General features: G+C 40.1%; 3 protein-coding genes, 2 long non-coding RNA genes and 1 pseudogene across 9 annotated transcripts in view; 4 read left to right on the top strand and 2 right to left on the bottom strand.

The window, feature by feature from the left end:
* Positions 1–3,583, top strand: part of LOC139627854 (oocyte zinc finger protein XlCOF6.1-like) — a 4,797-nt gene extending 1,214 nt beyond the window's left edge. Inside the window, exon 2 of one of the 2 annotated variants that reach the window (XM_071489022.1) lies at positions 1,640–3,583. In XM_071489022.1, the coding sequence (XP_071345123.1) occupies positions 1,640–2,667 (1,028 nt within the window). In that variant the 3' untranslated portion in view covers positions 2,668–3,583. Of the gene's footprint in view, positions 1–1,627 lie in introns of both variants that reach the window. The other variant, XM_071489013.1, reaches the window with a different exon arrangement.
* A 22,237-nt stretch (positions 3,584–25,820) lies between these two features.
* On the bottom strand, positions 25,821–44,937 carry LOC139627671 (uncharacterized). Of its 3 annotated transcripts, none has more exons than XR_011692608.1 (4): positions 44,039–44,937; positions 42,697–42,762; positions 26,566–27,124; positions 25,821–26,411 (listed from the first exon to the last, which is right to left on the bottom strand). It is a non-coding gene; the product is annotated as an uncharacterized lncRNA (long non-coding RNA). The 3 variants fall into 3 exon arrangements; XR_011692607.1 differs by having other exon boundaries at positions 44,048–44,937; XR_011692606.1 differs by having other exon boundaries at positions 42,697–44,937.
* A 128-nt stretch (positions 44,938–45,065) lies between these two features.
* Positions 45,066–87,748, top strand: LOC139627652 (carbohydrate sulfotransferase 1-like). Its single transcript, XM_071488640.1, has 6 exons — positions 45,066–45,371; positions 47,445–47,830; positions 76,549–76,762; positions 76,921–77,147; positions 79,339–79,556; positions 83,966–87,748. The coding sequence occupies exons 2-6, from the start codon at positions 47,483–47,485 to the stop codon at positions 84,300–84,302; spliced, it is 1,344 nt and encodes a 447-aa protein (XP_071344741.1). The 5' UTR covers positions 45,066–45,371; positions 47,445–47,482; the 3' UTR covers positions 84,303–87,748.
* On the top strand, positions 47,845–56,292 carry LOC139627681 (uncharacterized). Its single transcript, XR_011692609.1, has 3 exons — positions 47,845–49,391; positions 49,933–55,257; positions 56,260–56,292. It is a non-coding gene; the product is annotated as an uncharacterized lncRNA (long non-coding RNA).
* Positions 87,749–88,547: 799 nt separating the features above from the next.
* LOC139627657 (transmembrane protein 263) lies at positions 88,548–103,479 on the bottom strand. Of its 2 annotated transcripts, none has more exons than XM_071488660.1 (3): positions 103,140–103,479; positions 101,157–101,303; positions 88,548–95,644 (listed from the first exon to the last, which is right to left on the bottom strand). In XM_071488660.1, exons 2-3 carry the CDS (start codon positions 101,157–101,159, stop codon positions 95,327–95,329), a joined length of 321 nt encoding a protein of 106 aa, XP_071344761.1. In that variant the 5' UTR covers positions 101,160–101,303; positions 103,140–103,479; the 3' UTR covers positions 88,548–95,326. The 2 variants fall into 2 exon arrangements, with proteins under 2 accessions (XP_071344761.1, XP_071344754.1); XM_071488653.1 differs by having other exon boundaries at positions 88,548–95,607; positions 101,157–101,286; positions 103,140–103,454.
* Positions 103,480–106,132: 2,653 nt separating this feature from the next.
* On the top strand, positions 106,133–109,157 carry LOC139627389 (uncharacterized; annotated as a pseudogene).
* The last annotated feature ends 35,022 nt before the right edge of the window (positions 109,158–144,179 follow it).

Below are 144,179 nucleotides of genomic sequence, written 5' to 3'. Positions count from 1 at the left end.
AATTCAGTAAAAATACGCAACCTGAGCAAGGTTGGCAAGGCTGAGCAAGGTGCCAGTATGAATTACATTTAGACATAAGTAGGCTATACAGAGTTTTGACCTTTTTATACATTTGTGAAGTAGAAAATACATTTTTAGTGCAGTGGGTTTTGAAATAACATTCCTGTGTATTGCATATTGTTGTGCTACTAACATTATTAATTTCCGGCAACATACTGTAAAGACTCTGCAGTGAACTGTAGGTTATCACAAATTGGTTTGTTTGTGAATATGATGGTGCCATCTGATGGTAACACCCTGCAATTGTATGAATGACACTGAAATGGCACTGTTTACCATGGAATCTAGACATGCCTTGAAAGGCAACTGGAGAAATAAGGGAAGCTCCAGTAGCTGGAAACAAAGCCTCCGGCTGGAGGCAGTAGTTAGGAGAAGCTGGGATTAAATGTCAGACACAAAAACATGATTTCAAAATATCTGTGTGGAAACAAATGTAGAAACAGGCCAAAACGTCTCAGCTAGTGGTGAGTGTAATTTCTTTATTTGATGTTTTTGTAAACTTTGGTATTATGCAGCAAAAACATAAGGTCTCCTCATGCTGTCTATGGTTCTGACAGGTTTTTATGATGGATATCGTCTTCAAACACCGATCTGATCTCATAATGATTTTACTTTTAAACATTAATTAAATGCTTTCTTGTATGTTTTGTTAACTTAAGGACTAAAGTCTAAATGCTACGCGTTCTACCAGGTGAGCGGGACGCCTAGGCTATGTCTTTTTGTCCGATCCCCACTCACCCCCCCCTCTGTCCAAAAAGACCTACAAAAACCACACTGTAATTTGTATATTGAATCCATCTAAAGCTGAAGCTAACAAGAAGTAGCCTTCAGAATTAAAAAGAAATTGTTTCCCATCACTTAACATTTAACTATTTGCAAACTTCAGACACATCTGCGCTGTGAGGGGAAACTGTGCTCTCACTACACAATCTGTCCTCTTACTCACAAATAAGTACATAATAAAAAATAAAAAACTGAAGCTCAGGTATAAAAAAAATACATGATTCTCTGTGTCCTGATATGGTGTTTGGTCATGCAGTGCAATGTAACCAAGAAGACTGAATTTAAAAAGAAAATAGAGCAGTGTAGTTGCAGCTGTAAATTTTACAAAACCAAGTCTTGTTTTAAAATGATCCAACTGATGGAAGCAGAAGCCGGGAAGGGAAAAGGAGAGCAGCACAACACCATGCAACATGACTCGTTTTTAGCTGCTGTGAGACTCTAAGCCCCAGTGACCCACTGACAGTGTTGTCAAGAGCCTAGAAGGAGCAGTGCAGTAAGATTTCCTAACTGACAATATCAAAGACACTGAGAGTGTTGTACAGGGTTGTGGTGTGGGGTGGCAGACTTGTCTACTTTGTGAGTGTGCACTTTGTAAATCCTGACTCAGGGAAAGACCTACTTATTTCCAGTCTGACATGATGTTACCATATTGGAAATACACATGCAGCATTCATTCAACAGCAGAGTGGCAGGAAAAAAAAAAAGTGAGATCACTGCACTTGCTGTGACTGTATAACATTTTTCCAAATGCCCATGTGTGTCTGCATTAATTTGTTTATTTCAGTGTTATCTGCAGATGTTCAGCAGGGCCCAGAGCCCCCACACATTAAAGAGGAACAGGAGCAACCCTGGAGCAGTCAGGAGGGAGAGCAGCTTCAAGGACCTGGCTCTTCTAAGAGTGAAGATGATGAAGGGACAGCCTTGTCCTCACAGCTTCATCAAAGACAAACTGAGGAGAATAGAGAGGCAGAGTCTCCAGCCAGCTGCTCCGCTCAACAGATGGAAACAGAAACCGATGGAGAGAACTGTGGAGAATCAGACTCTTCTAAGCCTGAGAGCAGTCATGATGACTGGAAAGAGACAAGGGAACCCCAGTCAGATTTAAAAGCACAGAAAAACAATGGTGTTTCTGAAGGTGATAAAAAATTTAACACTGGCAAGAAGTCTCTAAGCTGTGTCAGGTGTGGTAAAACATTTCACCTCAGGGACATGAAAAGTGCTTCAAGAGAGAAACCATTCATTTGCTCAGTTTGTGTTTCCAGATCGACACAGAACTCACATTTTGTCACAGTAAAGAGACGTCATTCAGGAGAAAAAACCTTCATGTGTTTAATCTGTAAGAAACAATTTAACCATAAAGGAGATGCTGTGAGACACATCAGAACTCACACAGGAGAGAAACCCTTTTGCTGCTCAGTTTGCGGTAAGGGATTTGCACAAAGTACAGGTCTGGGCACACACATGAGAACCCACACAGGAGAGAAGCCATTCAGCTGCGCATTCTGTCCCAAACACTTCATCCAGAGTGGAAGTCTGGCCAGACACATGAGAATTCACACAGGAGAGAAGCCGTACACTTGCTCAGTGTGTAACACAAGTTTTTCACTGAGTCAGTCTTTGTTAAAACACATGAGGCTCCATACAGGAGAGAAACCATTCAGCTGCTCTCTGTGTGATAAAAGATTTACACAAAAAGGGCATCTGACACAACACATGACACACCACACAGGGGAAAGGTCTTTCAGTTGCCATGTTTGTGGAAGAAAATTCACCAGACAGTCAAGTGTGAGAAAGCACAAGTGTGTTCCTGAGAGCACTGAATGAAACTACAGAGCTGCAACTGAGAAACTCCCCAATTTGAGTTTCTCTCTATCTACACAGGATTAAGCTACAAAACACAGAACAACATGAATATATTTAAGATACATACATAATAGGGCCTCTTTTTCTTTCTTTTTTTCTACTTTTAATACATTAAAATGTATTTTATTTATATATATATATATATATATATATATATATATATATATATATTTTATTTTATTTTATTTTATTTTTTTTTTTTAAATCAATAGCAATCAGACACCCTGTACTTCATGTAAGACACTGCTTGATCACCTGTTTGTGAAACTGTTTGTACTTGGTGTTATTTAAAATCATGCTGCTTAACTGAGCTACAGGACCATTCAAGCTAAATTTAGCTTTGTCTGGTTCAGCAGCAGCATAAAGCAAAGGTATGCCTGTATTCATTCTCTGTGGGATGGTGGGGATTCACTAGTCAAGGCACTGTAGCTGCTAGTGTGTGATGTATACATATAAACCTGCATGTTAACTCTCCACAATGACACCAAGTTTATCACAGTTTCTCCCATTGTTCTCATGAGCTACTTTGCCTCTGCATTCGGTGTGTTATACAAGTGTCAGTAAATGATGTGATGCTACACGACACCGTCAATATTGTCTTGCTGCAGCCATCCACAAGTGCAGCAGAGAGAAGCAGAGAAATGGTTGTGGAAGAAAAAGTGGCAGGAGAGAAGCACAAAACTAAGCAGCAGCAACAACATGCACTGATAATCTTGATACAGGCTAAAAAAAACAGGCCATGATTTGGGCTCCAACGCTCCATTTTTATTTCAATAATGTTTTCCCTACAGTTGAGGTCACTAATAGGTGGACTGTAGTGTGGGTCCAAAATTAGACACCATCCTGCCTGTAACCTATAAATTGTTGAGAATTGTTACATTTTGATGAAGCATTTTTATTTTAACTGGCACATCTTTTCTAACCTGTGCGGTCATATGATGCCATTCAGCCAATCATTGCAGCTTGAGTCAGTGAGTGAGATATACACACACATGGAGGAGATGCAACAACAGTTAAAGGAATAATTATTGGAGTGGGATATTAAGAGGGAGAGCTGCTCAGTTAAGCACTTTATTTTAAGATGCACATTTTTCAAAAGCTCTCTGTTGTGTAGTTTTCAATGCTCAGTTTCTAGAGTCCTTATAATAATCCCTCCAGTTCAAAAAAAAAACAGTACATCATGAGCATAAACAGAAAAGCAAGTGGTTTTGATCCTTAAATGTCATCAGAACTTGAACCCAGAATTTTAACAACTACACAACTACTAGTCTGACAGATCTATTGACTGTGTCTGCTGTACATTTCCAGGAGAGTATGTCGGCCTCACAATGTGTACAGGAAGCGACCAGGGTTTTCCCTTTGAGGCCCAGAGCTTTTACCACACTCTGCTGTCATATTGGATGGAGCTGTAACAAACTGGAAATAGTTTAAAACATGGCCATTCAAAGAAATACAATGGATTCATAGTTCATATTGGTCATAATTCCCAATTACTGATGTTAATATCCGTGCATCACTTATTTAGAGTGAGGTTGTTACTGGTGCAGACTTACATTGACGTACACTGTCAGATTGCCTTTTTGTTCATACATATGAACTTCAGACTTCAGAACAGCTTCTCCCTCAAGGCTGAGTCTGCTACATATAGACTTACATATATTAACATTAAAGTTAACATTTTAGTTTATTGACTTACATTTTGAAACTAAACACAGAGAATGTAGTGCCATGCTTTGACAAGTTTTCTAAATTATTTTTTTGCAAAAGTCCACATACAGCTCTAAAAATTGCACACACAAAATGCAAAGGGCCACAAATGTCCTGCAAAAGGAAAGACTGCTTTCAAGCTATTATGAACATCTCAGAATCAAGTATTTGCACCAAATGCCAAACACTGTTTTCATTATAATAAATATTTGGAAACACACTGGATGTACACACTGTTATGGCTCTTCTGTATCTACATTTCTATACAGTGCTCTAAAGTGACACAGTACTGTACAGTACTCTGTTGTTGCAAGATGAGATAATGCCCCTGGAGGATGAAAAACAATAATTAGGGCATCGCACAAATGCAAACATCACCCACAGATCAGGATGCTGAGTCTTTTTTTAGTATTTTCAGCAGCTTGAGCCAGCAAGGCACCTGGAGTCACATAAGTTCAGTAAACTGTGATGGGCATTGGAGTAACCATCGACAGTGTAACCAGTGCACTGCATCACACTTACGGTTTTGATTCATTGTCTTTTATATTGTTATTGGCCAAACTGCATGTTTTATGAAAAATAAATATTATTTCTACCCACCACTTAATTCGGTTGCTTTCTTCCCATAAGTTACAAAATTAGGCCAGCTGGGAAATCCTAATATGACCTATGAGGTTGCTACCTATCAGAATCAGAATCAGAATCAGAATCAGAATCAGTTTTATTGCCAAGTATGTTTTCACATACAAGGAATTTTTTCTGGTGATTGGTGCAATTGATCAGCAACAGTGGGGCTCTCTTGCCTTGTTGATAAGGCTAATAGCAGATGGGAAGAAGCTATTTTTGTGGCGAGAGGTTTTGGTCCTGAAGGACCGCAGCCTCCTGCCAGAGGGGAGTGTCTCAAAGAGTTTGTGTCCAGGGTGGGAGGAGTCAGCTACAATCTTCCCTGCACGCCTCAGAGTCCTTGAGGTGTACAGGTCCTGGAGGGATGGAAGATTGCAGCCAATCACCTTCTCTGCAGAGTGGATGATATGCTGCAGTCTGTTATTGTCCCTCTCCGTGGCAGCAGCGTACCAGATGGTGATGGAGGAGGTGAGAATGGACTCAATGATGGAGGTGTAGAAGTTCACCATCATAGTCCTTGGCAGGTTGAACTTCTTCAATTGCCTCAGGAAATACATCCTCTGCTGAGCTTTTTTGATGAGGGAGCTGATGTTTAGCTCCCATTTGAGATCCTGTGTGATGGTGGTTCCCAAGAAGCGGAAATGCTCCACGGTAGCCACGGGGGAGTCGCACAGGGAGATGGGGGTGGGTGGGGCTGGGCTCTTCCTGAAGTCCACTATCATTTCCACTGTCTTCAGAGCGTTTAGCTCTAGGTTGTTCTGCCTGCACCAGGTCACCAGACGCTCAGTCTCCCACCTGTAGGCAGACTCATCGCCATCAGAGATGAGTCCAATGAGAGTGGTGTCGTCTGCAAACTTCAGGAGCTTGACAGACTGATGGCTGGAGGTGCAGGTGTTGGTGTACAGGGAGAAGAGCAGAGGAGAAAGAACGCAGCCTTGCGGGGATCCAGTGCTGATGGTCTGGGAGTCAGACACGTGCTTTCCTAGCTTCACGTGCTGCCTCCTGTCAGACAGAAAGTCGGTGATCCACCTGCAGGTGGAGTCAGGCACGCTCAGCTGGGAGAGCTTGTCCTGCAGCAGAGCCGGGATGATGGTGTTGAAGGCAGAGCTGAAGTCCACAAACAGGATCCTGGCATAGGTCCCTGAGGAGTCCAGGTGCTGGAGGATGAAGTGGAGAGCCATGTTGACGGCGTCATCTACAGACCTGTTGGCTCTGTAGGCGAACTGCAGGGGGTCCAGGAGTGGGTCAGTGATGGATTTGAGATGGGACAAGATAAGGCGCTCAAATGATTTCATGACCACAGAGGTCAGGGCAATGGGTCTATAGTCATTTAGACCTGTGGGCCTTGGTTTTTTGGGGGTAAAAAAATCTAAATTTAGATAAAAAAGAAATGATCATTTCTTAGTGGTAAGTTAGTGGGTGTGAATTCTCTTCTCAACCTTTTAACAAGAAGGGTGTTCTTCAGGTAATGCACAACTAAGTTAGCAGCATAATATTTAGCAAAAAAAAAAAAACAGTGCCCAGAAGAGGAAGGATGATAGACAACAGGATGAGTTTATTGCTGAACTAATGAAACTAGTCAAGTCTATGTTGACATGCAGCCAGAGGCTAATGTTAGCTGGATTGGCTATACTCTCAGGAGAGCGGAGGAGCAGAAAAAAGGATTTGGACTTAAGCAGTGTTGTTAATAACTTACATTTACATTACAACTACATTTACTAATTCGGCAGACGCTTTTATCCAATGCGACTTACAAGTGAAGGACAATAGTAAAGCTACAGTGCAGTGGGAAACCTCCATCTAAGTCTTAGATATAACATCTATTTAATAAATACTGGGAGATTGTATAAGGAAGTGCATCAAAAAGTGCTAGTTAGACATGTTCAGGTTTTTAGGAAAGAAGGTGCTCTCAGAAGAGATGAGTTTTCAAGAGATTCTTGAAGATATAGAGGGATGCCCCTCCTCTGATAGAATTTGGTAGATCGTTCCACCGTTGGAGAACCACAAATGTGAAAACTCTGGACTGAGATTGCCTTGTGTGCAAGGATGGCAATGCCAGATGACATACCCTGGAGGAACACAATGCCCAAGAAGGAGCGTAAGGCTGAATGATTGAGTTCAAGTAGGTGGGTGCAGACCAAGAAGTCACTCTGAGGCCAGCTTAGTGACTTGAATTTGATTTGGGTGGTCATGGGTAGCTTGTGTAGATCAATGAGTAGCGGAGTGACATGTGCCCTTTTGAGTTGATTGAAGACCAGGCGGGCTACCGCATTCTGGACCATCTTTAAGGGTTTCACTGATGTTGAGGAAAAATCACTCAAGTCCTAAATTTGCTGTAGTGGTGTGAGTTCATTAGTATTCCAGAATACAGTGAGTTTACTGACACAGAGTAAGTCTGAGGCAATAGACTGACCAAGAGTAAAGGGCAGGGGGCAGTTATACATTTAAGTAAATGGGGGTGGTCACCTGTATGTAAATACAGTTGCTACAGTTGTTACAGGCATTGCGGTCCTGATTACAATGGATCAAAAGAAAGTAGGAACAAAGGCATTTGAATTCAGATACCTCCCAGTGTAACCTATGATTAAGTTATCAGGGGGCAGGAAGGGCCACCAGATTAAACTGGTTAGCAAGGTAGTGGTATTGTAAGACAGATAACGAAATTAACAAGATGAGACAAGGGGGTCCCCACTTCACAAAATGTCTATTTTCTTCCTCACTGAGCACAGAGGAAGACCCGCCAGAAGAGCATTGTAGTAATAAATAATTACTAATATAGTCTAATATAGTAATATAGTCTAGGCGAGAGATAACCATGGCCTGGACCAAGAGCTGGGTGGCATACTGAGTCAGGTAAGGCCTGATTTCCTTGATGTTGTAAAGAGCAAAGCAGCATGACCAAGAGACGGATGTAACATGATTGGAGAAGGATAATTGGTCATCAAACATGACACAGAGGTTTCTTGCAACCTTAGATGGGGTAAGGGATGAAGAGGCGATTTTGTTAGTTGTACTAACAACAACAGTGATTAATTACACTTGTACAGAGGAAATATACATTATACTTATTTTACCAAGACAGCATGGAAGAAGGTCTCTTATATTTACATAACAAGGAAATTTGAAATAATTCAATTAAAATAAAGATATATCTGATATAAGCCCAACTCAAATAATGACCTGGTTCTCTCTGCAGTTGAACTATTAAAAACCCGGGCCACAGAATTTATCATAATACTGCAGCAGCCAATGTCTCATCTCTTCCTTTATCCTTTATCCTTTATTCCCATTAGAATTTCCCCAAAGGATTAATAAAGTATTCTATCTATCTATCTATCTATCTATTTACTAAAATTAAATCTTTTTCCACAGATGCTGCACTTGAAAGGTTTCACTCTTGTGTGGACTCTCATGTGCCTCTTCAAAATTCCTGTTCCAGTGTATCTTTTTCCACAGACTCAGCAGCCAAATGGTTTCTCTCCTGTGTGAATTCTCATGTGTACAACCAGCACTTCTTTGTGGGTAAATTTCTTTGTACAGACTAGACAGCTGAAGGCTTTCTCCCCTGTATGTATTCTTTCATGTCTGCACAGTTTTTCACTTTGGCTGAATATTTTACCACAAATTGAGCAACTATATGGTTTCTCACCAGTGGGGACTTGGATGCGCCTCGTCAGATCTGTTTTTTCACTGAAACGTTTTCCACAGATGGAACAGCTGAATGGTTTCTCCCCTGTGTGAAATCATATACGCCTCTTCAAATCAGATTTTTCACCAAAACCTTTGCCACAAATTGAGAAACAAAATAGTTTCCCTCCTGTGTCGACTGCCATGTTTTGTATGCCATTAATTGTTCTACCACCAGAGAGTTTTTCCACTAGATTGCAACCTTTACCACTTACAGAGTTCTCATTGTAGTTTAGAGTTACTAAACCTGATTGCGATTCAGAATCAGAATCAGAATCAGAATCAGAATCAGGTTTATTGCCAAGTATGTTTTCACGTACAAGGAATTTGTTCTAGTGAATGGTGCAGAGCGCACCAAAACACCGAGGCAGCCATCTGCGGCGCCATTTAAACGATTGACTCATGTCTTGTGAATAATCAGCACTGTTTTCAGTGTTGTGCTCAGAATAATATCTCTTATCGTCACTTTCTTGCTGTAAATCACTGGCTGGACCAAAGATCCTGGCTGATTCACAGCCCTCCCCATCAGTGCCTGTTTACATCTGTTCATCACTTTGTCTTTGATGAAGCTGCAAGAATGGGGCTTTCCTTTCATCATCTTTACATTTCACCGACACAGTGGTGGACGGAAACTTGGTGGTATATCCTCCAGTCCTTGACACTGCTCTCCCCCCTGACTGTTCCATAGTTCCTCTTTAATGTGTAGGGGTTCTGGGTGCTCCTGGTCTAGACTGGTCCACCATTCCTTTTTCTGAGAGGAAACCTCTTCTTGAATCACCAGCAGCTATGTAACACCTAATAGTAAGAACAAAAACAGACTTGTCTACTCATAACAACGGTGAGAATGTGATCAAACCAAGGTATCTTGGTTATTTATATTTAGAAAGTATTAATCTTTTGTCATATGTAACATGACTCATCAGTGAAATATATATCACACAGACAAGATTATCAGAAATAATCTCTGTCCTTACCAACACATCTTGAAACACATATCACATGACCATCATGTACACTGGGATACATAAAATGCAGATTTGCAGCAAAGACAACAAGATCAGTAATACTTCATTATCCATGTTGCTTTCACCACTGGTGGGTGGCATGGGACTGATAAGAGAATCAAGGAGTGAGGGTGGGTGAGTTTTCACACCGAAACAGCAATGTTCACTCTGCTTTACAAGTGTTCTATTAATCGTGTTACATTAACGGTTGTTATCTATCTTAGATTGTAACAAGCTTTTCTAGACATAACATGTGAATTTAATTATGTATGGTTGTCAGGAGAGGATGAAGGGAAGGCCAGAAGCCCGGATACTTCAGCACACACCTTCAAGTGCACTCATATGACAACAGCTAACCTCGACAAATTAGAGAAGAGCAAAAATGAAGCTAACAAAGTAAGGCAAATGGGCTCATAAAACTGTTGTATAAAAACAATATCACACTGGAGGTTGTGATGTTGTACTGAATATGAGCATGGCTGTGATTGCCTTTGGCGTCTTTCTCAGTCTCTTTATTAGAATACAACCAGGAAATATCAGGTTTGTGCAAGACATGCTTGAGCATTACATACACATGTTGTATGAGTTTAACTCAGTGGAAGCTTGCTAATATGTATAAGACCAACTTTCAATCACATCATTCCATTCAAAATGCCAAAGATCACAGAATCTGAAAGACATAAAATCATAATTTTGCATCAGCAAGGCAACTCTCAAAGGGAAATCAGCAAACAAACTGGACACCTAAAGACGTGGTATTCAAGCTGTTATAAACAAATCTGAAGAATCAGGAGAGGTCAAGGACAAAAAAAGGACTTGAAGGCCAAGAAAACTTTGAAAAATCTGATGAGAAGTTTCTCAGAGTTTCTTCTTTGAGAGACCGGAGGAAGTCCAGCAATAATGTGGCTCAGCATCTGGCAGCTTCATCAGGATGCCAAGTTGACTGAAGAAGCTTGATCATGGAAAATGGAAGAATGAGTGCTTGCGTGGTTTGGGGCTGCATTTCAGCCAGTGGTGTTGGCAATATTGTCTGAACTGATGGGTTCATGAATGCTGAAAAGTACATACAGGTTTTAATTCATCATGCCATTCCATCTGGAAAGCACCTGCTTGGCAATGGTTTTATTTTTCAGCATGATAACGATCCCAAGCACACTGCTAATGCAGTGGAATAAACAGCAGATAAATCACTGTCCAGACTTGGACAGTGAAAGAAATAAAAGAGCCTAAATCTAAAGAAGAACTACAAGAATAATATACCAGAAAAATTCAGGACAGTCTCCCCAAAAGAGTTCTAGATGTGTTCAGTGCCAAGGGAGGTCACACTAAATACTGACTTTTGCCAGTAGACGCCATTTTGTTCTGAAAATTGTGTATTTTTAAAATTCTGTGTACATATTTCCTGTATTTTCTGTTTGTATCTTAATAAAGAGACTGAAAAATAAATTTGGATAGTTATTAAAATGCTTTGCTAAATCAACAACTGGTGGCCTAAGACTTCTGCTCAGTACTGTATATAAACTCTATAGAACTCCATCAACACCACTCTCCACAGCAGAATCATTACAGTGTCAGGGTGTGGAAAACAACATAGAAACTGGTTTAAATTTTTGGAAATCAGTGATACAAGAAATAAGCTAAATGGCTGATGTCCTTCTCTTTGGTAGGGGGAAGGGTGGGGGCTCTGAGGTGGCTAGCTGTGGAGGCATCCAGGCCATTGCTGAGGTGGGGGAGGTGAAGCTGGTGGGGTGGAGAAGGTGGATGGGCTCATGAGGTAGAGTGTCAGGACTGTCCCATTGTCCTTCAAAGCAACAGTGAAACTCATTCAGATTGTAGGCCAAGTCATTAATGGAGTGTGGGGCTTTAGGTTTGTAATGTGTGATCTGTCTGAGCCCCTTCCAAAAAGAAGCAGAGTCGTTGGCTGAGAACTGGTGTTGTTTCTCAGGCCCTGTTCAGACCTGGCATTAACATCCAATCAGAAGTGAACAGCTCTAACTCAGACCAAATTCAGAGGCGGTCTGGACCACATGAAGCCACATTCTCTTTGCAGTGTGAACGCAAATGGCCACACTGAAGGACCGCCTCCTCTACTGACGTTCTCTGCCATGGTATAATTAGTGCTGTCACAGTTTCATAATGAACTAAAAATATTTTGCTATTTCAAATGGATGAACCCTTATTGACTCAGCTACTCTGTACTGCACTCTCTCTTTTGCTCATTCTTTATCTCTCTCACTCACTCACACATACACACACACACACACATACACAGAAAAAGATCAACAATGGAACAATGGAATGAAGTCAAATTGGCTAAAAACAACACTGCACACATGTATATTTGCACATGAGGAGGGGAAGTGAGATCAGATCTCAAGTGGTCACTCAAGACTCATGTGGAGATGCATTTTAAAGCCAGGTCTGAACAGGGCCTCATAGGTGGTCTGGCCCACGTGTGGCAACTTTCTTTTAGCAGTTTGAATGCAAATGCTAAACCTGTCCCTGTCGCCCATCCTGAACGCTTCTTCTTTTTGCCACTGTAGTTGACTGAGACATCAAAGCCTCTGTGAATCCAGGTTTCTTAGTAAGTACCAAGGTGAAAAGATCCTTAACATAAGAAAGAGCCTTTACAAGGGGCTCATCGGGAGCAAACACCAACCAGCTCCATTTATAACATGCGTCACTTTTCTTTTCCACTTTCTCACCTTTAGGATGTTTCTAAAAATCTTTGTTTTCAACCTTTTAAGTTGGTATCAAACACTTTTTTCATAACACAGAGCTGAATGGCTGAAGGCAGTTTGCAATGGATATGTAACCTACTGTATTACTAGTGCTACTTCAGTTCACTTTTAACCTCAGACTTTATCTTGCACTGCACAACAAATTTGGGGAACACAGCTATCTACAACTATTAATTCATGGAGTGTGATCTGAGGTCAGATCACAACAAAGATGTTTCTGTTTGAATTAACTTTTATTTCACACAAACATCAAACCAGCGTTGTTTAAACGATTGTTGGTCCATTCAGGTCTGTAAAATGTTAAACTAGTGGAAGAAGGTGCTAAACAGTAGCTCATCAAAGTGTTCTGTATCATTTCTGTTTTTTTCACTTAACAGAATTATGAAGAGGGTCTGTTGTATTCTTGTAATCTATGTAATCTAATAAATATTAGTGACTAACAACAAAATAAACAAAGTTAGTGACAGTGATTAATCCCAATCAGTTTCCTGATTACAGAAAAAGAGATGCATATTACCAAGAAGCAATATTTCAGGCTTTCCCTTTAATGTTTATTGCTGTAGTAAACCACTTGTATTATATGCACTACATATTCTACATATTAAATGTCACTGCTCAACACATTGCCATTTCCTTTCCGCAGGTGGAGACAGAAATTGCATTTCACTGAAGATTAAAATGGCGAGCTACTGCATTTAATGCCAAAGTAGTTAGCTATAGTCAGTGTATAAACTGTGAACTAATCTCCTTGCCTTCCTGTTAGATAAGCCATAGCTGCTGACAATAAAAGAATAGGTTCCTTCTGGGCAGCAGGAGTGGAGAACCAGTTTGGACCAGGAGGAGCCAGAGCCCCCACACAATAAAGAGGAACAGGGGGAACTATGGAGAAAGTCAGAAGGAAGAGCAGCTTCAAGGACTTGAGGAGGATGACATTACCAAGTCCCCATTCACTGCTCTGCCTGTGAAGAATGAAGATGATGAAGATACAACTCAGTCCTCACAGCTTCATCAAAGACAAACCGAGGAGAACAGAGAGGCAGAGTCTCCAGCCAGCAGCTCAGCTGAACAGATGGGAACAGAAACTGATGGAGAGAACCATGGAGGATCAGAACCAGCAAGGAACTTGGTATCAATTAGAGAGACTGACAAGATTCTCAAGTCCACTATTACTGAAACTGAAGACGGTGAAGATGAGTGTACTGGTATTGCTGAGAAACATTCAGAGTTAAACACAAATGAAAATACTAAAGTTGCTGATACTGAAAAGAGACTTAATCTGAAAAAAGAAACAGTTCAATTTCCAGACCAGCATGAGAGCCCAGGCAGAAAAGAAACCTTATGGTTGCATAGTTTGTATATATATATATATATATATATAAATATATATATATATATATATATATATACTGTGTTAAAATGATTTGTTGCAAATATTTTTAGGCCTCTGAATTGAAATAGTAAAATGAATCATGTTTGCTAAGGTATAATTGTGAATCATGTTCATCTTTTCTGCCCTGCTTGCTACGTCCCCAATGGCAATGGCAATCTTTCCTGCTCCATCCTTGGGGCCAGGCCCTCAGCTGTTGATGCTGGCTCTAGTGGCCTCACAGGTACCGTGGCTGGTCGCTGCCCTGCAGTCCATGGGTGTCAGCCTCTCCTCTGTGATTTTCTTCACTTTTGTATTTACTTATAATATACCTACTAATATATCTCAGGTGATGTGTAGATTTGTAGATTTGCAAAATGAATAACCAAGCTTAAAATCCCACGCCGGGTGGCCCTATCCTGCGTGTCACTCCCCCTCTCTCTGCCTCCCCATTTCCTGTCTCTCTCAACTGCCCTATGAAAAAGCCAAAAAAATAATATTAAAAAAACCAAGTCGACACATTGTCATGTTGGTCGACAAACTACAGAAGAAGGCAGTGGTGATAGATGTAACTATCCCAAGTGACAGCAACATCAAGAAGAAGGAACATGAGAAGCTTGAAAAATACCAAGGGCTGAAAGAGGAGCTAGAAAAGATGTGGAGAGTAAAGGCCACAGTGCTGCCAGTGGTAATTGGAGCACTGAAGGCTGTGAATGACTCCAGCAGATTCCAGGTACAACATCTGAGGTTTCTGTCCAGAAGAGCACAGTTCTAGGAACAGCTAAGATACTGTGCAGAACCCTCAAACTCCCAGGCCTCTGGTAGAATTATATTTAACCTGTCAAGTTAAATGAAAGTGAAAGTGAAAGTATTTTCCACAAACTCACTCCAGGACCTGCTGTAGTCCACTTTCCCAGATTTCCCTCACAACTCAGGGGATCTGACTCTGTGCAGGGTTTGAGGAATGATGATAGTAGTGAGGCTGGGCCCACTCATCTACCATCACTCTCTCTCCAGCTGTTAATGTTGAACTGGCAGAACAAAGCAGTGCACCACCCCCTCCTCTAGCACAAAGTTGATCAGTTACAAATGGATCACTTTTGAATGTTTAGATCATGACATAAGATAATCCACACCCTGTGATTGTGGCTCTGCTTTTGTTTTAAAGATAATGTCAAATGATGGATTTTAATACATATTCATATCATATACAGCATTATGTACAGGTGTGGACAGTAGGTAACATTCACATGCTGCTTCAGACAAAACATAAGAAAAACGACAGGAGCAAATGAACAGGCTGTATGCACATCGGCACATGCGCTCTTACAACAGACCCATGTTTACTTTGCTGAGAATTTTGGAAAGTTCAGTACAGGAGCTTGATTAGCATTTTAGGAAGCAACTCCCAGTGTGCCCCAACTCTAATGCTTCAGGCAGGGGCGCAACTACCTACTTTCTGAGGGGTATGCAGACATATTACAGGCGCCTCTCTGTTCCTCTCCCTCATCTTCTGTGGTGATTGACTTGCCATGTCTGTCTGCGCTAATTTTCCCAAAAGGACACAGTGAATTGGTTAGTCAGCAGAAGTTCAAACCATACTAGGCATCTAGGTTTTTGTAGCCTCACAGTTTAATTATTCCTACCTGATGTCATCATTGGTCTCCTCTATAGCAGATGCCGTCACCAACCTCATGTCTGTCTCCTTCACCCCTTGCCTGTGCTTTTCTCCGCTATATTCATATGGTCAAACAAGCATTGTTCAATAGCTTTGAATAAATTACACATCTTGCTAATGCAATTTTTCAATATAAATAATATTTAGAAATTAATCACTTGATATCAAGTGGCTGTTCCTACACTTCCACCTAATATTAGACCAACCTGTCGTCTTCCCCTGTCTCTCCTGATTCTATCTCTCTCTTCTTATCTTCTTTCTCTCCATCCTCACACCTGAATCACATGAACTTTGTGTTAAGGAGGTTTAAAAATACAGCAGTCAAACAACATATAAAAAACATAAAATTTTAATTTTAAATTATATCCGTATTGGATCAGTTTGGAAATCCTTTGGAGAAATCAGTAACTGATTGGACGCTGCATCTGATACAGTACATCACAACAGCACTGTTTACAAGCCTCCTCTTGATACACTGATATAACTTACCCACTGTCTTTCAACCACTTTGAAAAGCTTTTTTTCATCCCCTCAAAATCTTTCTCCTTGTCTCTCTACCTCTTTCTGTTTTGTGCCCCCGAGAGCTTTCTCTTCTGCCTCTCCATCTTTGCTCCCCCTCTGTCATTAGATGGAGCCTAACAACACGATTCAAAATGAAAAAGAAAAAAAACCCGCGCTCCAGCGCGTGCTCGAGGGGGCGCGCACTGGAACGTCTTGTGTGTGTGTGTGTGTGTGTGTGTGTGTGGAAGGGGGCGAGAGGAGGGGAGGAGAGGGAGCGGAGGGGCGCCTAACTAGTGACATGCCTCTCTGTTATTGATCATATCATTTACACATGCACAAACAGCTGTTAAATACAGAAAATGCCGACTCAAAATATTTTTTTCCCCCATCGCTTTGGCGCCCCCTCTAGCGCTGCTGTGAATTGGAATTGACTGTCACTTGTTGTAAGAATTTAAAACTCTGGCTATTATTTTTATTGAGTTGTATTGATGGAAAACACCTGTTTTTTATGGTACCAAAAAATGTGGCAGTGTATTTTGTATGAAAAGGAATATTGGATTTAAGCGCATCTGCATAATCGAAGAAATCTAAGATAAGTCTTATATTACAACGAATATGTCGGTTTTTCATAAATCCCTCTTGATCTTCAGCTATGACAAAATCTAGCCCTTTTCTCAAATACTAAGGACAAGATTTTATAATCTTTTAATGCCTTTATTATAGCTTAGTGGAGACTGACAGGAAGGGGGGTAGAGAGAGGGGAATGACATGCAGGAAAGAGTCGCCCTGCCCTGCTAAGAGTGTCTTGCGCTCAACATGGTATGCACCCTAACCACTATCTGGTTTGGGTATAAGAGATATAATACCTTGTTTCATTGTAGCCACCATCTATCCTCGACTGAGGACAGATCCAGCTGTCACTGAATGTTTTTAAACTTGAGCTCTTCTTCCAAAGTAATATTTGCTTTTGTAAGTAGAAGGTCAAGTTTGTGCATAAGGTCAGCTTCTTGTATGTTTTTTTCATTCTTGAGTTCCTTATTTCTTTTAATAGCCACATATCTGACTAAAAAAAAAAAAGGCTGGAAGGTTGGAGCAAAGCAAGACAAGGTGACTGCTCTGTGAAGCTTGGTTTAACTTAGGAGGGTACCTGTCCATCATATCATCTGGACATATGTTAAAGTCACTGCAAAGAATTATATATGAACCTTGATACTGATTATTTAGATCCTTCAGTGTTGTCCTTCAGTGTCCTTGAGTGTTATTTAATTAAAAAGATCTTGTTAGAGGCATGACAATTAAACCCATATATACAGTGCATCCAGAAAGTATTCACAGCACTTCACTTTTTCCACATTTTGTTATGTTACAGCCTTATTCAAAAAAGGATTAAATTCATTTTTTACCTCAAAATTCTACACACAACACCCCATAATGACAAAGTGAAAAACGTTTGCTTGAAAGTTTTGCAAATATATTAAAAATAAAAAACAAAAACATCACATGTACATAAGTATTCACTGCCTTTGCCATGACACTCACTTGAGCTCAGGTGCATCCTGTTTCCACTGATCATCCTTCAGATGTTTCTACAACTTGATTGATGTCCACCTGTGGTAAATTGAGTTGATTGGGCATGATTTGGAAAAGCACACACCTGTCTATATAAGGTCACATAGTTGACAGTACATGTCAGAGCACAAACCAAGCCATGAAGTCCAAGGAATTGTGTGTAGACCTCCGAGACAGGATTGTATCAAGGAACAGATCTGGTGAAGGGTACAGAACAATTTCTGCAGCATTGAAGGTCCCAATGAGCACAGTTGCCTCCATCATCCATAAATGGAAGAAGTTCGAAACCACCAGGACTCTTCCTCGAGCTGGCTGCCCAGCCAATCTGAGCAATCAGGGTGGAAGGGCCTTAGTCAGGGAGGTGACCAAGAACCCAATGGCCACTCTGACAGTGCTCCAGCATTGCTCTGTGGAGAGAGGAGAACCTTCCAGAAGGACAACCATTTCTGCAGCACTCTACCAATCAGGCATGTATGGTAGAGTGGCCAGACAGAAGCCACTCCTCAGTATAAGGCACATGACAGCCCGCCTGGAGTTTGTCAAAAGGCACCTGAAGGACTCTCAGACCATGAGAAACAAAATTCTCTGGTCTGATGGAAACAAAGATTGAACTCTTTGGCCTGAATGCCAAGAGTCATGTCTGGAGGAAACCAGGCACCGCTCATCACCTGGCCAATACCATCCCTACAGTGAAGCATTGTGGTGGCAGCATCATGCTGTGGGGATGTTTTTCGGCAGCAGGAACTGGGAGACTAGTCAGGACTAGTCTGTACAGTGACATCCTTGATGATAACCTGCTCCAGAGCACTCTGGACCTTGGACTGGGGCAAAGGTTCATCTTCCAACAGGTCAACGACTCTAAGCACACAGCCAAGATAACAAAGGAGTGGCTTCGGGACAACTCTGTGAATGTCCTTGAATAGCACAGCAAGAGCCCAGACTTGAACCCGATTGAACATCTCTGGAGAGATCTGAAAATGGCTGTTCACTGACGCTCCCCATCCAACCTGATGGAGCTTGAGAGGTTCTGCAAAGAAGAATGGGAGGAGAAACTGCCCATAAATAGGTGTTCCAAGCTTATAGCATCATACTCAAAAAGACTTGAGGCTGTAATTGCTGCCAAAGGTGCTTCAACAAAGTATTGAGCAAAGGCTGTGAATACTTATGTACATGTTATATTTGAGAAGGTTGTTGCAAACCAGTTATGTGATTATTTGCACAGGAATGGTTTGTTTGAAGATTTTCAGTCAGGTTTTAGAGTCCATCATAGCACAGAAACAGCTCTGGTTGAGGTCACCAATGATCTCCTCATAGCTTCAGACAATGGACTTGTCTCTGTACTTGTCCTACTAGATCTTAGTGCCGCATTTGACACCATCGATCATAAGATTTTATTACAGAGACTAGAACATATGGTCGGCATCAAAGGAACCACACTAAGCTGGTTTAAGTCATATCTGTCAGATAGACTCCAGTTTGTTCATGTTAATAATGACTCTTCTATCAACACTAAAGTCAGTCATGGAGTTCCACAAGGTTCGGTGCTAGGACCAATGCTCTTCAGTCTATATATGCTCCCTCTGGGAAACATTATTAGGAGGCACCAGATGAATTTCCATTGTTACGCAGATGACACCCAGCTGTACTTATCCATGAAGCCAGGTGAGACTAACCAGGTAGCCAAGCTTCAGGTCTGTCTTAAGGACATAAAAACCTGGATGACCACTAATTTCTTACTCTTAAATTCAGACAAAACTGAAGTTATTGTAATTGGCCCAAAACACCTCAGAGATACACTATGTGATAATATACTGACTCTGGATGACATCACCTTGGCCTCCAGTGCTACAGTCAGAAACCTTGGTGTCATTTTTGACCAGGACTTGTCCTTTACTTCACATATAAAGCAAGTCTCTAGGACAGCCTTCTTCCACCTGCGCAATATTGCTAAAATCAGACCCATTCTATGTCTAAAGGATGCTGAAAAACTAGTTCATGCATTTGTTACCTCAAGACTGGACTACTGTAACTCTTTATTGTCAGGATGTCCCAAAAATTCAGTAAAAAGCCTCCAATTGATCCAGAATGCGGCAGCACGAGTACTGACAGGAACTAGGAAACGGGATCACATCTCTCCTGTGTTAGCCTCTCTGCATTGGCTCCCTGTAAAATCCAGAATCGAATTTAAAATCCTCCTCCTCACCTACAAAGCCATTAATGGTCAAGCACCATCGTACCTTGAAGAGCACATAGTTCCCTATTTTCCCAATAGGACACTTCGCTCTCTAAATGCAGGTCAACTTGTGGTTCCCAGAGTTTGTAAGAGTAGAATGGGGGGCAGAGCCTTCAGCTATCAGGCTCCTCTCCTGTGGAACCAGCTCCCAGTGTGGGTTCGGGAGGCAGACACCCTCTCTACCTTTAAGATCAGGCTTAAAACTGTCTTGTTTAGTAAAGCTTATAGTTAGGGCTGGCTCAGGTATGTCCTGACCCATCCCTTAGCTATGCTGCTATAGAGCTAGACTGCTGGGGGATTCCCATGATTCACTGGGCGCTCTCTCTCTATTTCTGTCTCTCTCTCCCTCTCTCTCTCAATGACTTCATGCCATTAACTTTGTATTTTTTCTCTCCCGTAGTTTGTGCTTCTCCTCTCTCTCCCTCTCTCTGTCCTCATTCTGCAGGTATCTCTGCCTCGGGAGCAGCAGGATCCAGATCCACCACTACTCATCTTTACTATTAACCACTGTTACCTGTCATTATTATTGATAACACCATTACCGACACAGCTGTTCCTGGTCTCTCTCTCTCTGTCTTCTCTCCCCTCTCCTCCCCCTCCCCCTCTTTCTATCTTCTCCTAAACCCAACCGGTCGAGGCAGACGGCCCCCCACCCTGAGCCCGGTTCTGTTGGAGGTTTCTTCCTGTTAAAAGGGAGTTTTTCCTCCACCCTGTCGCCAAGCGCTTGCTCGTTGTGGGAACTGTTGGGTTTTTTTCTGTAACAAAGTAAGGTCTTGACCTTACCCTGTAAAGTGCCTTGAGATAATGTATATTATGATTTGGCGCTACACAAATAAAATTAAATTGAATTGAATTTTGTTTTTTATTTTTTAATTTGCAAAAGTTTCAAGCAACCTTTTTTCACTTTGTCATTATGGGGTATTTTGTGTAGAATTTTGAGGTAAAAAATTAATTTAATCAATTTTGGAATAAGGCTGTAACATTACAAAATGTGGAAAAAGCGCTGTGAATACTTTCCATATGCACTGTACTACAAACAATGAAGATAGCATTGTCCTGCTTAACTATCAGTGCAATCCACCTACCACCACTAGAGGGCACTCATTCAAGAAGATTGCCTTTAAATTTAGGTTAAAAGACTAAAACCCCCCAGAATGTTTAGCACCATGGCTAAAATGAGCTAAATTGCCATATTGTGTCAATCAACTGGCCTCACAACTACAAGCTTCAGCTGTGTTGATGTGCTGCCCTCCGGTGGTGAACACCTGCTACTATAGCTGGTTGATTTCTGGGTGAATACAATCCCATTAACTTGACAATATATGTATTTCTTTTATTAATATTATTTGATTCAGTGCTTGTCTAATACCATCACTAGGGCATCTTTTGAAAGATTCAATATGAACACAGTTGAGCTGGTGCTGCTGTATGTTGTTAAAAGTGAACACACATCATTGCAACATCACTAGCTTTTTCAGCAAGGTTGCAGCAGCCTCTCACTCATATATGCATGATAAGAGATGCACTGAGCTGATGTGGGAATATTTGAACTAATCGCTGATGGTTAAAATAAACCTAATCAAAGCATTCATGTAGCAGCTTCTCATTTTTAACTGGCTTTTACTGCCACTTTCAGCAGTTAAAATGCCAAATGTTATAGACAGCAGATCATATCAGCTGTATCTATTAACAATATTTTTTTGATGATAGGACAAAATGAAACTTGGCTGTTTGGATGGTTGGAGGGTTTGTATGTGCTCAGCAAACCAGTGCCTGTACTCTGCCAAAGATCATTTGTGGCAAGAGAAACTCCACTCCATAACACCACTATACAGTCAGAATGTTTTTGTGATTCCAGCAGCTCCAGCAGAGTGATACATCCTCTCTTGAAACTGATTGTCTCAGATCAATTTTGGGAGGTACAAGTTTCATCCATATCAGATCAATAATTTAACCTAATCAATAGTTAATAGTTCCAAACCAGGACATTCAGTATTACACAGACATATAACATATGAACAAAGTATGTCTAATGAGTCGGATACATATTTAGTGGACATAAGTAGTAACACCAAGCATGCAATACATCATGTCTGCCACCACACAGACCATGTAGGAAATAATATCTCACTTGTCAGCACATATCCAATGATTGTGACAATGCACGGCTGCGTTAAATAGTCTACTGCACCAACAGTGTGAAAGCCCGCTCAATGCTGATTACAGCTTTAATTAATTTTATATGTCCTATCTTCTATACAGTGCAAATATATCATTCTGGACTAAGTATAGGCAGATTCATACAGGGATTCACATTAGGATCTGGATGTCCCTACACAACATTGTAGTGCACTTCAACAGTACAGCAACTGTAGGATGCATCAACTAAACAGCTGCTGAATTAAAGTCTTCTCCTCTTCTCTAGTGCATGCTCCCTGCTGACATCAACAGAGAGGAGAATTTGTCTTGTACTTGTTCATTTTAATAGACTGTCATTATGTTGGTATTCTTACATTCAGTGTGATAGACAGCAATGATCGTAGTGAGCGGAGGGAAAGAGTGGAAATGGTTTTCCTAGATGGGTGTTACTGAAAGGAGAACCACTACTAAGCCTTTGTTCGATTTTTTAAAGATACTTCAAGTATGAGCTTTTGCTATACGGTTGTCAGTTTTAACAGCTGTTTACTTACCTGACTAGAATAAATGTTACAAGTTCAGATACAAATGTCCTTCCTTTACTTGCCAAGAGTTGTCTCCAGTGGAGGAAAGCAACATCAATGTTAAATCGTGTTTTGCTTCTGTTTCTATCACTTTTTTGCCACCAAACCTGGTGTCTTGTCCACTCCACAGCGCTACTTTTTCATCCTCTTATGTTGGATTTAGGGCAGACTGGATGCTACAGTAACTCACTATGTATTACCCAATGGCTACTCTAGTCAGACAATTTGACTTTTTTTTATTTATGTTTACTGGACGATAAAGCAAAAGAAATCTGAGAATTCTGAGACATTTTGTTTGCATTGGTCCATGCATACATACATATTCCTAAACATAGTATTGTTACTGAAACATTTTAGCACTATTATCTATTCATGATAGATAATGGTGATTATATATAATTAATCAACACTCTCAATCAGTATCTCACAATCTGGGTTGGGTAGAAAATTTCTTCAGTGTCTTAAACTGAAGAAACCTGACAACCAACTAGCTTTTCTTCTGTGTGCAGTCTGTTATGTCTCTTAAGATATCCTTTCTCATTAAAACATTTTCCACAGATGGAGCAACTGAATGGTTTCTCTGGTGAGTGGCGTTTCTCATGTCTTCTCAGATGTGCTTGATGACCAAACTTTTTTACGCACAATCTTGGACAATCCAAGATCCTCTCCTGTGAAAACATTTGTTACACACTGAGCAGCAGTAGGGTTTCTCTTCAGTGTGGGTTGTTATCATCGATGTATTGTAAGGCCTGGTCCTGACGCTGCCACTCAGCCTTGCAGCCAATTTTTCCCAGTGGCTACTCGTGGTATTGCAGCAAAAAGCATTTTTCCCAAAGACCACAATCAGGGTTTGAATTATGGGTGGACTGGGGGTCTGAACCCACGATCAAGTCTTGGACCCCCAAAAGAGGTTAAAAACAACAGTTCGGGGGGGTTAAAATGTTTTTATATCCTTCTAACCTATAATTGTAAATATTACAATATATTTCCCATATTCATGCCTGGAAGAATCTCACAAATGGCAACCCACCATGACGTCACCCACTGGTTTGTGAACTGTCGTTTTAAAGCCTCGAGTTTGTTATTTGGCCGTTGCCATCTTGGATATTGAAACCAGAAGACACCATATTTGGACAAGAAGGTGGAGCTGAGGAGGAGCGAGGGGTGGATCTGACCTGCTCTGTACTCGACATGTGTGGTACAGTCTGTCAGTCACACAGTAGCCCCACCCTAATGCATCCCCTGCTTTATGGTCTATTTTATTCTAAAAGGGACCATTATTTAAAAAATGAACATCATGTTGTATTGAAGAAGACATGAAACTAGAGACTGAGACCATCAACTCACCAGGAAAATGTTACTGAGGTAATAAATCAAGTGAGAAGTAGAGACATTTTCACATAGACTTCAATACAATCAGACTTCTTTTTGCAACAATTGGAGTCACCCCTAGAATGCAGGTTCTTCAGCATTGGCTTCACTTTTCAGACCCGGAGTCTACATCCATTTTTATGTACAGTCTATGGTCTCATCCTGACTGGAGTTCACCAACCTGTCATTCATTCACAACAACTGCATTTTTATTTTATATATTATTTTATGGCTTAAACTATCTCTAGCATGTTAAAATTATAACTGGTGGTGCAGCCTGCTCCCCTTCTCCCTCCTGTCCTTGAGGGGAAGAACCATCCTGGACGTCCTCCTCATCTTCTCTCTAACTCCCCACGTCGTCAGTGTGTGTTCAGTATACAGTATGCTAAATGTTCAGTGACATTCATTATCATTTAAATGAAATCTTTATCAAATCAAATATCTGTAACATTAATGTAGTTCATGTGGCCCCCAGGTATTTTTAACTTTGGTTCTGTGACAGCTACATTTGTCTTTTACATTGAATATTGTAAAAGTGTTGAACTTTTTCATAACAAAGAGTCACACCATGCAGCCTGAACGAATTTGAATATTAAAGTTTAATGATGATGATTAACACATCCAATAAGGATGATTATTTATTACCTTAAAAAAGATTGAATTTAACTCACATAATGTAAATTAATCTCAAGGAGCTCTAATTTCCTTTTTAGATGGAAAGTGGAAAATGTTCCATGATGAACCCACATCATAGTTTGTGGTTTACATTACATTGCTGGTTTCATCTGTCCATCTCTGTGATTTAAATGTTAGCAATGGCTTTATTCATACATGACAGTACTGTTACAGAGAGAGCTTCAATTCTCATGTTAATATTTACACTATATAACAGAGGGAGCAGTGGCACTCCTGGAAAACAGTGGTGAGATGAGTGTACAGTAATATAGTGTCTCCAAAACATATTCAACTCCCTTGGGATTGTTGATGTTTTAATCTCTTTCTGCATTAAATTTGTGAAAACTCTCCGTGGACACTTGAATAATGTGAATAATGGAACAATAATGGAACAATCATTCAGTCTAAATCCAAATGCTATATAACACCTGATGCACTAAATCATAGATGTCTGATGTTCCATGGAAACATGCATGGAAAAAAACAAATTAAAAGAATTTAAATAGACTGTTCTCATATTAAACAAACCAACCCAACAACTTAAACATTTCAAGTGTGACTGGAAATAAACTGACTAGAGTATGATAGAAATTTAGGTGCGTTCAACTTTCAAAAATTCTGAACACTATTAATATTCTTACACAGGTACAGACCCAAAAGGAAACCGTACCTCTTTTACTCACAGATGGCTTGAAAACTCAATATTGAACGTTTTTGTGTGTACATGTTTGGACTAGTTATACTATAAATGATAAAAGACTGAGATATTTTCAAGACCTAAAAAGTAATTTCAGTTGACTGACATCATCTTTTTTCTTATATTTGCAAATACGTTCTGTGCACTCATACACTTTGGCATGGAGTTAGTTCCTTCAAAGATATCCAAGCTACAACAAAAAACCCCATGATACCCATGCCCAGTCTGAAAGATGGACCTGAAAACCTTTGTTAAAACAACAGACTAAAGTTTGGAAATGTTTAATTGTTTTTTCCTCATCTCAGTAGTTTTGGTACTGTCAAGACGTGCTCAGATAATGCAAACCCTATAAAATGCTGTGCACATGTTGTACGACTCAGTGATTCTTTCATGAATTTCACAAGCCACTAATGGCAAATCCTTTTGTGGTCTCACAAAAAACAAGAAAAATGTGTGTAATTAGATGGAGACTACGTGAATAGCTTTCTTCACTGCTTAATGAATGTTCGCAGAAAGTAGTGGGCAGAGTATCACATGGCCTATGTAATAATGTTTATTTTCTTTATGACTGTTTGAGTCCAAATATAGTTTTCCTCTTCACTATATTTTCTTGTGTGAGTATATGTTTTGAAATGTATGTAGTGACTGAATGAGGCAGGCATACGCATTTATTATTATCTTTATATTCTGTTTTGTAATTAACCTGTGTATCTTTCATTTGTACATTAATGAATGGCAAAGGTGAATAACGAAGGACATTAATCCCCATTTACATCCATGTAAGTTTTCTCACAACTAACAATCATGCCCACTTCAATTTCAACATTTTTCTCAAGATTTATTTATATATTGTTTTTCATTTTTCACAGAAATATATCTCTCTAGTGAAATACTCTGAATGATTAACCAAAGAGGGTGCTCCATTACCCCCATTTGTATGATTAAAAGTCACATGTGAGAACTTACATGTTAATTTTACCATAACTTCCAACAATCTATTTGGCTGCAATGACCCCTATAGACAACACATAAAGTATGTCAGCACTGACATAATGTACATCAGTGACAATGCAAATAGAAACACCTGTAAAAGAGAATTTCCTCAACGTTTAGACACCAGAGGACTCACTAACTTGTTCAATTCAATTCAATTCAATTTTATTTGTATAGCGCCAAATCATAATATACATTATCTCAAGGCACTTTACAGGGTAAGGTCAAGACCTTACTTTGTTACAGAGAAAAACCCAACAGTTCCCACAACGAGCAAGCGCTTGGCGACATACATTGTTCATACATTACAAACATTACAAATTACTGTGTTAACCAATCAGTAAATATGCCATTTAAAGGGGGATTTATACATAATCAATACACATAAATCATCAATTAAATATATGATTAAATGCAAGTGAAGTGAAAATACAGTTTTAAAAGGAGAAATACACTGTGTGATTATTTAATAGGGATTATTTCACAACATTTACATTTTAATTTATAGGGTGGTTTTCCTTTTGCTTTTTTTCCCCTTCTGCATACCAGTCAAAATTTCTGTTTAAGCTTCACTTCTCTGTCTGCCTGGAGGGTCAGCTGACATGCATTGGGGTATTAGAATGTAGAAGAAAGGCCCCAGATAATCAGTGTGTATAAACCTGTTCTCTGTAACCGAACTTCAGGCTTTAACACAGCACCCCACAGTTTGCCTTGACAGTTGACACCTTCATTTAAGCGACAAAGGTCATGTTCCTACTCTGTTGCTGTCTTTCCACACAGTGGATCCTCCCAGTCCAGACTGGTCCTCCACTCCTGCTGCTCTGAAGGAGCCACTTCTTTACATACCAACACCTGCTGACAGAGAGAAGCACGTTAAACTAAACATGGGACTGAACTACACAGTAACACCCTCTGGTTTGAAATGAAGAAAACCTCTACCATACCTGCTTTTTTCTCAGTACAGTCCAGCAGTGAACACAGACCACCCATCTCTTCTATGGTTGTTTTGAACAGTTCAATAATCTCTTCTACAGCTGCAGTCAGCTTCTGCTTCACCAACACCCTCACAGCAGCTAATTTTCTCCATTTAATTGTCTCCATTTAACTCTGGTGTGTTACATTCTACTAGCTAACTGCAGTGGCTTCCTTAGGCTAAGCAGTCAAGTTGCTACATTATCAAGAGAAATGGTGAACAGGACATTTGCTGTCACAAAGGCCGCGTTCAGACTGCAGGCGAATCTGATTCAAATCAGATTCCTACTCAAATCCGATTTTTAGGGCTCACTGTCCACACTGTTTTTAGCAAGTGTCCAAATCGGATATGGCTTTGTTCAGACTGTGCCACATTATTGACTGACCTGACAGGTTGCTGTAGAAACGGAGCATCTGACATCATATAATTGCGACAGCGACAACAACAACAACAACAAACATGATGGAGGCAGGTCACCTCAGTATATTGGCCTTATCACTGTCCAGTAGAGGTGCAGAACATCTCAGACACACGAGACATTTGCAACGCCGCAGGAGGCTGGTAGGATTATACACAACAATGCTTCATGCTGCACTCACTGCCGGAGTTTCTGTGCAGCGACGAGTGTGGTGCCACCCGAAGAGCTGGTTCTGGCGTCGCGTAGAGTGACGTCATGGACAGTCAAAACCAATCTGAGTGTTTGGAGCTGTTCAGACTAAGATGCATCTGTCCAAATGCGATCTCAAACTACCTCCCGAAGGTGGTTTCGATCTGGTTTCCAAAAATTGGATTTCATGTGATTTGTGACTGTTCAGACTTCAAAAGAGCCATCCAGTTCCAATCTGGATGGGCTAAAAATCGGATTTTGGCTGGCAGTCTGAACAAGGCCAAAGAGGTGTTGTCCTGCCTTCTCTGTAATATGAAATGTTGTTTTGTTTTGCAAATTGTTGTTTTGTTCTGGGAAGTGTTTTGACCTTCAGGGCCACCGTACAAAACACTCAATTTGTGTAAATCATTTTCGGTACAGATGAACCTGTCTCTATATGTCAGCCCTTTGATAGACTGGTGTCCTGTCCCTGTCTGCTGGGATCGGCTCCAATAAGTTATATGAAACACAGCAGGCGGCCCTTTCCCTGCAACTTCTTCTCAGTGGTGGCAACTGCTCTTGAATAGTCTTCCGTGTTAGTGATCATGCTTTCGATCGATACTGATACCACTGCAGCTGCAATACAAGTAGCTGTACCTTAATATATCAGTATTTTGCTGTGACAGTGATTAGTAAAGGTGGACTCAATTTAATGGAATAATGGTGACAATACAATAATTATATATTACATTATATCATATCTGATCATGTAATTATTATTCATTGGTTTTCATGAAACATTATAATGTAAATAGCATATTGTGGGGGGCAACTTTCACCACTATACAGTACAACAAAATTTAAGAAGTTTAAATTTGTCTTTATTAACCCTCAAAACAAGATCTCAATAAATACAATTATGACTTTTTGACTTAAGCAGTGTTTGCTGAGCCTCTAAGTTTATTCAGCATTTAATTTTTGCCTTAGTAAAAGTAATACAAATCTTGATGAAATCTGTGATTACAGTAAAAAAAAAAAATATTCCAAAGATTTGAACTGGCATGTTTTGTTTTTATGCATTTCCGTAAGCGTTGTGGCAGGATGTGTGAAATTATCCTGAAAGATCAGCTGTATTTCTCTCTGTATGATATATAATTTTAAGTAATTTTGCCAGTTTTATTTCAGTTTTTCTCAGTCTCTACTTTGGTACAACAATCCCAGTTGAGGGGTAGTCTACATATTATGTCACTATACAGCTAGGTCTTTTTCAGTGGAACAGAGGGAATGCAAAACTCAATGCCAACACAAAAGTTGGGAGGAACTGCAAAAAACAACGTTGTTGTTAGATGTAGATGTCATCCCTGGCAAACATTTGCAAACTAAAACTTTGCAGTCTCTTTGTAACTGTTGCCATTATAGTTTCTATTATTTATTTGTTTGTTCTTTTATAAGACTAATTTTATAATTTGTAATTTTGGGTTGTATTTGTTATTTGTACATTGTTTTACTCAGAATAGGTGACAGTACCTTTATTTTGAAGGCCTAAGTTTGTAAGGAGATTCTGTAAGTAAGGTAAGGTAAGTAAAGTAAGGTATTCTGTTGCCATGGCGCCGCAGATGGCTGCCTCTGTGTTTTGGTGCGCACTTTTTTGCCTTATTTTCTTTATAAATTTAGTTTTCTGCCTTTCCGGAGCTCTTTCACCAGAGAAGAGCTCATTAACATCAAAGAAATAACTCCAGTGGATTTTTTTCCCACCTTTCTCGACTCACCTGTGGAATTATTGGACATTTTGGTCAAAGGTGCACTGACCGTTACTCTCGCAGTGAAACGCCGGAGGAGAGGAAAACGTGCCGGTGCGCTTGCGCGTCTCCGCCGGCGCTGACTTTGCACACCACTCCCAGGTATCTTTCTCTCCAACGTGCGTTCACTGCCCAACAAGCTGGATGAACTTCAGCTACTGGTGCAGAAGAACAGAGACTTTTCTTCATCTGCCGTCCTGTGCTTCACGGAGACGTGGCTGTGTGGATCGATCCGGACTCTGCCCTGGAGCTGGCCGGCTTCCAACTCTTCAGAGCGGATCGCGACACAGAGCTGTCCGGCAAAACGAAAGGTGGAGGAACCTGTTTTTATGCTAACAGTGGCTGGTGCAAAGACGTGACAGTGATCCTGCAGCACTGTTCTCCTGACCTGGAAACTTTCATCATAAACTGCAGGCCCTTCTACTCCCCCCGTGAGTTCACCTCATTCATCCTGGTCGGTGTTTACTTCCCACCACAGGCCACAGCAGATACTGTGTGTGGAGCGGACCAACCCGGACTCCTTAGTTATTGTCCTTGGTGACTTTAACAAAGGGAACCTCAGCCACGAACTGCCCAAATATAGACAGTTTGTTAATTGCCCGACCAGAGAGGGGAACATCTTATCACGCTGTCCTCCGGGCTGCACTGGGCCACTCTGACCATGTCATGGTCCACCTGATTCCCACATACAGGCAGAAACTAAAACTGTGTAAACCTGTTGTGAGGACATCAAAGCAGTGGAGCAGTGAAGCCATAGAGGATCTGCGGGCATGTTTGGACTGCACTGACTGGGAAGTGTTCAGGACTGCTTCCAACAGTCTGGATGAGTTCACAGAGGCTGTGACGTCATACATCAACTTCTGTGAGGACTGCTGTATCCCATCACGTACCAGGGTGAGTTATAACAATGACAAACCCTGGTTCACAGCTAAGCTCAGTCAGCTCAGGAGGCAAAAGGAGGAAGCTTTCAGGAGTGGGCACAGGGACAGGTTTAAAGAGTCCAAATACAGGTTTAGCAAGGCGGTGAGAGAAGCTAAACGACTGTACTCTGAGAAACTTCAGCTCCAGTTCTCAGCCAATGACTCAGCTTCTGTCTGGAAAGGGCTCAGACAGATCACTAACTACGAACCTAAACCCCCCCACTCCATTAACGACTTCCGTCTGGCCAACGATCTGAATGAGTTCTAATGCCGCTTTGAAAGACAATGGGACAGGCCTGACACCAACCCCCACGAGTCCAGCCACCACCTCCAGACCACCAGCTTCTCCTCCCCCACTTTAGCAGGGACACTGGCACCTCAACAACTAGCCACATCAGAACCCCCCTCCTCTCCTACCAAAGGAACATCTCTCTCTATCCTGGAGAGAGATGTCAACAGGCTTTTTAAGAAGCAGAACCCCCACAAAGCAGCCGGTCCTGACTCTGTCTCTCCATCATCCCTGAAGCACTGTGCTGATCAGCTGTCTCCGGTGTTCACAGACATCTTCAACACCTCACTGGAGACCTGCCACGTGCCAGCCTGCTTCAAATCCTCCACCATCATCCCTGTCCCCAAAAAACCAAGGCCCACAGGACTAAATGACTACAGACCCATTGCCCTGACCTCTGTGGTCATGAAATCATTTGAGCGCCTTTTCCTGTCCCACCTCAAATCCATCACTGACCCACTCCTGGACCCCCTGCAGTTCAACCTGCCAAGGACAATGATGGTGAACTTCTACACCTCCATCATTGAGTCCATCCTCACCTCCTCCATCACCATCTGGTACGCTGCTGCCACGGAGAGGGACAATAACAGACTGCAGCGTATCATCCACTCTGCTGAGAAGGTGATTGGCTGCAATCTACCATCCCTCCAGGACCTGTACGCCTCAAGGACTCTGAGGCGTGCAGGGAAGATTGTAGCTGACTCCTCCCACCCTGGACACAAACTCTTTGAGTCACTCCCCTCTGGCAGGAGGCTGCGGTCCTTCAGGACCAAAACCTCTCGCCACAAAAACAGCTTCTTCCTGTCTGCTATCAGCCTTATCAACAAGGCTAGAGAGCCCCACTGTTGCTGATCCCCCCTGATCCCCAATTGCACCAATCACCAGCACAAATTCCTTGTATGTGGAAACATACTTGGCAATAAAACCGATTCTGATTCTGAAGACAATTCTCATGAGTAAGACTCAAAAAAAAGAAAAAGGACATCAAAAGCAAGCAGCAAGCATGGACATTAAGACTGTCAAACAGATGTTAGTATGAAGACTCCCAATAAGAACACTAAGAATTATTCCCTCCTTTGTGGCATGCAGCCAACAAGTTATTTTTCTTTGTTTTATTTTACTTTGGTAAAATGCCATATTACATGCCATGCATGCTAATGTTTGTATCAAGCTAATAAGCTTGTTCTATGTTTAGTTTTCACGGTAGATTGGTGAGAAGATGCCAAATACACCAGTTACAAGAAAACCACTTGTGTCTGTCTGTGCTTTGGGGGAATTATACTCTTGTAGAATTTGCTTTTTTGTTTATGAAGAAAGAGAAGAAAAAGGACCACAAGCAAAGTGATGAGGTAGGTGATACAAAATTAAGCACAGTGGAGTCTTGTTTCCCACAGCTGTCCTTTGTCTCTACAGAACAATCAATATACATTGTGGTAACATTAGGAACACCCCATCGGCATTTCAGTCAGAATCAAAATTAGGTTTATTGACAAGTAGGTTTTGGAATTTGCTTTGGAGTTTTGGTGTTTAACAAGAGACACAGTAAGAGCAGGGGCAGATCTAGAAGTTGACAAGATTAGGGGGCTAAGCCCAGAGCACCCAGAGCCAGGGCCATTTTTTTTTTTTATATATATATATTTTTGGAAACATGCACAGAATTAAATTTTACTGCAATGTATGATTACTGCAAAGGTTAATAGTAGTAGTATTAGTGATTTATTTCAGTCCTTATTTATAATTTTACAAACACAATGCACATAGAAACAAATAAATAACAATAAAGTATTAAATTATAAGGCATCACACTGTAACACTGCCTCAGCTGAAATGTCTGTAGAAATTTCACTCTTAACAATTCACTCACAAACTCACTCACTCACTCACTCACAGCTGGTTGAAGTCACTGTTCAGAATGATCACGATTCCCTCTATAATCCAAAAGACAAACTCATATCTACTGAAAGAAGAAAAGATAAAATTGAAAAGTAGTAAGATTTTTGGTCATGAACTTAAGATGTAAAAAAGTTGAAATGCATATCATATTCATTTATCTGTTTCTGACACCTCTGCTCTCCTTTACTCTTCTGTTCTTCATTCCTTTCTGTCGTTTCTTTTTTCTCTCCTCTCTCCTTCTTATTTCTTTCTCACTCCCCTCATCATCTCGGTCCTCCTCCTTTGCCGCTTCACAGTCCACAGGTTTCCCCCAGTTCTTTCCTCTTCACTCTCTGAAACATTTCCCTCTGGAGTAATTTTCATACTTTTCTCATTTCCTTGTCTCTCGTATACGTACGGTATGTCTTCTCTGCATCTTTGCCCTCCTATTGTTGTCTGGGTCAAGGAGTTTTCTTTTTCTATTTCTGTGGCAGCAACATAAGGCTGTGCTGACATGGTTTCAATTGAGCAAACCTGTCAATAATCTTATCAGGGTTAATGGCATCCAGATTGTCTTTTTCGGTTGACATGATGGCCAGGTTGTTGAGCCTGTCTTGGCCCATGGTGTTTCTTAACCAAGTGTGAAGATGGCACAAAGTGCTGAATGAGTGTACACAGCTACATCTGCTGACTGGAATCATCAGGGTCACTCAGAAGACAGCCTTCAGGGTGGGAAACGTGGCAGTGTCAGGGACTGTCTCTTTCTCCATCTTTCTCTTTTTTTTAAATATTTTTTTTATTGGAGACCAGCATTTCACAAGTATCAATACAAGATACAGAGTTATTCCACAGCTGTTTTCCACCCTTTTCTTTACAAGGAAGATTAGAACAAAGAACCAGAAAAAGAAGAACATCCCCCAAGAACAATGAGGGAGAGGAAAAAATATAAAAATAAGAAAAAATTAAATAAAAGTAAACAAATAAGTAAAAATAAATACAAAAAGAATTAATTAGTAGATGAAGATAAATACATACATAAATAGAAATAAGAAGAAAAGAAATAAAAGAAATAAACTAAGATATATAACAAATATAAGGAAGGTGAAAGAGACAGATTAATAATAATAGAACAAAAAATAAATAAATAAGTAAAGGATGCTCAGTGTGCTCACTAAGAAATTAGATAAAAATAAAAAATTGGATGCATCAAATCGATTCAGTTGGGTTAGAGAGGTGAGGGTGTTAACATATGTGATGAGAGGTTGCCATCTTTTATAAAAGTTGGCAGCTGAGCCTCTTAGGGAATATTTAACTTTTTCCAAAGACAGAAAAGACATTAACCCTTTAACACCTGAGCCTCAAAATGGCCGCCCGGAGTCCTTTGCTTATTTTGACCATAAAAAGGTCAGAAAATGTCCTGTGAGTTAGTGCTTTTGTCCATGTCTCCAGAATACTTGGAACTTTCAATATCTGGCAGTTATTTTCAATTTACTGCATGGTCTAACACTGCAATAAGAGTTTAAATGAAGGGACGACACACAGAGGGAATTTGATTTTAGAGTTTTAATAAAGAACAAAAACTGAAACTGTACATGAACAACAGGTTTTCTGAAATATGAAAAGTATAGCACTATTTACAATATAATATGTGAACTTACAATAAACCTGTAGTGCATAACACACCATGAGAAAATCAAACTATATACAGGGGTTGTTTCCCCACACAGGGCAGTTGCTCCTCTGGCTGCGGACTCAAACACCTTGGTGGTGCTGCCAGCAGCAGCTCCTCTCTGGCTGCAGACACAGGGCACATCACAGTCCTGACACCTCCAGGGAGTGCTCCTGTTAGGGAGCCTGCAGCGCCGTCGCCCCATGTGGGCTCTGTCACACTGTGTGGGGCCCATACTGAGAGGGGGTGGACACCTGGGGTGTGTTTGGGTTGAACCTCGGTGGCTGAGGGCCTCATCATCAGGCTCTGCCTCGGTCCTCCCCCTTTGATGATGTGGTGAGCGGCTCCGGTCACAACACCGTCACCGGAGCCTCCAGCATCCCCACGGCCGCTCCCTCTGTGGCCCTGAATGTGACCTCTGAGGGACGGACAGACAGATATAACTTTATTCATCCCCGTGACTAAAACAGTCACCACGCAATACAAACGTCGATTTACACATACAATAACGTCAGGAAAGTAAAAACTAGATAGAGAGAAGTTAGAGAGAGCTTCATTCACTCAGGAATTCAGCTCGTCTAACATTACCTTTCTTCGCCAGAAGTTGCTCCTTCGTCCTCAAACCCATCTGTGACCGTCCACAGTAATGTGCTGTATTGCTCCACTCTGTGTCTCTGTATTCGGGGCACTTTCCCGGTGTCACGGCAGCAGCGGGAGTGAAATTACTGTAAAGCGCAAGGCCTTCGCTTTCAGAGACCGTTGGAATTTTTCCGATCGCTCAAACCGTTACAGTGTTATGGTAATCCGAAGTGCGCCTGCGCAAATGTGTCGCCGACGACACGTTCGGTGTTAAAGGGTTAAATCACTTAAACAAGAAGTAACAGGGGGAGCATTTGGGCTTTTCCAATGTAATAGTATACATCTGCGGGCTATGAGTGAGGCAAAAGCAACAACATCAGAGTTTTTCTTAGTGAGATTAGTTGGAGTACGAGGTACCCCAAAGATAGATATCAGTGGGCAGGGTTCTAACATGATATTGAGGGCTTTGCTTAACGATTTAAAAAAAACAAGACCAATAATTGATTAATTTGGGACAAGAAAAAAACATATGAACATGGTCTGCTGGAGATAAACCACATCTATCACAGATATCATTTGTGCCTGGAAATAGCTTACTGAGTCTGTTTTTTGTGAAATGAATTTTATGGAGAACCTTGAATTGGATTAAACTAAGACGGGCACAAGAACATGTGGAATTAACCCTGAACAGTGCCTCTCTCCACCACTCATCTGTCAACTCAAAGCCAAGCTCCCTTTCCCAACTATCCCTGACCCTCCCAGGGGAAGACATATTCGAAGATGATATGAGGTCAAATAATACTGAAATCTTACTACGAGCCTTTGGAAGAGAGAGTACCTCAGTGATAAGAGATCCTGTTGGAGCTCGAGGGAAAGATGTAAAGTGTGTGCGAGCATACCTCCGTGCTTGGAAGTATCGAAACATATGAGATTGGGGTAAATTATATTTAACACGGAGATCATTAAATGTAACAAATAAGCCCTCTGAATATAAATCTGAAAAATGAACCAGACCTCTCTCTCTCTCTCCACAAAGTGAAGGCTGTGTCTGTATTGGAGGGGGGGAAGAAATGGTTGTTGCAAATCGGACTTAATGGGATGGGTGTTGAAAGTTTGAAGTGTTGCCTGAATTGTTTCCAAATTTTCAAAGAGGAAAGTACAATTGGGTTTTTAATGTAACTAGGACAACGAGAAGCTAGAGGGGCACAAACCAAAGCTGCCAGAGATGAGGGATGGCAAGAAGCATCTTCCATTATACACCTGTCCAAGTTGGGAGAATTACACCAGGCATGGATTTTTTGAAGATTGGCAGCCCAATAGTAAAATAATAAGTTAGGCAGTGCAAGGCCCCCAGCTGATTTGCTTCTTTGGAGTGTTGTTCGATGTGCTCTTGGGTTCTTACCAGTCCAAATAAATTTTGAGATCATTTTGTCTAACATTTGTATAAATGATTTGGATAAAAAAATTGGAAGACACTGGAGAAGAAACAAAAATCTCGGAAGAATATTCATTTTAATAGAATTAATTCTGCCTATCAAAGAGAGAGGGAGAGAGTCCCAGTGCGCCAGATCAGTCTTAATTTCCATAACCAACTTTGAAAAATTATTTTTGTATAGTAAGGGGAGGGAATAAGAAATATTGATACCTAAATATCGAAAGCTATTATGAGCTAATCGAAATGGTAGTGCATCTGATGGGATCTGTTTAGCTGCTATGTTTACCGGAAAGCACTCACTTTTACTGATGTTTAATTTATAACCTGAGAATGATCCGAAAGTTGTCAAGACATAAATATTATTTAATTGTAAAATATTATCTACACAGCTAACTGGGTCCGTGACATATAGCAACAGGTCATCAGCATAGAGAGATACTCGATGTTCCAGACCAGTTCTAAAATACCAGTAAAACATGAAGAAGATTTGAGAGCAATGGAAAGAGGCTCTATTGCTATGGCAAAAAGCAGGGGAGACATTGGGCAACCTTGGCGGGTCCCTCTTGATAGAGGGAAATATTCAGACCTTTGAAAGTTAGTTCTCACACAAGCAGAAGGGGCAGCGTATAAAAGTTGTATCCAAGAAACGAATTTAGACCCAAAGCCAAATTTCCCCAAAACAGAAAACAAGTAATCCCATTCAACCCGATCGAAGGCTTTCTCCGCATCTAAAGATATGACCATTTCAGCAGTTTGGGACATGTTAGGAGATAACACAATATTTAAAAGTCCTCTAATGTTAGATGAAAGTTGACGACCTCTAACAAACCCTGTTTGATCTAAGGAAATTATATCTGGTAGACAAGGATCCAAACGGCATGCTAGTACTTTGGCTAGAAGTTTTACGTCCGAATTTAATAAACTTATCGGTCTCCAGCTGCTACATTCATCTAGGTTCTTGTCTTTTTTGGGAATGAGTGAAATTGAAGCCTGATTTAAAGTTTGAGGTAGAGAGCCCTGCTTCAGTGAATTGTTAAACATGTCTAATAACAAAGGAGCAAGTTGGTGGGAAAACTTTTTATAAAAGTCAACCAGAAAACCATCCGGCCCCGGAGCTTTGTTATTTTGCATTAATTTGAGACAAGAAATTAATTCTTCCAACTGTATAGGTTTTTCCAACTCCTCTTTAATATGAGGATCTATAGTAGGTATATCTATGTTATCCAAAAAATTATCCATTGTGGTCTTATTTGGAGGAGGTTCAGACTGATACAGGTTAGAATAATAGGAAGCGAAGGTGGAGTTTATTTCAACTGGGTTGGTAGTTAGGGAGTGAGAGGAGTAAATTTGTGATAGGAAATTTGAGGCTGACTGACGTTTAAGTTGGAGGGTGAGGAGACGACTGGCTTTATCACCATATTCATAATATGTCCCGTTGGTCCGTCTTAAAAGGTACTCTGCTTTATCTGTAGAGAGAAGGTCATAATCAGATTGTAATTTGACCCTTTTAGCATACAGTTCTGGACTGGGAGAGCTTGAGTATTCTCTATCAATGCTGAGAATTGCATCAATAAGCTCCTGCTGTTTTTGTTTATTTTTCCTTGCCAGATGTGTGCTGTATGAGATAATGACTGCTTTTAATGTTTCCCATAACAGAGAGGGTGATGTGGACTCAGTCTTGTTATTCTCAAGGAAAACACTAATTTTTATTGAAATATAATCACAGAACTCATCTTTAGCTAGCAATCCTGTATTAAACCTCCATTGTTTTGTGGTGTTAGGTGAGAGTGCTAAATCTAAAATGTGAGCAGCGTGATCAGAAATAACGATAGCAGAGTATTCAGTGGATTTCACAGCAGGTAGAAGAGCCCTGTCTATAAAAAAAATAGTCGATGCGTGAATAAGTTTGGTGTACTTTGGAGAAATAAGAAAATTCTTTTGAGGATGGGTGGAGCAAGCGCCAAGCATCTATGCAGCCCAATTGACTCATAATGGATGATAACGTCTTCGACATGGCAGAGGGTATAAGTACTTTTGGGTGGGATCGGTCAAGTTTGGGGTCTATTACTAGGTTCAGGTCTCCCCCTAGAATGAGACGATGAGTATCCAAGTTGGGAATTTTTGAAAAAAGAGAAGTCATAAAATTTGGGTTGTCCCAATTAGGGGCATAAACATTAACCAATACAACTAAAGTTTGATATAATGTGCCACTCACTATAACATAACGCCCATGGGGGTCAGATATAATCTGATCAGGGGAGAACTGGATACGTTTGTTAATAAGAATAGCAGCACCCCTGGATTTACTATTGAAGGCTGAATGGAATATTTGCCCAACCCATGGTTTGCGCATTCTGCAATGATCATTTATACGCAAATGGGTCTCTTGAAGGAAAGCAATGTCAGTGTTAAGACCCTTGAGGTGTGAAAACACTTTGGATCGCTTTATTGGGCCCCCAAGTCCACGAACATTCCAACTTACAAACCGAATACTAGACCCACTCGGTCCTCTCTGGGAGATACTTGGGTTAACCATTACTCACTTGCGAATGATAAAATGCATAAATGTTAATAAGAATGGTAGGAAATAAATGGGCATCCTGGTTAAGAACCAAATGAGCATTACAGTAGCATCCAGATAAAGTTGACTTTAAGACAGAAACACAAAAAACCTCCCAGTAAATAAAGAAAAAACACACATTTCTCCAAAAACACATTGGCCAGTATTTAGACAAGTTGCTTCCTAAGCTCGTCATAACAGAACAAGACGAGTCGCAGGACTGGAGTATACACAACCGGTTTACCATGCAGTAGATTCTGCCTCCTGATGAACCAAAATATACGTCATATGAAACTTTGTAACAGTTACTTATGAAAACAAACTGAAGTGAAAGACAGGAAAAAGAAGGACCGGTATTTGTACTAGACTGGGCATATAATCCTCCAGCTAAAGTGTGCAGGTAAAGATAAGATAAATTACCTCTTTAAAATATCTGAGTGAATAAAAGAGAGAGAAAATAAAAATAAAAAATACACTAAAATAAGTAGTTTCAGGCCATAGACTGGTGGCTTCAAACCGTTGGCCTATATAAAGTAAAGTAAAGAGAGCTATGGATTTTATGTCTGGTATGGTATTTATATCTTGACATTCTGTATTTTTATTTCTATTCTGTCTACCTCAGTATTCCATTCTATTGTATTTTTGTATTCTAATACACCGGACTGCTGTAACAACCTAATTTCCCTTCGGGGATGAATAAAGTCATCTATCTATCTATTTTAATATCCACACGTCAGGAAATTATAGTGTTTCCTAGACCAAAAAAAAAAAAAAAAAAAGCCACATGTGGAGTAAAGCAAAAGCAAGTCACAGCTGGCCATGCTACTTAAACACTGTCCACATTCAGCTGGAGATGAGGTGGAGTAATATGTGGTACTACTGCTCATAGCGTCCATTTTAACAGTGTAGTCGCACCTTACCTTGAGAGAGTTTAGCAAAAAGTAAAATAAAGATAATGGTCCCAAAAGAAGTCACATACATCGGTGATCGCTCCGCTCGCTCTCTCCCTCTTTCATGAGTCGCATATGTGTTGCTCGCAGAACAAAGATGTGGGTCACACCGTTGAAGGTGACGCGCAGCCGTGCGGGGTAGATCATTCCAAATCGTATCTCTTTCTTAAAAAGCAAGGATTTCACCTGGTTGAAAGCAGCTCGCCTTTTCGCCACGGCAGCGCTGAAGTCCTCATAGAACTTGATGTTATGACCCTGATAAGTCGTACTGCAGTGTGCCTTTGCCCATAGTAAGACTCTCTCTTCTGTCACCGAGGTTAGCTTGGAGCGTAGCTCCACTACTTCTTTCTCTAGGCTAGTGATGTTATCCGAATGAGTCGAGAGGGCCGTTTCCATCTCCGAGATTGTAGAGGTGTGTTTAGCCATGGTGATGGTAATGGACTCAAGAGCTGAATTAATCGGGGCGAGGGCCATGTTCAGAGAGGCGGTGAGCTCCGCAGTGGTGCTTTTCCTGGATTTTTCCAGTTCGATGATGAACGTTTCCAAAGTGAGGGGGGGAGGCCCTGATGCCATGTTGCTAGCTTCCCAACCAGAGAAGGGGAGAGTCTGTTGTTGTGCCTGGTTTTTCCGAGTTTGTTTGCTCATTCTTGTGTAGGTTCAGCGCGACGTTAATTAGAACAGGTAGTTACGCTGAAAATAAACTTGAAACAATGACGAAATTAATAAAATTTCCCGAAATTATATGGAGGTGTGCCCCGCACATCTGTCCTCTACATCGTCAAACCGGAAGTCCCCTCCATCTTTCTCTTGATGAAACTTGATGAAGCCACCAGGAGTTCTTCTGGTTTCACTGAATCTTATAATGGGTAGCAAGGCTTTTGAAGGCTTCTTCAGAGAGAAAGGTCTGTGCAGTTGGGTTGCAGGCTTGAATACCTGACATAAGCTTTTCTCCCACACCTGAAAAATGATGGGTGAGCTCCTCTACCAATCTGTCCAGGCAAGGATAAAAAAGCTGACATCTGAAATCATCTGAGGTGGTCAGATTGGAGGTTGACCCACAGGTGGACTCCACCACAAAACCATCAAATCTTTTTTGTTTCAGCCTGGGAAGAACAGGGAGCTGGTTGTCATTGTCAGATAGACTCCAGTTTGTTCATGTTAATGATGACTCTTCTATCATCACTTAAGTCAGTCATGGAGTTCCGCAAGGTTCTGTACTAGGACCAATACTTTTCACTCTATATATGCTTCCTCTAGGAAACATTATTAGGAGGCACCAGATAAATTTCCATTGTTACGCAAATGACACCCAGCTGTACTTATACTTGAAGCCAAGTGAGACTAACCAGGTAGCCAAGCTTCAGGTCTGTCTTAAGGACATAAAAACCTGGATGACCAGTAATTTCTTACTCTTAAATTCAGAGAAAACTGAAGTTATTGTAATTGCCCCCCCCCCTTCTCCTTCTAAACCCAACCGGTCAAGGCAGACGGCCGCCCACCCTGAGCCTGGTTCTGTTGGAGGACTTTTTCCTCCCCCCTGTTGCCAAGCACCTGCGCTTTGTGGGAACTGTTGGGTTTTTCTCTATAACAAAGTAAGGTCTTGACCTTACCCTGTAAAGTGCCTTGAGATAATGTACATTATGATTTGGCGCTATACAAATAAAACTGAATTGAATTGAACTGAATTTGACTCACATAAGGCCTTGGCCCTCTTGAACACATCTTCACCACCAGAGTCTGTGCTAAGGTCTGTCAATGTTTTAAGGACTGCTGTCTTGTATTAAACTGCTTTGCCCAAGTCCAAACTTTCCCCCTGCAGGTACTGGTGTAGCCCTTCACTTATGCCAAATATACCCCAGCATCCAGCACACAGACCACAAGCTGCTCTGTGCGTCTGTCTCTGGCTTCATCTGACATCACAGAGTACATTTTTGAAATCCTCATTTGCTGGATTATGCTTTCTGTGATTTCTTGTGAGATGCTGGTTATCAACAATTCATCATTGTTTTGGGAGCAATGAGAGATGTAGGTGGCATTGGAAGGGGTAGTATATTTTTGCAAAAATTGATCAAATTGTTTGAGAAGCTGTGTACACTCGATAAAGTTGCCTGGATTCCGGCTAGACTCCTGCTCATCATGTCCCTGGGATAGGATGCCTTGCTTTCCTCAAAAGGTGGTTACTGCCACAATGCGGTGAAGGTATTGGCGCCTCTCTGAAATCTCTGCTGTGCTAGCAATTTTCAGCTGCTCAATTACACCCTCTTGAGTTTTTGTGCTTTTAAAGCTCTGCCAGCATGTCATGGTGGACCTGTGGAGGGCACTTTTCTCATGCTCTTGGAAGGTTTCCAAAGCCTTCTTCCAATTTTAAAACCCAGATTCACTGAGGAGGGCATCTTTATTGTTCCGAATGTTCTGCCTTCCATATAGGCGACACGAAAAGCAGAATGTGGAGTTTCTGGATACGGAATACTCCAGCCATTTAAACTGCTGAAACCAGTTCTTGTTAAATGCTCTTTGCTGAGCTCCAAACTGGCTGAGGGGGTATTGTGGAAGATACACCTGCTTTGGGCCACTTTCTGGAGTCCCTAGATCAGCAACTGCACTTAAATCTGATGTTCCTTGCTGTGATGCCTGTTCCTCCACTTTCCTTGTTGACTCATCTGTGTGACAAACACCCCACACCTCAGTCAAATCAATAAACATTAGCTAGCCAGCCAGCAATTCATATAAGGCTAATGACCTCACCAATTCACTGCTACAAGCACAAGTGTTACAGCTGCAGATTCACAAACCTGAAACATCTGTCTGAGGTTCACTGGCCGATGCTGCTGAACCACTTTCTCTGGATGCTGGCTGATCTGTGTGATACAAAAAACACAAGTCACCTCACAACTCAAACACACTCAAATCAGCTAATATTAGCTATCTAGCCAGCAATCAATATTAGGCACTTCTATCACTACCAAAACTACCATTTCTATTATTATTTTATTGGCACTTTGTACTATTCAGTCTTGTTGCTGCAAGAATTCTACCCCCTTATACTTCATACTATAAAATGGGAATGTAACCAGGGCTTGACATTAACTTTTTTGCATATCAGCTACCATGGCTAGTGGTTTTCCAAAGTTACTAGGCACTCATTATTTTCACTAGCCACAAATTTGTTGTTGGGAATTCACATTTAATTTGATTTAAGTTGACTATGATGTGCTACAGTTGACTCTAAGAACTTAATTTACAACCCTTTTTAATGTAAGTGACCACTGTAAAGACCCAGATTAAGACTACATAAAAAGTATATGACAAAATACCAGAAATTAAGTACTCAGCTCTGATAAGGTAAAGCTTCTTTTGCATGAAAACATGCAACTGATTGAGACAGACATAAAAACGGTGTGTTATTAGTTATTATTAGTTGTTATTAGTAACCTCGGCAGACCCCACTCCTCAGAACTAGAAACCAAAAAAAATTAAAGAAAAAAATATTTATGTTATTTACCTAATTTAGATGCACTCAATTAATTTCAGCTCAGTGTGTGAGTTTATCTCGTTTTGTTGTCATTTACGGTCGCGTTTCTCTCATGGATGTATAATACATCCATGGTTTCTCTCCTCTCCTCTTGTTTGACGTATGTCTAGCCCCTTCACGAGCACACACACACACACACACACATTTTCTCTCTCTCGCGGACCTGCGGAGACAGGCAGACAACCCGTTGCGTTAAGCGCAATTTAAGCTCCTAAAAGCGCTATAAATCTCTATAGAATCATTGATGGACAGATCTCGACCCCAAACGTCTGAAAGTCAGGACAAAATATCAGTGTTCTTTTTATTCAAACGCACGCAGGCTCTGTTGCTGCTGCTGCGGGCAACAATGTGTGTCAGTGCTCATGGGAGTTGTAGTATCGTAGTGTCACGGGTGCAATGGGTTTATTAGTTCAGTTATATACACACACAGAATATGCCACCCACCAAAGTGGCTAGTAAGAGCGACTGTGCTACACGCCACTGCCGAATTCCATGCGGGTGGGCGGGTGCTAATATCAAGCCCTGGATGTAACAATAAAGAATCTTGAATAACTTAAGCTATAATTATCTTGCTATCTAAGTACAGCTGCAGATTTACAGACCTGTCTCACCTTTCTATGGTTCACTCTTTATGAAAAATGTTATGTCCATCTTGTTATTAACCACACCAGGTTGCTCACGGACTGAATAAAACAAATGTTCCACTTCTTTTACTTTTCGGTAGGACCGGCAGGCTTGATGCCCGCTGGCGTGGTGCTGCCCCTCACTGTCAGGAGTGGTTCTGCATAACGACACAGAAATGGCTTCGCAGTCCGCACAGAGGAGACACCGTCCAGTCAAAGAGAATGACTCAAAGTTGGACGTTATTTTTAAAAGCAGATGACTACCTGTGCCCTGTATGTATTGTAGCCTATATGATTTTGTCTTTGATGAAGTGTTAAACAGAGCGCAATGTTTATTAATTTTATTTACTTATTGATTGATTTTTAATAGATCCGGGGCTTTTGAGAAAACATTCAGTTCTGCAGCCCCAGAAGCCGGTCCCTGTGCTGCCTCTGAGTAGCAGTAAGATAAAACAAAGGGAGTACTGCAACGGTTCCCCTTTTACAAGAATGTCATTAAATGCAACACATTTATTTTGTGGCACGTTCACTATTGTATTGTGTGATGCTGCTGTGATAATGCTGCCATCCCCTGAAGGTTTCACAAAATTGATCTTTAGAGAAACTCCAGGAAAGGTTACCTGAAGGTTCTGCAAAAATAACTTTTAGAGAACATTCCCTGAAGGTCACTGTAATCCTTGTGCAGTTTTTTAGGAAACAATATGGTGAGGTTTAAATATCCATACCCTTTCTGACTCATTCAGACAATTCAGAACCGTCGTATTGGATTAAGATGAATATTAGAATGCATTTTTGCAATGAAACAGGACTGTGGAGTTTGTTCACAGGCTGTCTCTGTGGGACCAATATGGAGAGGATGGATAATTATACCAACCAGTCTTTCAGTGTACACACAGGAAATATGGATGTGTGCGTGGTATTGAGAAAAACTTTGAAAAATGTGAACCACGAAGAAGGATGGGGTGGGTGGGGGTGGGGCGAAAAGAGAGGGAGAGAGAGAGGTGGCGTTGGTAGAGATCGATAGAGCGTTAAAGAGACCTGTACCATTCACGTGTCATGTACTTGTCCAGCAGCCTCTTGATGTGAATGTGACTGCTGGTCGTTTTCTAAAACACTCGTTTATTTGTTGAGGCTTTATCTGGATCAGGATCGTCTCCCCATCCGCAGCGTCCTGTCCTCATCCTCCCCGTGTGGACCACAGACAGGCGCAGGTTGGTGTTCGCCCTTGCGGTGGAGGTACACAGTAGCATCAACATGTCTCCGCCGAAGCCGGCCAGCCGCGTCCTGCTGACGGCGACAACACAGAGAAGAGGTAACTACACACACCGGTGAAGCATTGCGTGTCTGCGGTGTCTGAAAAGCGGGTATGGGGGATGTTGAGGGAATGACGGCCGACAGCAGACTGGAGGAGAGCCAGAATAACGATTAATCAGCGGCAATGAGAGGAAAGACAATGTTACAGCGAACGGAAGTCTCTAGGATACAGTGACATGATGACAGACTGGGTTAGCTCCTGCATTGTGCTAATATCTATTTGTCACTGCACAGACAGACATACATACATACATATCGATAGATAGATAGATAGATAGATAGATAGATAGATAGATAGATAGATAGATAGATAGATAGAATTTATTTAAATTCACCCATTTGATTAATATGCCATAGGCCCAGTCACACTGACAAGGTTTTTTTTTCTTTTTCTTTTTTTTTTTGTTGGGGGGGGGGGGGATGTTATATAACTTATACTGCTACTGTACCTAGGACTTTCAAGACTGTCCCTGAAACAGGATTTTAGAGTTGATTCTGAAAAACTATACTTACAGGTAAAATATATGAAGCGAAATGTAATATCACAGTAAATCAAATAATGAGTGAAATACAATATGTCAACAGTACCTACAAGAGTACTTTGTTTATGGAAAGTACAATATTAATGCACAATAAAAAAGTAGTGCCCATATGTCTTTTGTTGCCAGAATTTTAGAAATACTTAAGTCATTAGTGTAAAAACAGTATACCTGGTAGTGAAGATGAAAATGATGATGATTCAAAAGTGTCCAAAAATCAGTTTACTTCTAACTACAGAGTAAAGTACTGAAGCTCTGTTCAGGCCTGGCATAAACATTTATCTCAGGGGATCCAATCACAAGTGGACAGCTCTTGGGTGAACGCACCCAAGACACATTGAGGACAGAATTAAGATCCCAATACTCAGACCACATTTGGAGTTGGTCTGGGCCACATGTGGCCATATTGTTTCAGCAGTTTGAACGTAAATGCATCCTGGGTCACATTTAAAGGACCACCTACTCTACTGACATCTTCTGCAACAGCCTGATTAGTCCCAACTCAGTTTCATAATGAACCAAGCATATTTCACAATTTCTAATTGATAAAACCTTATTTCATTACAGAGCTGTGCACAGAGCAATGATTTGCTCAACCCCTCCATACTTTCTGTCTTGCTCCCCCTCTCTCTCACTCTCTCTCTCACACACAAACACACACACACGCATACACACACACACACACACACAAATACATACACACAAGCACATTAACAATGGGCCTGTCTGTCTGATTGACTAAAACCAACTCATACCTGTTATTTTGCCTGTTAAGCTGGAAAGTGAGATCCAATCTCAAGTGGTCTCTGAGACTCATGTGGAGAAGCATTTTAAATCCACATGTAAACAGACGTATTTAGAGCTGACCACTTGTGATTGGATCACTGAAGTTAATGCAGGTCTGAACAGGCACATTTCTGAGAATTGCCACCATATTAAGAATGCTAGTAACAAATCGCTATGTGTCAAACACTCAACCACAATGCTGAAGGAGATATGAGGTGAGTGACATGTGACCAAATGAAATGGGTCGTTACCATGATTAAGATAACAAATTTCTGGAAAGTCACTAGAAAAATTTGGAATAATGTATAACATTGGTCTAATCATTTTTAGACATTTTAATGTGTAAAAGTTACATATTATAACTTTAACATCTTTCTCAAAGGAGTTTTAAATCGAAAGTATTTAACCTCAGGGACACTCTAACGACTGTCGTTGGCACATGGAGCACAAAGGGAACCAATGACATCATCAGCCTTGTGAAAGCCCCTCCCTGAGGTTAAATACCTGGGTCTCCACACCAGATAGTTGGAGCAGTCCCAGCCTGGTCAGGTGCGAGAAGGAACTGATGAAGCCTCTTGGATGAGAGGTGAAACGTCTTCCTAGACAAATAACCAAGTCCAGTTGCTTTCGATTTAAAACTCCTTTGAGATACTATGACCTGGACAAATGAGAATATCCACAGGCCTTTAACATCTTTGTTTCCTGTCCCCCACATGTCTTTCTGTCTTTGTCCCATTGTCTGGCAGACAGTGCTGTGGCTCCCTGATCCATCTGTTGAGCCACCATGCAGTGTTCGTGGAAATCCATGGTGCTGCTAGCATTAGCCTCCATAGCCATCCAGTACACGGCCATCCGCACTTTCTCCACCAAGCCCTTAAGACTGCTCTGCTCTGTGGGCCTGGCACCCATGAGCCACACTGTCAACTGCAGTCTCAAAGATCTGACATGTTTGGGACAGGAGACACCCGAGGGCTCAGCCCGAGGACGCAATGAGGTCTTCTCCCACACCTCACCCCCAGCCTCCCTCTCCCTCCCCTCCTATAATGCCAGCAAGAGAACCCACATCCTCATTCTGGCCACCACTCGGAGTGGATCCTCCTTTGTGGGCCAGCTGTTCAACCAACATCCAGAGGTTAGAATGTAACATGGACCTGTTCCATATCATTATCACCAACAATCATAAAATACAGTCATACAATTGAAAAAATATAAGAGATACTGTCATTTTAAAAATGACAAACTTGAACATGCTTTTTCTTGCTTGCTGATGACCTCTTAAGTAAACATTTGTGAAAGTATAAGAACCATTGCTTTAACATTCAAAACTAATTCTGTTTCTTGTGATCATCTTTGAGAAGCATCTAAAACTTCACTATGGTAAATGTAGTTCACTGGACATTATTGAGAAAGGTCTGTTTAGAGCCAAAAGCAAGCTAAAAGTGGCTATGTACATGATTGGATTAACCCACCAAGCTAAAATAAACTGTGGGGCTCTCTGGATCAACTGGTGGGAGGTAATTTGGTTCAACAAAAATGGATTTAGGAGTATGCACCAAGTGAATCCGATCCCTATTGAAAGACACATGCTAATGCAATACTTGTTTTGAGGACCTCATCAACTTTAACTTGATAATGTGCTTTAGTGGGACATAGTGCCAAACAAATATAGCAGGTCCAAGTATATTGTTTTGACTTATTTACAGGAAACAACCACTAACAAATGGCAACATGTATGTGAACAGCATTCACATAGACAGTGGAGAGGAACAGGACGACAGACACACCAAGGTTCAAAACTAGATTCGAAGCAGTGACCTTGCAGTCACAGGATATTAGTCTTAGACCACTCAGGGCTCAGAACACTGACAACCATTGGCTGAGGTCGACATACAATGATGTTACTGACACATATTGACTTTGATGTAGGACTTACTAATTACCTGTTAAACCTAACCATTATGCACTATTGTGTTGGTGATCAGTATGTGATAGTGAGATTGGAAAAGGGTAAGGTACACACAAACAGGAAGTCAGAGAAGAGGGAAGTGGAGAATAACATTTAACTACAGTCTCAGCTGTATTTGGTCCATGGACCTTGTGGTTCATAGTCAATACCTGTACCAGCAGGGTTTCTCATTAAGTGAGCGTCTTTTGTTTTCATAGGTTGAATTCTAAATAAATGGAGGTCTATTTAGCAGGAAGTCACATTGAGACTGAGATCTCATTTACAAGCGAGAGTATCAGAATAAAAATAAATAACAAAAAGAAATATTAAAGCTTAAGTAGGCAACCATTTTTTGTGTTATTTGCTGAATCTGTCACTATATTCTGATAGTATTACATGAAGCAGGTAATTTTGAAAATATCCGGCTCGTCTGGCTCTACCTACAGCTTGTTATGTGATTTGCAAAAATCCACTGCTCCCGGCACACAACAGGGTCCAGCTACAGCCTGCAGACCAGGGGGCGTGGCGTGATCGGGGTGTGACGTGACAATCCAGTCACACCCCCCAGGGGGCGTGCCGTAATCGGGGCGTGATGTAGAAATCCAATTACACCCCCAAACGGACAATCAGCCAATGGAGGACTGCTACATCACATACTGTTTTGGGTCAAAGTTCATTAGAAAAGACAACCTGCGAAATAACGTTAAGAAGACAAAACAGATTAAGCGGAAAGGCTCAAAAGCAACAGGTAATCTAACCTCCTTGCATGATTTGTGTGTGTGAGTGAGACGAACAACATATGACAATGTACAAATAGTAAACGTTATTTAGCACACGGTTTTTACGTTCAGGATTGAAATTATTTTCTGTAGCAACGTATGTGACCGAAGCTAACGGTAGCCTAGTTAACAGAGTTTTATCTCATTTATTTCCTCAATTTTTCTTCTGTGTTTTATTTATTTTAAGATGAATTTAACATTTTAATCTGACCTCTAGTGTTTCCTCATTATTATTCCTCGATTTGTCCGCTTCCAGTCTTTATTAACCCATTGTGTAGGGCTTGGGGGGTGGGATTTGGGGGTTCTTTGCTGTTTTATTGTTCATCATCGATGTAAAGCACTTTGTGCTAAATTTCATTGTATGAAAAGTGCTATACAAATAAAGTATGATTGAATGAGTGATTGATTGTTGACAGCGGGTGTGTGAATATGACTGAGTAACTGTGGCTTGATAACGTTATGTCGGTTAGTATGATTGTTACTTTCACATTTCATTTTCTCTGTTTTTAGAAGAAACCTCAGCCTCAGAAAGAAAGATCTGCAGAACAAATCCTAAATGATGAAGTCAGCACTGGAGTCCCCAGCCTTCATTACGAGACTGTGGATGGATGGATATAAATACAATATTTTGAAACATATATATATAATGGATGGGTAGAAAAATGAATATACTATGATACATCGATATAAATACAAATATACTATGGGGTAATATAATAGATGGATAAGAATGTAAAATATTAATAGGGAATTAAATGGACCACATGTTTTTTGGTAACTTTTTTTTTTTTTTTTTTTTTTTTAATGAGGAATGAAATAAAACTGTATGTGCCAGAAAATATTATATCATCAGTAAATATATCCATTAATGCCTCCTGGCTGTTCCGTTCATTAGTGCCTACACACTATGTTTTGACAACCTGAGATAGTTAACTGTTTCCATATAAAGCTTTACTTTAAAGTTACTGTTGTGGAAACATGAATAACAGTATGCCCTAATTTGTACTCATGAAGACAGAAATTAAAAAATGTTTCTAGAACTTTGAGACAGCATTACATGCGTAATATTAATTAGTCGTAATATTAATTAGTTGTAATTAATACATTAATATGTAATATTAATTGCAGAAATCTTCTGCACTTGTGCTTTTTCATGTTCGTTATATATTTGAATTCTTTACTTTCCTGGATCTCTTGCTAGCTCTAGCTTGTGGAAACAAGAACAAATTGAGAATTTAATTTTGATTAAATTTTTTGTGCTAATGCTATGACTCAAAACAATATCATTGTGATCAATGAAGGAAATAGTTTATATTGCCATAATTAAGATCGATAATAAGATCCATCCTTCCTTTTTCTACTCCCTCAACCTGATTAGATCCATGGTGGGAAAAGGGCAACCAGAGCAGCCCAGATAAGTTCTTCCTAGATTCCCAGATGCTCTCAGACCAGCTGGGAGAGTCTGTATATAGTGCAAGTTCCCCACCATCTTCTGCCTGGTGTGTACATTAAATATAACTGAAGGCTGAAAATAAACTAATCAGTTCTTGTGAGTTTTTATTTGTTTATTTATTTTCTTATCATTAATGATCCACATACACAAACGTGTACTATAAGTATAGTATTAGTACTATGATAACAATAACTATGATATATAAGATCAATTAAAGTAAAAGACCTACGCTCCCGATTCGAGACGAGGATCAGGGGAGCCAAGGATTGGACCACCGACCTTCAGGCTCCTTCTCCTCAGCCACAGCATATTTGTGTGAGGGGGCGTTCCGTGACTGGGAGCAGCATGACTGCAATTTGGCCTACTGCGGGTTTGGGGTGTAACTGGATCTCTACGTCACGCCTCGATTATGCCACGCCCCCCTTCTTACTCCTGGTTCAATAACACCAATCAGACACAGGGGGAGTGTTGGCTGACTGTCAATCACAGCTCGTGCACACGCTGCAGACAGGTTTACCCCATGGATGTATTATAAGACCTGGATACGGCGCCGCCACTCAGCCTTGCAGCCAATTTTTTCCAGTGGCCACTCATGGTATTGCAGCGAAAAATCCCCCTGCGGCCCAAAAAGCATTTTTCCCATAGACCACAATAGTAAAAGAGAGGCCTGTAAAACTTTTAAAAGGACACCTCCAGCTGTGCACACAGCGCAATATCAATCTTTCTATTCTACATTTTTAAGCCATTGGGTTTTAATCTTTGTAAAAGTTTTTCAAAGCTCAGAAAAAGCCCAGAAAAGTATTTTTTCTCTGAGTGACGTCACCACGTTGTACGTGCACTCTTTCCGCGGTCGTGCTGTGTCTCAGGAACGAGCATGGTTGCTAGGTTACTGCTAGCGTCGTCAGGATGAGAACAAGTTAGTATGAAAAGTGAATAAATGGCACAAAGGCGAGTTTTCTTGTACACACATCAAGGTTAATTGATTTTGTGATTTTTTTGTCTTATTTATTCGTCACTTCTTACACTTTTTTTCAGGAATGTAATTGTTTTTTAATCGATATATTCACCGCATAACTGGATTCACTAAGACGCCGATATGATTTTTCACAACTTCCTCCGTAACAGTTTTCTTCAGGTATTTTAATTTAAGTCAGTGAGCTTCTATGTGATCCAGCCTGTCATCAGCTCACAACAACCGCCTAATTATTTTATAGATTAATGACCTTCAGTGTGTCAGCAGGTTCAAATGATAACTGACTCCGGCCTGGATGCAGCATCCTCTGGGTCAGCAGCGGTGGCCTGAGGTGCTGCAGCCTGCTCCCCCTCTCTGTCCCTGAGGGGAAGAACCGTCCTGGACGTCCTCATCATCGTCTCTCTAACTCCCCACGTCCTCAGTGTGTGCTCAGTATACAGTAGCTAAATGTTCAGTGGCATTCATCATTTACATTAAATCTTTATAAAAAATAATTTTGATATATTTTTCATTTTCAAATCAAATATCTGTGAAACAGAACAGTGAAAAATAGAAAGAGCAATGACGGGACATAAAGCTTAACTACAGCACTGCACAGTTTTTTTAAAGAAGGCATGCCGTATAAATATGCTTCTCAATGATAGAAAGTAAACGTGATAACTTTATCTGATGAGTTGTAGTTATCTGTCACATGCAGCATCAATATCTTAAAAATGCCTAAAAGACAATTTAATCGTAATATTTTTGTCTGGTTATGATTTTTTAAAATGTTGATTCCAATGTGACTTTAGGCTCTAAAGCTTCAAACTGAATGTTGTTGCCGTTTTAAATCCATGGTTTAAAGCCCTGGGCCGGTCCTGTATTCGTCTATTAAACATCAAGTCTGCTAGCAGAGCACTCGTGAACGCGCAGCGCCAGATCGAGAACGTTTTTCGCTCGTTCTCATTGCCCAAAGGGATGATGGGAGTGACACTACTGCGCAGTCTCTATGGGCCGCATAACGCAGAAGTAACCCGGAAGCCAGAAACTTTTTCGGCATATGTGCCAGGCGAGCAACTCGTATTGAACTGAATGGGCGCCATTTTCAGATCCGTCATCCAGGTCTTATAATACATCCATGGTTTACCCCCCACCCCCCTCATGCACGCTGCCAGATATGCCTACTACACGACTCTGGCCCGTCGGTCTGCGTGTAGAAGCAGCTGAGGGGATGTACTCTTCCTAGGAGGCCTGTGCCTCAGTCTCAAAACTCTATCCACATCAACGGGTAAAAATTTCACATTTATCAAAGTGCCAGTGAGTAAAACGCTGCAGTGAATGCCAATTGTTACTTATCGGTAACCTAGGTTATGTAAACAAGCTGTACTTTCAGAAACATCGCAACCTTACTTTTATCACAAAGTTGACTATTGCTAAATAAACAGAATCGCTGAGTCTTACCTAAAGTATAAAGTCAATATCTAACGTTATCTGAGAGTAGAATAGTCTAGTTCTTACTTCTTGTGTTTCATACTTCCTGCCGTCTCTGGTTGCTGTGGACACTATGCTCATGCACCTGAGCTAAAATGCATGCACACTGTCTGGTGTGCACTACCTTCTCTGTAGTCGGGAGACAGTTTTGGAGCTCACCGGAAAGTGGGGGAGGGACCTGAAACTTGTGTCTGTTCAAATTTCTGCCTAAGTCCTGGATTTTCGCAAGCCTGCTGACTGCTGCTTTAATAGCAGTGATACAAAATTTCAGTGATTTAAATAAACATGTATATTTAGTGTATATTTAGATGCATTTAAATATGCTTTCAAATACAATACCAGGTAGATAACAAATATATATGCTTATAAGGTCATTAGCAGTAGTTAAAAAGAATTGAAACAAGACTAGTTAGATAAGCAATTATGTAAAACTGTTAGACCCCAGGTCAGTAAAACCTCTAACCAAATTTTTGAATTGGCCTATTGTATCAGTATGTTTCAGTCTGCTCTGTAAATTACTCAAGTCAAATGAGGCGTGATATCTGAAGGCTGGCCTACCAAGATTGGTATTTACTGTAGGAACATATAAAGTCAGCCAGTCCAGAGAATATGTATTAAAAACAGGATTGATGATAAATAAGGTGGTAGGTAATTTCTGGAGTAGCCCTTTGTAAAATAATTTTTACAATCTTCAAGATCCTAGGCCACTTAGTCAGCAGAGTCTGTTGTTTTTACTCGCATTTCATTGAAATAGTCCAACCTTATTGTGAAAACCCAATTTACTCACACTCAGGCACGAAAACCTGGACCAGGGTTTATTTCCGTAAACCAGCATCACATCTGGTGAATCAATTTTACACCACAGCCAGGTCCATTACCGACTTCATAGCGCTAAATCTGTTATATTTTACATAGTCAAAACTTCTATTGTTCCAATCTTTGCTGACTTCTCGGTGTCTTCTTAGAGCTGCCTTATCCAAATACCAAACTCCTTCATGGCGTAATCACCTGTTGTAAACTACAACCAACAGTACCTTTTACAACAACAATAGAAAAGAAGCATAGCTTTAGCACAGTGAACTATTTAACATATACAGTACATTGACTATTGTACAGATTTTAATAAAGTTAAAATTTAAATAACATGCCGTAACAGCACACTTTATCAAAAATACGATATGTACTTAATTGGCTCTTACGATTCCAGCACTAAGGCAGGAGGGCTTAAAATTACTCAACATATAACATGCATAATAAAAGTCAATAAATCTAATAATAGGACAAGTTACAACAGGTACATACAATTAAATTCAATATCGATGTAACTTAGATGGGCATATGGGGCAGCGATCTGCCTATACCCCTTGATACAGATTTCAAATTTCAGCAGTCCCTTCTGTTATTGTTTTTGACAACCCTAAACATACTGCATCTTAATATAATACTTAAGTGTCCTTTTCACATGTGAGGCAAAGCTTACCCAAGTGAAAAATTAGTATATTTTTCTATACTCAAATTATACTTTAAGCACACAAAGTGTGTTACAAGTTTCAACAAGTACATTTGTACCTGTGTTGAAGCATATTAACAGTGCATGTTTTATGTCTCCAAAGTACATAATTAGTAAAAGCGCCAAAAATAAAATGAAAGTGTATTCAAAGTAAATTTTTCCAAACCATATTAATAACATAATACAACTTAATTTGTAATTTAACAGCAAATTCACTAGAGTTATAAAATCTAGTGTTAGGCAAGTTTAGAGTGAAGTGTTGAGGTTCTGGTGCTGATTCTGATAGAATCTGCTCTGTACTGGTCAGAAAACATAATATTGTAGGTGTAATATCACTTTCAGCATCTGGGAATTTGGGCAGATGACTTGTGGAGAAAATTGATGGCAGCCATTTCTTCCACTCACTTCAAGCATGAGAGGAAGAGTCTGGTGAGTATAACATAACTAATGGTCATCGTGTCATTGCTATTTTTACTAATTTGGAGACATGATGAAACTTTATTGCATTTCTAATGAGTTACCATCATTACCACCGCAGTTTTGCTTGTAACATTAAGCAGATGTGCCAACAGTTAGCGTTCATTTTAGTCCATTTCAAGAGACTATGGGCAAATGTTAAGCTATCGTAATTCTTTTTTTAAGATTTTTTTGGGGGGCATTTTTTGCCTTTATTGACAGGACAGTAGAGAGTGACAGGAAAGGGGCAGAGAGAGTGGGAATGACACACAGGAAAGAGTCGGGCCAGTCGGGAGTCGAACCGGCACTCTCCTGCTCTCCTCCTCTGCCCTAATCACTCTGCCATCGGGCCGCCCCCTCTTAACTCTTTTTTAAAATAGTTTTAAGCTGTTTGGGTCAAGCAGATAGTTGTTTTCTTCAAATGGAGTTTCACCTGATAAGGCCATGTAACACGGGTTTTTGTCAACAAAATCATGCACTTAACATTACCGTTAATAAGGTGGTGGTATATGGTGGAATAAACTGTATGCTGGTGAATTAACATGAACTTATAACAGATCGCCCTTGTTATAGTGTTTAAGATATAACCACACCAATGTAACATTTATTATTAGCAATAAACTGCACCTCCTCCAAATTTTTTATTTAATTTGATGTTATCTGTTAATTTGTAGCAATCAACACGATCTCGAGGGTCCCCATTCAAACTCTCAGCCCTTAGCTGAGTTAAGTTGGGCAAAATTTTTATCCTTTCTGCCAACATTAGCAGAATAACAATAATAGAAAAACATCTGGATACCCACCAGCTTCACTTCGAAAAAGTATAAAAAATATTTTGGTCCACTAGAGAGCATTTGAGTGTAGTGAAAGTTTATTGATTGTTATATAAGCTATTAAAACACAAGTTTTTATCATTTAAATTAGCATTGATGGGATATCTAAAAAAATTCCTGTTATCCCTCTCTTTCTCTACAGGTTCATGATGTAGATGGCAAAATGATAATTAAGGTGCAGCGTCAAAATCGCAAGAAATATATAAAAATACAAGCTGCCGATTTTGAATTTATTTCTGAAGGTAAATGTCCCCAATGGGTATATGAATAATCAGTAAGTGAGACTGAGTGAAGGCCATTCTATCTTATAATTTAAACAGACAAGATAAAAGACAAGATAACATGGTAAATGTTATCTTGTCTTTTAGACTCATCACTTAGTGAGGGTGAAGTTCTCCATCCCTGTGAACAAGATTACTGTGGAAGATGATTCTGGCACTGAGGTGGATGAAGCAATGTGTGCACAATGGAAGGGATTTGCTTTGTTATCAAATACAGTAAGGACAATGGTAAATTTAAAAAATTGCTTGTTTTTACATTGCATTAGGAATAATGCTAATTTCAGATGCATCTGTTGCATTTAATTAATTATCTTACTTAAAATTTTAAGCATAGCATATTGAGCATTAAGTATTATGCTGCAAATGAAGCAAATTGTTTATAATCTTTTGTTCTTGGATTCAGGCACGTCTCACTCATCACCTCCATCCACTAGTTTCCTCTCCATTAGTCACAGTGACAGTGAAACATCAAGACCACCCATGCAAATGAGAGGTGATGAAGAGGCATTGCAGAGTTCATCAGCCAGAGATGTAAGTTTATCATCAGATTTTTATTGTTGTCACCTTTGTTTTTGTTTTTTGTTTTTTTTTTGTTAATTGCCATTCGGTAATTTAACAGTAAGAGGGGAAAAACATGTCGAAAGCTACACATTGCATTCAAAAAAATCTGGATTTTTCCTTTCAAATTATTTGGCTTGACCTCATTAACATCCTGGTGATCATGATGATGTGTGAAATTAGTTTTTTGTCTAGATTTAAATTAAAACTGCTAATATCTCTGGGACCAAGCCGGACTGTTTGGCCTTGTTAGAAGTATAGATTATAACAACACTATATTGCAGTGTCAAATATTACAATCTGTTTAGCTGATAAAGCAGATCCTGCAGACAAAACCAGGAGGGACAACTTTGCTGGAAGCATATGAAGGAACTGGGACACTGTGTGACAGAAGAAGGCAGCACACATAGTTGAGACAGAAGGGTAGGTTTATGATACCCAGGTTAGGCAGTTAATGTAGCAGTGCACAGAATGATGTCACACAGGCTCAACCTGGTGCTACACATTTAATGAAGATTTTCTGCAATGTGCAAGAATGTCACTTTATGTTCACGATCACTACACAGTGTTATCTGCTTCTATCATGTACACACAGATTCTCATTGTCTGACTTGCTCACACTAAACAGTAACAAAATACTATAAATGTGCAAAAATAAATATTTAGACCACCTCTCAAACTCTTTAATATGTCTCATTTTTTACATACATACATTTACATATAACTCTTGTTCAACATAACACCATATTTCTTCATAAAGAGTCACATAAACAGTTAATTTGTGATGGGGACTCCCTCATCTAAGGGCTCATTGTCAAGGCTACCACCCTGCACTCTGACTATGGCTATAGCAGTCATGAATTTAACATTAGCTGCTAATGAACACCAAACACAACTGATCACAGTGTCACAGAAGTACACTATAAACATTGTCTTATCCCAGGATACCTCATTAACATCCCAGGTTACCTGCAAAGTGCAAGAATATCACTTTATGTTCATACTCATTACACAGTGTTATCTGCTTCCATCTTGTACAAGGGATTCTCATCGTCTGACTCACTCCCTGTATATACACTGCTCACATAGCGATACTGACACCTACTGGGAAATAATGACACTCTGGCCTATTTATAACGCTGGTAATGCATAACATGTTTATTGAATTTTAACAACCATGAATTAGAATGAACACAATTTCTCCTCATAGTCACACATATAACAGGAAATATTAAAAAAACAAGTGACTTTAACTGTGAAGCTCTGAAGCGTGTGTCAAAAAAAGAATCTAATTTCAGTGAAACTTTGTATCAAGGATTCTTTCCATCAAAATCACGTGACAAATGATGGCCGAAGCTTTGTTGCACACACACCCACGTGACTGATACGAAATCTGATTCAAAAGTTCAAAACTGTGCAAAACTCGGTGCAGTTTAAAATGGCAACATGGGTTATTGAGGTATATTGTGGATTGCTGTATTGTAGTGTATTAAGAGTTACAGTTTGGAGATCTGTCATGGAAACTGCTGCGAATGTCCTGAGATGTAGGAACACTTTGACCCTCTCCCCAAGCACCAGTAATTCTATAGCCTCTATAAGTTTGCTGCCCCACAGGACATTGTTGATCTGTTAAACCAACTACAAATATGTCTGCATTTTCACAAGGTGCAGGTGTTCAGGTGGCTTAACTGGTAAACTGCCCGCCTTTGAAGACAGATCCCTCCCATTTTTTTTCCCTTCTCTCACCCCTTCTTTTTGCTTCCGCAAATCATGAATTTTATTTGTTTACAAAAGGAAAATTGTCCAAAATTGTATGAGGTGGAACATGTTTATTTAATTATCAATTAATTTATTCATTAATTAATTTATGTATTAATCTATCAATTAATTAATTTTTGCTTTAAGGAAATTCATGTGTTGGTCGATCGTTGTCAAACCTTTTGCAACACAGCGCTTTTCCTCACTTTGACCAGCAGATGTCCTCATTGGGCTCTGATTTGAAAAGCTTTTTTGATACAACTGTGTTGAAACCTTTGCTCATTTGTAAGGCTTCATTTCACCATCACTAAAAAAAACTACTCAAACCCACAATACATTCCCAAAGTTTTTACCTTCAGAAGACTTATTGTTCCACATTAACAAGCTATTTAACTTCTTTTGTTATTTTTCCCCCTTTTTAAATCAATTCACATACATGCATAAGTGAATGGTTTGGGGCCAAATTACTGATAGTTTGCCATTAGTAATGTCCAATTGTGAAAGGACATCAGTTGTTACTTGAATGAGATTGGAGAAAATGGAGAAATGATAGCAATGATCTCAACTCTGGGCTAGATGACTCATTTTAATGAAGTAATGTTATAATCGTTAAGCCCTATAAAGCACAGGTACTTGTGCATGTAAGGAAAGAACATTTTCCCTTTTTTCTTTGCAGGAGAATTCCTCTGCAAATCACTAAACAGAAATATGCATTGGGAACCTTGTTCCTTGCATTAAAAGATGACCTCTCCAGGGAAGGATATGTAGGTTGCATATTTATCTCAATTATATCATTTTAAAATGTATTTTTGCAATGATGAGCAATCATTAATAATGATGTTGATAATTTTAAGTTGTCTTTAAGATGTTTTAGAGAGGTCTTTATTCAACTTTATGGTCATTTTGGATGCTTGAGTTTGTGCTGCTGTTGAACTATAATTGCTATACTGAGGAGTTTCTAATTAGTATACCCTGACTGATAAAAATGGGGTGGGTCAAATGTTTGTTGTGGCTCTCAATATAACACAATACAAACAGCACCACAAACTGCAACAACCAAAATGATCAGAAAGTTAGAAACTAGGCTAAAACAGTTTAAACAGCCTTCATGAAGGTAGGATTCAGTGGTGGAATTAGAGTTAGTTTTAGCTAGGTACATAGCTCTGCCCTTTTGTAGCAACCATAGCCACTTTGTGTGGCCACTCTGTGAGGGGGGTGGTAACAAAAATGGCATCAGTGCAGACTCTAATGCTATTAATTTCTGTGATTACAGGGGATGTCTGTTTCAGAATCAACCTAAAACTGTTCCAAATATTTATACAATGAACAAATTGTTACAAGCAGCTTCCTGCTATTGCTGGTTAAGAAGTCTAAGTTTTGTCTCAGTCCTTGGTAAGTCCTTTTTACAACAGCCAAATTGGCTGGGTGATTACTGGCATGGCGGCAAAACTTGTCCCCAAGGAACCGAAAATGCAGACAGCAGGAAGATGTGATCCAAGATGGGAGAAAGAGCTGCCTCAGATTGGTAGTCAGTTAGATGAAGAGCATTGTAAAGAGGTTATGTCCCTCATGAACCACACCAGTGACAGGGAAATCACCCTGCAGAAAATGCCTCATCCACAGTCCTGATGAATCAAACACTGTGCTCTCAGTGTTTCTAAGACTGCTGGACACTAAAGGGCTGGTAATTATTGGCATTCTTTTCAGCAACCATAATTCATAGCTATAAGCTTAGCTTGTGATTATCCGAAATGCAGAAATGTAAATTTAAACAAAAATATTATTTAATTTCTCTGTTGCTGCAGATACATCAAGATTTCAGCTTCCTCTTTGTACCAGAAACTGCTGCCAAACTGCTTGAGAAGTGGCATACATCCTAAAGATGTATGTATTAAAAAAGTGATCAGAGAAGCAGAGAGCCATACAACCACAGCAGTGCTCCAGAGTTTGTTGAAGTGTATCAGGAATCAGCATAATGATGAATCCTTGGAGGATCGTGCAGGTATTCTATTAAAGGCCAAATGAAATGATTTTCAATACAATGTGTCATACACATTGTATTGAAGCGATAGTTAAAGGGATAGTTTGGATTATTTGAAGTGGGGTTGTATGAGGTATGGAGATCGACAAATCCCCAGGATAGAGGACTACCAGTGCCGAAGCTAAGCATGTACTGCTGTGGACAGACTCAGCAGCAAAACTTATATTTGCCACTTAAACAGGTCCACCCAAAAAAATCAGTTTAAGTGCATGCTATATTTCGTTTTTTTTTTCACCACTGTACTTTGCCGTCAGACAGCCTTTTCTGATGGGAAACTGCAACTATAAAAAGCCAGATATCAAAAACAGCAGTTTTACCTTGCAGAACACGGGAGTTGGTGGTCTACCACTGCTTCAAACTGGTTAGTTTGTTTGCGTAACTTCAGTGAATCAGAGCTAACCTTTTAAAACTCCAAATTCACACAATCCTTAGGGAGTCTGGCAGCCTTGGAGAGAGTGATATTTGGCTCACAACATAAGTAGGTGACAGGGTGTTTATTAAGTAATTTCCAAGGTGACGACATTCAGTGATTGCTGTTTCCAGGAGGTTGATATAGGATATTATGTTTATTTGTAGCTGCTAGGATGAACAATGTAGGGTGTTAGAGGCCCAACAAAACAGCCAGTAGTATTAAGCTCAATGTTCACAGCAACCACAGTACATCTTACCTACATAGGAATGGAATGACCAACCATCACCCTTCCTGGCGGCACTTAAAAAGCTAGCATGTGTGGAAATATATGTATTGTACTGTGTGTGTGTCTGTGTGAATGTGTGTGTAAGCCCATAGGTATTATTAAAACTTTATCATACATTATTATTATTCATCTGAAAACAGCATTTGATCAATGAATTAAATATAACAGCCTACAAATAAAAGTAAATAGTGAATATTTCTTTTCCTGTAGTCGCTATGTTATCACACTGAAACAATTGCTACTGGCTGTCTCACTGTGTTACTTGTAGCATTACTGACTGTCATCCAGGAAACTGTATGTAAATGTAGAGACAAATACTGATGATTAGATTTTAAATGTTTCAAAAGTATTATCCTACTGTAGCGGTTTAGATCAGCTCGGACTAAAGTCAACCAGTCACAGTAATAATGAAAAAAAAAGGAAGAATAAGCCACTAGGCTTCCACCAAATTAGCGTGGTGAGGTTATCAACTGCAGTTCATCAGATTGACTAGTCAATTTTAACCACCATTTCTAAACCTTACATAAAATCCTACTTTTTAAGGACATTTCAATGAATCTTAGTATGTCCTGTTTTTCTCTTCTCCTCACCGAGGCAATTTGGAGGGGAATTGTTCAATGTGTGAAGTTGCACTGTAACATCACAACAGATTAACTGAGCTATTATCATATGTTTTGATTTTACCTACTTACTAACTTGCATACTTTATTTTTAATTACAGGTCCAACACCACTTTAACTGAAACAGTGAAAATCTTGTAGTTCATTCATTCATTCATTCATTTCTTCAGTGTATTTATCTTAAAGTTTATATTTTATGAGAATTTGAATAAACTTTTCTACTGTTAATTAGTACAGTAGTTTAGATATTAAATGTTTCATGTTTCAATGTTTCATATTAAATGTTTGTACTGTAATTCTACAAAAATTTAATCATTGCATCATTGCATTGAGATTGTACTTCTTTGGGTTTTTAACACTACATTTAACATTAAATCTAAAGAAATGCTGGAAGTTAAAGTTTCAGATTATTTGAGTTGCTGCTAGTTCTTTGACCATTCATTTTTTATTTTTAGTTTTTTTATTTCTTATTTTTTGTTAGAGCGATTGAGATTGTTATGATTTTGTGATTTCACATTATTAGCTGTTAATCAACAGTTTATCACTTTACTCTTTGTTTGAGTAATTAATTGGTTACTTGATTGAATTCTGTGTTCTGTACTTTGTGTAGATGTTAAAATTGTTTTTAAATCAGTTAATGTTTGAATGTTTTACTTATAGAGAAATGCACACGTGATACTTAAAGTACATTTCTAATACTTATAGTGCACGTACATGACAGTGTGCTATTTCTGTAGTCTGAAGTACCTAAAAATATGCAATGTAATTTCAATATATCAATATAACTGCAGCTTTTAATACAGTTAGTATGACCTGAGTGATTGCAATTTAACACAAAGAAAGTGTACCTATTTTCAGCATATCAAAGCATACTAAAATGTTTCGAGAAAATATAACTTTTTCCATATTTCCAGTGCAATTTAATTATACTTTGATTGCACAAAAATTATGTTAAAATGCACTGATAGTATATTTTAAGTAAATTGTAAAATAACTGTATACTTTTTGCATATTTGCTATTCCTCTTTTGATGTATTAAGTGTATTTTAACACTAGTGTGCTATTTTGTAAAGTGAAAGTACCCAAAAATACAGGGAATATACATTTAATGTGCTTTCAGTATATTAAGTAAAATTCGTGGTTTCATTTTAACACAACTCAAAGTATACTTATTTAAAATATATAAAAAGTAAACTCAAGTATATGAAATATACTTTTAAAAACATATTTTTTTCACTTGGGTATCCATCCACGGGCCTCTCCAAAGTGCTGAACTCAGTTTTGACCAGTACTCAATGAACCATTCCTTTGATGTCTGATGTGGTCTGCATGACTTTTCCTAGAAGCCAAGAGCTTCTGAGGGCATTGTCATCCAAGACCATCACAATATCACCTGGAACTAGATTTAGCTTAACTTTGTTCCATTGACCTCCCTTTTGCACTGGGGCATCCTGTATCTTCGCTTGATCCCACTGCTACATGGCTGTCCACAGTTCTTTCTCTGTATTGTTAGTACCATTATCAGTCGAACCGGCGACTGCCTGCTAAGACCATCTGGTGCTCACATGGCGGGCGCCCCAACCACTCGGCTACCGGGCCACCCTGCAAATCTGCCATTTTTGTCCATGATCTAGGATGCTTGGATTTTTCTGCATGTGACATAACTGGACAGGAGTTTCCTCACTGCTGAGTTAGCTGAAGGGACCCAAAATTTCTGACACAGGCGAGAGAGAGTGTAGTTTCTCCCTTGGTGTCCAACCCTTTCATGTATGTCATGCAGAAGCAGAGTTGTGGGATGCAGATCATTGAGCACAATTACAGTGCATCCGGGAGGTATTCACAGCACTTCACTTTTTCCACATTTTGTTATGTTACAGCCTTATTCCAAAATGGATTAAATTCATTTTTTACCTCAAAATTCTACACACAATACCCCATAATGACAAAGTGAAAAAAGTTTGCTTGAAATTTTTGCAAATATATTAAAAATAAAAAACAAAAACATCACATGTACATAAGTATTCACAGCCTTTGCCATGACACTCAAAATTGAGCTCAGGTGCATCTTGTTTCCACTGATCATACTTCAGATGTTTCTACAACTTGATTGATGTCCACCTGTGGTAAATTGAGTTGATTGGACATGATTTGGAAAGGCACACACCTGTCTATATAAGGTCCCATAGTTGACAGTGCATGTCAGAGCATAAACCAAGCCACGAAGTCCAAGGAATTGTCTGTAGACCTCTGAGACAGGATTGTATCGAGGCACAGATCTGGTGAAGGGTACAGAACAATTTCTGCAGCATTGAAGGTCCCAATGAGCACAGTGGCCTCCATCATCCGTAAATGTAAGAAGTTTGGAACCACCAGGACTCTTCCTAGAGCTGGCTGCCTAGCCAATCTGAGTGATCGGGGTGGAAGGGCCTTAGTCAGGGAGGTGACCAAGAACCCGATGGCCACTCTGACAGTGCTCCAGCAGTGCTCCAGCATTGCTCTGTGGAGAGAGGAGAACCTTCCAGAAGGAAAACCATTTCTGCAGCACTCCACCAATCAGGCCTGTATTGTAGAGTGGCCAGACAGAAGCCACTCCTCAGTAAAAGGCACATGACAGCCCGCCTGGAGTTTGTCAAAAGGCACCTGAAGGACTCTCAGACCATGAGAAACAAAATTCTCTGGTCTGATGAAACAAAGATTGAACTCTTTGGCCTGAATGCCAAGAATCATGTCTGGAGGAAACCAGGCACCGCTCATCACCTGGCCAATACTATCCCTACAGTGAAGCATGGTGGTGGCAGCATCATGCTGTGGGGATGTTTTTCGGCAGCAGGAACTGGGAGACTAGTCAGGGTGGAGGGAAAGATGAATGCCGCAATGTACAGAGACATCCTTGATGATAACCTGCTGCAGAGCATTCTGGACCTTGGACTGGGGCGAAGGTTCATCTTCCAACAGATCAACGACCCTAAGCACACAGCCAAGATAACAAAGGAGTGGCTTTGGGACAACTCTGTGAATGTCCTTCAGTAGCACAGCAAGAGCCCAGACTTGAACCCGATTGAACATCTCTGGAGAGATCTGAAAATGGCTGTTCACTGATGCTCCCTATCCAACGTGATGGAGCTTGAGAGGTTCTGCAAAGAAGAATGGGAGAAACTGCCAAAAATAGGTGTGCCAAGCTTGTAGCATCATACTCAAAAAGACTTGAGGCTGTAATTGCTGCCAAAGGTGCTTCAACAAAGTATTGAGCAAAGGCTGTGAATACTTATGTACATTTTATATTTTTGTTTTTTATTTTTTAATAAATTTGCAAAAGTTTCAAGCAAACATTTTTCACTTTGTCATTATGGGATATTTTGTGTAGAATTTTGAGGTAAAAAATGAATTTAATCCATCTTGGAATAAGGCTGTAACATAACAAAATGTGGAAAAAGTGAAGCGCTGTGAATACTTTCTGGATGCACTGTATGGGGTGCTTTCAATCCTCACCCAATGCAGACTTACTGAGCTGACCTCCTACTCTTAGGCTGCCGTTTTGCAGCACTTGCTCTAGCTGCTATGTCAGACTGCTTCATTTTACAAACTACTTACCTTTGGTTAATGCAGAGATCTCTGTCTGGAACCGAATAATCTCCATTTCTGCTTTGTTTAGATCTTTCAAAGTAAAAGGTCTCTTGTCCAAGGTTGTTTTATATTCCTGCATATTCCTTTTCTCATCAGTCATTTGCTTGCTTGATCCATCATCATGATGCCAAGTGGAATAATTTGTCTGTTGTGTCAGTGCTTTCAGTAATCAGAATCAGAATCAGAATCAGTTTTATTGCCAAGTATGTTTTCACATACAAGGAATTTTTTCTGGTGATTGGTGCAATTGATCAGCAACAGTGGGGCTCTCTAGCCTTGTTGATAAGGCTAATAGCAGATGGGAAGAAGCTATTTTTGTGGCGAGAGGTTTTGGTCCTGAAGGACCGCAGCCTCCTGCCAGAGGGGAGTGTCACAAAGAGTTTGTGTCCAGGGTGGGAGGAGTCAGCTACAATCTTCCCTGCACGCCTCAGAGTCCTTGAGGTGTACAGGTCCTGGAGGGACGGAAGATTGCAGCCAATCACCTTCTCAGCAGAGTGGATGATACGCTGCAGTCTGTTATTGTCCCTCTCCGTGGCAGCAGCGTACCAGATGGTGATGGAGGAGGTGAGGATGGACTCAATGATGGAGGTGTAGAAGTTCACCATCATAGTCCTTGGCAGGTTGAACTTCTTCAATTGCCTCAGGAAATACATCCTCTGCTGAGCTTTTTTGATGAGGGAGCTGATGTTTAGCTCCCATTTGAGATCCTGTGTGATGGTGGTTCCCAAGAAGCGAAAATGCTCCACGATAGCCACGGGGGAGTCACACAGGGAGATGGGGGTGGGTGGGGCTGGGCTCTTCCTGAAGTCCACTATCATTTCCACTGTCTTCAGAGCGTTTAGCTCTAGGTTGTTCTGCCTGCACCAGGTCACCAGACGCTCAGTCTCCCACCTGTAGGCAGACTCATCGCCATCAGAGATGAGTCCAATGAGAGTGGTGTCGTCTGCAAACTTCAGGAGCTTGACAGACTGATGGCTGGAGGTGCAGGTGTTGGTGTACAGGGAGAAGAGCAGAGGAGAAAGAACGCAGCCTTGTGGGGATCCAGTGCTGATGGTCTGGGAGTCAGACACGTACTTTCCTAGCTTCACATGCTGCCTCCTGTCAGACAGGAAGTCGGTGATCCACCTGCAGGTGGAGTCAGGCACGCTCAGCTGGGAGAGCTTGTCCTGCAGCAGAGCCGGGATGATGGTGTTGAAGGCAGAGCTTAAGTCCACAAACAGGATCCTGGCATAGGTCCCTGAGGAGTCCAGGTGCTGGAGGATGAAGTGGAGAGCCATGTTGACGGCGTCATCTACAGACCTGTTGGCTCTGTAGGCGAACTGCAGGGGGTCCAGGAGTGGGTCAGTGATGGATTTGAGATGGGACAGGACAAGGCGCTCAAATGATTTCATGACCACAGAGGTCAGGGCAATGGGTCTATAGTCATTTAGACCTGTGGGCCTTGGTTTTTTGGGGACAGGGATGATGGTGAGGGATTTGAAGCAGGCTGGCACGTGGCAGGTCTCCAGTGAGGTGTTGAAGATGTCCGTGAACACTGGAGACAGCTGATCAGCACAGTGCTTCAGGGATGATGGAGAGACAGAGTCAGGACCGGCTGCTTTGCGGGGGTTCTGCTTCTTAAAAAGCCTGTTGACATCTCTCTCCAGGATAGAGAGAGATGTTCCTTTGGTAGGGGAGGAGGGGGGTTCTGATGTGGCTCTGATGTGGAGGTTAGTGTCAGGCTTGTCCCACTGTCTTTCAAAGCGGCAGTAGAACTCATTCAGATCGTTGGCCAGACGGAAGTCGTTAGTGGAGTGGGGGGGTTTAGGTTTGTAGTTTGTGATCTTTCTGAGCCCTTTCCAGACAGAAGCAGAGTCATTGGCTGAGAACTGGAGCTGAAGTTTCTCAGAGTACAGTTGTTTAGCTTCTCTCACCGCTTTGCTAAACCTGTACTTGGACTCTTTAAACTTGTCCCTGTCCCCACTCCTGAAAGCTTCCTCCTTTTGCCTCCTGAGCTGACTGAGCTTAGCTGTGAACCAGGGTTTGTCATTGTTATAACTCACCCTGGTGCGTGATGGGATACAGCAGTCCTCACAGAAGCTGATGTATGACGCCACAGCCTCTGTGAACTCATCCAGACTGTTGGAAGCAGTCCTGAACACTTCCCAGTCAGTGCAGTCCAAACATGCCCGCAGATCCTCTATGGCTTCACTGCTCCACTGCTTCGATGTCCTCACAACAGGTTTACACAGTTTTAGTTTCTGCCTGTATGTGGGAATCAGGTGGACCATGACATGGTCAGAGTGGCCCAGTGCAGCCCGGGGGACGGCGTGATAAGCACCACTGATTGTGGTGTAACAGTGGTCCAGAGTGTTCCCCTCTCTGGTCGGGCAATTAACAAACTGTCTGTATTTGGGCAGTTCGTGGCTGAGGTTCCCTTTGTTAAAGTCACCAAGGACAATAACTACGGAGTCTGGGTTGGTCCGCTCCACACACAGTATCTGATCGGCGAGCGCCTGCTGTGCCTCCTGCACGTTGGCCTGTGGTGGGATGTAAACACCGACCAGGATGATTGAGTTGAACTCACGGGGAGAGTAGAAGTAGTTTATGATGAAAGTCTCCAGGTCAGGAGAACAGTGCTGCAGGATCACTGTCACGTCTCTGCACCAGCCACTGTTAGCATAAAAACAGATTCCTCCACCCTTCGTTTTGCCGGACAGCTCTGTGTCGCGATCCGCTCTGAAGAGTTGGAAGCCGGCCAGCTCCAGCGCAGAGTCCGGAATCGATCCACACAGCCACGTCTCCGTGAAGCACAGGACGGCAGATGAAGAAAAGTCTCTGTTCTTCTGCACCAGTAGCTGAAGTTCATCCAGTTTGTTGGGCAGTGAACGCACGTTGGAGAGAAAGATACCTGGGAGCGGTGTGCGGAGTCCGCGCCGGCGGAGACGCGCAAGCGCACCAGCACATTTTCCTCTCCTCCGGCGTTTCACTGCGAGAGCAATGGTCAGTGCACCTCTGACCAAAATGTCCAATAATCCCACAGATGAGTCGAGAAAAGTAGGAAAAAAATCCACTGGAGTTATTTCTCTGATATTAATGAGCTCTTCTCTGGTGAAAGAGCTCCGGAAACCAAAGCAGAAAACTGGATTTATAAAGAAAATAAGGCAAAAAAATGCGCACCAAAACACCAAGGCAGCCATCCGCGGCGCCATGGCAACAGAACCGCTGTACAGTGCACAATGACATCCTCATCATCATCCTCTGAGAGATTCACACTGTCATGCTTTCTTGGCCATTGGTAATCTAGAGCCTTCAAGAATGATGGTCCTTCAAACCAGGTTTGTTTGGCCATGAACTGCTCTGCAGTAGGTCCACAAGAGGCACTGTCAGCTGGGTTTTCTGTTGTGTTGATGTACCACCATTGCTCTGGCTGAGTTGTTTCTCTAAGGACTGCAACCCTGTTGGCGATAAAGGTTTTAGATGTAGTGCCTCATTTTCTATGTAACAACAGTGCTGTCAGTCCAGTCTTGTAACTCTAGCCGGAGCTCTTTTCTTAACAGTATATCCATGTTGATGGCCACAACTGCACAGCATGGCGATTTGCTTCAATGGAGCCACCCATGCCTTTCCCACTATGAAGGCACATGACCTTCACTGTTCGATGCACCATGACACACCTAGAGCTCTTTCAACAGGAAAATCATTTTTGGCCAGGTGCAGGTGCGGAAGAAGCCTGAGCTGGTGCGGGAGTCAGAGCGGCACTGACTTGATATAGTTGGACTCACCTCTAGGCATGAACCAAACTCCTGGAGAACGGCTGGACTCTCTTCTTTTCCAGAGTTACACAGAGTGACAGACACTGGGCAGGTGTGGGGAGCCTCACACATCCCGGCAGTGTTGGAGTTCTCTCCGACGAACAAGAGGGTCACCTCTTTGTGACTGGGAGTTGCAGAGGGGAAGGCTCTGACTGTTGTTTGTGCCTCTGCGCCCAACAGCACTTCAGAGTACCAGGCCTTCTTGGAGTCTCTGGGTGGTGTCCTGGAAAGGCTTCTGCCTGGGGACTCTAGTTCTGCTTGGGGACTTCAACACCCATGTGGGCAATGATGGAGAAATCTTGAAGGGCATCACTGGGAGGAACAGCCTCCCTGATCTGAACCTGAGCAGTGCTTTGTTATTGGACTTCTATGCGAGTCATAGTTGGTCATAACAAACACCATGTTCGAACATAAGGTAGCTCATGAGTGTACTTGGTACCAGAGCACCTTAGGCCAAAGATCAATGATCGAATTTGTGGTAGTTTCATCAGATCTGCGGCTGTATGTTTTGGACACTCAGGTAAACAGAGGGGCAGAGCTGACAACTGATCACCACCTGATGGTGAGTTGGATCAGATGGCAGGGAAGGCTGCCGGACAGACCTGGTAAAACCAAACGTGTAATGACGATGAACTGGGAACATGTGGCAGGGGCCCCTGTCCACGGGGTCTTCAACTCATACCTCTGGAAGAATTTCTTGTACATGCCAGGGAGGTTGGAAACATGGAGTCTGAGTGGGCCATGTTCAAAGCCTCCATTGCAGAAGCAGCAATTAGGAGATGTGTCCTCAAGGTCATCAATGCCTGTCAAGATGGCAACCCAAGAACCTGCTGGTGGACACCTCCGGTGAGGGAAGCCGCCAAGGTGAGGAAGGAGGCCTTTAGGACCTGGTTGGCCCAGGGGTCTCTGGAAGCAGCAGTTAGGTACCAGGCAGCCAGAAGGGCTGGAGTTTGGTGAGGCTATGGAGGAGGACTTTTATTTGGCCTCAAGGAGATTCTGGCAAACCGTGCAGTGGCTCAGGAAGGGGAAGGTGGGCTTGGCCCAGGCTGTGTTCAGCCGGGGAGGAGAACTGCTGATCTGTGCTGGCGATGTCGTCGAGTGGTAGAAGGAATACTTTGAAGAACTCCTGAATTCGACTGACACGTCCTCCATGGAGGAGTCAGAGTCAGAAGACTTGGGGGAAGTCTCACCCATAACCCTGGCATAGGTCACTGAGGTAGCTAAGAATCTTCTCGGTGGCAGGACGCCGGGTGTGGATGAAATACGCCTTGAGATCCTGAAGGCTTTGGGAATTGTTGGCCTGTCATGGCTGACAAGGCTATTCAATGTCGTGTGGAGGTTGAGCACAGTACCTATGGAGTGGCAGACTGGGGTGGTAGTTCCCATTTTCAAAAAGGGTGTGCTCCAATTATTGGGGTATTACACTGCTCAGCCTCCCTGGGAAAGTCTATTCCAGGGTGCCAAGGAGGCTCTGACCGATTGTTTAACCTCAGATTGAGGAGGAGCAATGCAGGTTCTGTCCTGGCCATGGAACAGTGGACCAGCTCTTTAACCTTGCAGGAGTTCAGAGGGGGTCATGGGAGCTCGACCAGTCAATCCACATTTGCTTTGTGGACTTAGAGAGGGCCACCCAGTCCCTGTACAACAAAAGTGAGAGCTGTGTCTGCATCCTTGGCATAAAGTCAAGTACATTTTCAGCGAGTGTTGGGCTCCACCAAGGTTGCCCCTTGTCTTTAATCGATGCTGTTTGTGATATTCACGGACAGGATCTTAAGGCGCAGCCAAGGCAAAGAGTGTGTCCATTCTGGGAACCTCAGAATTGCATCTTTGCTTTTTGCACATGATTTTGTTTTGTTGGCTTCTTTGGTTTGGTTTGCAGCAGAGTGTGAAGCAGCCAGGATGAAAATCAGCACTTCCAAGTCTGAGGCCATGGTTCTGTGTGAGGGTAGGATGGAGCGGGAGATCGATAGGCAGCTCAGTGCAGCATCAGCAGTAATGCAGACCTACAAGGTCTGCATTATTGTTCTTCACCACACCATTGTGGTGAAGAGGGAGCTGAGCCGGAAGGCAAAGCTCTCAATTAACCAATCAATCTTCGTTCCAACTCTCACCTATGGTCATGAGATATGGGTAGTGATCGAAAGAATGAGATTGCAAATACAAGCAGCTGAAATGGGTTTCCTCTGTGGGGTGGCTGGGCTCAACCTTAAAGACACTGTGAAGAGCTCAGACATCGGGAGGGATCTCAGAGTAGAGCCGCTGCTCCTTTGCGTTCACCAATGAGGGAATTTGTAAGGTTTGGTCCCTTAAGCAGCTCTTTGTTGAGTGAACTTCCCTGAAAGCTGGCAGCACAGTCAAAGACCACACAGAGTTTCTTCTTACATTGGTGGTACACCCCATGATGTGGGATATACCACACTTTACCATTCTGTCAGGCCAGCTGTGCTTCTGGCACTTTGACTGCATATCCCCATTCAACAGGTCACTAATATAGGCTGCATATTCCCAGTATTATTCATTGCTGAGTTTTTTCTTGAGATTCAGTGCTTGTTGCATTACAGCAAAACAACAGTGTGTTGTTTTTACATAGCCTAGTAAAGTCAACATTGTTTGATGTGCTGTTGGACTTAGTCTTTAAGTGCCTTTTTTCCCTTTTCTTCTACTTTTAATTGTATATTTGATCAATGGTCAGCTTCTCTTATTCACGCATAATCTTGCGTGGTTCGTACTGGCCTCTCTACTTTTTTCTTTTTCTCTGTTTACGTCTGTGTCCGGAGACCCGGCATGGAGCCATGGCTCCATTGTTTACATGAGGGAACAACTGATGGCACTCCATAATACAGTGGTGTTACCCGAGGAGAGACCCGACATTCCCCATGAGCTGAGGAGGAGGAAGAGACAGGGAAGTTGTGCCGGGAGGGAGCAACGTGCCAGGAGGAGATGGTACAAACCAGTTCTCCCCTTCATCATCATGGGGAACGTAAGATCTCCCCCCAGTAAGGACGAGCTAACGGCACTAACCCGACATCAGAGGGAATACTGGGAGTGTAGCATCATGGTGTTCACGGAGACATGGCTAACCGTGCTGATCCCAGCGTTGGATGGGTTTCAGCTGATATGGTAGGACAGGACAAAGGAGAGCAGTAAAAGGAAGTGAGGGTGACTGGCTGTGTTTGTGAATGATAGATGGTGTAACCCTGGGCACATCACTATTATAGAACAACTCTGCAGTAGAGATGTTGAGCTGCTAGCTGTTAGCATGAGGCCATTCTACCTGCCGAGGGAATTCTCGCATGATATTGTGATAGCAGCATACATTCCCCCCTCTGCTAACGCAGATGCAGCATGCAATGTCCTCCACTCAGCTACCAGCAGGCTGCAGACACAGCACCCTCATGCCCTCTTCCTTATCTCTGGGGACTTTAACCATGCCACTCTGGACTCCACTCTACCCACATTCACCCAGTATGTCACATGCCCCACCAGAGACAATAAAATACTGGACTTACTGTACGCCAACACTAAGGAGGCATATAGCTGGGGAGACCAGATCACAACCTCGTGAAAAATCAGGGAAGGGAAGAACAGCTACAGAAGGAGGATGGAGAACCAACTGCAGCTGAATAATGTCAGCGGAGCCTGGAGGGACCTTAAAACTATCTCAGGCTACAAGGGACCCAACTCCCAGCCTGTGGGGGACAGGAAGTGGGCAGATGACCTGATGACCTGAATCACTTCTTCTGAATGACCCCGTCCTGTCTTCCCTGCCGCAGCCACCACCATCTGGGCCCCCTGTGGATTGCCCCATCCCCACCTCAGCTGCACTTCACGCATCACTCAGCTCACAGTCCCCCTGTATTTCCACATCACTCCCTGTCCACTGCCCTTCCCCCTCGATTACCACCTCCAGCGCACAGTCACCCTACTCCAACCTGTCCCTCACAATAAACTAGGTGAGGAGGGAACTCAGGAGGATCAAGCCAAGGAAAGCAGTGGGTCCTGATGGCATCAGCTCAAGGCTCCTGAAGTCCTGTGCAGACCAACTGCGCAGGATAGTCGAGCACATCTTCAACCTGAGGCTGAAGCTGGGGAGCGTGCAGCTGTGGTAGACATCCTGCGTGGTACCGGTGCCAAAGTCATCCCACCGCAAGGACCTCAACAGTTACAACAGTTACAGGTCGGTGGCACTGACATCCCACCTGATGAAGACCCTGGAGCAGCGGGTCCTCGTTCATCTTCGGTACCTGGTGAGCCCATCGCTGGACCCGCTTCAGCTCGCCTACCAGCCTGGCATTGGTGTAGACAACACCATCAGATGATGGATGCTTCCTCCTACAGCGATCCCTCTCTCACCTGGAAAAGGCCACCTCACCACATGGATCCTTGACTACCTCACCAACCAGCCACAGCATGTGAGGATTCAGGACTGTGTGTCTGACAGGGTCGTCTGCAGTACAGGGGCCCTGCAGGGAACAGTTCTAGTTCTGTTCCCCTTCACCCTCTACACTGCAGACTTCTCCTACAATTCCACCAACTGCCACCTGCAAAAGTTCTCTGCAATTGTCGGCCTCATTGCTGATGGGGACAACAGGGAGTACAGAGAACTGACCCAGGACTTTGTGAACTGGTGCCAGCAGAACCACCTCCAGATCAACGCGGGGAAAACCAAGGAACTGGTGGTGGATTTCCGCAGGCACAAACACTCTCAAACCACACCAGTGAACATCCAGGGAATGGACTCTTTTTCACTTTGCAGCTGTGACTCCTATAATGCCAAAGCTTGTTTTTGCTTTAGCGCAGCTGCCTTAGCCTCCAGAGCTGCTCGCTTTGCTTCTTGCTTTAAGCATGCAGAGGATGTAGATGATGACTGGGGCACCCACTGCTAGAACTTGATCCACTAGTGTGTCACCAAAGATACACTGTATATATGAGTTACCTCATTATGACATGCAGGAGACTCTTTCTTGTGAGGTTCAGCATCTTTAATCCTCTTGTCACCTTTTTGAATAAAGTCATGTAAAACTTGTGCCTTAGGCTCAAACCAGTCTTCTTGGTCTGCCCCTTTTCCATCTTAATTCCGATAAAGTAGAACTGAGCTGTTGCATTCTTTGAACTCCTCAAAGGTTGTTTTAAAAATGTCATCTTTGACTTCACTTCCTTTAAGTTGCAATTGTTTTCCATTAACTGTTCCATTTCATTTGATTTTGCTGTAAAATGCCTTGATTTCCCTCTCCTTATACACTGTTGCAGTTTTTCTCCATGAATATTTCTGTGTGTTTGACAGCCCTCTTGTGTTCATCATTTGTATGTGTGCGCCAGCATTTTCTTCCACCATCATGCAGCCTCCAATTAACTGACAAGAATTCATTCTTTACAGGTTTGTTGGCCAGTGACGCCGTCCAACAGTGAAAGCCAACCATAAAGAAGTTATGTCCATATAGTGCTCATTAATCCAGTTTCTGTTTGTTTTCTGCTGCGCATGGCTTTACAGTCACAGATGTTATCCAAGTACTCCTGTAATTAGTCCAATCCTCTAATCTCATTATCCTTCCACAGTTCGTCCATTATTGAAAGTTTTTGACTCAGTGTTGTAGCCATTTTGCTATACTTAAAGATCCTAGGCCACTTAGTCAGCAGAGTGTGTTGTTTTTACTTGTGTTTCACGGAAGTAGTCCAACCTTATTGTGAAAATCCAATGTACTCACACACAGCCACTGACTGCTCAGCGTCTCCTGAGAGCAGCCTTATCCAAAAACCAAACTGATTTATGGCATAATCACCTGTTGTAACCTACAACCAACAGTACATTTTACAGCAATAATAGAAAAGAAGGATATCTGTAGCATAGTGAACTATTTAACATTTACACTGAGTATGGTACAGACATTTAAAGAAATTTAAAATCTAAATAACAAGTCCTAAAAGCATATTGAAGCTCACAGTGGGAACCTCAATATGTGCACCAAATTGGCTTGAACCCAATTTGATTCATGAGTGTCTATGTAAAATTGACAAAATAAAAAAAAATTATAACAGCAAAATTGAATGGGAAATTTGGTGAAAATTGAATGTTGAAAATTATTTGAAAACTGTTAAAACTTTTAAAGGTTTTGGACACAATTCAAAATAGTGAAAAACCACATGGTCAGAATAGGGAGGTTCCAGTCCCACAAAGAAGTGAAATCATCCAGAGTATCTTTAAACCCACCATGAGGTCATCTGATGTAGTTTTTCTTGCCTGAGTAGTGGTCAGGTTTTTTATCTGTCCGCCAACAGCAATCCAAAATACTTGAAGAAGGTTCCAGCTCATGTGGTGCTTGAACCACTAGGGATTCAAATCACACAATGAGCTTGTACCCCCCAAGAGTCTGTGGAGTCATTGTATTTACTAGCCTCACCTAGTTGGTAAGAGAGGAGAGTGTCAGAGTTTCTTTAGAGAAATTGAAGAACTTGTAATTTTGCTCTTTGTTTGTATAGTTAAGAGCAAATATTCTTGACCTACCTTATGAATCCTCTACTTTCCAAATAGCTCTAACAAGTGTATATCAAGAGCATGTAATGGAAGAAGAACTGTGGTAGAAGGAGCAATCAGTCAGTGGAAAATTAATCTGTCTATATTTGTCATTCAGCAAAACATAGGCAGCTATCTCTGACCTACATTACCCATGACCTATAGTGGTTACTAACAAATAACATCAGTATTGATGTTTTTTAAGTCTAAACTTCCTCCATCTTTAAAATTCTCCATTAATATGTAGTTGGTTTTTGCTAAATCAGGCAAGATCAGCATTCAGGAGGCTTTGGAGATTGGAGCATTCACAGCAAATGCACAGAGCCAAGGAGGCCATGCTTGTTTAGTCAGCTCAGCAACCATTCAGGCACTGGGTGACTGGTGTTGATCAGTAAGACATGACAAAACCTGCTATATGATAGTTGTTGTATCCAAAGAGGCACTACAATTTTATTGAATGCCCCCAGAAATTTCTTTCATGGTATGTGTGGAAGTGCAGTGTAATTGTCATATATTTTCTTATCTTGGAATTTTTTCCTACCCCAGGTCTTCTACCTGTTTGAGCCTCTGTACCACGTCCAGCTGGCACTGCTCCCCCGGTTGGCACAGAGTCGGAACCTGGCTGAGAGGAGAGTAATGCTGGGAGCAGCCAGAGACCTGCTAAGGTCTCTGTACCACTGTCACCTCAATAGTCTGGAGAGTTACATACGACCCCGTCCGGCCAACCACTCCACTGACAAGCTGTTCAGACGAGGAGCTAGTAAGTGACACATGTCTGTTTGTCCTGCTTTCATTCACATAATGATATTGAGAGTACAGTATTTACGGTACAGTATTTATGTATGTAGCACATGTATGTACTTGCAATGCATTGTCGTCATGTTGCCGTTTATCATATTGTTTGTCTCCTGTCTTTAGGCCGGTCTCTGTGCTCCCCTCCTGTATGTGAGGCTCTTCTCAGCCCGGAGGAGCAGAGCCTGGTGCTGGCTGACGAGGGGGAGTGTGTGAGAAGATGTGGGCCGCTCAATGTGTCACTGGCTGCTGATGCCTGCAGAGCAAGGCGTCATGCAGCCATCAAGACAGTCCGGATTCCCCAAATCACTGACCTTAGAGCACTGATTGAGGACCCAAGACTTAACCTCAAGGTAGAGGAATAATTACAACTGTTTTTTTTTTTTAAACAAAATTTATTTCAGTATCATTCAGATGACAAACATTAGACTTGAGGCTTGAAAAAAGAAGTACTTGATGTGATTGTCTATTTCGTACTAGTCATAGACAGTATGAAAACATGTTTTTTTTATTTGACACTTGCATTGGACTTGGTTCAAAAGTCTTAAAGAAACAGTGTGTGTAGGATTTAGTGGCATCCAGCAGTGAGGTTGTAGGTACTACAATCAACTTAGTGAAAAATGCAAAAAGCCCTCTCGAGAGCCAATGTTTGGCTTGTCCATCTTGGGCTGCCGTAGAAACATGGCACAGTGGGCACTCACTTCTGGAAGAGGACATGCTCTCAAGGACTCATTTTAAGCTAAAGAAAATTTGATGGTTCTTAGATTCAGCTGATTATTAAAAACATGATTAGGACTATGATATTCCATTTCTGCCAATATATCCCCCTAAATCCTGATTCATGTGAGTTGCTGCCAACTGGTAAGAGCAAAAAATAAGATTGCAGTTATAATGGCACATAAAAGTCTTCTGCTCACAGTATTCTAATTTTTCTTTCTAATATTTCTCATTGTGGCAATATACAGAAGTACAAACTTCACAAAATCACTATGAAGTGACAGGGAAGAAGACACACCAGAATAATGTTTGTGATGCAAGTTTTAACAGTTAATGTGCCCATATAATGCTTTTTGTTTTTTTCCCTTTTCTATCATATAGCTATTTTGTCCATGTAAGGGCCTTGTACTAAGTTACAAAGCCCAAAGTCTATGGCACAGGGAGTTATTCTCTCCCACAGGAATCACTGCTCCTGAAGTGCCCGAAGTGCCTCATTTGTGCCTCAGCTTTTCTTCTGCAACTTGTCTACGTCACCATGTAAAACATTTGCATAAAGCCCACTTACTGCCCCTCTAGAAATGTATATATATATATATATATATATAAAAATTATACTTTTTTAATATATGTATATATATGTCATATACAAATTTTACCGTAGGTATGTCATATATTTTATAAACTTAGATCTTGTCATGTCATGTATATGTGTAATAATAATATATCCCCTTATAGTTAACATACATTGCAGCATCACTCTTGGAATAGGGACATATATGTCATATATTACATTTCTGTATTAGTGGCTAGCTTGGCACAGACTTAAACCAAGCTAGTTAGAGCAGAGGCTAGGAAGACATCGGTTAGTTTTAGCCTGTCAGTAATTAAATTCTCTTTGTATACAAATAACTGATGGTGCAGGTTTACTATACTACAGTCCTCGGGCAACAGCAGAATAGCATTTTCCAAGTAAGCACTTCAGTCATTTTAGCTCATTTCCCACACAAGCACCTATTAACAGGGACATACATAGAAACATTTTCATATACAGATTGTGATTGAAAGACTAAATCCACCATTATGCCTTTCAGTAGTAATGGGTGTAATATTTGATGAGCAGAGATGTTCATCAAATAACAGCAGAAGTTGCTGCTGATGTGTGTTCCCTATAAAAAATAAAGAGCTGGAAATGAGCACAACAGGTTTCGTACAGTTTTTAGAAATGTATGTTATTTAAGGAACCCTTAAAAGCAACATGAAAAAGTAATACTGAAATATTGATAATGATCTCACTTTTGTGGTGACCAGCTGATTATTTCTATGCGATTGGTTATAGTATTGACTTGTTAGCGTGGTACTATTGAGTTAGGCTGCATTTAACAGCTCTTCACTAGCTGAGAACATAGTAGACTGGATGATGGAAGGTTAGAAGAGTAATCAATGCAGTTCTAAATTGGTATTGATTGAACATTTGGTGACAACAAGTGCAGTTCCTCAGAGACACATGTACAACATAGGCTTATAGTGCAATGGCAGTGTTGTGCCAGTAACCTTTGTCACACTCACTATGATGGGATAGACAGTATTTTGTAATGAGTGTGACTGAATTGGCCCGGATAGCTGAGCATAACACGCATGTGCTGTATATAAACATTTAAAATTAAATAAGGCAAGCAGATATAAATGAGTAACTGATAACATACATAAGGACAATACTAGTTTTATATATTAGACAATATAAATTTTGTAGCTGGTGGGGTGCCACATGTGCCATTCAGAGACATTTGTACTGTTTCTGAGTGTTTCATCATTATTCATCATCATCAGGTGGTCCAGCTTGTTCGAGATCCACGTGGAATCCTGGCATCTCGTATTGAGACATTTCGAGACACTTACCGGCTGTGGCGTCTGTGGAGAGCAACTGGACGTCGACCCCACAACCTGGACCTGGGACAGATTAACACAGTGTGTGAGGACTTTCTTAGGTCTGTGTCCGTGGGTCTGGCCAGACCCACCTGGCTTAGAGGGAGGTACATGCTGCTCAGGTGAGAAGGACATGGATAATGTTTGTGGACATACAGTCTGTGCTGAACAACTCCAACCCATTCATCTTCACTAGCAGGGCTGTTTTTCTGTCAGTCAGAGAGATGACTCAAACAAAGTTGGTTAAGTTTCTCCTTGCACAGATCTTTTGCCTTGTTTTTATTTCTTAACCACCAATTTCAACCAGTCCTCCCTGAAGCTGATACGTTAGATATTTAGAATCATTCTAAAAAGGATCAGTTTTATTTTTGGTATTCCACACTCTTTTCTTAATGCTTGTGGCTAAAGTCCTGTAGGTATAGTATATTTGACATAAACTGCCACAACCAATTGTTTTTTTCAGGACAGGGTATACTGTAGGTGTGTTGAAATCACAAAAGTACAGTGAATTGGGATTAGCTAGTGGGGCTAAACTTACCACTTTAACACTGCAATTAACTCTGAAATGCTGAATGTTGTAGATTCGTATTTTTTACAACTAATTATGGTCATGAGAATAATTAATGTCTCTCTAGGTAGCAAAAGTGAATATAGGGTAATGTTATACCATTATAAAACACTGGAGACTGCTGTTTGAGTCATGTGTCCAAGCAGTTAACATTGTTTATGTTTTTTTTGTTTTGTTTTTTTGTCGTTGTTTTTTTAACTGTGGCCCCAATCGATGGAAGCCTGCATGCTTTTCATAGTTGTAAATAGAACTTTCAGGCACCAATTTCTTTTGAAGTGTGCAAAAAGAACTGAAAAGAATAAGTTGACTAAATCAATAAATATAACAGGATTTGTACCCCACTCTCTTGAGTAAAAGTCTTATGTGATCCATTCTTCCATCACAACTTGTTCCTTGTGTGGACTAGGGGAAGGAAAACACTAATGTATTTAGTCTGACTCTGCACTTCAGCCTCTTGTGGCTGAAATGAGTATTACAAAAACAAACACAAAGAAAAATCATGACAAATAAAATCACCTGTTTTCACAGATGAAAAAAACCTGGAAAAGTTATTCTGGCAAAAAAAGAAAATCACTGGCCTTTTAGGCCTTCCATAGTTGTAGTATTTTTAGTTGCCCAAACCCTCTATGACTCATTTATTGAAGCTTGCAAAGTTTTAAGAGCAGGACCAGATCTCAATCACACTTCTTCTGATAATCTCACAAATACCAACCTAACCCACTACTCCTCTTTCATTCTCGTAATCTGCACCAGAACTGAGAATGTTACATATTGCCATGTGCAAGCTCAATCAACAAAGCTAAGTAGGGTTTAATACTAGTTACGTAAATGATCTACTCACCTCGTCCAGAGCATGGATTTCGCCATCGGATAATGATCTTTTCAGACAAAATCAGGATGACCAACTCCAAAGTTTTCATCAGCCCACACGATCCAATCCAGCTGACAACATCCTCTGTGTCTGAGACCCTACTCTCTGTGAACCAAAAGCGAGTGACCCCAGCTAGCTCTGTCTCCTCCATGTCCATATCCCATGTGGTTCATCTCCCCTCAAAAATTCAAAACTACAGTTCACCTGATGAATCCTTGGCATCTCCCAGCACACCTCCCTCTTCAGCAAGCAGAGGATTAGGCAACCCGAGGACAGTCCATCAGTGTCACTGCAGTTCTCCTACTCCTTCACCTCCAAGGATAACTTAACATTATCCTTGTTACTAGGAAGTTACTATGCAAACACCATGATGTCGGGGCCTCCATTAAAGAGACAATTGCGCCGTCCAGCTCATAGTCAGCAGAAAGGGCAGCATCAAAAGAAAAAAAAAAAGGATTTTCAGCAGGGTCAAACACCACCAGGGCTACAGCAACCACCTTCCGCCATCATCCTGTGCAATCACCCACTTAGGATGAAACACCAGGACCTTTTACCACCTGACTGGGTCATCATCACCAGCATTGGTACCTTTTACCACCTGACTGGGTCGTCATCACCAGCATTGGTAGCCTTCCTCATCCTCCAAACTACATTCTAGTTTGCAGGGTACTTTGGTTGGTTTATTATTATTTTATTTATTTAGATACCAGCTTTTTTCAGTTTTATGTGAAGATTTGTTGATATTGAATTATTATGTTATAGACCATGGGTCTATACATGTGAAAACGCCCTAAAGCACAATTTATCATTGTTTTCTTTGGTGTTGCCTGTTCTTGTGATAATGTAGAAAATGTCAGTGCTAATAACCATTTTCTCTGTGTAAATTTCTGATTTTATCTGCAAGTGTACATTATTGAAATTAATAAGTAACTTTATTTAATTTAATAATAATGGGGGATGCCCCTTTTTCCCCCTTGAGTAGCTGCACCTCAAAATTTCTGTGCATGGGCCTGGAGATGGAACAAAGCCACACAAGCCTCAACTTTCTCCCGCTTGGCATCAGCAGCCCAACCGGCACGCTTACCTCCTAAACCCACCAGCATTATCCACCTCTTCTGTCATCTGGCATTAATAAAAAAGGCAGACCCATAATTTACCAAGGAGGTAGTACAATCAGCAATGACTTCAAAAATGCACCATGTCACAATGTCACTTCCTCCAAGTCTGCTCCTTCTGCAGAGGTGGCCATGCTCGTCCTGTATGCCCCACCTCACAGACAATACAAACCTATTCAGGCCTCACTCCCAGCTGAAAAGCTCAACTGAATAAGCCTTCTGATCTCGAATTTCCTCCTTGCTTCATGCTGCACCAAACGCCAACTTCTCTCCCTCCTAGGCCACCTCATTATATACATGATTCAAGGGTGTGCCTTTATGTCTCACCTGTTATCTATTGCTTCTGTCCCATCTCTCTTGGCTTCCATCTGTTTTGATGGTTCAAGCTGCGCCAAACTTCATTTATGGCTCAATCTTCTTGCCACCTTGAATGGGATCGCCTCCTTCTATAATGACCAACTGACTCATCCTCACAACATTCACCTGTACACCAATGCCACTCCGTCTGCCGGTTTTGGGGGTTTCTATGATAGAAGATGGTTTTGCAGAAGAATGGCCCCCAGAGCTGGCCAAAAAATGCCAAGTCTCTTCCTCTGCACTCTTTAAAATCTACCATATAATAACTGTGGCTTTTCTTTGGTGCCATGAATGATTCTGCAAGTCCATCCTCATACAATCAGACAATCTTGCAGTGGTAGACATAATCCACAAAGGAATCAACCTGGCATGTGGTCACACACCAATACATCCTCCATTAAGCTTATATTCCTGGTCAATCCAATGCCATCAATGACTCTCTTTCCTGGTTCTCATTTCAGAAGTTCAGAAGCTTGGCTCTACACACAGATGCCCTGCTTACTTCAGTTCCTTTATATTCAGCCCTGATGTTCAACTTGTAAATCCCGCATTAGTACCCTTGATCATCAACTCCCAGAATCATATCATCAACAGCCATCAGTTTCTTTACCAACCCATAACTGGTAGTCCAGGTCAAGCCTCAAACCGTCCTCAGAAACATCAGCCATCAAGGGACTCCTTATCCAAGAGCCAGGTAGAAATCCTTGTCGCCTTCTTCTCACTGCCGACTTACTCTTAACACCATCCGCTCTGGATACAGCACTCTTCATTGGCTGGAATTATAGAAACTATGTTCTTGCTTGCCTTCTTCAGTTTCTTCAGATGTTCCAAATTCATAACACAACAGCACCGCATCCTCTTTTCATCTCCAAATCTGGACAAGTCGTTACTCATTTCTGGTTCTACCACCGCTTCCATCATGTACTCTCCTTGTCTGGCATATCTCCCATTCATTACACCAGCGACAATTCAGCTTCCTGTAATGGCATTCCAGAATATTTTATACAAATCTTGGGTCAATGGTCCTCTCAAGCATATAATCGCTACATCCATTCGGATCTTCGAGATCTCAGAGCCACTCATGCTCATTTTAAGTAAATGGGGGTCTCTTCACACTGTGCCCAAAAACAAGCGGGAAACCACAAGAACAACCTTTATCATTCTTTTTAATAAATCATTCAAACGTACCCTGTTGATGGTGTGGTCCTTGCTAATGAATTGAAGCTTATCTAGTGAAGTTTGAGGAGCAGGACCATGCCTCAATCACACCTTCAGGCAATCCCATAAATACCAACCTAACCCTCTACTCCTCTTTCACTCTTGTATTATGAGCCCCCCTACCTACACTGTTTGAATTGTTTCCTTCCTCTCTCGTATGACCCTAAGGCGGTTTACCATTGCCCGAGTGATGCAACAGCTTCCCCACATCGTATTCACAAACAAGCAAGAAACCACAATCATCAATCTTTTCAATAAATTATTCAAACATACCCTGTTGATGGTGTGGTCCTTGCTATTCAATGTAATGGTCATAGCTACTGACATACACTTTAGTTTGTGTGGTGTTTTGTTTTGTTTTTTTACCAAATGATCCTTTCTCTCTTCCTCATGCTTGGTCAGGTATGAAGATTTGGCCAGGTTTCCTCTCCAGAAGACCAGAGAGCTCTACAGTTTCCTTGGTCTGCTTCTGGATCACAGTGTGGAGAACTGGATCATCAACAACACCCATGGCAGCAGTGATCTGTCATCACGGCAAAAGTTTACCACAGTTCGGGACTCTGCTGCTAATGCAGAGAACTGGAGGGTGAAGCTCTCCTTCGACATGGTGGTTTACACTCAGACTGCCTGCCAACCACTTCTGGAGCTCCTTGGATACAAGACAGTCTTCCACCCAAGAGAACTGAGGAACCTCTCACACTCTTTGGTTGAGGACAGGACGTTTCTCCCAGTTTTTTAAACTGAAAACATACACACATGCAATGTGGGTTTAAGAAACCAACAAGAACTGTAGTTAATGGAGCAGAGATGATGTGGTCAAAGCTTTTTTGCTGATCTGGATATCCTCACTATGTGTGTGGTGAAGGAAGGACTGCATCCTTTCAATTGATATCAATGTTACCTAGCAACGTCGGTCAATCTTGTATTTATTTATTAATTTGTTTACCCCTTGAGCAGTCAACTACCTCTGTTCCAGCCCTTTTTTCCTTATAAGTATTAGTCAACATATTCAGGCTTTTTTATGGTCAATCAAACTTTACAATTAATTATATTTAAACTACTGTATGTAGATTTACCAATCCACCAAAACATTATGGCCACTCACAGATCAAGTGAATAATGTTAAATTATCTTGTACCAACAGCAGATGTCAAGGTCTGAGATATATCAATGCGTAAGTGAACAGTTTTCAGTCAATGTGTTGGATGTGGAGGAAAAGGGCAGGTGAGCAACTGTGACAAATCATTATGACCACACTTCTAGGGCCCAGTCATCAGTGGTGAGTTCCTACTGCCAGTGGTTTGAGGAAAGAGACTGGTCCAAGGAGGGACAAACCACAAGCTAATGCATCATCGTTGCGTAAGGGCAACGAAGGCTATCCTGTCTCACCCAGACCACCAGAAGAGCTTCTGTTCTGAAGGTTGCAGAAAATTTTAATAAAGGTTTTGGGAGAGATGTGTCGCAGCACTCCAGTGTGTCCATGCCGGCCACAATGTTTTGGCTCATCAGTGCACTCTAGTTTGATCATTTATTATAGCACCATGTTTCACCATGTGAGGTTTTTGGCAGATGTTTGTGACAGTGTATGGGTGCCATCATAACAAAACAATATAGCAAGAATTTTTTTCATGATATAACAAGATATTTTCAAGTAATGGCATTTTGTTCATGATTACTTCATGACATGTTAGTTATAACAAGTAGCATTTGTCATAACTTCATAACTTCATTTCATCATGTTATCAGGAAGCATCCTCATTACTGCACAAAATTCAATTCATTACAACAAGATTAATATTTAGTCTTAATATAGTAATTTGTTACATAGTGAAAACTAAATTCGATATGCCACTGTACCTGTCACTTGTCCTACCGTCACCACTGCACAAAATGCTGTTTCTCCATCTGATTATTGATTATTTCATTTTTGAAATAACATTTAATTTATGTAAGATGTCATGCTTTGTTTTGCAGCTATTCAATATTGTTTCATAGTAGTTTTTAGATATCAGCCACTGGTTATATTTTTTAATAACAGCATGTTTTACTTACTAAATACAGAGTGAAGTGGTTAATAATATTATTTGTCCACATTAATAACTATGTGAAACTAAACATCTGGGGAACTGAACTGCCAAGGGTACCTGATGTCCTTATATCAACACTTTGTCTTTGTTCACAAATTTAAGAAAATTAATAAAATTAAGTTTTGATATCTCCACACAGTCTCACCCAAAGCAGGAAATAAAACTTCTAATCAAACCATTTAAACTAGTCATTGTCAGTTTTTCTAGCTGATTGCAATGTCTTCTCTTTAGGTGTTGTCTTGATCCCTCGTATTTTAACAACATATCGAAGATTCAATACAAACCAACTGAAAATGGTATAAGGAGAATGGTATATGGTTTGTGAACATGATTAAGTGATATGTTGTTTTAACAAGAGACATTTCTTGTCAAAGATGAATAATTTGGTACATTATAATGTGAAAATATCTTGATATAATGTGGAGTGTTTCCTGAACTATACATCAACATGAGCACAATATAACTGTAATAATATAAATTTAGCTGGTGAGGTGTGGTTTATACGGTCAGTTCCTGTATTCAGTCTGTGTTGCTGGTGGATGCTGAGCAACACCAAACTGTAACTAACTTCCTCTCAGTGCAGACCATAAGTGTGTCCAGTTATCAAACCTACTTCAGCCAGATCTGTCTGCTCTCCTCTATGCCCGTCTGCATCCTTACTGCTTTTCCCAACTTGTAAAAAACAATTTGTGATGAGCAGTCTTCAAATGGTTCCAAGAGTGAAAAGAAGCAGTTTTCCTTTCAGTTGTCAGCATTGACTCAAAAACACACTGGATGCACATGTGCAGGTTCTTGTACATGACAACCAACAATGAACACAACAGGTGCACATGGCTCAAGCATATATGATTGTGTATTTTAACTGACCAGGTTATTATTGTGGGTTTGATCATTCAGCTCATGGGTAGCAACTCTGAAACTTTTTGCACATGGTAATCACTGTATATCCAACATGTACTCCGCTACTGGTTATCCCTGTGAATCTACCCAGGACTCATTAAGAGATTAATGCTAAAGGAATAGTTCATGTTTTTAATGTACTTTTCATTGTTTGAGACCTGGTTACCTTGGTCTCTGGCTGCCTTCAAAAGGAATCAAGATTTATTTATTATTTATTTATTTATTTATGCATTTATTTATTTATGTATTTCAGTGTCTTATGTGAATAAGGTGGGCAGTCATACCTCAAGCTAAGGACAGTTTGGACTGAAAAGCAACTGGATGGCTCCATGGGAGCTTTGCCTTTCCAGTGTTTAATGAGTTTGACACTCGTTAGTGGCATTTTTTATATAAAAAATACGGAAATAGCATTTTTCCTTACCAAATTTATTTAATTTTGCATTCATTTATGTATTTAATTATATATTTCTGTACATTTTTGGTCCCTCATAGTAATCCTGTCTCATAACCTTGGCAACATTGTAAATGAGGATCTTTCCCTCTGTTTCTCCCAAGAATTTAATAAAGGACTTTGATGTTGGTGATGATTGTATAGCTGCTTGTTTGCTCAATAATATAAAACTTCAAAACTAAAACATTCGACTATATTATAACAATTGTAGCTGCTTTTCATTGACTCTCTATCCATGTGAGATTAATTAATTATTAACTAATTAACTAATTTATTTTCACTTGTTACTTCAGGTCACCATACTTGTTATTATGAGTCTCAGTTTCAATTAATCTATCAAACCCATCACTTAATGTCTGTCCTGCTTACAAGAATACTGTAAACTTTCTGAAAACCACTGAATCTTGCTAACCCTCTGTTTGTTTATCCTTTTCTCTCCCTATTTTCTCCTCCATCCTCTCTTTTCACTCTCTCCATGTACTGGACCATTGGTCATCCTGGGAGCTCTGTCCTTCCCCTGGTTGTCAGTGCCGCATTTCAAGGTATTTGAATCTTGATCCTCATCCTCCAGGAGTTCCAGCCTCCTCTCTCTGTCATGTGTGAAACATTTCCTTTCTCTCCCTCTTGCCTCATGAGTATGGTTTCCCATCTCTACTCCCTTCTTTGTGAATGATGTGCTCAGTTTTCTGTCTTGTATGTTTGTGGTGTCTGTCCAGGTCTTCGTGGTGGAGAAGAGGTCCTGTGGCTCGGGTCGTTTCTGTTTGCTAGCACCTGGTAGTTTCTATGTTGTAATTTTACTGTCTGTCGATTCTGTACTCACAGTATCCATCATCTGTCTGTGCTGTGCACCACCCCCCACAGTTTTATTGAAGCGTAGTGTCTCCCTGAGTCAAAAAACAAAGGGTGTTTAAAGGTCATTATTCTGATTGAAAAGCCCCTTGATACAAATTTGCAATTTGTGATAATGGGCTATACAATATAAATAAAATGGGCTTGAATTTACTTGACAAAAACTGTTTTTATTTTAGTTTTACATTTTCATCCTGTTTGTAAAAATAATTCGATAATACATAAAATTGCTTATTTTGAAGTCTCATAATAACAGAGTCTTCAGGTTTAAAATCAGAAGGAGCCAGGAGAGAGAGAGGAGGGGTGGGGGTGGTGACAGTGGTGGGGGTGGGGGGGTGGGGGGAGGGGGGGGGGTTAGGCTAAAAGTAACATGAAGACAGCATGTGTGTGTGTGGGTGTGTGAAACACCATTTGAGGTATGCAGCAAACATAGAAGGAATTCTCCCTACTTATATAAAATGTACTTTCACAACAACAGTGCAATTTCAAAATTTACAGAGTTTGACATCACACTATCACATTATAAGTAACAGTTATGCTGTTATACAATGTTTGTCATCATGTCACAGACCATTCTGCAGCTGTATTTTGTCTTTCTTCACATGCCCCCTGTTTACTTAAGTCCGATGAGTGTTTTCTGCCCAACAGGGGGCAGACTCCAAAACAAAGTCCCAGAGATACAGCAGTGCTATTCTGTGAACATCTACATGACACAAAGCAACATCAGCATCCCACTGAAGTGCTGCTTTAAGTTTAATGTTTACTCACCTTTTAGCACTGGAGGTAACATTTAATTTAATTAAGCTCATTTAATTTAATTAAGCTCTTTTGTTTTCTGGAAAGAGCTCTGTAATTCTGCTAATTATATGAAAACAGGAATTTCTTTGAAAGAAAGTTAACTTTTAACTAAAATAAATATTAATTATTTAAAATTGAATTTTTTCTGTGTTTGCTTGCCTTTGACATATTTCAGTTTTGCATGTTCAAATAACCTGCTATATATTTACTTAAAGAGTCTATAGGTTACACAAACAAGTAATTGGAATGAATTAATTGAAGGTGCATGAAATGAACACACTCTATTTTCCCTGTAATCAATCACACAGCTTTTTCCAGGATATTATTACACACAATTACACAGAAAAATATCTAGAGTCAAGGTCCCATACTGAATCTGACCACTGTGATTGACAAATGTGATCATAACATCTGTAAAGAAGAACTTCACACATCTATCCGATGAGGCAGTTCCGTAAGGAGCGGGATGAGTGGATCCTAAGTGGAAATCAAAAAAATCCTGCACACTGTCTCACTTGTAAAAACACCCAATTTATTTGCAACATTTCTGTTGACTTGACTGTCATCAGGCAAATTGTTTTCTTACAAAGAGCCATCTTAAATAGAAATGGCTATAGGTTGGCAGCCAATCAACTCATTCCACGTGAATTGGAGGAAACATATTTCACTAAATGACACTAAACAATTCACATTTGAATATATAGAGGATAAGAGACTCTGCATTAAGACTAGGCAAATTAATACAAAACATTCTCCTTAAATATTTATATAAAAAAGTGTCAGTCATACACATACACAGTGTCTCCTCAATACGTGTCATATCAATATAACTTTGAGAGTCAAAGAAACATGCTAAGGAGGAGTTCATTGTTAAGTCCCTTTGGAGGCAATGTTTGGAGAGCGTAGATCCAGTAAGCTTCTCGTTGTTTGAGGAGTTTGTCCTAGTCATCCCTCCTGGGTAGTAAGGTGTAACATGTTCAGTACGACAAGAAACATAATGAGGAAATGTCATGGTGAAAATCACTGAAATGCACAGCTAATCCCAAAAGTTTTTGGGTGGTTTTCTCAATATATGTGAGTCCACAGGGTCAGCACAGCATATAAATCACGTGTGTGGATGCACTGTTGACAGAAATTTTTTTACCTGTGTGAGGATGGGAGAAATTATTAGTTTTCATGATGTTGTTGCACTGTGCACAATTGCCACAGTTGTAGTTGCCTCAAACAACAAGCTTACTGGATCTACACTCTCCAAACATTAGCCACCAAGGGACTTAACAAAGAGTTCCTCCTTCACGTTTCACATGGAATGAGTTGATTGGCTGCCAACCTCCATGCACTCCTATTTACGATAGCTCCTCATTGTCAGAAAACTATTTGCCTGATGAAAGTCTAGTCCTGAAATGTTGCAAACAAATTAATTTTGAGTCAGACAGAGTGCGGGATTGTAACATTTGTGAAATAGGATTCTACCAAAATTTGTGATCTTCGTGTAAGAATAGGAACACATAAAGGGGAAAATGAGGAGGGGGGAGTTGTGAAATGGACTTGAGTTAACCCATAGGTTGGCAGCAAAGACAGTAGTTAAGACATACACTGTTAATATGCACATAAGTTAGAAGAAATAATATCACATAAAGGTACAAAATCTCAAAACTAAATATGTACATACAGTAAATAAAAACAAAAAATTACAGTAGGTGTATGAAAATTATTATGAGCAGAGAGTGACTGCTGAAAATAATGTATATTTTACAAATAATCTGCATTGGGAGGTTACACAAAAATTCCCCCCGTATCTTGTCTATCTTTATTTATCACTGATACTCCGGAAGGTGAGAGACACAATGAGCTCCATTCAGCTGATTTATGCAATATGCATTTGCCTATATAACTTGGCCCAAACAGGATTTGTGTTTGTGTGGATTTTTTGAATTTAAAGTGATGTTTCACGTTTTAATTTGTAAATCGACGTCAGTGACATACAATTTACATGTGAGTCTGAGGCTCTGTCCTCTCATTTAGTCTGTTTATTTGACGACACAGCTGAGTTTTCTACAAATAATAAAGTTATGCTTCAATCTACACTATCTTTAACCCCCAACTCAAAAAACAAACACATCATTTAGATGTGGTTTGGCTAATTTTGCATATAAATAATGTTTATATCATCATGACCCATACAGTACTGTACTGTCCATACCAAAATCTACACCTATAGTCCAGGATACAAAGCTCTGCTGTTGAACTTAAAGAGGACCTATTATGCTTTTCTGAACTGTCCCTCTCTCATAGTGTGTTCTATAGCTTTTGTGCATGTAAATGGTCTACAGAGTTGCAAGGCTCAAAGGTCTCACCAAAGGGAGAAACTCTGTCAGGGGAAAAACCAAACTTTCTCATTTGTATGAAACGCTTCGTTGGGGATCTGGTGACCTGATCACGTTAGTAAGAAGCAGTGTAGCAAACATATAAATGCTTAAACATATGTCAATATTGATATGCTATACCTTGTTACAGATAAATTATTCATAATTTCACTGCTCACATCATTTTTCAGTTACTATGAGCACTAAATTATAATTCATTCAGATTTACCAGCATCATAAACTCAAAAATAAGTCAGATTGCCTGTCTATTCCACCACTATTTATATACCTTTAGTCCATAAGTGTCTTCACATAAAAATAGGGTTTTCATAAAAGTATTCCAGGTTATGAATATTGTCATGTAAGGTCTATTAAAGAGTGTTGAGCCAACTGTCTGCAGTGGGTATGCTTGTTTTCCTGTTCAAGTTCAGTTTGTGAAGGTGAATCAGGTCTATCATCTTCTTGTTCAGGATTGGACTCAAACCAATAAGGCAGAACAGAAGCCACAACAGCTAAAACCGTTTGTTTATAGCAGCATATAGACGGAACTGCCATAGTAGTTGCTGGCAAACTGACTAATCAGAGCAAACTGGACTCTGATTAGTCAGTTTCAGAGGGTAGGGGGGCTGTAAAGAGCCTTGAGCTCTAACAGAGCATTTCACACAGAGGGTGAATAGAGTACAGTATAAGATGTACAAAAGAAGAAAAATAATGTCTTTTTGGAACACTGAAGCATGTAAATCTCTTTTAGCAGACACCAAGACTAAAATGATGAACACTAAAAATGGCCTCTTTAAGATTTATGAAAGGCCACACACCAAAAACTAATCCCATGACATGGCCTTAGGCTGGCATCAAAGAACAGAGCCAATGAGACCACTGTGTTGAACAGCACAATTCTATCTCATAGTGATTGAAACAGAAGATTAAAATTATTAAAATCGAGTCTGTCTCTTACTAACTAAGGTGTTCAGCCTTCAAACTCATACATCTTCCAGTCAAACTGGAATTCATCTTTTCACCAGAACCTTTAATAACCCCATGAGAAAACTCTGCTTTGTCTGCCCTGCTCTCTTCTGTATCAGAGCACCTCATAACATATTATTGCTTCCAGTATTTTCCCATGAAACTGTCTTTGTTGAAACATTTACTTTCAATATCAACTGCTGTTCTTTGTAAACTTGCTCAACTAATGCTAATTGGATCCTGGCTAAAGTGCCCTCAGTGCAACTCAGAATCACATCAGAGAGGCTGAACTGACATAAAGCACCATGAATTCCTATCAGATCCTTAATTCACCAAGGAAGGGGGAACATGAACAGGATTTATCAGATTCAACCTTTAGTAAGAAGTACTAGTTCCAACACTGATAAAATCTAATTCAAATGTCAGTGAACCCTTGAAGGACTTAGACCCTTCTTTTGAATTAAATTTGATATTCTCTGGAAATACCTGAAATTAAAGTATAATTATTGTAATTATTATTGTGTCAGCTTCAGGACACCTATCACAAAAGTGAAAACAAAGCACTCAGACTCCTAAGTAATATACATGTAGAGCTGTAGCACTCATTCTTGATTCCCATTGGAATTGGATCTGCGCTCTTACCTAAACAGTCTAATCATTTTCTCATAATTTCATTATAATCATTTATATTAATACTATTCTTCACTTTCTTGTGAACTCACACAGTTGGATCCTGTTGAGCTCAGGGAAAATGTCACCATGTGTTTAGACTTGCAGACACAGAGATCAGCTGTCTAGGCCTCTCACTCAAGGTTGAGGTTTTCAACATGTACAATGCTGTGAAAAAGTACTTGCCCCCTTACAGATTTCTTCTGTTTTTGCTTTTTTGTCACACTTACATGTTTCACATCAAACATATATCAGAATATCAGAAAAAGATAACTTGAGTAAATACAAAATGCAGTTTTTAAATTATGTTTTCGTTTATTAAGGGAAAAAAGCTATCCAAACCAACCTGGCCCTATGTGAAAAAGTCATTGCCCCCTAAACCTAATAACTGGTTGTCCCACCCTTGGTGGCAACAACTGCAATCAAGCGATAACTGGCAGTGAGTCTTTCACATCGTTGTGGAGGAATTTTGGCCTGCTCTTCTTTGCAGAATTGTTTTAATTCAGCCACACTGGAGGGTTTTCAAGCATGAACATCCTGTTTAAGGTCATGCCACAGCATCTCAATTGGATTTAAGTCTGGACTTTGACTAGGCCACTCCAAAACCTTCATTTTGTTTTTTTGAGCCACTTAGAGGTGGACTTGCTGGTGTGCTTCGGATCATTTTCCTGCTGCATAACCCAAGTGCACTTGAGCTTAAGGACATGAACTGATGGTTGGACATTCTCCTTCAGGATTTTCTGGTAGAGAGCAGAATTCATGGTTCCATCAATTATGGCAAGTCGTCCAGGTCTTGAAGCAGCAAAGCAGCCCCAGACCTTCACACTACCACCACCATGTTTGACTGTCAGTATGATGTTCTTTTTCTGAAATGCTGTGTTAGTTTTACGCCAGAGGTAACAGGACACACACCTTCCAAAAAGTTCCACTTTTGTCTCGTAAGTCCACAGAATAAAAAGTCCCCAAGTTCCCAAAAGTCTTGGGGATCATCAAGATGTTTTTTTGGCAAATGTGAGACAGGCCTTTGTGTTCTTTTTGGTCAACAGTGGTTTTTCGTCTTGGAACTCTCCCATGGATGCCATTTTTGCCCAATCTCTTTCTTATTGTTTAATCATGAACACTGACCTTAACTGAGGGAAGTGAGGCCTGCAGTGCTTTAGATGTTGTATTGGGTTCTTTTGTGACCTCCTGGATGAGCCTTAGAAATGGCTTTGTAACCCTTTCCAGACAGATAGATGTCAATGACTTTGTTTCTCATCTGTTCTTGAATTTCTTTAGATCAGGGCATGATATGTAGCTTTTTGAGCTCTTTTAGCGTACTTAACATTGTCAGACAGGTTCTATTTAAGTGATTTCTTGATTCTATAGGTCTGACAATAATCAGGCCTGGGCGGGGCTAGTGAATTTGCACTCAGCTTTTCAAAAAATGTGGCTAATCAGAGTTAATTCATGATTTAACAAGATTTTATGAACATGATTTTACTTTTTCACATAAGGCCAGGTTGGTTTGGATCGCTTTTTTCCCTTAATAAATGAAATCATCATTTAAAAACTGCATTTTGTATTTACTCAGGTTATCTTTGACTAATATTAAAATTTGTTTGTGACAAATGTGCAAAAAAATACATATCTGTAAGGGGGAACATACTTTTTCACAGCACTGTATGCCCTTGGGCACAATTTGACAATTTATAAATTCTGATTACAAAACTCTGTTTTTGGATACTTGTTCTACCTTTACAACATTGATGCCTGTAACTGCTTATGCAGCAGATTCCAAATGACAATGACTGACATCTAGCTGCTTTTTTATCTTTATAGCTGCATGAGTGAATACACTGCTAAAATCAAAAGAACTACAGTGGCAAGAAAAAGTAACTGAACCCTTTGGAATTATCTTCATTTATGTATAAATGAATGTCTTCAGAAATGGTCACATCTTTATCTACCAAACAATCTATTTAACTAACAACACACAAATTATTGTATTGTTCTTGTTTAAAAATGATTAAAACATTCACAGTGTAGCTGGAAAAAGTTTGTGACATCAATAGAAGCTAAATGGAGTCAGGAGTTATCAAACCTAGAGTCCAGTCAGTGAAACCAGATTGGAGATCTGGGTTAGAGACACTTTGACTTGATTGTTTGTGAATAGTGAACTCAAACATTTTTGTTATTTTGTTGTTACATTTTGTTTGCTATTCAAAAGAAACAGCAGCCGATGTGAACCAGAAATGGCGTGGAATGAACTCAGGGACCTGTTCAAACCTGACATCCTAAGAATATGACTTAGCTGAAGAATGGTCCAAACTCCCTCCTGAACATTGTGCAGCTCTGATGAGCAGCCACTGGAAGACCTGGTTTGAGTTTATTGCTGTCAAAGGACGTTCAAGCAGTTATTAATATAAAGTGTTTAACTGTGTTTAATAAATAACAAAAATAACAAATTGTTTGTGTAATATTACCTTCGGGACACACAAATGTTTGTCTACATTTGAGACTTAGATGAAGATCAGATCAGATTTTATGACCAGTTAATGCAGAGAACCAGGTCATTTCAAAGGGCTCACCGGCTGTTTCTTAACCACTGTATGATGAAAGTCCATTCAAAGCTTTTGAGGTATTTGCTCGTTTCACTACCAACTCACACACACACACACACAGAGCCGATAGTCCATCAGTCAGCTTTATCCTTCTTCCTTGGTGTGACTTTACTTGCCATTACAGTTCCCATTGCTCCAACCCCCCCTGTAACCATGGAGACACTCCCTTTGACCAGTCCAACACTAGCTGCCGGCACACTGGTCACAGCTGTCTTGGTGAGCTCAAAACCTTTAGTTCCTACCCATGCAACACTCCCTAGGGTTGCACCAACAACATTTCGTGTCATGCTGAACAGGCCACCGCCCATTCTCCACATGACTCCGCCCTCTGGCCTGGGGTGGTCCTTATCTGTGTCTGAGACAGAGACACAGAGACAAGAGAGTGTCAGAGGCTGACAGACCGATAGAGACAGAAAGATAAACATAAAACATTAACAGACAGGGAAATAAGCAGACAGAGAATTGAACTGAATTTAAAAATACCTTCATTAAACTAAAACAAACAGAAAATACAACATACTGTATATACTAATTTCTTCCATTAAGCACAAACATATTTAAATCAAAAAAATCTTCAAAACTTATTTTGCATTTATAATTACTTGAGCTCTCTCTGTCTCTCTCTCATTGAGTGTTGCATGTGTTGCTCTTACATTTACATTAATCTGAAGGCATTCAATTCAAACTTGTGCCATGATGAAAGGGGGTGTCATGAAGTTTACATAAAAATTGACAGGCTGCTTACTCAGACATAAAACCATTGAATTAACATAGAGAGGTGCGTGTCTGAAAGGGTTTACATGCACATAGTCTCCATGTATGTTTTAGAGTCCAATATGGCGGCGCAACCCAGCAGCTTTGCTGCCAATCTGTCCCAGTGACAACTGCATGCTACTTCAACGTGCGATGTTTGTAAAACTTCTCTTTGTAATCCAGTGTAAACCAGGTCAACATTAACTCTTTGTATTTGGATTTTTAATCTTTTCAGATTTTATATTTGCAAATCTTTTCCCAATGTAAAATCTATGGACCAAGCAGGACATATAGGTGGGACCACAGAGACAAATGTCCCCTGCATGAACCTTCACAGATTTAACTGACATCACCTAGTAAGTGATTGAGTGCGAGAGGCTGCAAGGGCTCAAAATGGTATAAAGAGAATGTGACATGTCACATTACTTTGATAACACCAAAACACAGACTGTGGGTAATTCCCTCAAGCTAAATTTGCAGAAATGCAGACTTACGGAAAGCGTGCATAAGAAGCCCAAAAGGTCTGCTAGAGAGCCAGCATGTACTTGATGATTTTACAGTGGGTCAGCCCTCAGCCTTTATGGACTTACCAGAAACACACCTCAAAGTCTGTGAGTCTGTAAGGATGGACTGAGCCAAACACTGATGTGCATGTGCCATGGACCACACAATGCAGAAAGAACCAGGAAGTGTGGACATTTCATTGTGTGACATTTTAGATTCTGGTATCCAGTTTTTTATAATGCATCCATCATCAGAACACCATCACACATCCAACCTACCCCCAAACTCAAACACAAAACAATTAACAGTCTATCAAAAACTAAGAACTAGCAATCTACCCTCCTATAGTGTGCAGGGTAACAAGTAGTCTGGATCCATTTATGTTTGAAGGAACCATAGGTTTAAGCAGTCTTTACAGTTCCAAAAGATATTGAAATAGTCAATAAACTTTATCCCATGGGTGTGGCACACTAGTGTCAGCCATGTATTCAGGCAAAAGATTCTGCTAAAAGATCTAATTCCTTTCCTCTGATTGGAATGTTTCTTGCAAAGCAGGGAACTGTCTTTTTTCGGATCTCAGAGTCCCATTAGAATGTTAATCTTTGCCATTCATCAATGTTCAGTTATCAAGTCCCCACTCAGAATAGTGTCTGGCTTATCATGTGTGGAGCTTGCAAAGTTTCTTCTTGTCCTTGGTCTAGCAGTGGTTTTGGAGCATTTCTTAGGTTTTAGTTGATGCCTTGATGCAAGTTATTTGATCAGCCTCCTTTGGTTCAACATGAGTATTATTATCATGAGTATTATTATACATTTCATTCAGAGTCAGTTGATCGTACCTGATTTCCAATAATAGCTCAAGTGGCAGAATTAGCGTTGGTGCTCTCTTATTTCTTGCTGGATTCGCCTCTGCGGCAAATGACATGAGATCAATCCTGGCTGGAGTTGATGCTTTCAGTCTAGCACTGGTGCTATGCCAGTAAGCAGTGTCATCAGGGGAGACTAGTTTCGGAGACTTGGTCTGTCCGTTAACATTTGGTATTGAAGGCACCTTGTACAGTAGCTACCAAAGGGTCAATGAAATTCTTATTGCAGCATTTCAATCTTCTTTTGGAGATGCACTATCTACTATCCTCGCTCACAGTCCATGCAGTTCACTGATTTGCTTGTCAGGGATGTTTGTATGCTAGGCTAGGCAAGGCTCTGAAGCCTTGCCATCTCCCCAAACTTAACTTCTGTTCTGAAATTCCACTGTAAATATTTTTGTTTGCACCAATGTAACTGGCAATAGCTCTGTTTGGAAGAATATTTGGGAAATTAGAAAGCATATAGCTGAGAAAACACATCTGTATATTGTATGATTTATTACTGACCAAACAGTAAATGCTTACAGTATGATTGTCAGCCATGTGACATGTGCCAATTCTGACATACCACTCCTGATCCTGTGCCATGAGCCTTATTCCACAGACATACCACTCCTGATCCAGTGATATGTCTCTTTATCACTGACATGCCCCAGCTGTTATGAACTGTAAACATTTTTTACACAATCTTAAGTGTTTCAACACTGACACAGTTTGGAAAGTAGAGGTACAAAAGCACTGCACATAACCTAACAAAAACACAGACAAGAGTAATAGCTTGACGATCATATATTTAAACACATTTGCTACATTATGTTTAGCCTATAAATGCCGAAAAGCAAGACAGCTACTTGTAATGTGTGTAAAGCCAGCGTGCCACGGGGTGGAAGGATGGTTGCGTTGCACAGCACAAAATTTAATCAAGCACCTGCAGAGGTTTCACGCGAAAGAGCACCAGGAGTTGATGCTAGCCAAGGGATTAGGCTACACCACCAGGCAGCAGACTCTCACTAATGCTTTCCAGAAACTAGGGATGCACGATATTTGATTTTTGCCAATATTCAATATATTTTCAAACTCATTTTGGCCGAGTGCCGATGTCAATACTGATATTTTTTTATTTCATTGAAGAGAAGAACACAAAGTCTGCATATTTTTTGTGAAGGCCTACATATAGACATAAAACAAGACATAGCATTAGATTCTACTCTAGATCCTTTTACAAATATAGAAATTCACCCGCTGTAAATAAGGAAATAAATCATTTCAGTGTGGATGAGATGTACATTTATGCCACATTTATTTTTGGCTTAAAAGAGCAACTGTAAAACTAAAGCCCAATGGCCTCTTCTGTGTTTGTCACAATAACAGCCATAACAGCCACAGACAGTGAACTTTCTAATGAACAAAATAAAATTCATGTTATATTTATTTTTATGTAACATTTTCAATAAAAAGTATAAATCTTCACATTCATGGAGAAGTTTGTACAATCCTTCCCCTGAAACAATTCTCTCATTGACATACTACAGAAAAACCACAAGATTAAAGTGCACCATGTAGCTGACATCCAGACCTGAAAGTACAATGAATGAGACTGAAAAAGCCTAGTAGGCCTTTTTGGTGCTACCTAAAACTGAGCAAATTTAAAAGCAAGCCTTATGTGTGAGCTGCAAACAGCACTGTGACACCCATTGACAGTGAACTCAATAATGCACAAAATAAAAGATATTTTTAAGTAACATACATTTTCATATTGGCTCATATTGGCACCTTTTATTGGCTGATACCGATATCTTGCCGATATCATCGTGCAGCCCTACCAGAAACGCAATAAACTTCCAGCAGACAACCCAAAGGCTAAAGGGATTATACTCGATGACCAACCACTATCTGTTATGGAAAATGTTGGATTTGGCAGCCTGTTGGAGCACTTAGAGCCCGGGTATAATCTGCCATCCAGAAAATACAATTCAGAGATGGCTATACCCAAACTATACAACCAAGTTTCATCACTTGACTTAATAAGAAGTGCTGTGTGGTTTTTTTTAGCCTAATGATGTAACCTTAAACACAATACCAACAATAATATTAATATTAAAGTAAAAAGAGCTCTTGTGTCGGAATCTGTATCAGTATCAGCAGTTGTGTTTTGGAATTGGATCGGAACTGAAAAAATGTGGATGAGCCCATTAATTTCCAAAACACAGCCGGTAACTCAGCAGTGCAGCCACTCCAACAATAAAATTCCACTTATACTTTACAGTTTTTGTTGTTTTCACTGTTGCTCGTTTTCATTCTGTCCTCAATTCTCTTTCATGCAGGTTGAAAAAGAAATATTGCATTGTCAGTACACAGTCCGAGCTCTTGGTGCAATTTAAATCACTGATAAAGCACAACTATCCTTCTGGTCATGAAAATAAAAAAAACTAGAATTAAATCTGTTTTGTGTAATCACAGTGATCACCAAAATCTAATCAGTTTATCCTTGCGTTCAAATGAACACTTGTACCAAATTTTGAAGAAACTACCTCAAAACTGAGATATCACATTCACAAGAATAGGACAGACAGACGGACGGATGACTCAGAAACATAATGCCTCAAGTCACAGCTGTCACTGGTGCAGAGCCATAAAAACACCATGAGAGTGAAGGCAAATTTGTTCTCTCCTGTCCAACCTTGATGTCAGCAAATTATTACAATAACGTTAAATTGATGTGCATCTCTCATTGGTTTGTCTGTCTTGTATGTCTCTTGGTCTGTCTGTGTCTTGCTGCTTTGATTAAATATTGTATTTAAAATGTTAATACGTTAATAACTATCAAGTATACAGCCAAGCTAGTTTGAATGGGCTTGATGCAGCTGATAAAAATGATAATAAAGCTGCAGCCATAGCCTCTAGCTGTGGTTGCCATATGGCTAGCCAACAATAATATCTGGCCTACCTGAAGATGCTTATTATACTTTTAACCATGTTGAGAGGGAGTGACAGACACAGTCACACGTTAGCCTGTCAGTGCACAGCACCTGGTGCTAAAATAGATTACCATCATAGCAGCAGCAGTTAGCCACAGAATCATTTCCTCTTTAGTGAGTTTTCCTACAAAATAACATGACAAGTTTTTTTTTGTCTGTTTGTTTGTTTTGTTTTGGGTTTTTTTTGTTGTTTTTTTTGTTGTTTTTTGCAGCAATGCTTTATTTTAAGCTATTATGAGCTTTAATTCTGAAAAGTTCTGGCAAAAAGTTCCAAAGGTTCTGTTGCTTGACAGACCTCTGAAATAGCAGAAATACAATGTGTGATATAAAAAAATTACACCAGTTCAGTAAATGTAAATATGTGACTGGGAACAATAACAAAGAAGTTTCCAATTGTATTTTTATCAATCTATTTCTTAAATTAGCCTTTGATTATGTTCTGGCCCGCCATCTAATGGATTAGAAAAAACACTGGCCTGAGGCCAAAGCCGAACCCAGCCCTGAAGGCCTGTGTTTACATTGTAAAGCCAAAGCTAATTGTAATATATTGTGAGGACTGCACTAATAACCAACAAGGATAATTAGACCTCATCCAGAATGCAGCACACATGTACAACCCCAAACACACAGACTGACCCGCAACACTGCACACCACATGTTTAAAGCTGATAGGGGGTCCACTTGGATCCACTCTGGTATTAGATGTATTAACATACATACATACATATATACATACACTTTTACAGCCTGAATCTGTTTCCAGATACCAGGAAACATTGGAATGACATGAAGATGTGGTTCCTCACCATGTGTGTGTTCTTCTTGGAGGTAGGGGGGAACTTCCTCCTGTTCTCTGTCCTCACAGCTGTGATGGTTGTTGGAGTCAACAGGAGATGAGCGTCTCTCCTCCTCCACCTCCTGTCGTGCAGTCAGCACCTGAAATACAGTATTAACTGCTGGTATTACAAATTGTTATGCACTTAAAGGCAAAACTATTTACTGAAGAAGAGCCACTGTTTCTTGAAACGGAAGCTGCCGTTGAGTTTTTCCTTAACCACTGAGTACTGCTGAATTGAATTATTGCCCCATTATTGCCCCATTCAACACACTTTAACCATGAAACTTATTTCAGTCTTTCAAATGTTCAGCAAGAAGCATTAATGGTTCTAGTCATTTTTTGATAACTTTTTTCAAACATTCCAAAAACAGTTTCATCTTTTAGTCTAAGTGCATGGTTCTGGCCTCAGGCCATGCACTAAGGAGAGAGAATCATTTATGTCTCTATACCAAGGGCACAAGTCAGTGAGGCTCAATATTTGGGGGTCACTCTTGATGCACAACTATCTAAGGTCAATGCAAAATTAGTGTCATTGCAAAAATGGGAAAAGGCGTATTGACTATTACTCTTAATTAGAGTTGTTCCGATTCCCACACTAGTATTGGGAATGCCTCTGATACTGCCTAAAATACTGGATTGAGAATTTCAATTCAATTCAATTCATAATATACATTATCTCAAGGCACTTTGCAGGGTAAGGCCGAGACCTTACCGGCGAGTATGTGAGTTTATGCATTGATATCCATCACATTGAATGTGATACCACATTATGTATTGATAAACTGTATAGTTTCACACCCAAGTAAAATGACAGTAGCATACACAGGAAGTTGCGCTGAGCCAATGGCAACTGTTGTTATAGAGCAGTGAAGAATTGACTTCTGGTAAAGAGCATAAAGTTGGCTGAGGTCACTAATAGTCAGACTGCAGTCCGTGTCCAAACCCAGATGCGGACCTAGAACCTGTGAATTGTTATCATTAAGAATCATTACATTTTGATGGAATGTTTCTGTTTTTCAGCTTCTCTAGCCTTTAGAGTACTGGTCATGTGATGAGACAAGAGACCATCAGTGAAATAGGCCAGAGAGCCTCAGCATATGACAGCTTGCAGTGGGAGGCTACAACAGTTTTAAATTCTTTTTCCATAGGTTGGCACATATGAAAAGACCCAGAATGATCACTGTACGAGGACTACTTGATTAGTATCGGCAAATTATTTTATCAGCATTTGTATAGAAATGATTCTGCCCCAAGCTTTTTGATCCATATAAGTGGTTGATCACTGTACCTCTGATCAGTGTAAGCAGTTTCCACTGTAATGAATGGGATATTTGTTCATGTTTTACAAAGGTTTTATGTGAGCCAACATGAGCTGTGAAATTTTTTTTAACACATTGGTATTGGGTCGGTTTTCTATTGACCACAAGTCTGGGTATCAGTATCAGTATTGGTAAGGATAAAAATGGGAAAATGAATAAAAATGGGATTGGGATAGAAAATTCTCATAATCTCATCCATTTGAATATCAATTTAGTTTTATTATTGCAAGAATTCAATCTAATGTTTTGATCAGCTTCTGCACATACTGTATGTGTTTGCAGTTAACCTGTACCATGTTTACAGCCGTATTTTACAGCACAACATGACTTTATTTGCATCTGCAAGCATCTCTGCAGTTAACGTTGGCTCGTGGGGAGTTAGTTAATTTTGCTAAAACAAGCAGGAATAGAGGTCTGGAGCCTGAAAAAAACCTTTTTCAGTGTAGCTGAAATACGAAACACACACACAAACAACACAAAAAAACTATACTAATAATACACACAGACATCTGTGATTTTACATAGCTGGTTTTGTTGTGACAAACTCCAACGTTACTGAATATCAGCGTGTCACTGACAAAACAGCCATGTCATTTTAAGAGCCTCCGATAAAACCAAGGGCTCTCTCTTACCTTCATCTCGTTACAGTAGCTGTTTTTGAGGGATGTTCCTCCGCTGTATATTTTTTATCGGTCTTTCCTCTGTTGTTTTGCTGTCAAGCTGAAAGCGGATGTGACGTCTCCTTGTTTATCGTGTGCTGGTAACTGTAACGGCAGCGCGCGTCCGCAAACTGTCAGCAGAGACACACTAGACCCTGAACCTCAGGGCGTGTGAGCATATCATCACTGACACAGCGTTTAATAAGCTTGTCGACAGATAAGCCTATTGTTATTATTCATAACTTTTGTTCCGTTATGACAGTATATATAGGTGTTAAACCTACTAGTGTCGTTAAAATTAAACGAAGACCGATTTTATACCGAAAGTATTCGAGATAATTTATTCCTAAATTATTACAGTTTTTGTCTTCCATGTGAAACGAGACACTGAAGTCAATTATTTGGGACTGCAATAGAGTCAGCCCTAATATTATGAATTGATGAAATGGTAATAATGTGTCAAACTAAAACACTGTAAAGCAAATTGTTAAACTCAGAACTGAGTGACAGTAAACCAGTTTATTCAACAGTCATGGCTGGATTAATCTCCTCCAGGCTGTGCTCATGGGAGAGCAGTAATTCAGCAGCAATAACTGAGTGAAGTGTGTACCAGTGAAGAGGTGCCAGAACAAGGCTGATATAGTAAACTGACCAGCTGACTAGAGGCATGATGTTGTTTTTTTGGCTTAACCCTGAATATAATAAATACTCAAGATCTGATTATATAAAAGCATATAGACTATGACCTTCTCAAGAGCAGCATGATGGACGAGCAACCTTATTTTAAGAGATGTTCCTTAGCTGGAGGAAACATGTTTGGGATTTTTTTTTTTTTTTTTTTACTTTTGTCCAATGAGAGGCCACAATCAAAGACACTAGCCATGTGCTTGCTGCAAATAGGTAGGTAGGACCAAATAGAATTTCTGATTTATTTTCATCTAACTGAAGAAACTTCTTGATCATCCAGTGCTTGATTTTTTTTTAAAGAAATTAGAGCCAGCTGGTGTGTGTGGCCCTCAACAATGATGATAATGCCTGTGTTTGTGTATTTTGTGACCTTTAAATGCATCAAGAACTGAGATTAAGATCAAGTAAGATTAACAGTGAACGATCACCGGCATCAGCTGTTGGTAAAAAGTTGTTTGTTTTTTTAATTAGAGCAGTTTTAGTGCCATGACATGAATGGAAACCTGACCATAATTATTCATAAATTAGAAAGAACTAAAGACAAGAATAGAATAAGAAAGTCCACTTATATTGACATAACAGTGATGTTATTACAATTATAAGGTTTAGATGTTAATTCATGTTGTATAACTGAGTTAATGTACTAAAAATATATTTACTGCGTTTATACCGTTAATTATTTTCACATTTATGTTTACAGCTAACTATTTACATATTCATGTTTACACTATTATTATGTAAGTATTTACAAGTTAAAATATTTACATGTGCATGTTTGAAAACAGTTACAGTAATCCTCTGAATGCATTTCTCTAGTTTTCCTCTCATTTTCCTCTCAGTCTAAGTCTTTCTTGCTTCCAATTGGTTAGTTTAACAACATGTGACTTAGAGACAGGAAGAGACGGTGAAGCGGATCCATCTCCATCCTGCTGCTTCTTTAACCAAGAGTGATCCAAACCATCACACATCGAACCCTCACATTACACAGTTGTATGAATCACATACAGCATAGTAGGCTATGTCCTGTTTCAAAGCCTGTCCAGACTGTTTTTAAATATATTGTTACAAGAATGCACTAAGCACATGGCTTGCTTGAGGGGTTAACGGACATTTTGATTCTTGAGTCATATATTTTAAAAATTCCTTCAGTAACTTTTCTTCTGGGAACATAACAAGGGGCCAAATATCAGAAAATAACTTTAAGGAGTGACACTAACTAAAAGTTTGCTTTCAGATTTTCTGCTGTCATCAGTAATTAGTAATGTTGCACACTGGAACATTTGTCAGTTCGATAATCTCACATTCAGCCATTCATTAACTATCTGTTCTTGCTATCTACACTGAAGACATTAATAGTTTATCCTCTTTAAACAGCTCTTTAATGCTAGCCTGCTAACACTAATTAGCATAGGTGTCACCAAGAATTCAGCCAAGAAGATCACCTCTTTTCTCATTTAAGGTCTCTTCACTTCCTGTCCTATTGTGCTTCCCTCCTGTGCAATTACCTGGCCCCTGGTCTCATTATCTCCCCTGCCCCAGAGTATCTAGTCTCAGTGTTCCCTTCCCTCTGTGTCAGTTCATCTTGTTCCCCTTGAGACAACAGCCCAACAGCAAAGCTGACAGCAAAGAAATTGCCTCTATATACTGAAGGAACCCCACATAGTTAAATAAAACTGTGAAACTATGCTATGATCAAAGAGAAAACACACTGCTGACATGCTGCGGTAAGCGTATTGTGTCACTTCCGGTTACTGGTGGTGTTGTGTTTGTTGCTGCTCTCCCTGAATTCAGCTATCCTTGTTGTATTTTTTTCACTACAACTGCTAATTATCTGTTGTACATTTAAATGTACATTTCTGTTCGATCCCTCTTAGCTCTCTTCTTCTTTTAGCGAGTTTCTCATTAAAACGCAGCTGTTTACACGCTAGATCTGTTAACATCCTTAGCTTAGCAGTTATCAGAATCAGAATCAGAATCAGAATCAGAATCAGAATCAGTTTTATTGCCAAGTATGTTTTCACATACAAGGAATTTTTTCTGGTGATTGGTGCAATTGATCAGCAACAGTGGGGCTCTCTAGCCTTGTTGATGAGGCTAATAGCAGATGGGAAGAAGCTATTTTTGTGGCGAGAGGTTTTGGTCCTGAAGGACCGCAGCCTCCTGCCAGAGGGGAGTGTCTCAAAGAGTTTGTGTCCAGGGTGGGAGGAGTCAGCTACAATCTTCCCTGCACGCCTCAGAGTCCTTGAGGCGTGCAGGGATCTTTGGCTTCTCTCTCTCCCTGTCGCTCTCCTGCTCTCTCTTGCTCAGTGTGCTTCATGTTTATTTAGTCCTCTGCCTCCTTTAGCGGTAACCGTATATGTAATAAATGTAGTTTCTTCACAGTAATGGAGGCAAGTCTCAGTGAATTGGAATCTCGGCTCCACACCATGGAAACCACATCGTTAGCTTCTCCAGTTAGCCAGCTCCCAGTAGCTGGTGTGGACTGACCCAGTGTAGCTCCTTCTATAGCTCCTAATCTCCCCCCAGCAGCTCCCAGGCAGCCGGCAGGCCAGGGCAGCTGGGTGACTGTTCGTAACAAGAAGAGGCATAGTCCTGAGCAAAAGCTATCCCCACTCAGCAACACACCCGCTGAGAAACAAACTCTGGTCATTGACGATTCTATTCTGAGAAACGTGATGTTAGCAACACCAGTGGCCATAGTCAAATGTATTCCTGGGGCCAGAGCAGGCAACATTGAGTCAAATTTGAAACTGCTGGCTAAGGATAAGCATAAATACAGTACAAGTGTAATTCACTTTGACAGTAATGACACCAGATTACGGCAATCGGAGGTCACCAAGATTAATGTGGAGTGTGTAATTATGCAAAAATGTCAGACTCCGTAGTGTTCTGTGGTCCCCTACCCAATCTGACCAGCAATGACATGTACAGCCACATGTCATCGTTCAACCACTGGTTGTCAAAGTGGTATCCAGCCAACAATTTGGGCTTTGTTGATAATTGGCAGACTTTCTGGGGAAGACCTGGTCTGATTAGATGAGATGGCATACATCCCACACTGGATGGAGCTGCTCTCATATCTAGAAATCTGACTGAGCTCAGTTTATTAGAAAGTCAAAGCCATGACAATCCAGAGTTGAGACCAGGAGGCAGAGTCGCAGTCTTATATACTTCTCTGCACCCCTCTTAGAGCAGTTGCCTGCCATTCACCCCCTAAAAACCGTCTGCCCCCCAATCACCTAAATTTAAATGTAATAAATCAAAAGTGAACAGAGGAGGATCGCGACACAGAGCTGTCCGGCAAAACGAAAGGTGGAGGAATCTGTTTTTATGCTAACAGTGGCTGGTGCAAAGACGTGACAGTGATCCTGCAGCACTGTTCTCCTGACCTGGAAACTTTCATCATAAACTGCAGGCCCTTCTACTCCCCCCATGAGTTTGCTTCATTCATTCTGGTGGGTGTTTACATCCCACCACAGGCCAACGTGCAGGAGGCACAACAGACGCTCGCCGACCAGATACTGTGCATGGAGCAGACCAACCCAGACTCCATAGTTATTGTCCTTGGTGACTTTAACAAAGGGAACCTCAACCACGAACTGCCCAAATACAGACAGTTTGTTAATTGCCCGACCAGAGAGGGGAACACTCTGGACCACTGTTACACCACAATCAGTGGTGCTTATCACGCTGTCCCCCAGGCTGCACTGAGCCACTCTGACCATGTCATGGTCCACCTGATTCCCACATACAGGCAGAAACTAAAACTGTGTAAACCTGTTGTGAGGACATCGAAGCAGTGGAGCAGTGAAGCCATAGAGGATCTGCGGGCATGTTTGGACTGCACTAACTGGGAAGTGTTCAGGACTGCTTCCAACAGTCTGGATGAGTTCACAGAGGCTGTGACGTCATACATCAGCTTCTGTGAGGACTGCTGTATCCCATCACGCACCAGGGTGAGTTATAACAATGACAAACCCTGGTTCACAGCTAAGCTCAGTCAGCTCAGGAGGCAAAAGGAGGAAGCTTTCAGGAGTGGGGACAGGGACAGGTTTAAAGAGTCCAAGTACAGGTTTAGCAAGGCGGTGAGAGAAGCTAAACGACTGTACTCTGAGAAACTTCAGCTCCAGTTCTCAGCTAACAACTCTGCTTCTGTCTGGAAAGGGCTCAGACAGATCACTAACTACAAACCTAAACCCCTCCACTCCATTAACGACTTCCGCCTGGCCAACGAACTGAATGAGTTCTACTGCCGCTTTGAAAGAGAATGGGACAGGCCTGACACCAACCCCCGCGAGTCCAGCCACCACCTCCAGACCACCAGCTTCAGCAGGGGCCCTGGCACCTCCACGACTAGCCACATCAGAACCCCCCTCCTCCCCTACCAAAGGACATTTCTCTCTATCCTGGAGAGAGATGTCAACAGGCTTTTTGAGAAGCAGAACCCCCACAAAGCAGCCGGTCCTGACTCTGTCTCTCCATCATCCCTGAAGCACTGTGCTGATCAGCTGTCTCCGGTGTTCACGGACATCTTCAACACCTCACTGGAGACCTGCCACGTGCCAGCCTGCTTCAAATCCTCCACCATCATCCCTGTCCCCAAAAAACCAAGGCCCACAGGACTAAATGACTACAGCCCTGACTTCTGTGGTCATGAAATCATTTGAGCGCCTTTTCCTGTCCCACCTCAAATCCATCGCTGACCCACTCCTGGACCCCCTGCAGTTCGCCTACAGATCCAACAGGTCTGTAGACAATGCTGTCAACATGGCTCTCCACTTCATCCTCCAGCACCTGGACTCCTCAGGGACCTATGCCAGGATCCTGTTTGTGGACTTCAGCTCTGCCTTCAACACCATCATCTCAGCTCTGCTGCAGGACAAGCTCTCCCAGCTGAGCTGACCTGACTCCACCTGCAGGTGGATCACCGACTTACTGTCTGACAGGAAGCAGCACGTGAAGCTAGGAAAGCTTGTGTCTGACTCTCAGACCATCAGCACTGGATCCCTGCAAGGCTGCATTCTTTCTCCTCTGCTCTTCTCCCGATACACTAAAACCTGCACCTCCAGCCATCAGTCTGTCAAGCTCCTGAAGTTTGCAGACGACACCACTCTCATTGCACTCATCTCTGAGGGCGATGAGTCTGCCTACAGGTGGGAGACTGATCGTCTGGTGACCTGGTGCAGGCAGAAGAACCAAGAGGTTAACACTCTGAAGACAATGGAGATGACAGTGGACTTCAGGAAAAACCCAGCCCCACCCACCCATCACCCTGTGCGACTTATTCTGATTCTGATTGTGTGATTTTTGTGAGGCTTTTCAGTTTCTGAGGTTTGCAGGCAAAAAACAATAATTTTCAAGAGCAGTCACCTGAAAACCACTCAGTGTGAGTGAATACTGGTCAGAATCAACACTTGTGTGATTTTTGTGAAGCTTTTCACTTTCTGAGGTCTGCAGGCCTGAAGCAGGCATTTTCAAAGATAGTCAACTGAAAACCACTCAGTGTGAGTGATTACTGGTCAGAATGAACACTTGTGTGATTTTTGTGAAGCTTTTCAGTTTCTGAGGTTTGCAGCCATAAAACACTAATTTTCGAGAGCAGTCAACTGAAAACACTCAGTGTGAGTGAATACTGGTGAGAATGAACACTTGTGTGATGTTTGTGAAGCTTTTCAGTTTCTGAGGTCTGCAGGCCTGAAACAGGCATTTTCAAACATAGTCAACTGAAAATCACTCAGTGTGAGTGAATACTGGTCAAAATGAACACTTGTGTGATTTTTGTGAAGCTTTTCAGTTTCTGAGGTTTGCAGCCATAAAACACTAATTTTCGAGAGCAGTCAACTGAAAACACTCAGTGTGAGTGAATACTGGTGAGAATGAACACTTGTGTGATGTTTGTGAAGCTTTTCAGTTTCTGAGGTCTGCAGGCCTGAAACAGGCATTTTCAAACATAGTCAACTGAAAATCACTCAGTGTGAGTGAATACTGGTCAGAATGAACACTTGTGTGATTTTTGTGAAGCTTTTCAGTTTCTGAGGTTTGCAGCCATAAAACACTAATTTTCGAGAGCAGTCAACTGAAAACACTCAGTGTGAGTGAATACTGGTGAGAATGAACACTTGTGTGATGTTTGTGAAGCTTTTCAGTTTCTGAGGTCTGCTGGCCTGAAACAGGCATTTTCAAACATAGTCAACTGAAAATCACTCAGTGTGAGTGAATACTGGTCAGAATCAACACTTGTGTGATGTTTGTGAAGCTTTTCAGTTTCTGAGGTCTGCTGGCATGAAACACTAATTTTAGAAGACAGTCAACTGAAAACCACTCGGTGTGAGTGAATACTGGTGAGAATCAAAACTTGTGTGATTTTTGTGAAGCTTTTCACTTTCTGAGGTCTGCTGGCATGAAACACTAATTTTAGAACACAGGAAACTGAAAACCATTCAGTGTGAGTGAATACTGGTCATAATCAACACTTGTGTGATCTTTCTGAAGCTTTTCACTTTCTGAGGTCTGCTGGCATGAAACACTAATTTTAGAACACAGTCAACTGAAAACCACTCAGTGTGAGTGAATACTGGTGAGAATCAAAACTTGTGTGATTTTTGTGAAGCTTTTCACTTTCTGAGGTCTGCAGGCCTGAAATAGTCACGTTCAAAGATAGTCAACTGAAAATGACTCAGTGTGAGTGAATACTGGTCAGAATGAACACTTGTGTGATTTTTGTGAAGCTTTTCAGTTTCTGAGGTTTGCAGCCATAAAACACTAATTTTCGAGAGCAGTCAACTGAAAACACTCAGTGTGAGTGAATACTGGTGAGAATGAACACTTGTGTGATGTTTGTGAAGCTTTTCAGTTTCTGAGGTCTGCAGGCCTGAAACAGGCATTTTCAAACATAGTCAACTGAAAATCACTCAGTGTGAGTGAATACTGGTCAGAATCAACACTTGTGTGATGTTTGTGAAGCTTTTCAGTTTCTGAGGTCTGCTGGCATGAAACACTAATTTTAGAAGACAGTCAACTGAAAACCACTCGGTGTGAGTGAATACTGGTGAGAATCAAAACTTGTGTGATTTTTGTGAAGCTTTTCACTTTCTGAGGTCTGCAGGCCTGAAACAATAATTTTCAAAGTTATTCAACTGAAAATGACTCAGTGTGAGTGAATACTGGTCATAATCAACACTTGTGTGATTTTTATGAAGCATTTCCGTTTCTGAGGTTTGCAGGCCTGAAACAGGCATTTTCAAAGATAGTCAACTGAAAACCACTCAGTGTGAGTGAATACTGGTGAGAATGAACACTTGTGTGATGTTTGTGAAGCTTTTCAGTTTCTGAGGTCTGCAGGCCTGAAACAGGCATTTTCAAACATAGTCAACTGAAAACCACTCAGTGTTAGTGAATGCTTTTTAGAATAAACACTTGTGTGATTTTTGTGAAGCTTTTCACTTTCTGAGGTCTGCTGGCATGAAACACTAATTTTAGAACACAGTAAACTGAAAACCACTCAGTGTGAGTGAATACTGGTCAGAATCAACACTTGTGTGATTTTTGTGAAGCTTTTCACTTTCTGAGGTCTGCAGGTCTGAAACAAGCATGTTCAAAGATAGTCAACTGAAAACCACTCAGTGTGAGTGAATACTGGTCATAATCAACACTAGTGTGATTTTTGTGAAGCCTTTCACTTTCTGAGGTCTGCAGGCATGAAACACTAATTTGGAGCGCAGTCAACAGAAAATGACTCAGTGTGAGTGAATACTGGTCAGAATCAACACTTGTGTGATATTTTTTTTACCCTTTTCCATTTCTGTGCTTTGCAGGCATGAAAATGGCTGTTTCAGGCCTGTATACCTCACCATACACAGTTATTTCTTCAAATTTGGTACAAAAGAACTGATTAGATTTTGGTGGTCAGTGTCAAGGGTATTGTGACTTCACAAAATACTTTTTAGCATTACTCAAGACTTCACACAGCAATTATGACAAAATTTCACACAAATGGTTAATAGTTTATATGACTCTGGAAAAACAAAGATGTGATCTGAAATTAGTCTGACAGGTGGAGGCATACAACTGTGAGGCAGTAATTCTAGTTTTGGAAAGTTTTTAGAACTTGGAAAGGAGATTTTACATTGTTGAAGCAGTGGTGGGATTGTGGGAAAGTGGAAATCAAGCAGCTTTGTCACCAGTACACTCTCAATGTCTCTTGTGAAAAGGCGGTATTGAAGACCTCCAATCAGAAAAGGCATACTAGCAGACCTGTTTTGATCTGATCAGACTGTACAGAAGAACTGGAAGGAAGTGGAGGAGAATGTGGAGGGAAGGTTGGCCAAGTGGAGGTAGCTGTTACCTCACATATTGTACAGAGGAAGAGTTCTGATTATGAATAATTTGGTTCCATCAACTCTCTGGCACAGGTTAAAAAGTGTATGGATCCCCCTGCTGGTCTGTTACAGAATGTGCTGTCCATCATGGTCAACCTCTTTTGGGTACTGTAAATATTTTTTTTTAAATAAATTTATGCTATGGTATACTTTCACTGAAGTTCAGAGGGAAATATTGTACTTTTTACTCCAATACACTCATCTGGCAATGGTTATTTTTAGTAGTAGTTATTTTTAACATGAGTATTTCACACAAAGGATAGTTTAACAAGCATTAAAATGCAATGCATAGTTAGAGATTAAACCTGTGGTTTCAAAGCTTTTTGGCCTCTAACATTTTACAAAAAGCAGTGTGCAGACAGTGTCACATTTCAGATGTATTAGTTACAGATGTATTAGAGTTATTAACAGCTCCACTAAATTGTGATTTTTCCCTGTAAACTTCTCACATGGTTTCATTTCAATACATCTCAACAAAAATCAAAGAATAGAGAAAAAGTCCAAAAGATGAAAACAGATGTATGTTTCCTCTCAGATTAATCAACTAAGTAATGGTTAGGTTCCTGCCACTCAGTCAGAGGGACCTAACCATTACTTTTCTGATGTAATTTAACTACATTTTGCTGCTAATACTCAAGTACTTTTACTAAGGCAGGATTTTTCATGCAGGACTTACAATGGAGGATTTGTTGTATTGGTACCTTTGCTGAAGTAAAGGGTCTGAATACTACCTCCACCACTGTTATTAGTTCAAAGGCTACTTCATTGAAGAGTTAATTCATAGATGAGCATGAGCAAGCGGAGTGGAGATAAGTTGCTGAAAAAAAGAGTAAGATGAAATTTGTAAGAATTAGGACTCAGAGATGACATTACTGTGTTTGTTTTCTGTGGTTGTGCTGTTGTATTAAGCAAGCAGAGGGAGATCATAATGACATCAGCATGCAGGAGGAGGTCAAGAGGACAGTGAAGACCTAGAAGGATTTTTGACATACTGGGTGAGAGCTGGACATGGCTTTCTAACATTGTCGATGCCAGGGAGGACAGGCCAGAAGAGTCAACCCAAACCTTTGTGGTCAATTTTTAAGGTAAGACTGATTTGATAGAAGCTTTTGTAGGGCTGAATTCACCATAATTAATGTCAACATTGAAAATGCTTCAACATTAATATTTTTAGGTAGACACATTGTTTCCCATACAGGTAGGGCTGCATATTCAGTCGACACAGACACACACGCACAGAGGAACAGGCCGACATGCTGTATAGACATCTGCCTCACTCTTTGTGATGTTGACCATGTCATGGGTTCTGGTTCTGGTGTGGATCGGTGTTGAACTAGAAATGATGATCTTCTGCGATGGTTTATGTGCGGGTCTGACTACAGTTTTGCTCCATAATACTTTGTGATGTTTTGAGACAGAAGCTTATAGAATTCATTATGAACAATCTTTTACTGCATCTTCTTCAACATATCATGACGTTCATCAGTTTGTGAGTTTCTGAGGTCTGCAGGTGTGAAGCACTATTTTTAGGAGAAAGTGAACAGAAAATTAGTGAATGTGAGTGAAAACAGATCAGAATCAACAGTTGTTAGTTTCGTGTGATGTATTTCAGTTTCTGAGACCTGCAGGACAGAAGCACTAGTTTTAGGAGACAGTAAACTGAAAATTGGTGAATGTGAGTGAATACTGATCAGAATCAATGGTTGTGTGATTTGTGTGATGTATTTGAGTCTCTGAGGTCTCCAAGTATAAAGCAATATTTTTAAGTCACATTGCACAGAAAATCACTGAGATGAGTGAATACTGTTCAGAATCAACAGTTGTGCGTTTTTGGTGAAGCTTTTGAGTTTTTGACGTCGGCAGATATCAAACAGTAATCTTAGGATACAGTCAGTTTAAAATGACTGAATGTGAGTGAATACTGTTCAGTTGTGCGTTTTTGGTGAAGCTTTTGAGTTTTTGACGTCGGCAGATATCAAACAGTAATCTTAGGATACAGTCAGTTTAAAATGACTGAATGTGAGTGAATACTGTTCAGTTGTGCGTTTTTGGTGAAGCTTTTGAGTTTTTGACGTCGGCAGATATCAAACAGTAATCTTAGGATACAGTCAGCTTAAAATGACTGAATGTGAGTGAATACTGTTCAGTTGTGCGTTTTTGGTGAAGCTTTTGAGTTTTTGACGTCGGCAGATATCAAACATTAATCCAAGGTCAAATTTCACAGAAAATGACTCAGATGAATGAATACTGTTCAGAATGAACAGTTGTGCGTTTTTGGTGAAGCTTTTGAGTTTTTGACGTCGGCAGATATCAAACAGTAATCTTAGGATACAAGTCAGCTTAAAATGACTGAATGTGAGTGAATACTGTTCAGTTGTGCGTTTTTGGTGAAGCTTTTGAGTTTTTGACGTCGGCAGATATCAAACAGTAATCCTAGGTCAAATTGCACAGAAAATGACTCAGATGAGTGAATACTGTTCAGAATCAACAGTTGTGCGTTTTTGGTGAAGCTTTTGAGTTTTTGACGTCTGCAGATATCAAACAGTAATCTTAGGATACAGTCAGCTTAAAATGACTGAATGTGAGTGAATACTGTTCAGTTGTGCGTTTTTGGTGAAGCTTTTGAGTTTTTGACGTCGGCAGATATCAAACAGTAATCCTAAGTCAAATTGCACAGAAAATGACTCAGATGAGTGAATACTGTTCAGAATCAACAGTTGTGCATTTTTGTTGAAGCTTTTGATGTTTTGACGTCGGCAGATATCAAACAGTAATCTTAGGATACAGTCAGCTTAAAATGACTGAATGTGAGTGAATACTGTTCAGTTGTGCGTTTTTGGTGAAGCTTTTGAGTTTTTGACGTCGGCAGATATCAAACAGTAATCTTAGGATACAGTCAGCTTAAAATGACTGAATGTGTTCAGTTGTGCGTTTTTGGTGAAGCTTTTGAGTTTTTGACGTCGGCAGATATCAAACAGTAATCTTAGGATACAGTCAGCTTAAAATGACTGAATGTGAGTGAATACTGTTCAGTTGTGCTTTTTTGGTGAAGCTTTTGAGTTTTTGACGTCGGCAGATATCAAACAGTAATCTTAGGATACAGTCAGCTTAAAATGACTGAATGTGAGTGAATACTGTTCAGTTGTGCGTTTTTGGTGAAGCTTTTGAGTTTTTGACGTCGGCAGATATCAAACAGTAATCTTAGGATACAGTCAGCTTAAAATGACTGAATGTGAGTGAATACTGTTCAGTTGTGCGTTTTTGGTGAAGCTTTTGAGTTTTTGACGTCGGCAGATATCAAACAGTAATCCTAAGTCAAATTGCACAGAAAATGACACAGATGAGTGAATAATGCTCAGTATCAACAGTTGTGCGTTTTTGGTGAAGCTTTTGAGTTTTTGACGTCGGCAGATATCAAACAGTAGTCTTAGGATACAGTCAGCTTAAAATGACTGAATGTGAGTGAATACTGTTCAGTTGTGCGTTTTTGGTGAAGCTTTTGAGTTTTTGACGTCGGCAGATATCAAACAGTAGTCTTAGGATACAGTCAGCTTAAAATGACTGAATGTGAGTGAATACTGTTCAGTTGTGCGTTTTTGGTGAAGCTTTTGAGTTGTTGACGTCGGCAGATATCAAACAGTAATCCTAAATCAAATTGCACAGAAAATGACACAGATGAGTGAATAATGCTCAGTATCAACAGTTGTGCGTTTTTGGTGAAGCTTTTGAGTTTTTGACGTCGGCAGATATCAAACAGTAGTCTTAGGATACAGTCAGCTTAAAATGACTGAATGTGAGTGAATACTGTTCAGTTGTGCGTTTTTGGTGAAGCTTTTGAGTTTTTGACGTCGGCAGATATCAAACAGTAATCTTAGGATACAGTCAGCTTAAAATGACTGAATGTGAGTGAATACTGTTCAGTTGTGCGTTTTTGGTGAAGCTTTTGAGTTTTTGACGTCGGCAGATATCAAACAGTAATCTTAGGATACAGTCAGCTTAAAATGACTGAATGTGAGTGAATACTGTTCAGTTGTGCGTTTTTGGTGAAGCTTTTGATTTTTGACGTCGGCAGATATCAAACAGTAATCTTAGGATACAGTCAGCTTAAAATGACTGAATGTGAGTGAATACTGTTCAGTTGTGCGTTTTTGGTGAAGCTTTTGAGTTTTTGACGTCGGCAGATATCAAACAGTAATCTTAGGATACAGTCAGCTTAAAATGACTGAATGTGAGTGAATACTGTTCAGTTGTGCGTTTTTGGTGAAGCTTTTGAGTTTTTGACGTCGGCAGATATCAAACAGTAATCTTAGGATACAGTCAGCTTAAAATGACTGAATGTGAGTGAATACTGTTCAGTTGTGCGTTTTTGGTGAAGCTTTTGAGTTTTTGACGTCGGCAGATATCAAACAGTAATCTTAGGATACAGTCAGCTTAAAATGACTGAATGTGAGTGAATACTGTTCAGTTGTGCGTTTTTGGTGAAGCTTTTGAGTTTTTGAAGTCGGCAGATATCAAACAGTAATTTTAGGATACAGTCAGCTTAAAATGACTGAATGTGAGTGAATACTGTTCAGTTGTGCGTTTTTGGTGAAGCTTTTGAGTTTTTGATGTCGGCAGATATCAAACAGTAATCTTAGGATACAGTCAGCTTAAAATGACTGAATGTGAGTGAATACTGTTCAGTTGTGCGTTTTTGGTGAAGCTTTTGAGTTTTTGACGTCGGCAGATATCAAACAGTAATCTTAGGATACAGTCAGCTTAAAATGACTGAATGTGAGTGAATACTGTTCAGTTGTGCGTTTTTGGTGAAGCTTTTGAGTTTTTGAAGTCGGCAGATATCAAACAGTAATTTTAGGATACAGTCAGCTTAAAATGACTGAATGTGAGTGAATACTGTTCAGTTGTGCGTTTTTGGTGAAGCTTTTGAGTTTTTGACGTCGGCAGATATCAAACAGTAATCCTAAGTCAAATTGCACAGAAAATGACACAGATGAGTGAATAATGCTCAGTATCAACAGTTGTGCGTTTTTGGTGAAGCTTTTGAGTTTTTGACGTCGGCAGATATCAAACAGTAGTCTTAGGATACAGTCAGCTTAAAATGACTGAATGTGAGTGAATACTGTTCAGTTGTGCGTTTTTGGTGAAGCTTTTGAGTTTTTGACGTCGGCAGATATCAAACAGTAATCTTAGGATACAGTCAGCTTAAAATGACTGAATGTGAGTGAATACTGTTCAGTTGTGCGTTTTTGGTGAAGCTTTTGATTTTTGACGTCGGCAGATATCAAACAGTAATCCTAGGTCAAATTGCACAGAAAATGCCACAGATGAGTGAATACTGCTCAGTATCAACACTTGTGCGTTTTTGGTGAAGCTTTTGAGTTTTTGACGTCGGCAGATATCAAACAGTAATCTTAGGATACAGTCAGCTTAAAATGACTGAATGTGAGTGAATACTGTTCAGTTGTGCGTTTTTGGTGAAGCTTTTGAGTTTTTGACGTCGGCAGATATCAAACAGTAATCCTAGGTCAAATTGCACAGAAAATGCCACAGATGAGTGAATACTGCTCAGTATCAACAGTTGTGCGTTTTTGGTGAAGCTTTTGAGTTTTTGACGTCGGCAGATATCAAACAGTAATCTTAGGATACAGTCAGCTTAAAATGACTGAATGTGAGTGAATACTGTTCAGTTGTGCGTTTTTGGTGAAGCTTTTGAGTTTTTGACGTCGGCAGATATCAAACAGTAATCTTTGGATACAGTCAGCTTAAAATGACTGAATGTGAGTGAATACTGTTCAGTTGTGCGTTTTTGGTGAAGCTTTTGAGTTTTTGAAGTCGGCAGATATCAAACAGTAATCTTAGGATACAGTCAGCTTAAAATGACTGAATGTGAGTGAATACTGTTCAGTTGTGCGTTTTTGGTGAAGCTTTTGAGTTTTTGACGTCGGCAGATATCAAACAGTAATCCTAAGTCAAATTGCACAGAAAATGACACAGAAGAGTGAATAATGCTCAGTTTCAATAGTTGTGCGTTTTTGGTGAAGCTTTTGAGTTTTTGACGTCGGCAGATATCAAACAGTAATCCTAAGTCAAATTGCACAGAAAATGCCACAGATGAGTGAATACTGCTCAGTATCAACAGTTGTGCGTTTTTGGTGAAGCTTTTGAGTTTTTGACGTCGGCAGATATCAAACAGTAATCTTAGGATACAGTCAGCTTAAAATGACTGAATGTGAGTGAATACTGTTCAGTTGTGCGTTTTTGGTGAAGCTTTTGAGTTTTTGACGTCGGCAGATATCAAACAGTAATCTTAGGATACAGTCAGCTTAAAATGACTGAATGTGAGTGAATACTGTTCAGTTGTGCGCTTTTGGTGAAGCTTTAGATTTTTTGACGTCGGCAGATATCAAACAGTAATCTTAGGATACAGTCAGCTTAAAATGACTGAATGTGAGTGAATACTGTTCAGTTGTGCGTTTTTGGTGAAGCTTTTGAGTTTTTGACGTCGGCAGATATCAAACAGTGATCCTATTCAAATTGCACAGAAAATGACACAGATGAGTGAATAATGCTCAGTATCAACAGTTGTGCGTTTTTGGTGAAGCGTTTGAGTTTTTGACATCGGCAGATATCAAACAGTAGTCTTAGGATACAGTCAGCTTAAAAGGAGTGAATGTGAGTGAATACTGTTCAGTTGTGCGTTTTTGGTGAAGCTTTTGAGTTTTTGACGTCGGCAGATATCAAACAGTAATCCTAGGTCAAATTGCACAGAAAATGACACAGATGAGTGAATACTGCTCAGTATCAACAGTTGTGCGTTTTTGGTGAAGCTTTTGAGTTTTTGACGTCGGCAGATATCAAACAGTAATCTTAGGATACAGTCAGCTTAAAATGACTGAATGTGAGTGAATACTGTTCAGTTGTGCGTTTTTGGTGAAGCTTTTGAGTTTTTGACGTCGGCAGATATCAAACAGTAATCTTAGGATACAGTCAGCTTAAAATGACTGAATGTGAGTGAATACTGTTCAGTTGTGCGTTTTTGGTGAAGCTTTTGAGTTTTTGGCGTCGGCAGATATCAAACAGTAATCCTAGGTCAAATTGCACAGAAAATGCCACAGATGAGTGAATACTGCTCAGTATCAACAGTTGTGCGTTTTTGGTGAAGCTTTTGAGTTTTTGACGTCGGCAGATATCAAACAGTAATCTTAGGATACAGTCAGCTTAAAATGACTGAATGTGAGTGAATACTGTTCAGTTGTGCGTTTTTGGTGAAGCTTTTGAGTTTTTGACGTCGGCAGATATCAAACAGTAATCTTAGGATACAGTCAGCTTAAAATGACTGAATGTGAGTGAATACTGTTCAGTTGTGCGCTTTTGGTGAAGCTTTAGATTTTTTGACGTCGGCAGATATCAAACAGTAATCTTAGGATACAGTCAGCTTAAAATGACTGAATGTGAGTGAATACTGTTCAGTTGTGCGTTTTTGGTGAAGCTTTTGAGTTTTTGACGTCGGCAGATATCAAACAGTAATCCTAAGTAAAATTGCACAGAAAATGCCACAGATGAGTGAATAATGCTCAGTATCAACAGTTGTGCGTTTTTGGTAAAGCTTTTGAGTTTTTGACGTCGGCAGATATCAAACAGTAATCTTAGGATACAGTCAGCTTAAAATGACTGAATGTGAGTGAATACTGTTCAGTTGTGCGTTTTTGGTGAAGCTTTTGAGTTTTTGACGTCGGCAGATATCAAACAGTAATCTTAGGATACAGTCAGCTTAAAATGACTGAATGTGAGTGAATACTGTTCAGTTTTGCGTTTTTGGTGAAGCTTTTGAGTTTTTGACGTTGGCAGATATCAAACAGTAATCCTAAGTAAAATTGCACAGAAAATGACACAGATGAGTGAATAATGCTCAGTATCAACAGTTGTGCGTTTTTGGTGAAGCTTTTGAGTTTTTGACGTCGGCAGATATCAAACAGTAATCTTAGGATACAGTCAGCTTAAAATGACTGAATGTGAGTGAATACTGTTCAGTTGTGTGTTTTTGGTGAAGCTTTTGAGTTTTTGACGTCGGCAGATATCAAACAGTAATCTTAGGATACAGTCAGCTTAAAATGACTGAATGTGAGTGAATACTGTTCAGTTGTGCGTTTTTGGTGAAGCTTTTGAGTTTTTGACGTCGGCAGATATCAAACAGTAATCTTAGGATACAGTCAGCTTAAAATGACTGAATGTGAGTGAATACTGTTCAGTTGTGCGTTTTTGGTGAAGCTTTTGAGTTTTTGACGTCGGCAGATATCAAACAGTAATCCTAAGTCAAATTGCACAGAAAATGACACAGATGAGTGAATAATGCTCAGTATCAACAGTTGTGCGTTTTTGGTAAAGCTTTTGAGTTTTTGACGTCGGCAGATATCAAACAGTAATCTTAGGATACAGTCATCTTAAAATGACTGAATGTGAGTGAATACTGTTCAGTTGTGCGTTTTTGGTGAAGCTTTTGAGTTTTTGACGTCGGCATATATCAAACAGTAATCTTCGGATACAGTCAGCTTAAAATGACTGAATGTGAGTGAATACTGTTCAGTTGTGCGTTTTTGGTGAAGCTTTAGATTTTTTGACGTCGGCAGATATCAAACAGTAATCTTAGGATACAGTCAGCTTAAAATGACTGAATGTGAGTGAATACTGTTCAGTTGTGCGTTTTTGGTGAAGCTTTTGAGTTTTTGACGTCGGCAGATATCAAACAGTAATCTTAGGATACAGTCAGCTTAAAATGACTGAATGTGAGTGAATACTGTTCAGTTGTGCGTTTTTGGTGAAGCTTTTGAGTTTTTGACGTCGGCAGATATCAAACAGTAATCCTAAGTAAAATTGCACAGAAAATGCCACAGATGAGTGAATAATGCTCAGTATCAACAGTTGTGCGTTTTTGGTAAAGCTTTTGAGTTTTTGACGTCGGCAGATATCAAACAGTAATCTTAGGATACAGTCAGCTTAAAATGACTGAATGTGAGTGAATACTGTTCAGTTGTGCGTTTTTGGTGAAGCTTTTGAGTTTTTGACGTCGGCAGATATCAAACAGTAATCTTAGGATACAGTCAGCTTAAAATGACTGAATGTGAGTGAATACTGTTCAGTTTTGCGTTTTTGGTGAAGCTTTTGAGTTTTTGACGTTGGCAGATATCAAACAGTAATCCTAAGTAAAATTGCACAGAAAATGATACAGATGAGTGAATAATGCTCAGTATCAACAGTTGTGCGTTTTTGGTGAAGCTTTTGAGTTTTTGACGTCGGCAGATATCAAACAGTAATCTTAGGATACAGTCAGCTTAAAATGACTGAATGTGAGTGAATACTGTTCAGTTGTGTGTTTTTGGTGAAGCTTTTGAGTTTTTGACGTCGGCAGATATCAAACAGTAATCTTAGGATACAGTCAGCTTAAAATGACTGAATGTGAGTGAATACTGTTCAGTTGTGCGTTTTTGGTGAAGCTTTTGAGTTTTTGACGTCGGCAGATATCAAACAGTAATCTTAGGATACAGTCAGTTTAAAATGACTGAATGTGAGTGAATACTGTTCAGTTGTGCGTTTTTGGTGAAGCTTTTGAGTTTTTGACGTCGGCAGATATCAAACAGTAATCTTAGGATACAGTCAGCTTAAAATGACTGAATGTGAGTGAATACTGTTCAGTTGTGCGTTTTTGGTGAAGCTTTTGAGTTTTTGACGTCGGCAGATATCAAACAGTAATCTTTGGATACAGTCAGCTTAAAATGACTGAATGTGAGTGAATACTGTTCAGTTGTGCGTTTTTGGTGAAGCTTTTGAGTTTTTGAAGTCGGCAGATATCAAACAGTAATCTTAGGATACAGTCAGCTTAAAATGACTGAATGTGAGTGAATACTGTTCAGTTGTGCGTTTTTGGTGAAGCTTTTGAGTTTTTGACGTCGGCAGATATCAAACAGTAATCCTAAGTCAAATTGCACAGAAAATGACACAGAAGAGTGAATAATGCTCAGTTTCAATAGTTGTGCGTTTTTGGTGAAGCTTTTGAGTTTTTGACGTCGGCAGATATCAAACAGTAATCCTAAGTCAAATTGCACAGAAAATGCCACAGATGAGTGAATACTGCTCAGTATCAACAGTTGTGCGTTTTTGGTGAAGCTTTTGAGTTTTTGACGTCGGCAGATATCAAACAGTAATCTTAGGATACAGTCAGCTTAAAATGACTGAATGTGAGTGAATACTGTTCAGTTGTGCGTTTTTGGTGAAGCTTTTGAGTTTTTGACGTCGGCAGATATCAAACAGTAATCTTAGGATACAGTCAGCTTAAAATGACTGAATGTGAGTGAATACTGTTCAGTTGTGCGCTTTTGGTGAAGCTTTAGATTTTTTGACGTCGGCAGATATCAAACAGTAATCTTAGGATACAGTCAGCTTAAAATGACTGAATGTGAGTGAATACTGTTCAGTTGTGCGTTTTTGGTGAAGCTTTTGAGTTTTTGACGTCGGCAGATATCAAACAGTGATCCTATTCAAATTGCACAGAAAATGACACAGATGAGTGAATAATGCTCAGTATCAACAGTTGTGCGTTTTTGGTGAAGCGTTTGAGTTTTTGACATCGGCAGATATCAAACAGTAGTCTTAGGATACAGTCAGCTTAAAAGGAGTGAATGTGAGTGAATACTGTTCAGTTGTGCGTTTTTGGTGAAGCTTTTGAGTTTTTGACGTCGGCAGATATCAAACAGTAATCCTAGGTCAAATTGCACAGAAAATGACACAGATGAGTGAATACTGCTCAGTATCAACAGTTGTGCGTTTTTGGTGAAGCTTTTGAGTTTTTGACGTCGGCAGATATCAAACAGTAATCTTAGGATACAGTCAGCTTAAAATGACTGAATGTGAGTGAATACTGTTCAGTTGTGCGTTTTTGGTGAAGCTTTTGAGTTTTTGACGTCGGCAGATATCAAACAGTAATCTTAGGATACAGTCAGCTTAAAATGACTGAATGTGAGTGAATACTGTTCAGTTGTGCGTTTTTGGTGAAGCTTTTGAGTTTTTGGCGTCGGCAGATATCAAACAGTAATCCTAGGTCAAATTGCACAGAAAATGCCACAGATGAGTGAATACTGCTCAGTATCAACAGTTGTGCGTTTTTGGTGAAGCTTTTGAGTTTTTGACGTCGGCAGATATCAAACAGTAATCTTAGGATACAGTCAGCTTAAAATGACTGAATGTGAGTGAATACTGTTCAGTTGTGCGTTTTTGGTGAAGCTTTTGAGTTTTTGACGTCGGCAGATATCAAACAGTAATCTTAGGATACAGTCAGCTTAAAATGACTGAATGTGAGTGAATACTGTTCAGTTGTGCGCTTTTGGTGAAGCTTTAGATTTTTTGACGTCGGCAGATATCAAACAGTAATCTTAGGATACAGTCAGCTTAAAATGACTGAATGTGAGTGAATACTGTTCAGTTGTGCGTTTTTGGTGAAGCTTTTGAGTTTTTGACGTCGGCAGATATCAAACAGTAATCCTAAGTAAAATTGCACAGAAAATGCCACAGATGAGTGAATAATGCTCAGTATCAACAGTTGTGCGTTTTTGGTAAAGCTTTTGAGTTTTTGACGTCGGCAGATATCAAACAGTAATCTTAGGATACAGTCAGCTTAAAATGACTGAATGTGAGTGAATACTGTTCAGTTGTGCGTTTTTGGTGAAGCTTTTGAGTTTTTGACGTCGGCAGATATCAAACAGTAATCTTAGGATACAGTCAGCTTAAAATGACTGAATGTGAGTGAATACTGTTCAGTTTTGCGTTTTTGGTGAAGCTTTTGAGTTTTTGACGTTGGCAGATATCAAACAGTAATCCTAAGTAAAATTGCACAGAAAATGACACAGATGAGTGAATAATGCTCAGTATCAACAGTTGTGCGTTTTTGGTGAAGCTTTTGAGTTTTTGACGTCGGCAGATATCAAACAGTAATCTTAGGATACAGTCAGCTTAAAATGACTGAATGTGAGTGAATACTGTTCAGTTGTGTGTTTTTGGTGAAGCTTTTGAGTTTTTGACGTCGGCAGATATCAAACAGTAATCTTAGGATACAGTCAGCTTAAAATGACTGAATGTGAGTGAATACTGTTCAGTTGTGCGTTTTTGGTGAAGCTTTTGAGTTTTTGACGTCGGCAGATATCAAACAGTAATCTTAGGATACAGTCAGCTTAAAATGACTGAATGTGAGTGAATACTGTTCAGTTGTGCGTTTTTGGTGAAGCTTTTGAGTTTTTGACGTCGGCAGATATCAAACAGTAATCCTAAGTCAAATTGCACAGAAAATGACACAGATGAGTGAATAATGCTCAGTATCAACAGTTGTGCGTTTTTGGTAAAGCTTTTGAGTTTTTGACGTCGGCAGATATCAAACAGTAATCTTAGGATACAGTCATCTTAAAATGACTGAATGTGAGTGAATACTGTTCAGTTGTGCGTTTTTGGTGAAGCTTTTGAGTTTTTGACGTCGGCATATATCAAACAGTAATCTTCGGATACAGTCAGCTTAAAATGACTGAATGTGAGTGAATACTGTTCAGTTGTGCGTTTTTGGTGAAGCTTTAGATTTTTTGACGTCGGCAGATATCAAACAGTAATCTTAGGATACAGTCAGCTTAAAATGACTGAATGTGAGTGAATACTGTTCAGTTGTGCGTTTTTGGTGAAGCTTTTGAGTTTTTGACGTCGGCAGATATCAAACAGTAATCTTAGGATACAGTCAGCTTAAAATGACTGAATGTGAGTGAATACTGTTCAGTTGTGCGTTTTTGGTGAAGCTTTTGAGTTTTTGACGTCGGCAGATATCAAACAGTAATCCTAAGTAAAATTGCACAGAAAATGCCACAGATGAGTGAATAATGCTCAGTATCAACAGTTGTGCGTTTTTGGTAAAGCTTTTGAGTTTTTGACGTCGGCAGATATCAAACAGTAATCTTAGGATACAGTCAGCTTAAAATGACTGAATGTGAGTGAATACTGTTCAGTTGTGCGTTTTTGGTGAAGCTTTTGAGTTTTTGACGTCGGCAGATATCAAACAGTAATCTTAGGATACAGTCAGCTTAAAATGACTGAATGTGAGTGAATACTGTTCAGTTTTGCGTTTTTGGTGAAGCTTTTGAGTTTTTGACGTTGGCAGATATCAAACAGTAATCCTAAGTAAAATTGCACAGAAAATGATACAGATGAGTGAATAATGCTCAGTATCAACAGTTGTGCGTTTTTGGTGAAGCTTTTGAGTTTTTGACGTCGGCAGATATCAAACAGTAATCTTAGGATACAGTCAGCTTAAAATGACTGAATGTGAGTGAATACTGTTCAGTTGTGTGTTTTTGGTGAAGCTTTTGAGTTTTTGACGTCGGCAGATATCAAACAGTAATCTTAGGATACAGTCAGCTTAAAATGACTGAATGTGAGTGAATACTGTTCAGTTGTGCGTTTTTGGTGAAGCTTTTGAGTTTTTGACGTCGGCAGATATCAAACAGTAATCTTAGGATACAGTCAGTTTAAAATGACTGAATGTGAGTGAATACTGTTCAGTTGTGCGTTTTTGGTGAAGCTTTTGAGTTTTTGACGTCGGCAGATATCAAACAGTAATCTTAGGATACAGTCAGCTTAAAATGACTGAATGTGAGTGAATACTGTTCAGTTGTGCGTTTTTGGTGAAGCTTTTGAGTTTTTGACGTCGGCAGATATCAAACAGTAATCTTAGGATACAGTCAGCTTAAAATGACTGAATGTGAGTGAATACTGTTCAGTTGTGCGTTTTTGGTGAAGCTTTAGATTTTTTTGACGTCGGCAGATATCAAACAGTAATCTTAGGATACAGTCAGCTTAAAATGACTGAATGTGAGTGAATACTGTTCAGTTGTGCGTTTTTGGTGAAGCTTTTGAGTTTTTGACGTCGGCAGATATCAAACAGTAATCTTAGGATACAGTCAGCTTAAAATGACTGAATGTGAGTGAATACTGTTCAGTTGTGCGTTTTTGGTGAAGCTTTTGAGTTTTTGACGTCGGCAGATATCAAACAGTAATCTTAGGATACAGTCAGCTTAAAATGACTGAATGTGAGTGAATACTGTTCAGTTGTGCGTTTTTGGTGAAGCTTTTGAGTTTTTGACGTCGGCAGATATCAAACAGTAATCTTAGGATACAGTCAGCTTAATATGACTGAATGTGAGTGAATACTGTTCAGTTGTGCGTTTTTGGTGAAGCTTTTGAGTTTTTGACGTCGGCAGATATCAAACAGTAATCTTAGGATACAGTCAGCTTAAAATGACTGAATGTGAGTGAATACTGTTCAGTTGTGCGTTTTTGGTGAAGCTTTTGAGTTTTTGAAGTCGGCAGATATCAAACAGTAATTTTAGGATACAGTCAGCTTAAAATGACTGAATGTGAGTGAATACTGTTCAGTTGTGCGTTTTTGGTGAAGCTTTTGAGTTTTTGACGTCGGCAGATATCAAACAGTAATCCTAAGTCAAATTGCACAGAAAATGACACAGATGAGTGAATAATGCTCAGTATCAACAGTTGTGCGTTTTTGGTGAAGCTTTTGAGTTTTTGACGTCGGCAGATATCAAACAGTAGTCTTAGGATACAGTCAGCTTAAAATGACTGAATGTGAGTGAATACTGTTCAGTTGTGCGTTTTTGGTGAAGCTTTTGAGTTTTTGACGTCGGCAGATATCAAACAGTAATCTTAGGATACAGTCAGCTTAAAATGACTGAATGTGAGTGAATACTGTTCAGTTGTGCGTTTTTGGTGAAGCTTTTGATTTTTGACGTCGGCAGATATCAAACAGTAATCCTAGGTCAAATTGCACAGAAAATGCCACAGATGAGTGAATACTGCTCAGTATCAACACTTGTGCGTTTTTGGTGAAGCTTTTGAGTTTTTGACGTCGGCAGATATCAAACAGTAATCTTAGGATACAGTCAGCTTAAAATGACTGAATGTGAGTGAATACTGTTCAGTTGTGCGTTTTTGGTGAAGCTTTTGAGTTTTTGACGTCGGCAGATATCAAACAGTAATCTTTGGATACAGTCAGCTTAAAATGACTGAATGTGAGTGAATACTGTTCAGTTGTGCGTTTTTGGTGAAGCTTTTGAGTTTTTGAAGTCGGCAGATATCAAACAGTAATCTTAGGATACAGTCAGCTTAAAATGACTGAATGTGAGTGAATACTGTTCAGTTGTGCGTTTTTGGTGAAGCTTTTGAGTTTTTGACGTCGGCAGATATCAAACAGTAATCCTAAGTCAAATTGCACAGAAAATGACACAGAAGAGTGAATAATGCTCAGTTTCAATAGTTGTGCGTTTTTGGTGAAGCTTTTGAGTTTTTGACGTCGGCAGATATCAAACAGTAATCCTAAGTCAAATTGCACAGAAAATGACACAGATGAGTGAATAATGCTCAGTATCAACAGTTGTGCGTTTTTGGTGAAGCTTTTGAGTTTTTGACGTCGGCAGATATCAAACAGTAATCTTAGGATACAGTCAGCTTAAAATGACTGAATGTGAGTGAATACTGTTCAGTTGTGCGTTTTTGGTGAAGCTTTTGAGTTTTTGACGTCGGCAGATATCAAACAGTAATCTTAGGATACAGTCAGCTTAAAATGACTGAATGTGAGTGAATACTGTTCAGTTGTGCGTTTTTGGTGACGCTTTTGAGTTTTTGACGTCGGCAGATATCAAACAGTAATCTTAGGATACAGTCAGCTTAAAATGACTGAATGTGAGTGAATACTGTTCAGTTGTGCGTTTTTGGTGAAGCTTTTGAGTTTTTGACGTCGGCAGATATCAAACAGTGATCCTGTTCAAATTGCACAGAAAATGACACAGATGAGTGAATAATGCTCAGTATCAACAGTTGTGCGTTTTTGGTGAAGCGTTTGAGTTTTTGACGTCGGCAGATATCAAACAGTAATCTTAGGATACAGTCAGCTTAAAATGACTGAATGTGAGTGAATACTGTTCAGTTGTGCGTTTTTGGTGAAGCTTTTGAGTTTTTGACGTCGGCAGATATCAAACAGTAATCCTAGGTCAAATTGCACAGAAAATGCCACAGATGAGTGAATACTGCTCAGTATCAACAGTTGTGCGTTTTTGGTGAAGCTTTTGAGTTTTTGACGTCGGCAGATATCAAACAGTAATCTTAGGATACAGTCAGCTTAAAATGACTGAATGTGAGTGAATACTGTTCAGTTGTGCGTTTTTGGTGAAGCTTTAGATTTTTTTGACGTCGGCAGATATCAAACAGTAATCTTAGGATACAGTCAGCTTAAAATGACTGAATGTGAGTGAATACTGTTCAGTTGTGCGTTTTTGGTGAAGCTTTTGAGTTTTTGACGTCGGCAGATATCAAACAGTAATCTTAGGATACAGTCAGCTTAAAATGACTGAATGTGAGTGAATACTGTTCAGTTGTGCGTTTTTGGTGAAGCTTTTGAGTTTTTGACGTCGGCAGATATCAAACAGTAATCTTAGGATACAGTCAGCTTAAAATGACTGAATGTGAGTGAATACTGTTCAGTTGTGCGTTTTTGGTGAAGCTTTTGAGTTTTTGACGTCGGCAGATATCAAACAGTAATCTTAGGATACAGTCAGCTTAATATGACTGAATGTGAGTGAATACTGTTCAGTTGTGCGTTTTTGGTGAAGCTTTTGAGTTTTTGACGTCGGCAGATATCAAACAGTAATCTTAGGATACAGTCAGCTTAAAATGACTGAATGTGAGTGAATACTGTTCAGTTGTGCGTTTTTGGTGAAGCTTTTGAGTTTTTGAAGTCGGCAGATATCAAACAGTAATCTTAGGATACAGTCAGCTTAAAATGACTGAATGTGAGTGAATACTGTTCAGTTGTGCGTTTTTGGTGAAGCTTTTGAGTTTTTGGCGTCGGCAGATATCAAACAGTAATCCTAGGTCAAATTGCACAGAAAATGCCACAGATGAGTGAATACTGCTCAGTATCAACAGTTGTGCGTTTTTGGTGAAGCTTTTGAGTTTTTGACGTCGGCAGATATCAAACAGTAATCTTAGGATACAGTCAGCTTAAAATGACTGAATGTGAGTGAATACTGTTCAGTTGTGCGTTTTTGGTGAAGCTTTTGAGTTTTTGACGTCGGCAGATATCAAACAGTAATCTTAGGATACAGTCAGCTTAAAATGACTGAATGTGAGTGAATACTGTTCAGTTGTGCGCTTTTGGTGAAGCTTTAGATTTTTTGACGTCGGCAGATATCAAACAGTAATCTTAGGATACAGTCAGCTTAAAATGACTGAATGTGAGTGAATACTGTTCAGTTGTGCGTTTTTGGTGAAGCTTTTGAGTTTTTGACGTCGGCAGATATCAAACAGTAATCCTAAGTCAAATTGCACAGAAAATGACACAGATGAGTGAATAATGCTCAGTATCAACAGTTGTGCGTTTTTGGTAAAGCTTTTGAGTTTTTGACGTCGGCAGATATCAAACAGTAGTCTTAGGATACAGTCATCTTAAAATGACTGAATGTGAGTGAATACTGTTCAGTTGTGCGTTTTTGGTGAAGCTTTTGAGTTTTTGACGTCGGCATATATCAAACAGTAATCTTCGGATACAGTCAGCTTAAAATGACTGAATGTGAGTGAATACTGTTCAGTTGTGCTTTTTTGGTGAAGCTTTAGATTTTTTGACGTCGGCAGATATCAAACAGTAATCTTAGGATACAGTCAGCTTAAAATGACTGAATGTGAGTGAATACTGTTCAGTTGTGCGTTTTTGGTGAAGCTTTTGAGTTTTTGACGTCGGCAGATATCAAACAGTAATCTTAGGATACAGTCAGCTTAAAATGACTGAATGTGAGTGAATACTGTTCAGTTGTGCGTTTTTGGTGAAGCTTTTGAGTTTTTGACGTCGGCAGATATCAAACAGTAATCCTAAGTAAAATTGCACAGAAAATGCCACAGATGAGTGAATAATGCTCAGTATCAACAGTTGTGCGTTTTTGGTAAAGCTTTTGAGTTTTTGACGTCGGCAGATATCAAACAGTAATCTTAGGATACAGTCAGCTTAAAATGACTGAATGTGAGTGAATACTGTTCAGTTGTGCGTTTTTGGTGAAGCTTTTGAGTTTTTGACGTTGGCAGATATCAAACAGTAATCTTAGGATACAGTCAGCTTAAAATGACTGAATGTGAGTGAATACTGTTCAGTTGTGCGTTTTTGGTGAAGCTTTTGAGTTTTTGACGTCGGCAGATATCAAACAGTAATCCTAAGTCAAATTGCACAGAAAATGACACAGAAGAGTGAATAATGCTCAGTTTCAATAGTTGTGCGTTTTTGGTGAAGCTTTTGAGTTTTTGACGTCGGCAGATATCAAACAGTAATCCTAAGTCAAATTGCACAGAAAATGACACAGATGAGTGAATAATGCTCAGTATCAACAGTTGTGCGTTTTTGGTAAAGCTTTTGAGTTTTTGACGTCGGCAGATATCAAACAGTAGTCTTAGGATACAGTCATCTTAAAATGACTGAATGTGAGTGAATACTGTTCAGTTGTGCGTTTTTGGTGAAGCTTTTGAGTTTTTGACGTCGGCATATATCAAACAGTAATCTTCGGATACAGTCAGCTTAAAATGACTGAATGTGAGTGAATACTGTTCAGTTGTGCGTTTTTGGTGAAGCTTTAGATTTTTTGACGTCGGCAGATATCAAACAGTAATCTTAGGATACAGTCAGCTTAAAATGACTGAATGTGAGTGAATACTGTTCAGTTGTGCGTTTTTGGTGAAGCTTTTGAGTTTTTGACGTCGGCAGATATCAAACAGTAATCTTAGGATACAGTCAGCTTAAAATGACTGAATGTGAGTGAATACTGTTCAGTTGTGCGTTTTTGGTGAAGCTTTTGAGTTTTTGACGTCGGCAGATATCAAACAGTAATCCTAAGTAAAATTGCACAGAAAATGCCACAGATGAGTGAATAATGCTCAGTATCAACAGTTGTGCGTTTTTGGTAAAGCTTTTGAGTTTTTGACGTCGGCAGATATCAAACAGTAATCTTAGGATACAGTCAGCTTAAAATGACTGAATGTGAGTGAATACTGTTCAGTTGTGCGTTTTTGGTGAAGCTTTTGAGTTTTTGACGTTGGCAGATATCAAACAGTAATCTTAGGATACAGTCAGCTTAAAATGACTGAATGTGAGTGAATACTGTTCAGTTGTGCGTTTTTGGTGAAGCTTTTGAGTTTTTGACGTCGGCAGATATCAAACAGTAATCCTAAGTCAAATTGCACAGAAAATGACACAGAAGAGTGAATAATGCTCAGTTTCAATAGTTGTGCGTTTTTGGTGAAGCTTTTGAGTTTTTGACGTCGGCAGATATCAAACAGTAATCCTAAGTCAAATTGCACAGAAAATGACACAGATGAGTGAATAATGCTCAGTATCAACAGTTGTGCGTTTTTGGTAAAGCTTTTGAGTTTTTGACGTCGGCAGATATCAAACAGTAGTCTTAGGATACAGTCATCTTAAAATGACTGAATGTGAGTGAATACTGTTCAGTTGTGCGTTTTTGGTGAAGCTTTTGAGTTTTTGACGTCGGCATATATCAAACAGTAATCTTCGGATACAGTCAGCTTAAAATGACTGAATGTGAGTGAATACTGTTCAGTTGTGCGTTTTTGGTGAAGCTTTAGATTTTTTGACGTCGGCAGATATCAAACAGTAATCTTAGGATACAGTCAGCTTAAAATGACTGAATGTGAGTGAATACTGTTCAGTTGTGCGTTTTTGGTGAAGCTTTTGAGTTTTTGACGTCGGCAGATATCAAACAGTAATCTTAGGATACAGTCAGCTTAAAATGACTGAATGTGAGTGAATACTGTTCAGTTGTGCGTTTTTGGTGAAGCTTTTGAGTTTTTGACGTCGGCAGATATCAAACAGTAATCCTAAGTAAAATTGCACAGAAAATGCCACAGATGAGTGAATAATGCTCAGTATCAACAGTTGTGCGTTTTTGGTAAAGCTTTTGAGTTTTTGACGTCGGCAGATATCAAACAGTAATCTTAGGATACAGTCAGCTTAAAATGACTGAATGTGAGTGAATACTGTTCAGTTGTGCGTTTTTGGTGAAGCTTTTGAGTTTTTGACGTTGGCAGATATCAAACAGTAATCTTAGGATACAGTCAGCTTAAAATGACTGAATGTGAGTGAATACTGTTCAGTTGTGCGTTTTTGGTGAAGCTTTTGAGTTTTTGACGTCGGCAGATATCAAACAGTAATCCTAAGTAAAATTGCACAGAAAATGCCACAGATGAGTGAATAATGCTCAGTATCAACAGTTGTGCGTTTTTGGTAAAGCTTTTGAGTTTTTGACGTCGGCAGATATCAAACAGTAATCTTAGGATACAGTCAGCTTAAAATGACTGAATGTGAGTGAATACTGTTCAGTTGTGCGTTTTTGGTGAAGCTTTTGAGTTTTTGACGTTGGCAGATATCAAACAGTAATCTTAGGATACAGTCAGCTTAAAATGACTGAATGTGAGTGAATACTGTTCAGTTGTGCGTTTTTGGTGAAGCTTTTGAGTTTTTGACGTCGGCAGATATCAAACAGTAATCTTAGGATACAGTCAGCTTAATATGACTGAATGTGAGTGAATACTGTTCAGTTGTGCGTTTTTGGTGAAGCTTTTGAGTTTTTGACGTCGGCAGATATCAAACAGTAATCTTAGGATACAGTCAGCTTAAAATGACTGAATGTGAGTGAATACTGTTCAGTTGTGCGTTTTTGGTGAAGCTTTTGAGTTTTTGAAGTCGGCAGATATCAAACAGTAATTTTAGGATACAGTCAGCTTAAAATGACTGAATGTGAGTGAATACTGTTCAGTTGTGCGTTTTTGGTGAAGCTTTTGAGTTTTTGACGTCGGCAGATATCAAACAGTAATCCTAAGTCAAATTGCACAGAAAATGACACAGATGAGTGAATAATGCTCAGTATCAACAGTTGTGCGTTTTTGGTGAAGCTTTTGAGTTTTTGACGTCGGCAGATATCAAACAGTAGTCTTAGGATACAGTCAGCTTAAAATGACTGAATGTGAGTGAATACTGTTCAGTTGTGCGTTTTTGGTGAAGCTTTTGAGTTTTTGACGTCGGCAGATATCAAACAGTAATCTTAGGATACAGTCAGCTTAAAATGACTGAATGTGAGTGAATACTGTTCAGTTGTGCGTTTTTGGTGAAGCTTTTGAGTTTTTGACGTCGGCAGATATCAAACAGTAATCTTTGGATACAGTCAGCTTAAAATGACTGAATGTGAGTGAATACTGTTCAGTTGTGCGTTTTTGGTGAAGCTTTTGAGTTTTTGAAGTCGGCAGATATCAAACAGTAATCTTAGGATACAGTCAGCTTAAAATGACTGAATGTGAGTGAATACTGTTCAGTTGTGCGTTTTTGGTGAAGCTTTTGAGTTTTTGACGTCGGCAGATATCAAACAGTAATCCTAAGTCAAATTGCACAGAAAATGACACAGAAGAGTGAATAATGCTCAGTTTCAATAGTTGTGCGTTTTTGGTGAAGCTTTTGAGTTTTTGACGTCGGCAGATATCAAACAGTAATCCTAAGTCAAATTGCACAGAAAATGACACAGATGAGTGAATAATGCTCAGTATCAACAGTTGTGCGTTTTTGGTGAAGCTTTTGAGTTTTTGACGTCGGCAGATATCAAACAGTAATCTTAGGATACAGTCAGCTTAAAATGACTGAATGTGAGTGAATACTGTTCAGTTGTGCGTTTTTGGTGAAGCTTTTGAGTTTTTGACGTCGGCAGATATCAAACAGTAATCTTAGGATACAGTCAGCTTAAAATGACTGAATGTGAGTGAATACTGTTCAGTTGTGCGTTTTTGGTGACGCTTTTGAGTTTTTGACGTCGGCAGATATCAAACAGTAATCTTAGGATACAGTCAGCTTAAAATGACTGAATGTGAGTGAATACTGTTCAGTTGTGCGTTTTTGGTGAAGCTTTTGAGTTTTTGACGTCGGCAGATATCAAACAGTGATCCTATTCAAATTGCACAGAAAATGACACAGATGAGTGAATAATGCTCAGTATCAACAGTTGTGCGTTTTTGGTGAAGCGTTTGAGTTTTTGACGTCGGCAGATATCAAACAGTAATCTTAGGATACAGTCAGCTTAAAATGACTGAATGTGAGTGAATACTGTTCAGTTGTGCGTTTTTGGTGAAGCTTTTGAGTTTTTGACGTCGGCAGATATCAAACAGTAATCTTAGGATACAGTCAGCTTAAAATGACTGAATGTGAGTGAATACTGTTCAGTTGTGCGTTTTTGGTGAAGCTTTTGAGTTTTTGACGTCGGCAGATATCAAACAGTAATCCTAAGTAAAATTGCACAGAAAATGCCACAGATGAGTGAATAATGCTCAGTATCAACAGTTGTGCGTTTTTGGTAAAGCTTTTGAGTTTTTGACGTCGGCAGATATCAAACAGTAATCTTAGGATACAGTCAGCTTAAAATGACTGAATGTGAGTGAATACTGTTCAGTTGTGCGTTTTTGGTGAAGCTTTTGAGTTTTTGACGTTGGCAGATATCAAACAGTAATCTTAGGATACAGTCAGCTTAAAATGACTGAATGTGAGTGAATACTGTTCAGTTGTGCGTTTTTGGTGAAGCTTTTGAGTTTTTGACGTCGGCAGATATCAAACAGTAATCTTAGGATACAGTCAGCTTAATATGACTGAATGTGAGTGAATACTGTTCAGTTGTGCGTTTTTGGTGAAGCTTTTGAGTTTTTGACGTCGGCAGATATCAAACAGTAATCTTAGGATACAGTCAGCTTAAAATGACTGAATGTGAGTGAATACTGTTCAGTTGTGCGTTTTTGGTGAAGCTTTTGAGTTTTTGAAGTCGGCAGATATCAAACAGTAATTTTAGGATACAGTCAGCTTAAAATGACTGAATGTGAGTGAATACTGTTCAGTTGTGCGTTTTTGGTGAAGCTTTTGAGTTTTTGACGTCGGCAGATATCAAACAGTAATCCTAAGTCAAATTGCACAGAAAATGACACAGATGAGTGAATAATGCTCAGTATCAACAGTTGTGCGTTTTTGGTGAAGCTTTTGAGTTTTTGACGTCGGCAGATATCAAACAGTAGTCTTAGGATACAGTCAGCTTAAAATGACTGAATGTGAGTGAATACTGTTCAGTTGTGCGTTTTTGGTGAAGCTTTTGAGTTTTTGACGTCGGCAGATATCAAACAGTAATCTTAGGATACAGTCAGCTTAAAATGACTGAATGTGAGTGAATACTGTTCAGTTGTGCGTTTTTGGTGAAGCTTTTGAGTTTTTGACGTTGGCAGATATCAAACAGTAATCTTAGGATACAGTCAGCTTAAAATGACTGAATGTGAGTGAATACTGTTCAGTTGTGCGTTTTTGGTGAAGCTTTTGAGTTTTTGACGTCGGCAGATATCAAACAGTAATCCTAAGTCAAATTGCACAGAAAATGACACAGAAGAGTGAATAATGCTCAGTTTCAATAGTTGTGCGTTTTTGGTGAAGCTTTTGAGTTTTTGACGTCGGCAGATATCAAACAGTAATCCTAAGTCAAATTGCACAGAAAATGACACAGATGAGTGAATAATGCTCAGTATCAACAGTTGTGCGTTTTTGGTGAAGCTTTTGAGTTTTTGACGTCGGCAGATATCAAACAGTAATCTTAGGATACAGTCAGCTTAAAATGACTGAATGTGAGTGAATACTGTTCAGTTGTGCGTTTTTGGTGAAGCTTTTGAGTTTTTGACGTCGGCAGATATCAAACAGTAATCTTAGGATACAGTCAGCTTAAAATGACTGAATGTGAGTGAATACTGTTCAGTTGTGCGTTTTTGGTGAAGCTTTTGAGTTTTTGACGTCGGCAGATATCAAACAGTGATCCTATTCAAATTGCACAGAAAATGACACAGATGAGTGAATAATGCTCAGTATCAACAGTTGTGCGTTTTTGGTGAAGCGTTTGAGTTTTTGACGTCGGCAGATATCAAACAGTAATCTTAGGATACAGTCAGCTTAAAATGACTGAATGTGAGTGAATACTGTTCAGTTGTGCGTTTTTGGTGAAGCTTTTGAGTTTTTGACGTCGGCAGATATCAAACAGTAATCTTAGGATACAGTCAGCTTAAAATGACTGAATGTGAGTGAATACTGTTCAGTTGTGCGTTTTTGGTGAAGCTTTTGAGTTTTTGACGTCGGCAGATATCAAACAGTAATCCTAAGTAAAATTGCACAGAAAATGCCACAGATGAGTGAATAATGCTCAGTATCAACAGTTGTGCGTTTTTGGTAAAGCTTTTGAGTTTTTGACGTCGGCAGATATCAAACAGTAATCTTAGGATACAGTCAGCTTAAAATGACTGAATGTGAGTGAATACTGTTCAGTTGTGCGTTTTTGGTGAAGCTTTTGAGTTTTTGACGTTGGCAGATATCAAACAGTAATCTTAGGATACAGTCAGCTTAAAATGACTGAATGTGAGTGAATACTGTTCAGTTGTGCGTTTTTGGTGAAGCTTTTGAGTTTTTGACGTCGGCAGATATCAAACAGTAATCTTAGGATACAGTCAGTTTAAAATGACTGAATGTGAGTGAATACTGTTCAGTTGTGCGTTTTTGGTGAAGCTTTTGAGTTTTTGACGTCGGCAGATATCAAACAGTAATCTTAGGATACAGTCAGCTTAAAATGACTGAATGTGAGTGAATACTGTTCAGTTGTGCGTTTTTGGTGAAGCTTTTGAGTTTTTGACGTCGGCAGATATCAAACAGTAATCTTAGGATACAGTCAGCTTAAAATGACTGAATGTGAGTGAATACTGTTCAGTTGTGCGTTTTTGGTGAAGCTTTAGATTTTTTTGACGTCGGCAGATATCAAACAGTAATCTTAGGATACAGTCAGCTTAAAATGACTGAATGTGAGTGAATACTGTTCAGTTGTGCGTTTTTGGTGAAGCTTTTGAGTTTTTGACGTCGGCAGATATCAAACAGTAATCTTAGGATACAGTCAGCTTAAAATGACTGAATGTGAGTGAATACTGTTCAGTTGTGCGTTTTTGGTGAAGCTTTTGAGTTTTTGACGTCGGCAGATATCAAACAGTAATCTTAGGATACAGTCAGCTTAAAATGACTGAATGTGAGTGAATACTGTTCAGTTGTGCGTTTTTGGTGAAGCTTTTGAGTTTTTGACGTCGGCAGATATCAAACAGTAATCTTAGGATACAGTCAGCTTAATATGACTGAATGTGAGTGAATACTGTTCAGTTGTGCGTTTTTGGTGAAGCTTTTGAGTTTTTGACGTCGGCAGATATCAAACAGTAATCTTAGGATACAGTCAGCTTAAAATGACTGAATGTGAGTGAATACTGTTCAGTTGTGCGTTTTTGGTGAAGCTTTTGAGTTTTTGAAGTCGGCAGATATCAAACAGTAATTTTAGGATACAGTCAGCTTAAAATGACTGAATGTGAGTGAATACTGTTCAGTTGTGCGTTTTTGGTGAAGCTTTTGAGTTTTTGACGTCGGCAGATATCAAACAGTAATCCTAAGTCAAATTGCACAGAAAATGACACAGATGAGTGAATAATGCTCAGTATCAACAGTTGTGCGTTTTTGGTGAAGCTTTTGAGTTTTTGACGTCGGCAGATATCAAACAGTAGTCTTAGGATACAGTCAGCTTAAAATGACTGAATGTGAGTGAATACTGTTCAGTTGTGCGTTTTTGGTGAAGCTTTTGAGTTTTTGACGTCGGCAGATATCAAACAGTAATCTTAGGATACAGTCAGCTTAAAATGACTGAATGTGAGTGAATACTGTTCAGTTGTGCGTTTTTGGTGAAGCTTTTGAGTTTTTGACGTCGGCAGATATCAAACAGTAATCTTTGGATACAGTCAGCTTAAAATGACTGAATGTGAGTGAATACTGTTCAGTTGTGCGTTTTTGGTGAAGCTTTTGAGTTTTTGAAGTCGGCAGATATCAAACAGTAATCTTAGGATACAGTCAGCTTAAAATGACTGAATGTGAGTGAATACTGTTCAGTTGTGCGTTTTTGGTGAAGCTTTTGAGTTTTTGACGTCGGCAGATATCAAACAGTAATCCTAAGTCAAATTGCACAGAAAATGACACAGAAGAGTGAATAATGCTCAGTTTCAATAGTTGTGCGTTTTTGGTGAAGCTTTTGAGTTTTTGACGTCGGCAGATATCAAACAGTAATCCTAAGTCAAATTGCACAGAAAATGCCACAGATGAGTGAATAATGCTCAGTATCAACAGTTGTGCGTTTTTGGTAAAGCTTTTGAGTTTTTGACGTCGGCAGATATCAAACAGTAGTCTTAGGATACAGTCATCTTAAAATGACTGAATGTGAGTGAATACTGTTCAGTTGTGCGTTTTTGGTGAAGCTTTTGAGTTTTTGACGTCGGCATATATCAAACAGTAATCTTCGGATACAGTCAGCTTAAAATGACTGAATGTGAGTGAATACTGTTCAGTTGTGCGTTTTTGGTGAAGCTTTAGATTTTTTGACGTCGGCAGATATCAAACAGTAATCTTAGGATACAGTCAGCTTAAAATGACTGAATGTGAGTGAATACTGTTCAGTTGTGCGTTTTTGGTGAAGCTTTTGAGTTTTTGACGTCGGCAGATATCAAACAGTAATCTTAGGATACAGTCAGCTTAAAATGACTGAATGTGAGTGAATACTGTTCAGTTGTGCGTTTTTGGTGAAGCTTTTGAGTTTTTGACGTCGGCAGATATCAAACAGTAATCCTAAGTAAAATTGCACAGAAAATGCCACAGATGAGTGAATAATGCTCAGTATCAACAGTTGTGCGTTTTTGGTGACGCTTTTGAGTTTTTGACGTCGGCAGATATCAAACAGTAATCTTAGGATACAGTCAGCTTAAAATGACTGAATGTGAGTGAATACTGTTCAGTTGTGCGTTTTTGGTGAAGCTTTTGAGTTTTTGACGTTGGCAGATATCAAACAGTAATCTTAGGATACAGTCAGCTTAAAATGACTGAATGTGAGTGAATACTGTTCAGTTGTGCGTTTTTGGTGAAGCTTTTGAGTTTTTGACGTCGGCAGATATCAAACAGTAATCTTAGGATACAGTCAGTTTAAAATGACTGAATGTGAGTGAATACTGTTCAGTTGTGCGTTTTTGGTGAAGCTTTAGATTTTTTGACGTCGGCAGATATCAAACAGTAATCTTAGGATACAGTCAGCTTAAAATGACTGAATGTGAGTGAATACTGTTCAGTTGTGCGTTTTTGGTGAAGCTTTTGAGTTTTTGACGTCGGCAGATATCAAACAGTAATCTTAGGATACAGTCAGCTTAAAATGACTGAATGTGAGTGAATACTGTTCAGTTGTGCGTTTTTGGTGAAGCTTTAGATTTTTTTGACGTCGGCAGATATCAAACAGTAATCTTAGGATACAGTCAGCTTAAAATGACTGAATGTGAGTGAATACTGTTCAGTTGTGCGTTTTTGGTGAAGCTTTTGAGTTTTTGACGTCGGCAGATATCAAACAGTAATCTTAGGATACAGTCAGCTTAAAATGACTGAATGTGAGTGAATACTGTTCAGTTGTGCGTTTTTGGTGAAGCTTTTGAGTTTTTGACGTCGGCAGATATCAAACAGTAATCTTAGGATACAGTCAGCTTAAAATGACTGAATGTGAGTGAATACTGTTCAGTTGTGCGTTTTTGGTGAAGCTTTAGATTTTTTTGACGTCGGCAGATATCAAACAGTAATCTTAGGATACAGTCAGCTTAAAATGACTGAATGTGAGTGAATACTGTTCAGTTGTGCGTTTTTGGTGAAGCTTTTGAGTTTTTGACGTCGGCAGATATCAAACAGTAATCTTAGGATACAGTCAGCTTAAAATGACTGAATGTGAGTGAATACTGTTCAGTTGTGCGTTTTTGGTGAAGCTTTTGAGTTTTTGACGTCGGCAGATATCAAACAGTAATCTTAGGATACAGTCAGCTTAAAATGACTGAATGTGAGTGAATACTGTTCAGTTGTGCGTTTTTGGTGAAGCTTTTGAGTTTTTGACGTCGGCAGATATCAAACAGTAATCTTAGGATACAGTCAGCTTAAAATGACTGAATGTGAGTGAATACTGTTCAGTTGTGCGTTTTTGGTGAAGCTTTTGAGTTTTTGACGTCGGCAGATATCAAACAGTAATCCTAAGTAAAATTGCACAGAAAATGCCACAGATGAGTGAATAATGCTCAGTATCAACAGTTGTGCGTTTTTGGTAAAGCTTTTGAGTTTTTGACGTCGGCAGATATCAAACAGTAATCTTAGGATACAGTCAGCTTAAAATGACTGAATGTGAGTGAATACTGTTCAGTTGTGCGTTTTTGGTGAAGCTTTTGAGTTTTTGACGTTGGCAGATATCAAACAGTAATCTTAGGATACAGTCAGCTTAAAATGACTGAATGTGAGTGAATACTGTTCAGTTGTGCGTTTTTGGTGAAGCTTTTGAGTTTTTGACGTCGGCAGATATCAAACAGTAATCCTAAGTAAAATTGCACAGAAAATGCCACAGATGAGTGAATAATGCTCAGTATCAACAGTTGTGCGTTTTTGGTAAAGCTTTTGAGTTTTTGACGTCGGCAGATATCAAACAGTAATCTTAGGATACAGTCAGCTTAAAATGACTGAATGTGAGTGAATACTGTTCAGTTGTGCGTTTTTGGTGAAGCTTTTGAGTTTTTGACGTCGGCAGATATCAAACAGTAATCTTAGGATACAGTCAGCTTAATATGACTGAATGTGAGTGAATACTGTTCAGTTGTGCGTTTTTGGTGAAGCTTTTGAGTTTTTGACGTCGGCAGATATCAAACAGTAATCTTAGGATACAGTCAGCTTAAAATGACTGAATGTGAGTGAATACTGTTCAGTTGTGCGTTTTTGGTGAAGCTTTTGAGTTTTTGAAGTCGGCAGATATCAAACAGTAATTTTAGGATACAGTCAGCTTAAAATGACTGAATGTGAGTGAATACTGTTCAGTTGTGCGTTTTTGGTGAAGCTTTTGAGTTTTTGACGTCGGCAGATATCAAACAGTAATCCTAAGTCAAATTGCACAGAAAATGACACAGATGAGTGAATAATGCTCAGTATCAACAGTTGTGCGTTTTTGGTGAAGCTTTTGAGTTTTTGACGTCGGCAGATATCAAACAGTAGTCTTAGGATACAGTCAGCTTAAAATGACTGAATGTGAGTGAATACTGTTCAGTTGTGCGTTTTTGGTGAAGCTTTTGAGTTTTTGACGTCGGCAGATATCAAACAGTAATCTTAGGATACAGTCAGCTTAAAATGACTGAATGTGAGTGAATACTGTTCAGTTGTGCGTTTTTGGTGAAGCTTTTGAGTTTTTGACGTCGGCAGATATCAAACAGTAATCTTTGGATACAGTCAGCTTAAAATGACTGAATGTGAGTGAATACTGTTCAGTTGTGCGTTTTTGGTGAAGCTTTTGAGTTTTTGAAGTCGGCAGATATCAAACAGTAATCTTAGGATACAGTCAGCTTAAAATGACTGAATGTGAGTGAATACTGTTCAGTTGTGCGTTTTTGGTGAAGCTTTTGAGTTTTTGACGTCGGCAGATATCAAACAGTAATCCTAAGTCAAATTGCACAGAAAATGACACAGAAGAGTGAATAATGCTCAGTTTCAATAGTTGTGCGTTTTTGGTGAAGCTTTTGAGTTTTTGACGTCGGCAGATATCAAACAGTAATCCTAAGTCAAATTGCACAGAAAATGACACAGATGAGTGAATAATGCTCAGTATCAACAGTTGTGCGTTTTTGGTGAAGCTTTTGAGTTTTTGACGTCGGCAGATATCAAACAGTAATCTTAGGATACAGTCAGCTTAAAATGACTGAATGTGAGTGAATACTGTTCAGTTGTGCGTTTTTGGTGAAGCTTTTGAGTTTTTGACGTCGGCAGATATCAAACAGTAATCTTAGGATACAGTCAGCTTAAAATGACTGAATGTGAGTGAATACTGTTCAGTTGTGCGTTTTTGGTGACGCTTTTGAGTTTTTGACGTCGGCAGATATCAAACAGTAATCTTAGGATACAGTCAGCTTAAAATGACTGAATGTGAGTGAATACTGTTCAGTTGTGCGTTTTTGGTGAAGCTTTTGAGTTTTTGACGTCGGCAGATATCAAACAGTGATCCTATTCAAATTGCACAGAAAATGACACAGATGAGTGAATAATGCTCAGTATCAACAGTTGTGCGTTTTTGGTGAAGCGTTTGAGTTTTTGACGTCGGCAGATATCAAACAGTAATCTTAGGATACAGTCAGCTTAAAATGACTGAATGTGAGTGAATACTGTTCAGTTGTGCGTTTTTGGTGAAGCTTTTGAGTTTTTGACGTCGGCAGATATCAAACAGTAATCTTCGGATACAGTCAGCTTAAAATGACTGAATGTGAGTGAATACTGTTCAGTTGTGCGTTTTTGGTGAAGCTTTTGAGTTTTTGACGTCGGCAGATATCAAACAGTAATCCTAAGTAAAATTGCACAGAAAATGCCACAGATGAGTGAATAATGCTCAGTATCAACAGTTGTGCGTTTTTGGTAAAGCTTTTGAGTTTTTGACGTCGGCAGATATCAAACAGTAATCTTAGGATACAGTCAGCTTAAAATGACTGAATGTGAGTGAATACTGTTCAGTTGTGCGTTTTTGGTGAAGCTTTTGAGTTTTTGACGTTGGCAGATATCAAACAGTAATCTTAGGATACAGTCAGCTTAAAATGACTGAATGTGAGTGAATACTGTTCAGTTGTGCGTTTTTGGTGAAGCTTTTGAGTTTTTGACGTCGGCAGATATCAAACAGTAATCTTAGGATACAGTCAGCTTAATATGACTGAATGTGAGTGAATACTGTTCAGTTGTGCGTTTTTGGTGAAGCTTTTGAGTTTTTGACGTCGGCAGATATCAAACAGTAATCTTAGGATACAGTCAGCTTAAAATGACTGAATGTGAGTGAATACTGTTCAGTTGTGCGTTTTTGGTGAAGCTTTTGAGTTTTTGAAGTCGGCAGATATCAAACAGTAATTTTAGGATACAGTCAGCTTAAAATGACTGAATGTGAGTGAATACTGTTCAGTTGTGCGTTTTTGGTGAAGCTTTTGAGTTTTTGACGTCGGCAGATATCAAACAGTAATCCTAAGTCAAATTGCACAGAAAATGACACAGATGAGTGAATAATGCTCAGTATCAACAGTTGTGCGTTTTTGGTGAAGCTTTTGAGTTTTTGACGTCGGCAGATATCAAACAGTAGTCTTAGGATACAGTCAGCTTAAAATGACTGAATGTGAGTGAATACTGTTCAGTTGTGCGTTTTTGGTGAAGCTTTTGAGTTTTTGACGTCGGCAGATATCAAACAGTAATCTTAGGATACAGTCAGCTTAAAATGACTGAATGTGAGTGAATACTGTTCAGTTGTGCGTTTTTGGTGAAGCTTTTGAGTTTTTGACGTCGGCAGATATCAAACAGTAATCTTTGGATACAGTCAGCTTAAAATGACTGAATGTGAGTGAATACTGTTCAGTTGTGCGTTTTTGGTGAAGCTTTTGAGTTTTTGAAGTCGGCAGATATCAAACAGTAATCTTAGGATACAGTCAGCTTAAAATGACTGAATGTGAATGAATACTGTTCAGTTGTGCGTTTTTGGTGAAGCTTTTGAGTTTTTGACGTCGGCAGATATCAAACAGTAATCCTAAGTCAAATTGCACAGAAAATGACACAGAAGAGTGAATAATGCTCAGTTTCAATAGTTGTGCGTTTTTGGTGAAGCTTTTGAGTTTTTGACGTCGGCAGATATCAAACAGTAATCCTAAGTCA

The sequence above is a fragment of the Trachinotus anak genome, unplaced genomic scaffold (assembly GCF_046630095.1).
Source record: "Trachinotus anak isolate AG129_WGS33_773 ecotype Australia unplaced genomic scaffold, CSIRO_AGI_Tana_v1 ptg000002l, whole genome shotgun sequence".
NCBI classification, from domain to species: domain Eukaryota; kingdom Metazoa; phylum Chordata; class Actinopteri; order Carangiformes; family Carangidae; genus Trachinotus; species Trachinotus anak.
Note: the sequence above shows the minus strand (reverse complement) of the source record. Positions and strands in the feature narration are given on the sequence as shown.

Coding starts and splice junctions, on each gene's coding strand:
- LOC139627652 (XM_071488640.1), top strand. CDS start 47,483: ATGCAGTGTTCGTGGAAATCCATGGTGCTGCTAGCATTAGCCTCCATA. Junction 47,831..76,548: donor TGTTCAACCAACATCCAGAG/GTTAGAATGTAA, acceptor TTCCTACCCCAG/GTCTTCTACCTGTTTGAGCC. Junction 79,557..83,965: donor GGGAGGTACATGCTGCTCAG/GTGAGAAGGACA, acceptor ATGCTTGGTCAG/GTATGAAGATTTGGCCAGGT.
- LOC139627657 (XM_071488653.1), bottom strand. Junction 95,608..101,156: donor CCAAGAAGAACACACACATG/GTGAGGAACCAC, acceptor TCTCTGTCTCAG/ACACAGATAAGGACCACCCC.